This window comes from Apteryx mantelli, chromosome 15, assembly GCF_036417845.1.
Source record: "Apteryx mantelli isolate bAptMan1 chromosome 15, bAptMan1.hap1, whole genome shotgun sequence".
In the NCBI taxonomy this organism is placed as follows: domain Eukaryota; kingdom Metazoa; phylum Chordata; class Aves; order Apterygiformes; family Apterygidae; genus Apteryx; species Apteryx mantelli.
This window is the reverse complement of record NC_089992.1, coordinates 14,968,526-15,111,006: the sequence shown is the minus strand read 5'-3', so window position 1 is coordinate 15,111,006 and position 142,481 is coordinate 14,968,526. Positions and strand designations below refer to the sequence as shown.

General features: G+C 46.2%; 3 protein-coding genes and 1 long non-coding RNA gene across 7 annotated transcripts; all 4 read left to right on the top strand.

Annotated features, from left to right (window-relative positions):
* Window positions 1-17,384: 17,384 nt before the first annotated feature.
* Window positions 17,385-38,474, top strand: ONECUT1 (one cut homeobox 1). Its single transcript, XM_013957083.2, has 2 exons — window positions 17,385-18,659; window positions 38,178-38,474. Exons 1-2 carry the CDS (start codon window positions 17,579-17,581, stop codon window positions 38,468-38,470), a joined length of 1,374 nt encoding a protein of 457 aa, XP_013812537.1. The 5' UTR covers window positions 17,385-17,578; the 3' UTR covers window positions 38,471-38,474.
* Window positions 38,475-56,470: 17,996 nt separating this feature from the next.
* On the top strand, window positions 56,471-59,081 carry LOC106496453 (uncharacterized). The gene is made up of 4 exons (XR_001294605.2): window positions 56,471-56,570; window positions 56,949-57,077; window positions 57,373-57,566; window positions 58,997-59,081. It is a non-coding gene; the product is annotated as an uncharacterized lncRNA (long non-coding RNA).
* Window positions 59,082-80,515: 21,434 nt separating this feature from the next.
* On the top strand, window positions 80,516-117,136 carry ATOSA (atos homolog A). Of its 4 annotated transcripts, none has more exons than XM_067305907.1 (12): window positions 80,516-80,587; window positions 99,862-100,046; window positions 100,798-101,000; window positions 101,657-101,782; window positions 102,051-103,899; window positions 104,415-104,531; window positions 105,573-105,652; window positions 106,308-106,416; window positions 107,289-107,447; window positions 109,629-109,697; window positions 110,569-110,768; window positions 116,144-117,136. In XM_067305907.1, the coding sequence occupies exons 1-12, from the start codon at window positions 80,551-80,553 to the stop codon at window positions 116,295-116,297; spliced, it is 3,288 nt and encodes a 1,095-aa protein (XP_067162008.1). In that variant the 5' UTR covers window positions 80,516-80,550; the 3' UTR covers window positions 116,298-117,136. The 4 variants fall into 4 exon arrangements, with proteins under 4 accessions (XP_067162008.1, XP_067162009.1, XP_067162010.1 ...); XM_013957035.2 differs by lacking the exon at window positions 80,516-80,587 and adding an exon at window positions 83,116-83,132; XM_067305908.1 differs by lacking the exon at window positions 116,144-117,136 and having other exon boundaries at window positions 110,556-110,656.
* A 4,956-nt stretch (window positions 117,137-122,092) lies between these two features.
* ARPP19 (cAMP regulated phosphoprotein 19) lies at window positions 122,093-134,625 on the top strand. Its single transcript, XM_067305282.1, has 3 exons — window positions 122,093-122,352; window positions 127,393-127,515; window positions 131,040-134,625. Exons 1-3 carry the CDS (start codon window positions 122,308-122,310, stop codon window positions 131,208-131,210), a joined length of 339 nt encoding a protein of 112 aa, XP_067161383.1. The 5' UTR covers window positions 122,093-122,307; the 3' UTR covers window positions 131,211-134,625.
* Window positions 134,626-142,481: the final 7,856 nt, after the last annotated feature.

The following is a 142,481-nucleotide window of genomic DNA, read 5'->3' as shown; positions in this document are numbered from 1 at the left end:
CTGAATCCATGAAATAAGACTGACGGGGCAGAACCTAACAAAATGGTTATATGACCCTGTTCCTTCAGCTTACTTACATCATTTATGTAAGCTGGTAACTCCAGCTCAAACTGAGAGTGATTTCTTGGGAGTCACCACTGTAAGCAGGAGCAGCCCAACAGGGAAATGACAGATCCTGCTGCTGGAAGAATCCATTTTAGCACCAAGCCGAATGTATAAATTGCTAATGAACTATTCCTCCTGGTCCAGCACAGCTAGCAAAATTCAAGATGGCTCATTCCCCCGGGGTAGGAAATAGGTGAAGGCAGGTATTTGTTAGACAGCTTCCAGCTTATCTGCCAGGAGCAGACAGATGTGTCCTGCCCTTTAGCACAGCTGGAATCAGAGCAAGGGGCATTTGCTGCCACCTCTCTCGGCCTGCACCACCCGGCACGTCAGCCCCAGGCTCCTCTCCAGGCTGCTTCCCAGTGCTCGCGCAGAGCAAACGTGATGCTTCCTTGCTCCCTGCTAGATGCATCTCTCCAGACTTCTTGGCCTTTTCCTGCAGACCCCCACACCTGCAAAAGCTGGCGGTCAGCACAACCTCCCCATCCGCGTGAGCCGTCGCATGGGGCGCTGGCGCTCACCAGCGCCGGAGGTCAAGGCACTCAGGTTTCCATCCGCCGCTTCCCCCAAGATTAATTGTTTCCATGCGGCCACCTGAGCTGAAGGCCAGAGGTTGCACCCTGCCCAGAGCACCGCCGTGTAGGAGCAAACGCCTGGAGAGCGGCACGCAGGCAAGCCTTGCGCCTCCCCGGCACGCCGCTGCTTCCTGGTGCTTTCCACGGCACGAGGACCAGCGCCGGGGAAGGCCTCCAGGCGCCTGCCCTCCTCACAGGCTGCTTCCCGTGAGCACCAGGCGTTTTCCTGCCCTGTTCCCGTACAAACAGGGATCAGCATGACGCCGGGAGCAACTGGCACTGCAGAGAGCAGGTGAGGAAGGGGCGCGTCGGCCCGCGTGCCTGCAGGACAGCTAACCAAACCCACCCCGGGGCGCAGCGACTCATCTCAGAGCGCTCGGCTGAAAGCGGCTTTAACACTTCAGCCGGGCTCTCCAAGGCTGGCAGACGGCAACCCCTGCAGACAGCCAGCTCCGAAGGGAAGCGCACAGGCCTCTGCTTTGAGCCTGCTCGAGCTGGTCCAACAGGCATCTCCTGGCTTCCTCGTGATGGCTGCACCCACCTGGGCCAATCTGTTCCCACCTCTGAGCTGACTCGAGCTGAGAGACAGATGATCTGCTATATATTCTCTCACCTTTAACTATTCCCACATGGTCAGAGTGTTTCTGGGATATAGATAATAGGTCCAGTCTTGAAGCCTTTATCAGGGCCAGGTCGTCGCTGGTCCCTGCAGCACCAGGTGTGCAGGGGCAGATTAGAAGGAGCAATCAGGTTTCCATTCGTTCAGAGCAAAGGCAGGGGCAATTTCTGTACGTGGAGGAGGTAACAAGCTGCCTTCCATCGTGCTCTCTGGGCAAACCCTGGCCCTAAAAGAGCTGTAGCATCTCTCACGGCACAACATCCACCTGCAGAGCAAGCCAGGAGAGCAGGCTGCACTATCCAGAGCCTCTTTTTGCTTGGACACTCTCACATTGCTCCTTGGAGAGAAGAACACAATCAAGTTCTCCACTTTCTCTCATTCAAGTAAATCCCCAGCATAGCTTCATCTAAGTGCAAAGGCAGTAAGGATTCAAACTCTGGTCCAAGATGAAGCAACCATTTGTTTATTTGCCTGCCGTCTTCTCCCCTACTGAGAAAGCGAGGGCAACGGTAGGGAAACCATGTCTTTCATAAAGTGGATTGATGTCCTTGGAGCTGTTCAGCTCCTTCTTGAGGAAAATGCACAACTTGTGTCTTACACTCAGATGGATTCACTCACTTGTGGAATTTATCCCTTGATACCCTTGTCTGACACAGGCTTTCCTTCACACACACATCTGCAGACAGCAATTTCCTATTGCAGATGCTGCCCATCACCTCCATGCTCCTTTTCCCTCTCATGAGAAATTCAGATGCAGGCGCTTACGAATGAAGCGGGATGGCCAAGGGGCTCTGGCCTGGGTTGCCGGTGCTTTAGCACAGGCCCAGAAGAGAGGCCTCAGGAGAGGGCAGAGCGTGGTCGGCGATGCCGGCCAGCCCGCTCCGACGCCAGTGAAGGGCTCGCGGTGTCACACAGCCCTTTTCTCTGGTCTTTGTCTTCCTGGCAGCGCCCTGCACAACGAGAGGGGGTGAGCAGTATTGATGGTAAGGGGCAGTCCCCACGGTGAAGCGGGATGGCTGAAAACCTCCCTGAGTTCAGCCCAGGACAGCCTGTATTCTGCCAGGCAGGTGGGGACGGCTGCTGTGGGATGCACTGTGCAGGGGCAAGCGGGCAAGCAGGAAAGAAAGGGGCTCGGAGCTGCCGGGCGTTTCAGCCCCTGCCTCGCTGGGCAGTGCTCGCCTGCTCCTCCCCAGCAGAGGTGGACAAGTTGGGGCCTTGGGGAGCTCCCTCAAGAGCCTCTGTTGGCCCCACACGCTCAGATACACTCTCCGGTGAAGCCTGTCTCCTCAATAAAGGAGAAAATGGAGAAAATGGAGACATCTGCTGGGAAGCTGTCAGCTTTATTAGATACATGCGGGTTTGGGGACTGAGCAGGGGTAGGATCTCAAGGAATCTGAGCTCAAAGAAATAAAGGCAACTTCAAAAGACACAAGTGGGCTAGCAGAATCACTTAACAAGAATAATTTTTTGCCGGAGATACAATTGAAAACACCTGAGAATCAGATCAGGACTCAGCATATCTCCCTCACTGGAATTCCAGCTGTTATTGATTCTGGACGCTCCTCCGTAAACTCCTGACACTAGCCATTACAAGCGATCCCAGATGTGGAAGGATTTATGGGATCCCCACACTTTTAAATATGCACAGATTAAAGACAGCTCTAATTCTGAAGCTAGAGAGTGATCCCTGCTCAAGCGCATGGCCTGCTCCCAAGGTGTTCACAGAGGGGACTGGGAAAAAAAGAGTTCATAAACATTACATTGCAATCCATGTGAAATGCCCAAGCATCTCCATCAGGAAAACTGGGGGGATCCACAAATACCTGCAGTTTATAGTCCTTACCCTGCAAGAGCTCTTTCTCATGACCTGGATGATCTCCTCGTGACCCAGCAGAAAGAACGGGTACCTCGTACTTAGATGCTGACAGAGCCCGAGTGCTGCAACAGCGCTGTTGCCACCAGAATTGGTACGTGCCCTTCAGCAGCAGCTCTTCTACACCTGGAATTGCCTGTTCTGCATCCTCCCGTCAGTTCTTCTATGAGCTGTTTTCAACCATAATTTTACATAACAAGTTCACAGTTTAAAGGAGCCTTTCTGCCATCTTCCATCACTTGGACAGTCCCGAATTTCAGTCGAGGTTGCAATTCAGTTCATGGTCACCAGTGTGAATTTGGCCAGTGGAGAGAAAGCAAGGTGGAAGTGGATGATCAGTGTGGCAACAGGCACGTGAGCAGGGTTTCACAATTCGCAGACCCCTCGGGTCAGAAGTGCCATCTGCCTTTTACGTTTTCCTGTCCTCCAGCTTCCACCTGCAGATCCCATGTCAGAAAGGGGGAAACTGAGGGACAGAACTGTCAGTAGTTGTGGAGTGGACAAAAATGTGGAATCTGCAGAACAAAAAGTAATGTGAGAAACAAAGAAGTCTTTTCTCAGTGAATTAGAAAGATCAGGATAAGAAAGGCTTCAGGAACCTGGTGCATCTTCCAGCCGGCTCAGGGCCCAACGCGGTGCTGCTAACATCAGTAAAACAATTTCCATTGACCTAAACTGATATGAGATCAGCCCCTTTGTGCAGCTGAAATAAATGAGGCTGGTCACAGCGGTACCGGTTCAGCTGTGTCCACAGAAAAAGGGTTTTCTTCTGTGGCAAAAGGCATTCATGTATCGCCTCAACTGTGTATATGTGTGAGGATCCCTGCAAACAGTAGTATCGCTAAACACAGGTCAACGTTATATAATTTCCTTATTATTTGTTTTTAATAAAACAATGGTCTTTAAAGTAAAGAAATTGAAAGCAACCTGTTTGGAAAGCTGTGTGCGCAGCCAGGTGGGTTTTTTGATTTTGGACACTGAATATGGTAAAGCCAACGTCCAGTTTGTGTTCAAAACATTTCTGAATTTTCTATGAGGTCTCAAAAGTAATGATCAATATCAACATATCTGTCGCAGTAAACACAAACAGTTTAAAAGATTCCTACTTCATAGTCCACAGAAGGATTTGATTTCCATGCCTATTGAATAATGATAGATTTTATGACAGCAAATGTAAGATCTATCACATGACTGGGATTCACTTTTGATGATAGTCCAATATCTGACCCTATTGCAAAGTAACTGGTGCTTTACGTCTCCTTTGCGGCACCGCGCTCCGGTTTGCAGCCAGCGCTCGAGGCAGCCCTGGGCCGGACTCTCCCTCCCAGCAAGGCGGTCGCCCCGGGAACCTCCACGAGCTGCTGCCAGCTTGTCCCAGCTTGTCCCGGCGAGGCAGAGAGCAGGAGAGCATAGCTGCTCGGCAGCATCCGCTGCGTCTCTGAATGCCCGGGGGCGAGGGTGGCACAGAGGCCGAACTCTCAGACTTGCAGGATGATTTCAGGGCATAGTTTTCTGTTCCCGTCTGCATTTTAGCATGGGGATTCACGTGCACGCTCAGGCAACGACAGCCCGCTGTTATTTCCACCCGTTCCTGGCGTACTCAGCGCATTATGAGCCTGCGGCACGGAGCGGTGTGTGCCTGGGCCGGGCGCCACGAGGACCCTGGAGCTCACGGCACGTATGCCCCTGCGGCCGGGCGCCCGAAACTCCCCGGCACGTGCCCTGCAGGCGCACTGTGCTTTCTGCTAGCAGGTGAGAGACAGAGTCAGAATAAATAATAGACCCCATAATCTTCACATTAACAAATTAACAGCGCTCGTGAACAGAGAGGCAGTTTTCCAAGGGCTGCTGCTTCCGGTGAGTGGCCCAGCTGCCACGCGGATGCTTTCAAGCCCCCGGCCTGCCCCCAGCCGGGCTGTTTGAAGCCCCACGGACCCCTGCGCCGCAGGGAGTGACATTTGCTGCCGCTTCTGCAGCCTTCTCAGGTGAATCCCCGTACGGTGTGGCAGCCAGCAGTGTCAGACACGCTGCTCGAGCCCTTTGCAAAAGCAAAGCTCCGCAGCGATAGACAAGTGCTTGTGACGCACTACAGCATTCAAGGAGATAATTAGCCCCTTTCAGCAGAGAAAAGTAAGTAAAGAAAACAAGAAAATGTATCAAAATCTTCTCTGATGTAATGAGGGACGTACCATCTGTCCCCCAAGTCACAGCCGTGGGATTCTCTTGCTGGTTTAGTCCTGCCAGAGGGAAAAAGATAAAAGTGGTCTCAAGCACGGCAGACGCACGCCGCTGCGCGAAGGACGAGCTGACGGGCTTGCATGGGGGCGGTGGGGAGAAGCCGCCTTTCCAGCCACTCCACCATGCTACCCACATATCCTCCTAGCCCGAGTGGTGCCGTGTCTCCGCCGAAACTTAGCCTCTCAGTACGCCAAAAACAAGAAGGCTTTCAGGGAAGCGCTCAGAAAACATGACTAATTAGTCAAAGCTCCTGTTTTGGACCCTCAGGGTTCCCCTGAGGCAGGAGAGGGGCAGGGAATGGGATGCTGAAATTGTCCCAGCCGCTTCTGGGGCAAACGTTTATCTTGGATTAAGCGGCATGTAAAGGAGAAAGGAGCCCTCTCTGGCTGGCTGTTGGAGATGATAGTTAAATATTTATAACGTCAGATTAGCATAGTGAAAGCTCAATTCATCAATTCGTTCTGGTCTGTTGGTAAGGAGGGGAGGAGGGGGGTGTCGAGGCGCCCTGCCGGAGACGCAGCCGAGGGTCGGGAGACGGGGCTGCCTGCCCGCAGCGCGAGGCCACAGTCCAGCTCGTGGCCGGGATGGAGACTTGTTGCCCTCGCTGGCCCTGTAGCGGGGTCAGGGAACGGGCTGGCGGCCCCCAGCCCGGGCAGCTGTGGGCAGAGCGGTGGGAGCCCCTCGGGGGCGCAGGCTGCCGGGTGATGCTGCGAGACCCGCCGTGTCCGCCCGCTCTGGGGACGCGGGGAGGGCGCGGGCTGCCCGGGAAGGGTTAAGGCTTTTCAGGCCAAAATCCTCCAACAGAAGGCAGGGTCGGCCTCGGAGCTGAAATCTAAGTGCTAATGACTGATGCCCTTCACCCCTCCGCCGCCTCCGAAGGCAAGCGCCCTGGCCGAGCTGGGCCGGAGAGCATTTAACATTTGAACTTCTTCTCCTTTCGGAGGCAGCAGGCCGTTTTGTCCCGGGGTCGCTGACCCCCCGGCCCCCGCTCCCCACCCCCAGCCCATCAGCTGCCTCCGAGCCCTAATTGAATGACAGATGGTCAGCGGCGAGGAGAGGGCAGGGAGCAGGGCCTCGGCCCGCGGCCCCAGCGCCGGCCCACGCGCCCCCCGCACACCGCTGCTGCCGGGGACGGCGCTGGCCCTTGCTGCCTTGGGCTCTCCGCACCCCTCTTGCCACCGCGCGACACAGCATCCCGGAGAGCATCAGCCCCCGGCACCAGGCAGCCGAGGCTGCCAGCCCAGCTCCTCCTGCTGTGCCGGAGCCTGCGGGGGTGGCCGGCAGTGGGAGCAGGGACGGGGATGGGCCAACTCGAGGGCCGCCAGCCGCCAGGGCCGTGCCGGGTGCGGGGCAGCTGCGGAGAGCATCTCGGGGAGGGAGCTGGGGCTCTGAGTCCCCCCACGCCAGCAGCCCACTCCGGGGGTCCTGGCAGGGGACGCCACAGGTGACAACGCCGGGGAGGGGGCCAAGCGCAGCCGTGGAGGGGACCGCGGAGCCGCGGCAGGGCCGGCACCGACGCTGACCGCGCTCCCCCACAAAGCTGGGGAGGCCGGGGGGTCCCTGCCGGGCGCTGGGGACATGCTGACCCCTGCGCACAGCCCCGCGCCCGCCCCGCTGCAGCCTGCTGTCCCTTTAAAAGGGAACCGTGATTCCCACAATTACTGGGATTACAAGGAAAGGGTTATCGATTTGCAGCCTGCACTGTGTGATCAGCGCCCAGGCGGCCCCCCCCGGCCCACCTCTCATACTGTAAGCACGAAACCATTTATAAATGTTTTATTTCACTGATCGCCTCACCCTTGCTGCATAATAACAAGCCCGGCAGCATGGCGAGCGCTCGCTCCACTCCCCCTTTCCCGAGCCCACCGCCTGCGAAAGGCACCGGTGTGATGTGCAGCAGCCCCTGATTTGTGTGTATGTTTTAATTACCACCAGAAAAACCTGTACACAAGCACAAAAAAGGGCGAGGGAACAGGAGAGCAGGCCCACCCGGAGGAGGCAATGGCAGCCTAATGCAGCGCTGCTGACAGCGACTTCCGCTCAGGCACCTTCTCCAGATCGAACCCTTCGATTGTAACTGAAACAATTTGCATACTGATTCCTCTCATAGCCTCCCGATCCATAACCAGCCAGGCAGCTATTCAAATGCAAGTAGCATCCCTAAATGCAAGGCTAGACTGACCAAAAAGCGCTGTCCAACAAGCAGAAGGAGAAGGAAAAAAAACCTTGATTATTATTTCTATTTTTGTTCCTTTTAACCTTTAAAAGATTTAGCTGGAAGCTGTTTATTTATGACTGGGGATGTAAGGGAGAGAATTGATCCTGGACTGGACTTAAAGATGGAGCAAAATGGGGCGCTGGAGAGATTTTTGGTTGTCTTTTTTTTATGATTTTTGTTTTTACCTAAGCCACAACCTGAGGCTCTTTGGGGGGAAAGAGGCTCTGTCCTCTCTCCCACCCCCTTCCTACACCAAAACGGTCTCCGCTCCTGCAGACCCAGGAAATACACAAATTGCTGCCTGCGCCTCTGCCTCTGGTGCATGTTGGGCTGATGAAGAACGTGTAATTCTGGCCGTAAATTCTTGCTTGCGTTTAAGTTGGTCCAATAAAAGATCTCTCCTACACCTTGTGAGGGTTTGGTGCTTTATTTTTGAACGGGACTGGCGTGGCAGCCGTGGCGGTTGCCTTTTTTTCGTCTTCTTTTTCTTCTTCTCGTTCTCCCTTGAAATTATGCAGATAGATTTTTATTTTTATTCTTCTCCTCCTAGGGGGCAAAGCTCGGAGGCGAGCGCCCATCGGACGCCGGTGGCGGCGGCGCGGTGCGGCGGACGGCGGGGTAAGCGGCCCCGCGGGGCGCGGAGCGGGCCGGGGCCGCGCGGGCGGGCGGGGCGGGGCGGGGCGCGCAGCGGGCCGCGGGCGCGCAGCGGCGGCGTGCGGCCGCGCCGGCACCTGGCGCCCGCGGAGTGGGGGGGGCGCGCGGATGCCACGCGGCGCCGCGAGCCTCCCGCGGAGCGCGGTGCGCGCAGGCGGGGAAGCGCGGAGCCGCGGCAGCCCGGCCCGGGCGAAGCGAGGCGGCGGCCGAGGGCAGCCGCCGCCGCTCCGCCGGCGCGCAGCCCCGCGCAGGCTGCGCCGGGAGCCGGCCGGCTTGCCCGCGCCCGCAGCGGCGCGGGGCCCCGCGCGGCCGCGGAGCGCGCCCAGCGCCCATGTTTGGGGCTGCTCCCTGCTAAATTCACCGCGAATGTTTCAGGCATCGGCCCCTATAGTTCGCTGCTCATAAGGGGCACGCGTTTATTTCGGTTTGGGTAAGCAGCGCTGCTGTGAAGGCTACAGCTCGGGGGAGTCGATTCGCGGCTGCCTTCGCTGCGGGCGAGCGCGTTGCAGGGAGCAGTCGCGCGGGTGCCCGGGCATGTGCCTGCTCGGGCGCTGCACGTAGCAGTAAATGACGGGATCCGACGATATTTTATTATTTAGCGCCAGCTAAAGAAAAGCTTTTAGGATGCTACGGAGCTGGCTGGCTCTTCCTCTCTGTAAAATTCCCATTTGCCTTGGGCTACGACCTATGCTTTGACCTTTAGCCACCCCGAAGATAACAGCTTCCCTTTCCAAACAGCGATAAGGCGAGCGGCGGGGTCCTGGCCCGCGCGGTGCCCGCGGCCGGGGCGCGCCCGCGGGCGCGGGGCAGCGCGGCCAACCCGCACGTGGCGCTCCGCGGCGGGGGGCGAGGGCCAGGCGGGAGCCCGCGGTGACGGGCTTCCCTTTTGATTTCATTTGAAGACATTTGACGGTTGTAGATCTTTCTCTGGTTTGTTGCATCACCACAGCTCGCCCCTTAAAACAGTAACTCAAGATGTAAGTAAAAGTGTTTTCATTTTTATTGATCCTGCTAACATCTTTCATTACCCAATGTGTAACCACAACAAATGATTGCTCATTTGATACGGAGAATTTTATCGACGATCTCCCCGGTCGGGGCGCGAATCCGAAATCCTGGCGGCGTCAGGAGCGGCGCGGCGCGGCCGCGTACCGGGAGGTACGTGCCCGGGGCTCGCTGCCGCGGGCACGGCGCTCTCGGCCAGGCCGCCGCGGGCCCGGGCGGCCCGGGGGAGCGGGGCCGCGGGCTGCTGCCGCGGGCCGGGCCTGGGCGCCCGTCGGCGGGCGAGGAGCGCGGCCCCCCGCGCCCGGCGGCGTAGCGCGGCCCCGCCGCCTCCGCAGCCCGGGCCGCCTTCCCGGCCCGAAATAGGTTGCGGGGTTCGGGGGGGGGGGGGACGCAAACGCGCCCCCGGGGTGCGCCGGGCCCGGCTGCCCGACCCGACGGGGCGCACGCGGCGGCGGTGCTGGCGCGGAGCGGGGGGGCCCGGGGGCGCTGCGCGGCGGCGTGCGGAGCCTGCCGGCGGCTCGGGGAGGCTCGGGGCCGCCGCCGCTCGCTGCCCTTCCCCGGCGTTTCCCCCTCGCAGCCAGAGCCGAGCCGGGCCGTGCCGGGGAGCAGAGCAGCGGCGCCGCGGGCTGCGCCGCTCCCGCCCGCCGGCCGCACACGCCGCCGCCCGCTTCGAGCGGCTCGAAATGACAGGATCTTCCTCTCTCCTTATTGTCTTTTATTTTACTAAAAATAAAAAAATTAGAAAAGCTAAAAAAATCCAAAACAAATAAATAGGCGTTTTGCTTGAAAAAAATACAAATAAAACAAGCAAGCCTTTCGGGTTAATAGGGTCGCTATTAATTCGGGGTTTGCAAATGATTTGAAACAGCTATTTCTGTTTCATTTACACAATACCTCTCAACGAACGGTGTGAAAGGTTTTTCAGCCATCAAACAAACGCCGCTGTTTTCAATCTCTTTTAGAATATTATTTTTGTCCTTAATACTAGAATGAGAAGCAAGTTTATAAGAGAGAGGTTCAAAGAATTGGTTTTGATGCAAGAGACCTACAGTGAAATTAAACTAGGTGGATTCTTTATTAAATGATTTTTCGGTCTTCTGTGTTTTTATGAAAATAAAAGGCAGCACTTTGTCATTTTTAACAATGTAAGTAGCCAATAAATCTAATTTTCACATTGATTTTTGTAGAAATTAAGTGATATCTACAGTATCTTCTGTGAATTGTTTTTGGAAACAAGTGCGACTTTCTCCTGGAGGAAGCTGTTTTTAAAAATAGTAATCGCGAAATTATTTTTAAAAATACTGCTTACAGATGGCATATTTTTAAATCACAGAGAAAAAAAATTATATATAAGATTGACGATGCAAATCTGAGTTGGCATCTAGACAAAGAGTTTTATAAAATGCGCTAAGACAGGCACAGTACAGCACTGCATGGGAAAATGCCAGATACGTATTAATTACAGCCCAGAACAGCTCATGGTGTTCTCGGTCTGGCGTCCAAGAGAGAAGAGAAAAAAAAAAGTGAGCGACCATATTCGGTCATACATGTAACTAATAAAGATCTCAGCTCAGAAACTCACGGCACTCCAAGCAGCCTTCCCTGATTAAAATGTATCTCTGCCCTAATTGATAAATCAAGGACACGTGCTTCTGCACTGCTTTCGCGGGCCGCCCAGCCCTTCCACCCTGCCTTCCCTCACACGGGCAGATGGCATTTCTTTAGGTCTCTGAAAGAACATCACCTTTTAACAACCAGTGGGTTTTTTTAATAGCATCTTTCCCTAAATAATAAACCAGATTAATAGTGTTCACTAAAGTGCTATTGATCTCTATTGTATTACAGTCCGTGTACGTATGTGTATTTGAATATATATAATCATATATCCCTGCAGCGGTGGGCTGTTATACAGGCACAAAGATTAATTTTATTTCAGGGATTACAAATTCGTGTGCATGAGAGGAGAGAGAAAGCAGAGCGCATTTACCCTCGTTCCCTTTTTAGGAGCGCCCCAGAGTGTGTGCGAGAAACCCCGGGGCAGCCTCAGGGCCCGCTGGCGCCCCGCGGCGCCCCGCCGCTGCCGGCCTGCGCGGCAAGCCGGGCCCCGACGGCAGGGCCGGGACCGACGGCAGGGCCGGGTCCGACGGCAGGGCCGGGCCCCGACGACAGGGCCGGACCCCACGGCAGGGCCGGACCCCGACGGCAGGGCCGGGTCCGACGGCAGGGCACCGGCCCGCTCGCCACGGGTCCCCGCCGCCGGGGGGCGGGGAGCGGCGGCTGCGTTCCCCCCGCCGTTTACCCTTAGCTCTGCCCTGGCGGCGCGCCGGGTGGGCGAGGCCGGGCTCGTCCCGCGGCCTCAGCTCGCGTCGCGCTGGGTGAAGCTGTCGGGGCTGGAGCCCGAGCCCCAAGAAACGGGTAGCCGCGCACCCAGCGCCGACGGGGGCTCAACCCCTCTTCTTCGCGAACGAGCAACCGGGGGTGTCCGAGGAGGAACGGGAAACGCCGGGTGCAGACCGCCGTGGGGGCGCCGCGCCGGCTGCGCGCGGGCCGGCCCCGGCCGAGCCGTCGGGGGTCTCCCGGCCGGGGGCCGGGGGCGCGAGAGCGGCCTCGGGGCCGCCCCGGCGGCGGCGGCGGCGGCGGCGGCGGCGGGGCAGAGCCGGGGGGCAGCCGAGCCCTGCCTCCGGAGAGCCCGCAGTGTAGAGTTCAAACGCATCCAGCTACCCGGAGTCATTTATCCGGTTTCATAAATAATGTCCATATTATCTCCAGCCCCCTTAATTCATGCTCCTGTCCGCTTGATTGCGGGGTTTCAGCAGATAAAAAGTTTATAAGTTGGTCGGGTTCTTGTTTTCCTTTTTCCATCATTAACATCATTAATATAAGCTATCAATAACCCTGTCGTTTGGAGCATAGCTTCACAGTATTGATCCGCGCAGCTATTCATCTCTGCCATAGAAGACACGGAATAATTTTCGCATTACAGTAGCTTAGATTTGCTTTTAATTCATATTTAAAGCTGCAACTGGCTCTGTGGAGCTCTCTGCGAAAGACTAGAGGCGCCTAATTAATAATAAGTTAGAAACGAAGGAAGGCACCAGCGGATAAATAATTAATACAGACATCTCTGTCTCTTTGAATATTGCTACTTTAAAAATTTAGACTTACCAGGGCCATACTGTAAGTCTGCAAGTTATATTGAGGAGATGATTTAAGAAAGCTTTTTTTTTTTCCTGAAATACAATGCTAAATTATTTACGGTGTTTTGCAATCTTCCATAAGTTCCTTCATTATCAAGTGCGGCGGTTTGCTCCGGGGGTGCGGGAGAGCGCGGCTGCAAAGCCGGACCCGGCGGCCGCCCACGGACGGGACAGCACCCTGCCGGCTTCGGGGCTCCCCTGCGCCCCGCTCGCCGGCTTTCCTTCCCCAAGCCCGGGAGGAAACGCAGCCCCGACGGGCGTAGCGCGCCCTGACCCGTCACACCTGCGAAACCTCCGGGGCGGGAGGCAAAGGGCTCTGGCTGGCCCGATGGGAGCCCTGGCCCGACGGTGGGGGCTTGCTGGCAGGGGGAGCACAAGCCTAGGCACCGCGTTGCTGCTGCCTGCGGGGCCCCTCGGGCAAAAGAGCCACTTTGGCGAGGCGAGGGGCGAGAGAGCAGGCTGGGCCGGGGGCACAGAGCCAGGGCCCCGCACGCCCCGTCGGGGCCGAGCGCAGAGCTCCGCCGTGCTGGGGCGCAGCTGGGCCGGGGGTGCGGCGGAGGGGGAGCCGGGGGCCCCGCGGGGCGCGGCGCTGCCCGGCCGGGCTCCCACAGCGACCCCCCACCCCCCGCTCCTGCGGCTAGACGGGTCCCTGCCCCGCTCGGCGCGGCCTTTGAAGCCCCCTTTGCTGTGCCCGGCCCGCGACAGCTGGCGGGGTTTTGTCACCGAGCGAGCTGCCGGGGCGCTCGGCGGGGGAAAGTCCGCCGAAGTTAATCCCCGCGGCAGCTGCCGGCCTCGGCCGCCCCGGGGCCACCTTTGACACGCGGGCCGGCCGCGCAGGCTGCCTCCAAGCCAACGGGCTTTACCCCTCCGTCGGAGCCGGGTTTGCGCGGACGCCCTCCGCCTCGCCGCGGCTCCTCGCGCGGGCCAGGCCGGCGGGGCCGCGCCGTCGGGGCGCTGCCCGGGCCTCTCCGCTCCCGCCCCGCTGCCCGCGCTGCTTTTGGTGGCGTCAGGCGGGAGCTTACGGCCGTTTCCGTGTACCATTAGCTCGGATTTAAAAAGCACACACACGCAACCAACTCAAACAAGCAAAGTTGCGCCGTAAGTCCGCTCTGAGTATCTGCTGATCAAATAAAGACTTAAGGGCGGTAACGATTATTCTGTTAAATATATGGTACTTGACTGCACAAGCAGTAATTGATTAGAGCACCGAAATGATTTGTCTCCGGCGCTACCCCCCGCCCTCCGCCGGCGGGGCCGGAGGCTCCCCGGGAGCAGCCGTGACGGCAGGGCCAGCCCCGACGGGCCGGGGCGGCGGCGGGGCCGTGTGCCGGGGCCGCGCTCCCCAGCGCGGCCGCCTGCGAGCCCCCGGCCGGGCCGGGGTCCGTCGGGGAGCCGCAGCACCGCGGGCGCGGGGTACGGGGCGCCGGCCCTGCGCCCCTGTGCCCCGGCACCAGCGGCTCTTTCACACCACGGTTACGTCGAGATTTAATGAAAAAAAAAAAAGGAAAATATAGATAGAACTATGGGGAGATGAATTAATAGCAACTCTTTTCTAAGATTAGAAATTGCACCCCTGGATAAGGGCTGCCATGTCAAAGAACTCTAGAATTTTTTTTTTTTACGCTCCTTTCTCGAATAAAAATTTGATTGAGTAATTTCCTACAAGCTCGGGGGAGTAAGTTATATTTCCTGCGATATTTGCTTTGGTAACTAACTGCTAAACGTGTGTAGATCAAATATTTGTAATTAAACTGTGAATTGTATACAGATATGAAGGATGAAGAAGCTGGCAACGTTTCGATTAGATTCGTGACATCATCTCGTGTTGGCCTGGGAAACAAACACAGCCGTGCCTTTCGGTCTTGAAATGTTCTTGATAATTTTATTTTATTTAAACCTAAACATTTCCTGCCATCATTAATTGGGTTTCGGGACTATTTTTGCTTCACTCGCAGATCCACCTATCCTTATCTATCCATCGCTATAAGAAATGGAGATAATGTTACCGTTTACATTACAGATTTTCAGAGAGTCGTGGCAGCTTTTCAGGATGGGGGAGCAATTGGAGAGGTATGAGCTGTGCGGGATCTCTATGTCATCTTTAGCGCAAAATGAAGCATCGAGAAGTTTCAGGCAAGCAAGGAAAATAAACGGATGGTAGTAACGGATGCCTTTCGGAAAAGTGTTCAAATGGCTCTGAATTCTATCATAAAAACTTACAAATGTGTATATTTTTTATTTCAGGAAATAAATAAACCAGCTGTGGAAAACCTAACTTTATAGAAAAAAAAAAAAAAAACTCATCCTGTTCGCTTCGAGGCCAGACGCTCAACACGCTTAGCAGATATTTGTCGTAATTTAAAAGCTCCCCCGTGAGCCCGTGCCGCACGGCCACGCACAGGCGGTCCCGGCGGGAGCCCTACGCCGCGGCCGCGGGCACGGCCCCTCGGGCGCCCACGGGGACCGCGAGCGGCAGGTCCCCGCGCGGGACCGAGGCAGCGGATCCGCCCGGGGCCGTGCCGGGCTCGCGGACCGTAGGCGGCGGCCCCGCAGCCGGCAGCGGGCCCCGGGCACCGCGCACGCCTCCGGGGGCCTGCAGACCCGCGGGGGGCCGTGCCCCGAGGCGGCGGGGATGGGCCGGGGACCGAGGCCAGGAGGGGCGGCAGCGAGGCCGGGGGCCGGGCAGAGCCCCCAGGCGCGCGGAGCGGCGCGGGGCGGGAGGCGAGGCGAGGCGTGCAGGGCCGCGGGCACGGCGGCGGGGCCCGACGGGGCGGCCGCGACCCGTCCGGGCGGTGCAGGGCGGGCCCAGGTGGGATTTGGGAGGGTGCCGGGCAGGCAGCGCCCCGCTCCTCCGCGCTCCTCGCTTCCTGCGGCTGCTCAGGCCCGGGGGGCCGGGGGGCGCAGCTGTACTTTCGGCCCGAAGCGCCTCCTGAGGGGGTTTTGCCCCCTTTCCTAGGCGGGGGCAGGAGCGAGCCCCCGCAGCCGCCCCGCGCACGCCAGGGCCATCTCGGCGGGCCCTTGCGATAAAGTTAGCGCAAGAGCCCCGGGAGAAACAGCCGCACGGTTTAATTTCAGATGGCGTCTGGAGGAAGGGGGAGTCTTGTCCGGGCCCCCCAGGCCTGCCCGCGCCACGGCGCGAAGCTGCTGCGCGGCGGCGAGAGTGGCCGGCGCCCGGGCTCTCGTCGGGGGAGGCCCCGGCGCTGTTCGCGGGGAGGCGGCGGGTGACGGTGCCCGGGGCCCGGCCGCTGCTGCGCACCGCTGCATCCAGACCGGGGGGCTTTGCCAGGGCCGCGCCACCAGCCCCTTTTCCAGGGAAAGGGGCCGGTCCCGAGGCTCGGCCGCACCACCGCGCCGGCGAAGCGCCGGGAGCCGCTCGCGGGCCACGGACCCGGCGGGGCCAGGCAGCTCCGACGGACACCGCCGCTCGACCGGCTCCCCGGCGCCCGGGCGCGGCGGCCCTGCCGGGCTCCCGCCGCCGCCCCGCCGCGGGGACGCCCCGCTCCCGGCGCTCCCGGCGCTCCGGGGCCGCGGCTGCCCCGCCCGCGGCGCGGCGCGGCGCGGCGCGGCTCGGCTCGGCCCGCCCCGTCCGCTTTGCCGGCTTGGTTCGTTATTGTTAATGGGCGAACAATAGGCACATCTGCCCTTTCGTGCAGCATGAAGCACCTCGGCTAACAAGGGGGTTGCCGGGGCGGCGGGTTTGTTTTTCCTCCCCCCCTTTTCTCTCTTCGGGGTGACGGACAGGCCGCGGCACGCGTGGCCGGGCGCCCCGTCGCCGCCGAGCGCGGCGGCCGCCGGCCGCTTCCTCCCGCGTCCCGGCCCGGGCGCCCCGCGGCGGGGCTCGCGCAGCGGCTGCGGGCACCGCCGGGGCCCGGCTGGACCCACCGGCCCCCGCGGCGGCCCCGGCCCCGGCCCCCGCGCCCGGGCCCTTCCCGGGCCGGGAGCGCGGAGGGGCCCGCGGGGGGCAGGAGCCACCCGGGGCGCTACCGCCGCTGCCCGGGCACCGCGCGGGGCGGCTGTGGGGACACGACGGGGAGGGACACGGGGGGGTGTGAGGCACACGGGGGTGCGTGAGGGGACACACGAGTGTGTGAGGCACACGGGGGTGTGAGGGACGCGAGTGCGTGTGCGAGGGGACACGCGGGTGCGTGAGGGCGCAGCGGGGCTCCGTGCGGCACGGCGGCCCCACGCCCTCCCCACCCCCGCGCCCGGCCGTTGGCGGCGGGCGCTGCCCGGGCGCTTCGCTCCCCCGCGGCGCGCGGCCGGAGGAAACCCGGAAGTTAATATCGAAATTGAGGGCGAGGGGGCTCCTCGCTCACGAAAAATGCGAAGTCACCAAAGGGGCGGGGCGGGGCGGGGCGGGCGGCCCTCACTGCCCGGACCGCCCGCCGCGCTCCCCCGCCCGCCCCGGGAGGCGCGGGGCGACGGGCGCGGGGCGGCGCGGCAGGGCGGGGCGTGGCAGGGCCCGCGCTGCCCGCGGGCGCAGGCGCCGCCCACCCCAGCGAGGCGAAGGGCGGCTCGGGGCAGAGCTGCGCCGGCGGCTCTGGGCGCCGCAGCGCCGCGCTCGCCTCCTTAATAGGGGCGGTGACGTCACGGGGCGGGGGCGGTGCGCGGGCGGTGCGCGGGGGCGGTGCGCGGGCGGGGGGCGGTGCGCGGGGGCGGTGCGCGGGGGCGGTGCGCGGGGCTCGGTGCGCATGCGCCGCGCTGACCCACCGCGCCGCTGCAGCAGCGGAGCGGTGGCCAAAGGCACCGAGCCCAGTAAGAGACATGGCTAGAGATGGCGAGGGACGCGGTCAAGCACCTACCGGGGCTGCGGAGGCTGTTTTAAAAGAACGGGGGCCTTAAAATTGATCCAACATCGTCATCAAAAAAAAAAATTAAATAAACCACCAAAAAAAAAAAAAGAGACCAACCAAGCAGCAGCAACAACAACAACAAAACCAAAAAAATACCAACAAAAAAATCAGCCAACCCCCCCACGAGCCTGATCCTTTCCAGAGGGGGAGGAAGCCTGCATGCATCCGCCGTGAAGACCTCCTAGGACCTTCCAACCACAGACCAGATAGATGTTTTGTCCACACGCTCGCACGAATAATAATGAACGCGCAGCTGGCGATGGAGAACATCGGCGATCTGCACGGGGTGAGCCATGAGCCGGTGTCCGCCACGGCCGACCTGATGAGCAGCAGTCCCCACCACCGGAGCTCGGTGACCCATCGCAGCAACCACTTGCCAGCCCACCCTCGCTCCATGGGCATGGCGTCCATCCTCGACAGCGGCGACTACCACCACCACCACCGGCCCCCCGACCACGCTCTGACGGGACCCCTGCACCCCACCATGACCATGGCCTGCGAGACACCCCCCGGCATGAGCATGAGCAGTACCTACACCACGTTAACCCCTTTGCAACCTCTACCTCCCATCTCGACAGTCTCGGACAAGTTCCCTCACCACCACCACCACCATCACCACCACCACCACCCCCACCAGCGGATACCGGGCAACGTGAGCGGCAGCTTCACCCTCATGAGGGACGAGAGGGGTCTGGCGTCCATGAACAACCTCTACACCCCCTACCATAAGGATGTTACCGGCATGGGGCAAAGCCTCTCGCCTTTGTCTGGATCGGGCCTGGGGGGCATCCACAACTCCCAGCAAGGGCTGCCCCACTACGCCCACCCCAGTGCCACCATGCCCGCCGAGAAAATGCTCACCCCCAACGGCTTCGAAGCCCACCACCCCGCCATGCTCGCCAGGCACGGCGACCAACACCTCACCCCCACCTCGGCCGGCATGGTGCCTCTCAACGGCATCCCGCACCACCCCCATGCCCACCTCAACGCCCAGAGCCACGGGCAGATCCTGGGCTCTGCCAGGGAGCAAAACCCCTCCGTGACTGGCTCGCAGGTCAACAGTGGAAGTAATTCAGGGCAAATGGAAGAAATCAATACCAAAGAAGTCGCTCAGAGGATCACCACCGAGCTCAAGCGGTACAGCATCCCCCAGGCTATCTTCGCCCAGAGGGTGCTGTGCCGCTCTCAAGGGACCCTCTCGGACCTGCTGAGGAACCCCAAGCCCTGGAGCAAGCTCAAATCCGGCCGGGAGACCTTCCGCAGGATGTGGAAGTGGCTCCAGGAGCCGGAGTTTCAGCGGATGTCTGCTCTGCGGCTGGCAGGTGAGCGCGGGGCGCGGGCGGCGCGGCGGCCCCCGCGCCGCGCCGAGCCCGGGGGGGTCCCGAAACCACGGCCCGCCCCCCCCCGGCTGCTCTCCCGGCCCCGCGCAGCGGCACCTGCCCGCGCCGCGCTCCCGCGCCTGAACAAAGCCGTGCGCGCCCGCGGGGGATCTGCGCGCCGCGCCGCGGCCCCGGCTGTGGTGCCGCGGGGCTGGCGCGTCGCGGCCGGGAATTTGGGAACGGCCCCGGCAACGGCGGAGCCGGAACCGCCGCCCCGGCCAGCCGCCGCGTTGCGGTGCGCGGCCCCCGCCGGGCCCGCTGCGCGGCCGCGCTGCTCCATCGCTCTGCGTGTGCGCCGAGAAATCGCCGCCCGCCCCCGGGCGAGGTGCGCGGGGCTGGGGTCGGAGGAGTGGGAAAAGAAGGCTCTCAACTTTGCGTTCAGTCCTCACGCGTGTGTGTGTGCGCACTGGCACCCTCCGCAGCTGCGCGGGCACTCCGCGCTGGCGCTGCGGGCGAGCCCCTCCGTGCGCGGGGCCGCCTGCCTGCATTTACCTCTTTGTCCTCTTTCTACCGCTCGGTTTGTTTGCACGAGAATTAAGGCCGGCATCGGAGGCAGGTCCGGGCGGAAACGCTTTAATTGGCGGTCGCTGGGGGGGGTCTGGGCCGCCGGGCTCCGCGCGGCTCCGCGCTGCGCGCAGCGGCTCCGCGGGGCCGCGCGGGCGGGCGAGGAGAGCCGTCGCCCCGCGGAGCGGGAGCGACTGCTCGGTGAGAACAACAGCGGCTCTCGGCGGGGGGCTGGGGATGTTGATGCGAGAGGCTAGCCGGTGCTCAGAGCCGATTTTAGCTCCCTATCCCGTTTGTTTTAGATTAGGTGTTCTGGAAGAGTGTTGTTTTCCCACAAAAGATACGAGCCTGGCGTGTAACTGGTGACTGAAGAGCAGAAGAAATGCAATTTGCTAAAATCGTTAGATTTTAACTGATTGCAATTATCATTAGCCCGTGGAGTTTGAATTTCGTATGGATGCTTCTGCATGTGAGAAGGAGTCTGTCGTGTCCCTGCGCTGCTCCAGAACCTCAGAAATACCTCAAAATTTGCTGGTTCGGTCTATTCCTAAGGAACAGCTTCGGTATTGTCTGCTCGGGGATCCAAAGGAGCAGAATGTGTTTCTGTCCTGTTTTGTACCTGTTCTCCTCCTGCCTCCTCCCCAAATTCGCCAACTTGTGCGCCCGGTACAGAGCCCGAGTTTAATATGCCGTGAGTGAGGGTTTGTTAATTAAGTGATAGGTCTCCATTAATTTGTCCCTGGAGAACGCGAGCCAGTCGATCCGAGTTGGAGTCGGGGTCACTGATCCGTTTCACGGACAAAAATAAGGGAAGGGTCAAATCTTTCTCCTTTCGAGTACACAAATGTTCCTGCGCTTTCGGCCGGAGCGACTGTGGGAATAGGGAGCTGCTGCCTGATCACTGGGGACCCAGCCGGGCTACAGCCGTGTTCGTTGCCGGTTTTCAGCTAACCTCCCCGGTTCTGAAGCCTAAAGTAGCGCTAGAAAGGGAACCTAACGAGGACCTTTCTTCCACGCCGTAGCTGCTCCTCGCGGTGCACAGCGTGGGAGGACGTTGCTCTCCTCCGCTCCTGCAGAGTCAGTTTCAAAGGTCTGGTCTGCTAGAAAATGCCCTTTCCTCCTTCCCTTTCTCAACAACAACCCCCACGAGAAGTAAACCCTCGTCTTGCTGGTGCTATCCAGGTGAGGATGGTGGAGTTTGTGTCTCCAATATCCCCTTAACGATTGCTAAGGCGAACTTCCTTCGATTTGGAGTGTATTTTTACGACAATTCGGTCGACCTGAATCTCCACTCATTTGCATAGATCGATACTGGAAACAACCCCTCGCGCTGGAGACTGCTGGCATCCCTCTCCTGGCGCGGCGGGCCGGGAGGCTTTGCCAGCCGGTGCTGCCGGGCCGGGGGCGGGAGGCAGCTCCGCGGAGCGCGGCGCCTCCGCCCCGCGGGGCCGCCGCGCCGCCGCCGCCCGCGCAGCGCGCTGCTCACCCCTGCCCCGCGCCGCCCCTTCCTCCAGCCGCCCCGGGGATAAGCGGATCCCGGTAATCCCGTTAGAGAGACAAAGCCTCATTATTTCCCCCCCCCCCCTTTTTCCGATCAAACCTGAAAGCGGCACCTTAGAGAAACGGCCTCCCCGGGGCGGCACTGGGCTCGCGGCCCGGGGAGGGAGGGGGCCTGGGGAAGGCTGCCTGCGCCCGGGGGTGCCCGCGGCGCACGGCCGCGCAGGGGCCGCTGCAGCCCCGCCTGGCCGCGGGGTTGATGCCCGCTGCGGCAGCGGCCTGGGGCAGCCGCGCCGCGGAGTCCCGCCGGGCGCCGGGCGCGGGGCTCCGGGCAGCCCGCGGCACGTGCTCATTTGCATATCGATGCGTGCCAGCCAATGAGGGGCGGCCGCTGGGCGCCCCCTCCCCCGCCCCGCACCCCGGGGGCCGCGGCCGCCCCTCCGCGCGGCGCTGAGCGCCCGGCGCAGGCTGCCCTGCGCCGTGCTGCGGGCGCTGCTGGCGAGGCAATCCGCTGTAAATGCATCAACTATCGATTTTATTTTGTGCAGGTTTTAAATGTGTGATGATCTTACTAAGTGGTAAAAATCTGCCCCGATTGATATTGATGTATGAACATCAATTCAAAATATCATAAATTACTCCAGCCGACGCAAATTAAATTTCACGTCCAAATTATAACTCAGTCTCGGGCGTTTAGAGAATTATCAGGTAGATAAATACCCAGAGCAGAGCCCTCGCCGCCTTTATTCCCTTTCGGATTTCCTGCAGACAGCAGCCGGGAGGCGACGAGTCGGGGGGAACCTGGTTATTTTAGGCCCCACAGTCTCGCCCAGCACTTTATCTTCAGTATTTGCCCCTTCCAGCCATCCCTGGGGGTTCCCTACCTCCCAGATTACAGAAGCTCCGACAAATAGAGGAAAAATTGGTAGTTACATGGAAGCAGGATTGAGGTCTTGACACTTCCTGGGCTGTCTCTTGAAATGTAAGCAGAACTGCTAATTGCAAAGCTGACCTCTTCCAGCCTCCATCTTATTCATCCCATCTTCCTTCTCCTCTCTGTTCTCTTTTCCTTTGTCTGTCCCCCCTCACTCCCCCTTATCACTGAATATTTATCTTTTTGTCCGTTTCTCTATTAGTTATTCTTCCAGGATGTTTCCCACCTGCCCCTCACCCTTACTGACATTTGAAAGGGCAGTGAAGGGATACCAAAAAAATAAATATAATTCGAAGAAGAAATACAGCCCGTCTGCAGTCTGTCGGGATTTAAGGGTAGATTTCTTTCAGGTTATTTGAGGGAGGAGTAGAAAGAAAAAAAAAAAAAGAAAGAAAGAAAGCCAAAACCGACTCATCTAGTCCAGGAAAAAATAGCCCTCATCGAGCTATTTGTGTTTTGAAACGCACCTGCCTAAAGGCCGGCTTGCCAATACCCCGCTCCCCTGCGCGGAGCTCAGCGCGCCGCGGGCCGCGCTCCAGGCCGCGAGCGGAGGCAGAAACGCCGCCAATAAACGTCTGGGGACGGGGCTTCCTCCGCGGGGCTATCAGGGACCCCGCAGCCCCTCCATGTGCCGCACAAGGAGGTGTGAGGCGGAGGGAGCTTGCCGCGGTGCGCCTCCCTCGCAGGCTTCGCGAACAGGCTCTTCTCGGCGGCGTTTGCTCTCCCGGCCCGGGAGCCGCGGGAGCCGGGCGCGCTGCTGCGCGGGGCGCCGCGGAGGGCCCGCGCTCGCCCGCGGCGGGTCGGCCACGAGCGGGCGAGGCGCGGAGGCCGGCCCGCACCTCGCGGGCAGCTCAGCATCTTCCTGCGACCTGAGCGTTGCATGTCTTTCCTTCCCTCCCTCCGCTTTCCCTTTCTCCCTCCATAATCAAATCTTATCTAGGCTGAAGCCTGGGAAGCCGGCGAGAAATTCTCACCAAATTAACTGTAAGGAAATCAATATTGTAATCAGAGCGCTTCCCCCATCACATATGAAATCTAGCGAAGGCCGCTCGCAGCGCGCCCTGCCGCCGCCCCCTGGTGCGCCGGGAGCGCCCGGTGCCGCCCGGCACCCGAGGCGGCCGCGGCCTCGCACCGGCCCTCGGGGCGGCCGGGCCGGGGGGAGCGGCCGGGGCCGGGGCCGCGGGGGCCCCCGGGCGGCCCGCGGGAGGGGGGGGCAGGGCCGGGCCGGGCGCCCCGAGCAGCGCCGGCACGGGGCGGCCTCCCCCGCGGAGCCGCGCTTGTTTGCCGGCCGCGTCCTTGTGCCGATTGATTTACAGCCGCTCGTACACGGCCTCGTTTGCTTTTCGTTAATGGTTATCCAGCGGGGAGGCCGGCGCGCCGCTCCCGCCGCCGGCGCGCCGCCAGCGGCCCGCGTTCCTCTGCAGCGGGGCCGGGGCCGGGCCGGGCCGTAGCGGGCCATGCCGGGCCGTGTCGTGCCGGGCCGGGCCCTAGCGGGCCATGCCGAGCCGGGCCGGGCGCAGCCCCGCGGCATGTGCACGGCGCCTCTGGCCGCTGCTCGGCGTCGCGCCGCGCCGCTTTTGTTTGTTTGTTTGTTTGTTTTAATTAACGGCCGCGTGGCGGAAGGCCGGGGGGGGGGGAGCCCCGATCCCACCCGCGCTGCCATTTTGACCAAGAGTCGCGCCCACCTCAAAATGGGAGCCGCTCCCGGCCCGCGCCCCCGCCCCGGCCGCCCCACGGGCCCTTCCCGCCGGGCGGCAGGGCCGGGGGCTGCTCCGGGCCGGGGTCCCTGCGGCGGGCGGAGCCGTCGGGCCAAGGCGGCGGCGGCCCCCGCACGGTGCCCCGAGTCCCTGAGAGCGCCCGGGCCGGGCCGGGCCGGGGCCGCCCGCACCGACACGCGGCCCGACGCCGCCGCCCGCCGCGCCGGGAGCGTCGTCGGTTTCCGGGGGATCTGCGCCACCTACTGACGGGCGGCGGCCGGAGCCGGGCCCCGCCGCCCCAGCCCCGTCGCCCTGCTCGGCCCCGCCGCCCCGCCACTGAGGCGGCGGCGGCGGCGGCTCCCCTCGGCACGCCGTGGCCCCGGGCCCGGCCTGGCCCGGCACTGCGGCTCTGGGCGAGCGCGGCGGGCCGGCCCGAGGGGCGGGAGATGGGGGGGTTTGCAGCCCGCTTTCCGGCGGGGGCGCCCCGCGGGCAGCGCTGGCACGGGGCGCCGGTGTCGCCGGTGTCGCCGATGTCACCGGGCTGTTTCGTCTCGTGTTGAGCCGTCGCCGTCGGCGCGAGGCAGGGCCGCGCTTTCAGCACTGCGGACAGTTACCGCCGCCCCGGCCCCTCTCCCGGCCCCGCTCCCGGCCCGGCCCCGCTCCCGGCCCCGCTCCCGGCCCGGCTCCGCTCCCGGCCCCTCTCCCGGCCCCGCTCCCGGCCCGGCCCCGCTCCCGGCCCCGCTCCCGGCCCGGCTCCGCTCCCGGCCCCTCTCCCGGCCCCGCTCCCGGCCCGGCCCCGCTCCCGGCCCCGCTCCCGGCCCGGCCCCTCTCCCGGCCCCTCTCCCGGCCCCGCTCCCGGCCCCGCTCCGCTCCCGGCCTGGCCCGGCCCGGCCCCGCTCCCGGTCCCGCTCCCGGCCCCGCTCCCGGCCCGGCCCCTCTCCCGGCCCCTCTCCCGGTCCCGCTCCCGGCCCCGCTCCGCTCCCGGCCCCTCTCCCGGCCCCGCTCCCGGCCCGGCCCCGCTCCCGGCCCCGCTCCCGGCCCGGCCCCTCTCCCGGCCCCTCTCCCGGCCCCGCTCCGCTCCCGGCCTGGCCCGGCCCGGCCCCGCTCCCGGTCCCGCTCCCGGCCCCGCTCCCGGCCCGGCCCCTCTCCCGGCCCCTCTCCCGGTCCCGCTCCCGGCCCCGCTCCGCTCCCGGCCCCTCTCCCGGCCCCGCTCCCGGCCCGGCCCCGCTCCCGGCCCCGCTCCCGGCCCGGCCCCTCTCCCGGCCCCTCTCCCGGCCCCGCTCCCGGCCCCGCTCCGCTCCCGGCCTGGCCCGGCCCGGCCCCGCTCCCGACTCCGCTCCCGACCCCTCTCCCGGCGCTGGCCTCGCCGCCCCGGGCCCGCTCCGGCCCCGCTGCCCGGGCTCACGGTGCAAGCCCAGCTGCGGGGCGCCCCGTCGAGGGAGCCGCCCGCAATCGGGCGAAGCCAGCCCTTAACCGTTCGGGGCAGGGGCTGCGCGGCCCCAGGACATTAGGCCAGGCTCAGGTGATTTTTGCTCTGCAGTCTCACGGTTGTCATCGTTAATGAAGGAGCAATGCAGCATCGATTATGCATAATGGCAGCACGCAATTAGGCAGGCTGTGATGCTGCAGGACGCTCCGGCTTCAGCCTGCCTGCCCGTGCCAGAGCTCAGTGCTTGGGCCACACGGCGGGGAGGGGAAGCTCGGTGCTGGGGCGGGTGGAAAGGCATGGATGGATCGCAGCCAGACTGCGCCTCCGGGAGACCCCCGGGACTTGGCAGTGCTGGAGAAAGAGGGCTAGGAACTGGTGCGTGGATACCCTCCTGTAAAGAGGCAACAGGCCACCCCAATAGGAATCTAGCAAGGGTAGCAAATGTCAGTGTGATGGGGAAGGAAAGACAATTTCCCTCAGCGGTGTAACTGTGAGTGATGGTGCACGGGGCCCTGCAAGCAAGAAGTGTCCAGGTGATCCAGGAAAGAAGAAGAGGCAGATGCTGGCACATGATGCCTCCTTCGGTGCTTGGCACCCAGACTGTGCTGGCTGTGGGATACTGCGACTGCAGCTGGAATATCAGGCCTCAGCCATCCAGCAGATGGAGAGCTGGGGTGCTGTGCTGCAGCTGAATCCTGACATTTGCAAACTGTGCTTTTAGATAGTCGGGGGCAATATGTTTATTAAATTGACACAAGGTTTTCTAGAAATACACAGAGCAGGCAGGAATCCATCTGTGTATATGTTTGCATGCATCTGAATTAAATCATAGCTTGTGTTTTGTCTTGAGTAGCTTATGCCTGTTCCCTTGTAACACAAGAATCCCACACACCCAAAATCAAGGGACAAATTCATTTCAAGAGAGACCTAAGATGACTCTTAAATGCAGGATCTGTTGCTAAAGTGCTTCTGACTTTTCTCTGAAGAATATTGGCTTCAAGGAGATTTTTTCCTTAATGCTGAATCAGGACCTAGCATGGCATCACGTTGGGTTCTTTCATGACTACTATATCCACCCATGATCAAATCAACAAATGTCAATTCTTACTTCAAATATAAATCTATCTGGATAAATCATATACTGACAGAAAACCAACCAATTCTTACTGAAATTCTTCCAAAATACATCTTACTTGAGCCATTTTGTTTAAGAGGAGTCACTTTCACGATGCTGAAAGAATAATTTGCAGGAACAATTTATTAGAACAACAATAGTTTTGATTTTATCCCATTTTAGGGTAATAGGAAGTCTTAGCGGTAACATTTTATGTGCAACGAAAATGGCAATTAACATGCAATTGATTGATGTGTCGTAAGCTTTGCATCCAGTATTACAAGCTACATCAGGACTATATAACATGTGGGTTGTTGTGTATAAGCATTTTTTGGTGGACCATTAGAAGTGCTGCTACTGAAAATAGCTAACTATTAAATCAGAAGGCCTGGGGGCCTATTCCTGAGTGATTTCGGTGCAGAAGCTGCAGTGAACCTGATCTAAGGTTACAGGTAGTTTTAAGTGCATCAGCACTCCCGAAGATTGCTGCAAGTGCTCTCAGGGCACTCCACATCTGGGAAGGGTTTTCCCAGTCCCGGCAGAAAGCCGGTGCCGCGCAGGAGCCGCCGCGGGCGCGTTTCCCGGCTCCGCGGGGCCCGGCGGAGACCCCGCCGCGGGCTGGGGTGACCCGGGGGTGCGAGGAGCAGGACGGGCCCTGCGACGCCCGTCGCGGCGGCATCGCGCCGAGCCCGGCTGCGCGCGGGCGGGCGGGGCGGGCACGGCGGGGGCGCGGGGCGGGGCGCGCAGCGGCGCGCGGCGGGCGGGCGCTCCCGGCAGGTAGGGGCGGAGCGGCGCGGGCGGGCGCTCCCCGGCGGGGCAGCGCGGAGCGGCGCGGCGCAGCGCAGCGCAGCGCAGCGCAGGCGGGCGGTTCCGGGCGCTGCGGTGCGGAGCAGCGCGGCAAGGTCGGGAGCTCCCCGGTGGGGCGGTCAGGTGCGGAGCGGTGCGGTCAGGTGCGGCGCGGTGGGGCGCTGCCCGGAGGGGCGGCCAGGTGCGGTGGGGCGCTGCCCGGTTGGGGGGCGCGGAGCGGCGCGGTGCAGCGCGGAGCGGAGCGGCGCAGTGCGGCGCTGCCCGGTTGGGAAGCGCGGAGCGGCGCGGCGCAGCGCGGTGGGGCGCTGCCCCGTTGGGGGGCGCGGAGCGGCGCGGTGCAGCGCGGAGCGGCGCAGTGCGGCGCTGCCCGGTTGGGAAGCGCGGAGCGGCGCGGCGCAGCGCGGAGCGGAGCGGCGCTGCCCAGTTGGGAAGCGCGGAGCGGCGCGGCGCGGAGCGGTGGGGCGCTGCCCGGTTGGGGGGCGCGGAGCGGCGCGGTGCAGCGCGGAGCGGCGCGGTGGGGCGCTGCCCGTCGGGGCGCTGCAGCCGCCGCCGCGGGCGCAGCCGCGGGGCGAGGGCGCCACCTCGGGGGCGGCAGCTGCAGCGCGCCGCAGCGGCCGGGGCGCGCCGGGAGCCGCTAACATGATTAAAATATTGATGCAGTCACAAAAATCGTTCATTAAGGCAATTTAATCTTTGCTATTAAATGTCCTTCCAATTCATTTGGGGTAATTAAGATGCAGTTAAAGTGATTAAATTCTAATTACTTATGCTAGACAAAGAAATATTTGTCACAGTAATATGGTTAACTAAAGATCCAGCTAAAGAAATTTAACATTTACTTTAAATGATATCGCAGGAAAATCGGGTGCTTCCCCCTGATTAATCCACTTAGCAGCATATTCTGTAGCGGTGATGTCAGTTTATTCAAGCGGTTACAGATCCATCAACACTGCGAGTTTGTGCAAACCCTCGAATCCCAAAATGTTGAGTCAGTGCTGCTTAGTCTGCTTCACTTTATTATTCCAGTGGCAGCAAATTAAGGTCGCTCATTTTCATACAGTGCACGGGAGTGAGATGTTTACCATTCGCAGTCTCAGCGGGGATCTGTATGTTGCCAGGCTGAAGTCATTCTGTGAGCTTCCTTTATAGAAATATATTTTTAAGTTTTCTCATGGTATGAAAAAACAAAAGAGGAATTTTGCTGGGGTTTAGGAGGATACACTGCACTCTAAATAATTGTAAATGCCAATCACTAGAAAGACAAGGTGCAAAATGCTGAACCATGCCAGGACCAATAAGAAATACCATAATATCATTTAATGTGTGTTCAGACATTTTGGTGTTTCCATGCTCTCTTCAGCTGGGAGGAGAAGGTTTTGGGGAGCAACCAGTGTACTGTGTTGCCAGTGGAGGCTTTCAGCATTGACACGTGAGTGGTCTTGTCCTAACAGGGGCGGAAGCTTTTGGGAACCCTCATGTAGTACTGATGCTGTCTGTGCTCCTCGCCGAATGGTGGAATATTAGAATAAATGGCACAGAGAAGCTGTGGTTGTTCTTCCAGGCCAAACAGGTTTGCCTGCTTTTAGTACATGTGGTAAAGTCTGCACTCAGTTAGCGTGGGTCTTATAGGCCCCTAATTTTGTTCCCATATTCCCCCAAATGCTAAGTTTTTGACAATTAGGAGACACCTGTATCTGTGCATCTCTGCACGCTCCAGAGGTGTTATTCACATGATAAGGACGGTGCTTATCACACTTGCATTGTTATCACCATGTATTATTATCGCTATAAATTGACCATGAACTTTTGACTACTTGCTTCCACTGCACTCATCTAGCCAGCGTAATTAGGACTATCTCTGCTGTCCACAGGCGTTAGCAGTTTCAGCCTCCTGTGGAAATTCTTCTGCCTTCTCCCCACAAAGGCAGACTCACCGTCAGAATATCCTCCAGGATGTTCTCTACCTTGTACCAGTGACGAGTTTTCTCTCTCTAAAAATGTTATTGGATATTTTGTGATGTTTCAAAACTAGAAGCAGGTGCTTTAGAAAGAGATTCCCAACTTCTTAGTGGCCCAGTTCAGACTCTACCTCAGGCAAGTCCCAGACTTTATAGTCCTCACACAATAAAGATTAGAAAATATGTTTAAGGAGAAGGTTCTAGAAGTTTTTTATGTCTCTGTCTAAAATGTGTCCTGTTCGCCTGGTCTTGGGATAGTTAAGAGATTTGACTTTACAAAAGGAGGGGGAAAGATGACACACACAAGTTTTGAGAATCCTCTCAAGTCTCCCTAAAATATGTCCTTGTCTCTCGTGCGGCAGGAGCAGAAAGCAGTGTTCTTACCGGCATTTCTTTGAGAGGGGCTGCACCATTTCTTGGGGCTTTTCTGCTGATGGCAACAGTTACTGTTCTCAGCTGCCAGCAGTGAAATTGGTAGCTCGTAAACACCCCGTTACTTTCTGGGAATCTTGCACTGGAGTCCTTGAGAGAAGCACAGTGCAGATGTTTTTTCTCCTGCTTGGCTCAAGCAAATATCGTGCTCATGAATAGGAAGGGTGAGGTAGTGCTGGAGACGAAGTCAGTGCGGTGAGGGGGGTCGTTGAGCCTGGAGGCCCCGGCTCTGTGCCGGATCCACCCTTGGACACAGTGCATTGGGGAGGTTCCTCCTCAGGCGCGATGCAGAGCTGTGCTCCTGTTGGCTTTCAGTCGTGAGAGATCCCTGATGCTCGCTCTTCCTGCAAATGAATGTTTCAGCTGCCAAGTGTTTTGGCTGGCCACCCTCACCTGTAGGTACCGGCTTAGCCTCTGCCTCGCTCCCCTGCTAGCTGTAGCTGCTCACAGCTTTCTTGTTTCCTCCAGCGCAGGTCCCGGGTGAAGTTTGTCCAGATCAGTGGTGTTGGATGTTTTAAAGTGCGCAGGCGCTGTTTGATCCTGAATGCGGGATTCCGAAGGGGGGAGGCTTCGCGGTGGCACTGCGCACGTGCGGCGTTGCCCACCTCCCGCGCAGACCTCCCCGCTTGCCTCCCTGAGCACCGGCAGGGGGTCATGCCTGTGGCCGGCAAGCGCAGGTCCTCACCCCTTGGCCCATGGCATCCAGTGCTGGCATCCAGCCGCGGCGCTAATTGGTGTCAAGTAACGTGTCAAATGTGACGGAAATTAGTGTGGCGTGAACCTGCTCACAGGAGCTGAAGCAAGACCCTGCCTCGTCTCACACAGGCACTCAGTGACCGGTGAGCGGTAATGACTTGTGGCCACCGGTGACCCGGGCCAGGCTGGAAACGCGACTGTCGCCTCGAGGTGAAGGACCCGGGACCCCACTGCCAGGCCCTGGGCCGGCCGGGCACCGCTGCGCCTGCTCGCTGCCGGCCGCACGCCGCCTCCAGCTGTGCGAACTCACGCAGCTCCCAGTTGCTGGTCTGGGTCTGCTTTGGGTACAAAGAAAGGTAAAAAGGAGACCCTTAGGTGCCCACGGCCATTACCCCAGCGCAGCTGGTGTGTCCAGGTGACGCTGGTCTGCCGGTCCAGACCACCCCTAAATGCACCTGCACCTTCTCAGCACCTTGACGCCTTCCCTCCGCACACCCAAGTGCCTGCTTGCTGGCGGTGGCGCTTGAGCCTGATCACCTTTTCTTCCAGGCAGAGCTGTCCTCCACTTCCAAAATTAGCCACAGAGCTCGGGGTGGGTTTTGGCCACCTCGCGTTTTCTGTCGTTATTCCCCCCCCCCACCCCAGTGTCAATTTTCCAACAAAGAAGCCAGCTGGATTTGTGGTGGTATTTTATTATGTACCCAAAGAAAACAGCAGAAAACAGGCTTCCTCAGAGTTCTGTTGGTCTCATGCTTTGCTTTTGTGTTTACAGGAAAGGAAATTTTCCATTTGTAACACACAGCCAGGCACACAGTATGCGTGCATACACAGGGCTTCGGAAAATGGGCATTATGGTCTTTGATTTATTTTTCTTAGATTTTAAAAAGAAATACACCCTCTAGGGATGAAAGACTAGATCAAGTGTTGAGGTTAATACCTGCGCTTACCATAATCCTGACTTTTGGGCTGACAGAACAGTACAGATCACCTCCCAGGTGGGCAGACTAGCCTCTTCTGTATCTCAAGCTAATGATCTGATTAGTGCATTTGCACAGGGGACATGATCCTCCTTGCACCTCAGTCGGAGCAGGATTGATCCCTTCATGGTGCATACAGGCAGCCCAGCCGTACGTTCAAGAAGGACCTGCAAAGAGCAGTGATAAATGGCACAATTCCAGCGGGCAGCAGTGAGGCTGTGAGTCCTGCACCGCTCACGGACAACCGGGTCTTAATAAGATGTACAAACCTTACAAGGTTTGGCACATTAACACAGCCAAATCCCTCGGGCGACTTAGAAGGAACAAAGGGAGACAAAAATAGATTGATGGACTGTATCGGGAGAATTGCAAGTGTCAAAAATATCTGTTGCTCAGGGCAGAGGAAGATGGAAGTGACTGGAGGAGGCCAGAGTTCAGTGGTGGATTTAGAGGGCTCCTTCTGGCGCTGATAATATTGCACTGCCGTATCTGCACATGTGTCACCAGAGTCAGGGACTCTTTCTTTAGACTCTGCTTTGCTTTTTTCTTAACCAGACTTTCTTAAGGCTCTTTCAAAAGGCATCTCAAGAGGCATCACCTGGCTGGGGCAGCCCAGACAAAAAGCGTGGTCCTTTTCATTGGGAAGGGCACGGGAAGGGGCGCGCACCTGCCGCGGGAGCACCGTCAGGAGAAATGCAGCACCCCGGAGCGCTCAGCAAAGCCCTTTGCCCGAACTGGGTTTCTGTGCTGTTCGAGCGAAGGGCCTTTGCCTGAACTGGGTTCCTGTGCTGTCTGAGAGGAGCCCATCCACACTGCTCATGCGAAGTGCATGTTAAGGACATCAGTGCAAATTATTTTCATAATCTTCTGCTACATAAAATAAAACGCTTATAAAGGTGTGCAATAAACAGTTCTGAAGACAGGCTCTGGTGTTTATCCAAAAAAGGGATGACTGAATTGTCTTTGGGAAGCTACTAACTTCAGTGAGTACCATTGCCTGCTTTAAAGAAAGGAAGATTTGGCCAAAACAGGCGCAGCTGCTTGGTCTGAACACAACACTGGGCCAAGCGCAGGCGGGGGCGCTGCCGGGGAAGGCTCTCGGGTCTGTCAGTCCTTGCAGCGCAGGCTAGCCAGGCTCTGCGCCTGCGCTGGGTAGTCTCTCACGTTGCAGCAGGTTTTATCCCGCGGTGTACATTTGTTCTCTGGCAAGCTGGAAGCTACAATTTATTATTAAAATTGATTGGCTCCAATGCAGGGAAAACGATCGTAAGGAAACCCTATTACAGTTTTTCATTATCACCATTATTTATTTTTAAGTGCTATTAATATTCCTGGGTCTGGACAAGGCAGAAGATGAAAGGCGGCATCCACCCTTGCAGTTCACAACAAGGCCTGGCAGTACTGTTTGCAAGAGCTCCTTAAACAGTTAGGCATATTTAAAATTTTTGCCCTTAATCTGCCTCTCATGAAAGTTGGCAGGAGGAGAGCTGAAAGGGAAAGTATACTTGTATCACCTGAGTATGTACCAGATTTTGAAAATGTTCCCAGCCTCTCCCGGGACAAAAAATGATCTGCAAGCCACGGCTCAGGAGCGAAATAACAGGCAGGAGCCTTGCCTTGAAATGGCCAATATGGTGCTCGCCAGGCATCCGCGGGGTGCAGAAGAGCCAACGGTCAAACCTCGGCTCTGCTGGGCTGCTTTGCTACCCGCAGTGGGTGCCTCTCTGTTTTACCTGTTGAGGCCATGATATTTCATCTGTATGTTCAATAAGGATTGAACCTGCTGCATGTGGATCTCCCGTGCTGCAGATAAGGTCCCAAGTTGCAACAGCGTCAGTAGCTCGCTCTCTCTGGACCAACAAGTAATTAGTCCTTAATTCAAAGTAGATGAAATCCAGCTTGGAGGTTAGGAGGATAATCTGTCTTATTCTGTAGGCTTTGGCCTAGCCTAGAGCATATTTTCACCAATTCCAGCTGGACCTGAATGTAGCCTTAGGAAACTGAAAATCCTGTATGGTGGTTTGCTAAAACCTTGGATCTGTGCCACCCTGCAAGGGGAAGGGTGGGCTCCCAAGGTCGTCGTGGAGCAGCGTGGGGACCACTGGGCTCGCTCTGCTACGGGCGTGCTGTGTTGTGCCGCTTGTCACGGTGGCCAACACCGCGCACTGCTTGGCTGCAAGAGGCGCGAGTGGCTGTGCTGCCTTCAGAAGAAGGCAGTAACGAGTGTGGGGATCAATTAGCGTGTGACTTGGCCTGGCAGGCGGGCGGGCCACGTACCTGCTGCTAGCTAGGCACATGCGTTTCTGGGTCAGAGCCTCTGTTGTCCTGGTTGTTATCTTGGTACACGTAGTGACGTTTCCAGCATCAATTTTATGTTGATAGTCCATGGAACTGGCCAGGATCTGTGACTGTCGTTCAGCGGGAATGGAATTAAGAGCAAAGTTCCTCATCCAAATGAAAACTTGCACTTTTGAAGTTGTCTGTGGAGCAGGAGAGGTTGAACAGTTTGTTCAGAAAGCCTGAGCTGCCAATCTGCTTTATGTGGTTGGCAATCCGGTCAGCGAGGCTCTCCAAACACGGGGCCTCCAGCTGCCGCTGCGGCGAGCTGCAGGCACGGGGAGCTGCCGGCACACACACGGGCAGGGGCAGGGGCAGGGAGCGGCTCTCCCGCAGCCCGCGGGTGGGCGAGCCGGATGCACGCCGCCTGCGAGGTGCCCGAAACCAGCGCCGGCCCGCCAGGGTTCAGCCCTCGCCCACGGGGAAAACACACGACCAGCGACCTGCAAAGCACTGCACGGGTCTGCGCGGGACAGGGGCTCTGCCTGCACGAGCCCCGCAGGCTGCCCGTTCCGGAGCACCAAAACGTGCGGGAACTCTGTGCAGCAGGAAGAACCAGAGGCAAAGGGGAAATATTTAATAACAGATAATAATATTTAATAAACCTTCTTAACGATCTTAGGATTTAGGCTAGTTCTTAGTGACTCTGGTGGGACTAAGATTTCGCCCATGGCCTGGGAAGCCGGGAGGGAAGGGGATCTCCAGCAGAGGTGCTGGCAGGGCGCCGGGTTCGGCAGCTGGCTCTGCCACGCGTTCCGCTGGGGTTTGTCCCTCGCTTTTCTTTGTCCACCAACGCGCAACCCACAGGAGGAGAGCAAAGCTAGGGGTCTGTGCCGTGGCTTAGCCGGCCGCTGGAGCGCGTCTCCTGGCCCCAGCAACGCGCTCAGCAGGACCTGTGAAGCCCGCTGGCCGGCTGGGTCTCTCCCGGGGCACTGCGCCAAGCAGGAGAGGAAAATTTGGGTTGCCGGCCGGTGCCACGTGGAGGGCTGTGTCCTGAGCCCTCCTGCCCAGCCCCCGGCGGCGCGGGCACCTGCGTGGTGCGGCCTGGCAGAACTCCTTGCAGGGTGTTTTGCTCTCTGAGGAACCCCCAGGAGACTACCATTCCCGTCCACAAAAGCTGAAAGAGGATTAAGGCAGTGAAGTCAAGCGCTTGGCAATTAGGACTGCCAGAATTAAGGTTACCTTCGATGGCATTATCATACAGCATTTCTCCGCAGGGCCCCGTGCTGCCCTGCTGCGTGGGACGGTGCCCTGGGCTGGTCTGGGGCTGCGCAGGGGAGGAGGCTGCTGTCCGCAGAAGTGAGTGCAGCAGGACACGCAGCGTTTCTTGGGACTAAGACAGGCAAATGCTGCCTGGGGAGCTGCGTTTCACCCCCGAGTGAGGCTGGACATGCAGCTCGCGGTGGCCACCGACTGCGCCCCTTTCCAGGGTCCCTGCCCGGTCCCTGGCTCGCAGGAGCGCTGCCAGCACCCAGGCAGGGCTGAAGCCAGTGTCACCTGGCCGTCAGCAAAGCCCTGTGCAGGCAATATTTGCTCCAAAAATACAGACCGCGGGCATCTCAGGTTGGGCTTGTGAGCTAAGTGGGCCATTTTGCCTCTTAAGCTGCTCACACCTTAATACTGCCTTTGCAAATCTGGGATAGCAACTCATGGTAGAAAATACACCTGGCAGGGACTGCAAGAGATCACATAGTTCACCCTTGCGCCCCATCCCACTGCAGGGGCTGGGGAAACAACTGTATTCTGCTTGGCAAACATTCAGATAGTACCGAAAAGCCCACCAGGAAATGAATTATGTCATATTCAGAAGATACAGGTCTGGGGACTGAGATACAGGGCCATGCACACCGAACAAAGAGGGCAAAATACAATATTGAATAACCAGCTAGTCATTTAGTGAGCACTGGCTGTCCCATGACATTTCATAGCACAGCCAAACTTTACAGGCAGATGAAATATTAAGAATGTCAAAAAGCAATAACGGTGTTATTTCTCTCAGTTTTCTAGGATGCCTTTCACTGAGCAGAGGCACCTTGAGTGGTACCTTCAACACAGAGCTCCAGAGGAGGCTGAGCCTTGGTGGGAAACTGGGGGGATCGCAGTTATTGCAAGAACATTTTTTTTCCACCAATGGAAAAGTATGTTACACAGTCACTATAACCCAACCTAGGGTAAAGCAGTGTATGGCACTTTGCTTTCTTTTCGTTGATACAAAGCCAAGGCTGAGTGTTTTGTATCAATATAAATTAACTTATATTGATTTTGGCTATTACAGGGAAGACTGAGTTCTAAAATCTGCACCCCATTTCCCATGTAATATTTAATTGGTTTTACCAGTTATCTGCACAGTGAAGTGCTGGACAAACTGGAGATAAGTAGAAAGCTTCAGGAATTTGCAAAATACTAGAGTTGGCTTATTTGTATTGTAGACTTAATAAAATTTATTTTTTTCTCCCCATCACTGATTACTTTTTTCTTACCTCTGTCATCTTAGCAGCAGTAAGTCTGAGGTCTCAAATGCAACTGAAGTTCAGGAACAAGGCATTTTGCAACTCAAGGGACATTTTCTAGGGAAATAGTTATTTAGGAATATTAAATTCCAGGAGATGAACATACCAAGCGCAAGAAGACATCAAGTTAAACAATTTAGCTTCATAATGCACATTTGTTTTTTGTTATTCTCCATGATTTCAGAGAATTCTTGTACTATTTTATGATTGAAACCTCATAGGTTTATATAGCAAGTTAAAATGGCTTTGTGTTTACTGCTGGGAGTGTAATTCATGACATGATGGTTCCTGCTGAAGCATTATCCAGTGCTGACTTGGATCTCACTCCTTGTTTCGTTAGGATTTTGTGAAAAGTGATGATCTCTTCTCTGGACAGTATGTCTAGGCAAAACTTGGAATTTGTGTAGTCACCGAGAAGGAAAGCGCTGTGAGAAGGAATTAATTGTGAGGCAGGGCAAATATTATCCGGGTTTTTGTTTGTTCCCTTGCCTGCAACAGCACATTAGCAAGGACAGAGCTAAAGGAGGAGGCTGAGGTCAGTGCAGAAGGAGGGCTGAGGGTCTGCAGCTGCTTTCATGGGGAGCTTCTCCTTGTCAAATGTTCACAGGTGCTTAAATGATAGATTTTCTTTTAATCTCTTCTTCGCACCTCATTTTCTACTTTCTAGCATTTATTGGTAAATAATGGACCATTCTTGCAAAGGTATTTTTAACCCTTGAGTTATCAATGTTTGCTTTCAATCAGCACGCACAATTTTTCACAGGAACTGATTTATATGCTGAGTTCGCCAGCTTAACTTCAGTGAGGTCTTGCTTGTATAAAGGGACTATTTTTCAGACCAGAAGTTATACAGTATCTTAGAAGTCAGGATGTGACCTCAAAGGACTCTTCAAAGGTTTTCAGATAAAAATAACTGTAGAAGATATGATTTTGGCATCTCAGTCTGTTTGATCAATGTGTCATTGCTTATGAAAGACTCTGTAGCTGGAATATATATTGTTAGGAAGCTCTTCAAAAGCTCGTCCATTTAGAGAAGGAAAACGCTTGTATTTCCTGCCTCGTGGGGGCTCACCAAGATCAGGACCAGCAAGGCCAAATCCCGGGGGTGGTAGAAGTTGCCATCACTTGAATTTTCCTGTCTGATCTGTGCAACTGCTGCTTCTGTAAGTACAAAAGGTGGATGACTACTTTTATACCTTCCTTCAGCAATTAAATCCTCATGCCGGCACTGGCTCTGGGTAGCAATAAAGGATGCAGTAAGGACCTTTGTAAAGTAATTTGCTGTTTTCAGCCCAATAACCATGGAACTGGTGGAGATACTGAAAAAAATTCTTATTATAATCAGCTCTGATCTCCACGGAAGTAAGGACTAGACAGGCACAGAGACAGACCACCCATATTATCTTCCGAACACCTCTCTAAGTCAGCATTAAGGGATGTTGTTAGGGAAAAAAGGGGAAACAGACAACTTCAGGCTCTTTTGAAAGTGAGACAGACCGGTCTGTTCTCCCAAGGAAACCTTTTATCCGAGCTAAATGCTGACAGTATGGGTTGGCAGGCAGTCAAAGGCTAGTGGGGAGACTCGGGATTGCTCTCCCAGCCCCTTAGGTTCTGCCTAGGAGGTGATCTGCAAGGCAGATCTTAAATTTCAAATGCCATTTAATAATGTAGAGTAAAATAACATTGTGGAAAGGAAAGAAGGGAAGATTAGATGAAATTAAAGGGAAGTTCTGTAAGGAAGATTTACTCTACCGTTGTTCTACGTGTCAAAATGCGGTTTAATTTGTTCAAAATACATAATCGTCTGGGCCTGTAAGACTGTTATAGAGCCTGTTCTGTCCCAGTTCTTTGTTTCTCTGCTAATAAAAAGATACAGAAATGGGCTGACAACAAAGAACTGCAGATAGGTGGAGGGAAGAGAAGAGCGGTACTTAGGAGCCCCCTCTCCTCCAGGGGCGGTGAGCTGTTTCGCCGGGAGAGACTGGGCAGCCGTATCCTCATGATGGTAGCTGCTGCTGGCGCTGCTTGCAGCCGTGCGGAGGGTCCCCAAGGCGCTTGCGAGGTGCATGGTGTTAGCTCCCCCTGCATGGGGGCACCAACAGAGGTCCCCTAAGAGGACTTCAATTTTAGTCTTTTGGATTCACATCCACTAATAATATGCACTGTCCTACCCACACGCACTTGCTCCCGTGTACCATGTTTGAATGTCCCCCCCAAGGACCTTAACCAAGAGCAAGGAATGACCCCAGGATATCAGTCAGTGTCTTCACAGAGCCTCGGAAATGGGTGAAATGGAGGTTGAATAGTGGAGCTAGCAGAAGTTCGTGAAAACATCCATGTTAATTTTAGCAGAGCCAAGTGGCTAAAAAGTGAAATGTAAACCCTACATGTGAGTACACCTAGGTAGACACGTGAAATCTGCATGCAAGAGCATCTGTCTTATCCATGTCACATGTCCTCTCCCAATTTGGAAGCCAAAATGAATGGTCTTTTTTTTCAAGTTTGTCATTTACGGCATTCATTATGACTCCTCTGTGAGACCACTAACCACTGCTCTCCTTTCTTGCAGCGTGCAAGAGGAAAGAACAAGAGCATGGGAAGGATAGAGGGAATACCCCCAAAAAACCTCGGTTGGTCTTCACGGATGTCCAGCGTCGGACTCTACATGCAATATTCAAGGAAAATAAGCGTCCATCCAAAGAATTACAGATCACCATTTCCCAGCAGCTAGGGTTGGAGCTGAGCACTGTCAGCAACTTTTTCATGAATGCACGGAGGAGGAGTCTGGATAAGTGGCAAGACGAGGGCAGCTCCAATTCAGGCAACTCATCTTCTTCATCAAGCACTTGTACCAAAGCATGAAGGAATAACCACAAACTAAACCTCGGTGGAAAAGCTTTAAAAATAAATAAATAAATAAAGACAAACCAGGACCTCAAGATAGCAGGTTTATACTTAGAACTATTTGAAAAAAAATGTTATTTATAAGTCCAAAGAAACCAAAGACTTATTTCACCTGCATTATGACTTTGTTCTAAGACACACACTTTAGTAGGACGACGACTTGCAAAAAACAAGAAGAAAGAAGGAAAGGAAATGAATGAAATGGAACACAAAGAGAAAAGGAATAAACCACTGGTCTTACACCTTCACCCATGATCATTTTCACCGTACTTGGCTGTTTAGTGGTTTGGAGCATAGTGATTTCTTGTCATTGAATGGACATCTTTTCAGATATGGCTCTTCATTTCCACAGCAATTGCCATGAAGGTGTAGAGTGTATCCATACTGTGTACACGCCGGTGGCTAGGGACTTAGTCAGGGCTGGTCTTCAGAGAGGGTTGTGCCATAGCATGACCGACAAAGCGTGGAGTCGTCTGAATCCATTTGAACGGTAGTGTGATTTTTGCTGTTTCATTGTTTGAACTTAACTGGTGCAACGCCTGGAAACAAGTTCAAACTAAGCAAAGAAATTTGAATGATACCTAAACCAGTGCATTCTCTTTGTTTGTTAAGGAATGTTCAGATTTAAAAAAGGAAAACTATTCCATCCATAAAAAATCGACTAGCTACCAAAGAACACATTTAATAATTATATTGCAGGTATTTTATTGCAATGATTTTAATATTCCAAAGCTATTTTTACACAAAATACTATGTAGAGTTATAGGTATAAACTAATCTAACTGTATAACACATAAAACTAGTAATCAAGACTGTTATTTGCAATTAGTAAAACCACATACTGTTTGTTTTCATGATTGGCAAGAAAGAATGTCATCTAAGGAGTTTGTACCCCATGTCAGAGCACAGATACTGATAACGGGATGCTGCTTCTGTTGAAGTCATGAGCATTTTTGCTGTTGACTTCAGCAGAAGCAAAAAAAAGGGGGCCTTTACAGTTTTGTGCGAGATAGTGTGGTAGCTCTTGAGTGTGCATCCCTTTATTACACTGTCCCAGGCTGATCCTGCTGGAAGCCCATTGAACAACCACCTTTCCAAACCATGTCTCCTATATAAATATAGCTCAGCTCTGCCACCTAGCCTGCAAATATGAGACTTAAGACATTTGGTATGCAAAAATTAAAAGGATGGATAACAGTAAAACCACAAGGCCCAGCACCTGATCGGGACCCATTGACATTAGCGAGCTTTTTTTTACCTACTGACTTTAACAGGCAAAGGAATAGGAACAGGTTTGAAGACTCTTGGTCTTTTCCTTTTGAAAACAATAGTGCAGCATCAGTTAACTGTAGTGGGAACAGCTCCAACAGGAGCCCCAGTAGCGCTTTTAGAAGGCGAAATTATGGTTCCATTGAAGTCAATAGCAAAATTCCCACGACACCAAGATACAGCCTGTTGTTTGTGGCTTCATATCTGTGTGTAACAGGCTGAGCTTTTCTTCTTGTGCATTCTTTCTTGCTCATCTGTTAATCAGGATAATGCATGATTTATAGTTTAAAATTTGTAGTTGAAAAGGTTTAAATGCTCTGTTGCTAACAGAACTTTAGACGGTAAATCATTCGGTTCCTACTCTGATAAAATTAAAAAGAAAAGCGTGCAACATCTACATATTAAATTTTAGTATAAGGGGAAAAGAGACTTTAAAAACCATACACATGCCTGTTAGATTTCTAACGGGTATTTCAAACTACTGTAGGAATTCTAAGTATATTAAATTACAAAGTAATCAAATATGCAGGTATATGTCCCATTGCAAGAGTGAGAAATAGGTAATCTTACTTATACTCTATTTAAAAAAAGAAAAAGAAAAATTCAAGGTAAACTAGAATCCAACCAACATCAACAATAGCAGATACTGTCTTTTGTGAAGTCCACTCAAAATACTAGAGACACCAAAGTTAAGCAACTGTGTAGCACCATTTATTTCCCAAGGCAACAGGGTCTAGTCAGGTTTCAGGGTATACAGTTAATTGCCAGGAAGTGAAGTGTTTAAAATACAACTGAAGTATCTCTTTATTAAAATAAAGTCAAATGAAAACAGGATTTTTGGCACCAAATATTTCTCCACATTTTTCTATGTTAAACCCCCCTTAAGATTGACAAAGCAAATGTAATCTGTGAGTTTTCAGAGTCTCTAGCTTACCTTAAATTTTAGCAAACTTTCTTTTAAAGTGTTCCATTCCCACTGAGATATAATTGGCATGAAAATATTGATAAGCTCACATATAAAGTATCTTATAAATGCAGTCTCATTAGTGTAAGATTAATAAAGGACAGTGATAACTAATGTTTTAGTTTTTTTCCAGCAAAACACTGCTTTGTAACTTACTTATAGTTTCAAAAATAAAGCCTTATTTATTTAAAACTTGAGAATTAAAAAATGCAGGGAAATTCAAAGTACATTACTACGTTTTTTAGTATTTCCATTGTATTGTATTTAGAGACTACTTGCTGAAACCAAAGAGAACTTTCATACCAGCATTAAATTTGCACCCAATATGCAATTTCAGGATCTCTGATACACACACATAAGCCCCTGATTATATCCGTATGTGTATACACATGCACACACATTTTTATGTGGGTGTATATATGTATACATGCACACGCATATATCCACACACATGAAAACTGATGCACAAGTTATAGAGTTTAAGTGGATTTTTTTACATGGCTGTTTAAGTATGTATAAACTTTTTGTTTTTCTATAAGCCATTAAGAACAAAACCACTCTTCCCATAAGCAATACGCGCCTCATGCTCTGAATAGACAAAGATCACACTTTTCTTTAATTACTTTCAAAACATGAAGCAAATAACTACGGAGCTGTTCATCCTAATTGTGAAGCTGTTTTACCTCTGAGCAGACTGCCCAATGCATGGACTGAAGCATGGACAGACTATTTAGTGCACCCTGGTTTTCATCATTATCATTTCTTAGCAAGTCATCCATGAGGGTGAATTTTTTCTGAAGTTAGTTACACTTAAAATTATACAGAAAATCCTGTCTCCATCTTATTAATGATATTCTTTCCATTTGCTTTGATAAAGTCAGGGCTTCATTCCTGACAAAATGAAAATTAGTTTTGAATTCCCCAAAAAGGACCTAAATCCCAACAAGAACAGTTAGGAGAGGGAGCAAAGCCTGAAATGGTCTGGGCGCATTAGGACAGTGGGCTTCAGGCAGTGTTGCCCCGGAAGGCGCGAGGGCGTTAGGGATGTGCACTCCGCTCACAGGGTGCCTCCAAAAATGACCGTAACGACCCAAGAGGGGAGGCTGGCAAAGAGGTGAAATGTCTAAATCCATCCACATTGTGAACTGCATTATTAGCTTTCCAGGGCAAAAAGGTCAGAACAACCAGTACTGCTACTTGTGACCCCCCCGTTGCTTTCCAGGGGCCTCATCCTCCTCTCCTTACTCAGGTAAAGCAAAACTAGCCAGAAAGAGCCACCACTGGGCTTTTTGCTTGCAGCTTTGGTCCTGCTCCATTTGATGCCAGAAGCGAATGTGCATTGGGGTTTCAGTGGGCTGCGGCGGTCACGCCGGCCCCGCTCCGGCACAGCCCTGGGGCTCGGGCGGCTCCGGGGCTGCCGCCGGCCGGGCGGCTTTCCTGGGAAGGATTTCGGCATGTGGCCGCCGTGCCCATGGGCAGTCTGCCCGAGGTGGGCTACCGCTCCTTGGAGGGCTAGGAAACACCTCTCGTCTTCTTATACCAAAGAGTCTTAAGACACTTCTCCTCACCCGAGTTGTAAACAAGGCATTTTTACCCTGAAAAATGGTCCTTCTTTCTACTACGCTTCCTTCTATCCTCCTCCTCTTCCTCCTCCTTTGTACATAAGGATGAAAACTATGCATTTAGCAAACAAAGAGAAAGCACTTACCTTTTCTATCTAGCTGCGTTTGGGTGCATTCAAAGGTCCAGAGGCTAATTTTGAGACTTTGCTTAGCCTTCTGGTTTATTATTGTGGTGTGGTTAGCTTTACAATACATTTGGTAACTATTTGCTAAATACAAAGAAGCAAAAGGTAAGGAATAGCTACTTCCACGTGTTAAAAAAAAAAGAAAAAAAAAGAAAAAAAAAGTGTGTAAAGATCTACTATTTATAGTGTGAACCAAAGACGCTACCTCACTCGATTTCCATTGGTGATTTTAATCACATTGATGATACCAAAGAATACCAAAGATTTTTCATGCACGGCCTTGGTCTGTAAAGGGAACTCATTCTCCTTCTTAAAACCCTCCCGTCCCCACAATCCCCCGTCCTCAACCTTCACTCAGTGTGTAAACTTGTCTTCATTCTTAATAATAATGATACTAACCTGATGAATACTTCTCTTACTACAACTGCTACTACTGACGATTATAAGGATAATAATAATAAAGCTCTAGGCAAACATGTTGCAAACTTTGTAAACTCATAGGACGAGTGCCTTGCTTGAACCAAAGTGTTAAACCGCTGTTGACCTCTTTATCTCTCACCTTATACTCTTTGAATACCTCAGCCTGTTAGAAAGGCCACTAATGAAAAAAAAGGAATAATTCTTCACCGTGGTGCTTTTTGCCGTGCAACCATGCAATGAAACTTTCTTTGATACCAAAGGAAAATGTTTTTTTCCACTTTCTTGCTGACAAACCAAAGGTTCCTTCTTCTTTCCCCTTGAAAGCAGCTTGAGTCCCTCAACCCAGACAGGCCGTGCATTGCTTTTACCAATTCCTCCAAATACCTCATAGTAATAAATCTTTAGGGTTATGTTGTATAGAGAGTCTATGTGATAAGGCAGAACTTACTAGTTTGATAATTGTTAAGGTTACTTAAAAAAAAGCTTTATAATTCTTATTTATTTTGTAGGGGTTGTTTTGTTTGTACATTCCTTTTGTATTGTTTTGTTTGGGTTTGGGTTTCTTCTTTTTTTTTTGGCAGAACTTCTCTGTTATACTCAAGGAAGATCTTATTCCTGGAAATGTTTCAAAGTGGGTAAAGATCGCTGTTTGCAATGAATGCAAGAAAGGGAAAAATGGCTTTGTTTTCTTTTGTTTAAATTAGGATGCTTTGTGTTTGCTAGTCAATGTTCTTTTCACAGGGTAAAAAAATATTCTCTGCTGTGATAAATGGTTCCTATTTTTTCTCTATAATGTGCTGTGATTTTTAATTTAATTACATTTTGTATACACTTATTTAATCAGTGCTTTAATTTATGACTATGTAGTTAAAAAAAAATTGTATATAGTAGATTCAAAAATGGCCAAAGCTTTATGTTACAATCTTTTCATTCTGATGCTGAGATAAACTGAAGGAGAGTGCTTCTCTTGACTGCAGGGTGTATCTTCAGGCTTGTCTTAGCATGCACTTCAACATATGTTACAAACACTGCCAGGTTATCTCCCCGGGCCTCCCTCCCCCCCAAACTTGTACATGCCAAAATGAGTGTTTCAAGGTAGTACTTTTGTCACTTAGAAAGCAGAAAGGCATTATGAGTGTGTTTTTCCTTTAATTTATTTGTCTTTTTCTAGAAAGGTTACTTTGCAGGTGAGACCTGCACATCCAAAGAGTTTAAAAGTTGTTTAATGTTTAAAAAGCACTGGCATTTGTGAGAGACTTTGCTGAGTTTTCGTTTTTTTATTTGCCATTCGCACGGGTAGAGCAAGTAGCGGGCGTGAAACTTTGGAGCAAAGCTAACTTGAATTTGGAAATGGTCCTGCCTGGGGGCCGCGGGCTGGCGCGGGGCGGCCTGGGGGCCGGCGGAGCCGAGCGGCCGGGGAGCTGCTCCCGCCGCCCTCGCGCGGGGAACGGCACTGTGCTTCCCTGTCCTCCTGCGCTTGACATCGCTGTGCGCAACTTCAAAGGGGGAAAAGCAGTTTTGAGTTTAAAAAAAAAAAGTAATGACAATGATAATTCTGCAAAGCTGATGATGGCATCATGGCACAGAAAATAGGATGCCACTCACCTGTATTTTGTTTTGCGTAAATAATAGATTCTGTTTCAACTGAATGTTGTGTACTGACATGATTTGTGATGGATGTAAATATTCTTTTCATGCACAGTAGTTAAGCTCGAGGTGTACATTGTTTTCGTTTGGGGGGATATCAGAAGGGTTGAGGGAGGGAAGGACAAGGGCAGGGTTTGAGCTTTTGGTCAGAAATTACACTTTCTAGATACATTTTTATACTTCAAGTATTGAAATGGGGCAATAAAGATGCTCTGAAATGCAGGATCATTAAATGGTCTGTTGGTAAGCATTGGCTAAATGTCTGCTTTTAATACATAAACTGATGCCGTGCAATGAGTTATGTTTCTCATGAAGGGGGGGAGTCAAAGTATTAGTCTATTAATCCAGCATTAGCTATTAAACACTGGACAGAACTGTATTTTAGGAAAAAATGTTTTCTTTTTCTGTTTTAGTAGCTTGATTTTTCATGGTATGTTCTGCATTTATTGCATAATCATTGTGGAATCATTTTAGTTTTGCAGTATGAACCAAACAACAGTATTAAATGAAAATAAACTTTAAAGCATTGTCTTTTACTTGCTTTGGTAGTTGTCTTCATAACCCTTGTGTCTACTGTCCAGTCCAAGCTAAACGAAGAGCCTTCATTAACCAGGAGGGCCCCCCATGGCCGAGGTCGTTTTAGTAACCTCTCCTCACCCCAGCCCTCCTCTCTCCGCTTTCTCACCCTCCCCACACCCAGGACTTGGCTCCGTTTTCAGCGCAAGGCAGTTTCCATGTTCAAGTTAGCTTGATCGTTCATCACATAAAGAGGGCGCCAAAGACAATCATCAGGTCTAAGATCGGTAGAGGTAGGAAATCTTCCAGGAGCAAGAGGGAGTTCTTCCAGAGCAATGAAAAAAAAAAAAGAAAAATGAAAAAAAAATGAAAACAAATAGAAGATTTTGCTAAAAGACAACATTGCTGTCATTTTTAGTTTGCCCATTAGAAAGCAGTAGTAGTTTATGCGTTGCATCTGCATTTCAGACTGAGTGATTATTGTACCTAATTACAGTTGATTGCTAATATTTCCTCAATCTCTCTCTTAGTCAAGCGCTTCTTCTGTATTTTTGTGTGTAGCGACAAGTGTAATGCACTAGGCATTATTCTGGTTTGTTTATGAGTATCTCCTGTACTGCGTTAAGATTTAAGTTACTTTTTTTAAGCTTTGCTACTGTTCTCACTTTATGCCGTGCAATATCATCTGCTGTGTTTGCTAAGCAAAAAAAAAGGAAAAAGAAAAAAAAAAGAAAAAAGCAAGTGATGATGTCATCATGCTTTTCAGTGTTACAATGTTTCAGCGTTTATGTAGTCACAAAAATGTAGTAAATAAAAGGTTGGATTTTCCAGCACTTTAAATTTAGACATTTCTTGCCTTCTTTTGTTTCCCCGTGTACAGTCACACGGCAGTAACCTCCGCCGGGAGGCAGCAGGAGACCCGCCGGGCGCGGGCGCGGCCGCCCCGTCGGGGAGCCGCGGGCAGGGGCAGCGGCAGCGGCAGCGGCGGCCGCGGCCGCGGCCCGGCTGCGCAGCGCGGCGCCTCCGTGCAGGGCCCCGCTGCCCCCGGCCGCTGCCGCTGCCGCTGCCCTCCGCCCGCAGGCGCGGAGCCGGGGGCCGCGGAGCGGGGGGCGCTGGGCAGCGGGGCTTTTGCTCGGATGCAGCGCCCGCTGCAACGTGAGAGTCCTAAACCCCCCGGAACGGGAAGGACGGGTTTTAAGGGAGAGCGGCTGCTAATTGTTTGCAACGCGAGCGCAGTTTATGCTAGATGCATTTCTCTAATTGAGGGGGAAAAAACATCAAGAAAATAAGCGAAGCAAATAATCTTGGTTTCCTTTCTGTTGTCTGAGGGTATGGATGTCACCAAACTAATTCACAGAGGTGTTTCCTTTTGTGTGATGGAGTCCACCTCAGGCCCACAGGATCAATATTTAATTGTTTAAAGGGATATTGTATTCCTTTCCTGTCACTGTTGTTAATGTCTGCGCTCTCTGTAATCCCACAGGGTCTTTCTCTGTGGGTCTGATTGCAGAGATTAGCCTTCACTGGAGAGTGGTGGGAGGAGGGTCCCCGTCTGTAACAGATTCAGCAATGCATTGAACCATTTTCTCTCTATCTCCTAATGAAGTGATGAAGCGTATGCCACAAAATTTAACAGGTTTTTGTGGCAAACTGGGCTGCACTGCTGAGAGGAGGATTAAACCTTCATCTTTGTCCCATAAATCATGGCATCAGCTACATTTATTCTGATGGATAGTCTGGACTCTGCTGACAATATTTTATCTATGGCACTGTCTGCACATTGTGCCCTGGTGTGCAATTTCTTTTTACTGCTAAGCCAAGAGAAAGGCACTAAAATGCATCTGGTACAAGGACTCCCTTTGGGTTCGATATCCCATGACTGTATCAGAAACCAAAGCATCGCCGGCAACACACATTCCGGAGAAGCATCAGTGCTAAGGGGGGATGGGGAGTGGGGGGTGGGAAGTGAAACAGAAACGTCTTCCATCACCAAAAGGAGAGCCCAGGGGCCTGGGCAAGTCCCCTCCTGGGCCCCATCCGTACACCTCCCCTATTCCCCCCCCACCCCGTCCTCGCTAGTCCGCAGGCATCCTGCCCTGTGAGCCGTTTTGCTCACAAATCGTCCCGACCCGAGTCCCTGGGGGGGGGCGAGGGACTGACGCCTGCCGGGCGCGGGAGGCGCGAAGGCGACGGTGGCCGGGCCCGCCGGCCCCAGCACCGCGCAGCCAGCCCCGGCGTGTGCCAGGCTCGCGCCGCCCGCCGCCGAGTTAGACCTGTGGGGCCACCGCGGTGTCTCCGTGTTTCCTGGGGAGCTGGGATCGCTGACTAACACTCGGCTTTCCTGAGCTACCTGATTCTTTCCCCTTTTTCCGTCTTTTCAGTCCGTCATTTCAGTTTTAGTCCGTTGCCTGCGGGCGCTCGAGGCCGGCCCTGCGGGGTCGCCTGCAGCAGCACCGCCACGCTCCTCTCGTGCGCCCTGACCCCCTCCCGGGCCGGTGTTTGGCGTCACGCTTAGGAACCTTTTAAATCCCGTCGTCTTTATTCCGGGGCGCTGAGCACGCTGAAGCCCCCGTCCGCGCGCCGGCGGCTCCTCGGCAGCCGGCCCTTCCTGCGGGCTGGGCGCGACCGCGCGGGGCCAGCGCAGCGCTGCGCGTCCGCGGCCCCGGGTCCGGGCCTGCCCGCGGGGCGCAGGGCGATGTCACTAAAACAGGGCTTGGCTCTGCTCAAATCCACCGCGTGCCGCCTTCATTTCGGTGTGCTCGGCGGCTCGGCTGGCCTTGCTGCCGGGGAACGGCGCGCAAACGCTGCGTGAGCTCCACACACCTTGCTCACTGAGCGGTAACTTAACGTAAATTAAAGCGCAGAGGCGGCAAGAAGGAGGGTCTCCGCTGCGGGGAGAAGCGTCTCCAGCCTCTGCTCCACCTAAGCCGCCGTCCCAAGCCCGGCAGAGCACGAGGCCCGGGGCGGCTGGGCGGCAGCCGCAGGCGGTGCAGCCTGCGGGAGCCCCAGGTGGGCTGCGTTCCCACCGCCCCGCCGATAAAGGCCGCCCCGGAGGCCCTGCTGCCCCCGGCAGGGCGAAGCTGCACCGGGTAAGTGAGGGCTCTCGGACCTAGGGGGGAGCGGCTGCTTTATGCTTGTGGTTAAACCCTTTGGAGGGAGCCTGGTGCTCCTATGCACCAGGGCGTCCGCGTTATAAACTAGCAAAAGTGCTAAAAGCCTAAAAGCCAGGCAGAGCCCTAAGGGCAGCCGTGGGGCAGGGCCCGCCTCGAGGGGAAAGGCCAGGGCGGCCCCTGCCCGAGGGCTGGCGGGTGACGGTGCGGCCCTGCAACAGGCCCTGGGCACTTTGCTCCCAATTACGGCATTTGCAAGCGTTGCAGTGGCAGAAAGGAAGCTGCTAAGTGCCCGAATCCCTCTGGCCTGGGCGATCGCCGATTGAATCGGGAGGGCCCTATCACACCCACGCATCTGGGAGCCAGGATGTAGTTATTTCTGTACAGGAAAAAGTCCTTTGTAAAAATGCTCTATTCATCAAGCAAAATAGTTTCCTGTCCAAGGGAGGTACCCAGAGCTTGATTCTCAATGATGCTTTTGATGCTAATTATCACTTAAGGTTAAGATGATTGGGAGAGAAAATGAATTGTAGTTAGCAAGTAAAGTAGTCCTCATTATGAACTGCTGCAATGCTTAAAATATAAACATTTCATGGGCGTGAAATCCTCAGTGGCTGCTAATGCACACACTGCACTCGGCTCAGGGTATCCCTGGACTGAAAAAGCTTGGAAGCTGGCAGTGCATTGCAGGGAGCTTTCGCTGTAGGCTTGCCCTGCTCGGCCCAAGGTGCCCACTTCTGGTCATGCAGACAGACCTTTGGTCTCACCAAGGGTGGCCACTCTCTTGTTCTGATGTTTTCATGAATGAAATATTAAGAGAAACGTGGCAACTGCAACCCCAGAGCAACACTACCTAATTGAGGCCTGTGTCTGCAAATTCTTCATCGTACATGGGTAGATGTATCACTGGCCTTGTGTGATAACAGGGGAAGCTTTTGCATCTCTGGTGTCATGTGCAGGCTTTTATTCCTGGCACGCTTGTTGCTCTCCTGGAGAATATGCACTTAAGCATTTTTCCACTGGACGTGTACAATGGTTTAAAGAAAAATGATTAGTGCAGGGCATTACAGTCAGAGGCACAAAATCCTGTGGTTTGGGGTAGTGTGACAGACCCGCATGCTGTGCTCGGCACAAAAGGGTTAGGTGAAAGAACAGTTAAGTGGAAAAAAAGGTAGGAAAGTATCTTCCTGAGAGCTCCTCCTGACAGAGGATTCTTCCAAAACCCTCTAATGGCATTGTGGAGCCGTTAGTCCTGCTTACGGAGCAGGGATGGAGGCCAAAAAGGCAAAATGCGCACAAGCGGTCCTGATAGGTGGTGGGGACCTGGGACCCCTGCCCGGCAGAGATGAGGGCTTTGCAAGCAGGGAGGGTGACCCCTCCGCGGCAGCGTGTGCCTCCGGGGGGGGGGGGGGGGGGTTCCAGAGGCGACTGCGTTCACTGCCAGCATCCCCAGTGGCACAGGGACGCGGCTAGCAACTTGCTCAAATTACTCGAATCTCCCTGGTGATGCACAGAAATTCAATCTTGGCATGGCATTAAATCAAGTCAGTGACACAGATCAAAGGATACCGCTTTAATCGCACAGCTGGGCCACGGACATCATTAGTTACTCATTATGATGTGTTGATACCGGCTTTCTGTGTAACACAGTTATGTACAGTCACTATCAGACACTTTTCTCATCAAATGGGATGTCAATACCTTAACATCTTAATGAGTTACAGTCAATATCCATCGCAATAAAGCTCATGCTTTCTCATGATTTCATCTACCCTTAGGGTTTTGATTAAAATGGCAGCTTTTTCTGTGTAATTGAGGAAGTATGGAAATCCCACGTAGGAATCAGCCCAGTGCCAAGCAGACTCTGCCTCCAAGCTGCTAGTGCTTTAAAGATTACAAGAATTTGTGATTTTAATGTAGGTTTTGGATACGGTTTCTTCTTTATTTCCCAATCACTCACCAAGCTATGTAATTATCAAATAAAGAAGTACTTAAAATACCCCAGAGTGTCTTTGAAAATGCTGCAAGCAAATCTCCTGCCTGCAAAGGTCTGAGATTGAGAGCAAGTATCACTTGTGGATGAGCACTAGTCCAGATGAACAGGCACAAAAGTAAGGATTTCATATTTACTGCATTAGCAAAATATTAAATCCTTTGCTGGAACATGCAAGTGGGAATATGAAAGGAGCCAGAACAGGCCACTGTTACTGGTATTATTTCAGGTTCAGGTTTAGCAAGCGAAAGCCTGCAGAAGTCCCCAGCTCTCTGAGTTATGGTAACATAGCATCTGTTTAGGCAAAGCAGACTTTGCCACTGGTTAAATGGACAAGAGTGGTGCCCCAGAGTCCTGGGGAGGAAAGGTCTTGGCTTCCTAGCTCAATGGCCACCTTTAATTTTTCCTATGAGAAAAATGTTCACATATAGCCAGTTTTAAGAAGTTAAATGCATGGTAAGAGGAGGTTGCAGTAATGTGCCCAGGGAGACAACAGAACTGGCTTTTTCCATCACAGCTTTCTCCTACCCACACGGACAAGACTAGAGGCTGGATAAGGCTGTGCCCGGGAGATTTTTTCGCTTAACGCAGCCACTGAGATTAGTCCTGCTTGCCTGGACCGTGCTGTATCCGAGCCCCGTAGTAGCCCCTATTCCTCTTGCACTGTTAAGCAGCTCTCGGCGCTCTGGGCTGTCTGCGCCTCCTCTCTCGGGCTGGCCGCGGTCACACGCGGTACCTGTGCTCGGCAGACCCCTTTCACAACGTTTCCCGTACCCCGGCTGGGAGAAACAGCCCGCTGCTGAGCGGTGCTGGGGCGCCGGGGCTGCGGAGGGCGCAGGGTGTGCGACAGGCTCGCTCGCTGCCGCCGGCGCTAACGCCAGTCCTTCCGAGCCAGCGGGCTCTGGCCTTGTGCGCATATGCCACTAGCTACAATTCCTTAATCTTTTTTCCCCTGAATGGACTTAATCTCTGATTACACATGAGAAATACAGATATGAAGACTTTGATTAGGGTATGTCTTACATTACATGTCCGGGTGGATTTTGGAGGCTTCTGTAGCGGATTTGCAGGACGATCTCCTCCGCAGCAGGCTGGGTATCGCCACGGCTGGTGCCAGGCTGCGCGGGCAGCGCGCCGAACCCAACCGAACCAGCAGCTGCGCTGTCCCAGGAGCCTCCAGCCGGGCCACAGCTTCCAGGGAGCAGGAGGGAAGCGGGGGAAAGGCCCGAAAGCCCAGCCCTGGGGCCGGCAGTCGCGGTGCTGGGCTGCCCCCGCACGTGCTGGGCATCGCCATGTGCTCGCGGGCGAGGGCTCTCACCCCTGCTCCCCGGTTATGAGAAGTGAAGGGTCTGGACCGGGCGTGCAAGGACGGGCCTGAACCAGCGGTGAACCCTCACTTCCATCACCGGATTTATCCTCTGTCGCTCTTCTGTGGTTGCCAAATCCCTCTGGCAGCAGCTGAGATCCCGGGGCAGGGGCCGAGCTCTGCCCCCGCCGACCTTGTAAAGGGTGTAAAGGTCCTTATTAAAACACCGGAAATTTGAGTACTTCCCTTCAAACAGAGCTCAGGGATATTTGTGGCACTTCCCATAATGATAGATCTAAGGCTGGAGTCTGGGGCTCTAAAGCCACATCCAAACTGTCTTGTATTTCAAAAACCTCTTTTATGCAGGGAAGGACAGCAGCGACTTCCTGGGTCTAATTTAAACCCTGGATTAGACATTTCTTTACTGTTTATGGTAGTGAAAGACTGTGCAGCTACTGGATTCGTGGGGATTAGAGAAAATTTGTCATATTCTTAGCAGTTACTGAAAATAGAAAATGAGCCGTTGTGATTCACGCTGGAAAACAGCAGCCGCTTCCAGCTGCGGAGCCGGGCAGCCGGGATGCGCCGCGCGGCCGGGCTGGGGGCGGCAGGCGGCCGCGGGGCCGGCGCCGAGACGCGGGCCGGGGAGCTGCGCGGCCCGGGAGGCGGCGGCGTCGCGCCGAGGCCCCGCGCCCGCTCCTGGGCCCCGGGGCTGGCTCGGCGCGCGAGCTGCCCCCGCCCCGGCCCCGGCCCCGGCCCCGGCCCCGGCCCCGGCCCCGGCGCCCTCCGCGGGGGTGGCGCCGCGCTCGGGCGGTCGCCGGCGGGACCGATGCCTGCGCTTAGCCGCCTGCTCGGGATCACCGGCGTTGCGCAGCGAATAAACAAGATAAGGAGCTGCTCTGGAGGAAAGCCCGCGGGGAAGTGTGGCTGAAAGCGGGCCTCCGTACAAGGAGGAGAAGCCGCCGTCGCCCGGCCGCGGCGCAGGCACGCTCGCGGTGCCTTTGGCCCCGGAGCGGGCAGATAACCAGGCAGGCAGGAGCGGCCCCGCTCCCGCCCCGCCGCCCCGCTCGGCAGGGCCGCGTGGGGAGCCGGCGGCACGAAAGGCTCGGCCGGGCAGCGATCCGCAAGTGCGATGAGGGGGCAGGCCTCAGCCGCAGCCCCCGCTCCCTCCGCCAGCAGCCAGGAAGAGGGCTTGGACGCGGACCCGGGGTTTTGGCAGGCGCCTCGGTAGAGCTGGTGCGAGCCCAGCTCCGCTGTGATTCAGCTGTGGAGCCTTTTGCAATGAGTCCACATCCTGAGCAATGAGTGTGTATTTTACTCATGGGGGATTTGTGGAGGACGTGAAGTCCGAGCCTGCCTGCAGTGCGACCCTGCGACGCGCAGGCGGACCCGGTCCTGGCCCGTCCCCAAGCTGTGCTGCTCCGGCGAGCTCCTTCCAGCGTGCTCACAGGGAAAATTCGCCTTCGGATCTATGTGAGTGCCATTGCACTGCCGCTCTCTTTGTTTTATCAGATGTCTCACAGCAACTGGCCTTTCCCTAAAGCCTCCGCTGCTCGAAGCACACAAATATGGGAGAATTGTGGCTTTCATCTGGGAGGAGAGGGGCAGGCAGTACACTGCTAGCTGTCGTTTTTGCTGTGAAAATCAAAAAAAAGTTGTGACAGTAATCCCTAAAAACTCCAGAAGCAGAAGGCACATAAGCAAGGCATGCCAAATTTATCAGCTCTAATTCTTTTTTTTTATTGAAAAATCAGTACCGTGAGTTTTGAGGGTTTAATTCACAATGTTAACATTTGAGATTAGTAATAGTTTTCTCAAGTTAGTGGAGGTTTGTTTGTACCTCTGAGGTAGGAAATCAGTTTGGTGCAAGGCTGACTGCAAGCAATCGGAGTCTTTCAGCTGCCTTTCAGCTGTGTGTTGGCCGCATTTTCAGCTCGTTCCCTCCTAAAGGAAGGCCCAGCTAGGACGAGGCAAACAGTTTGCAAGCAAAATGTCATTCACAATAAGCAACAAAAATTGTTTTTTATTATCTTTTTAATTAGAGTGGTGGTAATGATGTATTATCTATATGTCAATTTGAGAGCTGATTCAATTTCAGACTTTCTAAGAAGGGTTATTGATATGGGGATATGCATTAAAAACAGATGAAAAATCTGGGTTATACAACCCTGCTATTTCAAAGCACTAGATCTTAGAAGTGCTTTAGATTGCTCCGTATTTATGCTGCACTTCTTTAACATCGCACCTCGCTTGGCGAGCACTAAATTGCAGGAAGTCATGTGCAATGAGGGACAGAAACAAGCTCACTTTTTCTGGGTGTTAGTACTGTCATTGGCATGGCTAGGAAAGGAATGACAAGATCCGAAATGCTGGTGAAGAATCCACAGCTTTCGTCAGGAATAGGCTTCCTCAGGGTAAGAAAACGTGCCTGCGTTTCTGTGCCGTAGCTGTTGCTCTGCTGTGGTTCCTTTAACGTTTCATCCTTTTTTTTCAAGCTCAGCATTCGTTCAGGAGCCTGGGATTGCTCATACCTTGTCTTCACTGTTGTCTCACCACGTCTTGCAAGGGCAGCGGTACCTCTCGTTGGGACGGGTGCCTGCTGGAGGACGTGGGCCCTTCAGGAGGTGGCTCTGGGACAGCGGCTCTTTGGGGCTGGGGCTGTCCCACGTGGGCCAGCGGAGCAGAGCCCTGACTTGGGCCAGGTTCTCGGGTATTGCTCGGGTGAGAGCAGTGCTCTGCTGGAAGCTACTACAGGTGGCCTCTCAGAAGGCCTTTCTGAAAGCCATCTCCTCCAGGCTCTCCAGAAACGCCTGGGCAGCAGGGGCGCAGCAAGGGTGCTCCTAAACCTGCCGCCAGGCTGCTCTGAGGGGCTTGCACCCTCCGTACATTGTCAGAATTGCAATAATACAATTAGTTCAAGAAAGTACCTGGATGGGGTAACATCTAGAGTCTCATGATAACGTCCTGGGTGTTGAGCAAGGAGCTGAGTCAGAGGGGTGCTGGCAGCGGTGGTCAGGGCGTTGCTGACTTTAGTCTCTGTTCATACCGAGCTGTGAATCTCTGTGGTCCCACCAGGCTGCCTGCAAATGGGATTTAGACCCCTCAGAAGTGGAAGAGGAAATGGGTCATGGCTGGCGCTTGCATGTGGGTCTAGTGCACATGTTGTAACAGTTTTGGGACAGGCTGATCATGCCAGTTCGGTACGAGCGGGCACATCGCTCCTCTCTGCCGAGAGCTGCCAAGCAGCCCTGTGCGAGGAGCCCTCAGCTGGACCGCGGCTCTCCCACCGAGGACCCAAAAGTGGGACCGAGTGTGCCTGAACCTAACGTAGCCAAACTGGAGGTGGAAAAGCACGTCTGTGGATCAGAGGTAAGCTGGCAAAGCCTTGGGGAAACGGGGCAGAAGAGGCACGGAGGAGCGGGCATTGGGCACCAGAGAGGGGGCTTCGGACACCGGGGAGCGGGCTGCAGGGCGGGAGCCCAGGGTGGGTCGGAGACTTGTCCCACATGGAGCTGAGCACCGGCCGGGATTCCTGCTCCAGGGCTCGGCTAACAACCAGCTTTTTAACCAAAGACACACACCTGAACTGTCAAACGTTCGTAGACTAGAAATTCCCCTGTATATCTGGAAATGGTGAAGAATTCCAGGCCGATACGCTTAATCAAAACAGCACGTTTGCATTTCCAACACCAAACTGTCCAATCTTAAGCTCCATTTTCCTGTTGTAGTAAGCCGATTGACGGACACCGAAGTTTGGGAGTTCGGGGCCCTGCGCTGCCCGGCAGTCGAGTTTCCCGTGTGGACAAGGCCTCCCAGGAAGCACGCGGGCTCTTGCGACAACACGATAACGAACCTCTCTGCTTCCAACACGGGCCTTGAAAGATGTGATCTTCTTTCTAGGGAGAACAGCAGGAGGCAAAAATAGTTCTTGTCATTAAGGGGCAAGTATTTGGGAACCTGTGGTGTTTTCCCAGCTGTGGAATAGATCCGCAGTGCGGCGATAGCATCTTTCCGAGGCACTGCTCCAGCAAAACACTTGAGTAGGTGTTTAATTAAATCATGTGAGAAGTTTCAAGGACTGAAAGCACGCAGCTAAGTGTTTTGCTGGGGACTTAATACTGATGCCTCAGTTTCCCTTCTTCAACATGAAGAGAAATATTTACCTCCCATGGAGAGTGCTGACAAGCTTAATTCAATCTTGCTTGTAAAGTACATTGTGGCCCTTAGGGAAAAGGTGCTACGAAAATCACAGAATATGATTACCCTGCTCTGCCTGGCAAGATGGCACTTAGCTTTATATGTTATCCTACTGGAGATACATCTCCCTCTGGCTGACAGCAAAAGCAATTAATGCATATAAAACAAAATAGACTGTTTAGAAGGTTTATGCTCTATGTGGTCTTTACACACGCGATGACAAATCTAAATTTGAAAAATTGGAAAAGTCAGTGTTTTTAAAGGGCTTTAGTGCAAAAACATACATGTGTGTGACATCTGAGCCATAACAGGAAAAGGGCTGTTCCTCAAGTAATACTTCCTTTATCCTGATTCTTTTTTTATAACCCCTTGCTATTAATTTTTCAATTTTCCTGGTATTTTTTAAGTTAGCAAACTGTACTTTAACACTGTTCACCTATTTCAAATTTTCTTGATTGGATTGAAAAGAATCTGGAACCAACCTCAGAGGCAGCCAGAGTCGAGTGAAGTCAATGGGATGGCTGCCAGAAAGGGGCCTGCAAGTTAAGCCAATGTGGGAGAGGTTAGGATAGTGTTTATTTTTGGAAAATCCAGATTATAATTTAGAATAACCCTCTAATTCTGATTCTGTATTTATATATGTCAAAAATACTGCTCAGGACAGAGTATTTCAAGCAACATGTTCTCCTTTAGGTTGGCTGGCCTCAGTACAGCTAACCTTCTCGCATAACATGGTATTTTAAACATTAACACTCTCTTTTCACATGTTGAAATAGATATATCACCTGCTCCTTTGTCAAATGTGAGTGAAAAGGTTATTGCTTCAAACTACCACACCAAACAAGAAATCATACAATTGTGACATAGGAAAAAACAAATTACTATGAAGGTATTAAGCTCTTTACTGGTCGTTATTGTGGATCCGCACCTCCTGTCTGTCTTGCCCTGCCTGTGTTTCTATACACTGCTTTTTGACTGAACTTATTTAGTTTTCTTCTTATTTTTTGTGTCATCTTTGCATGATCAGTGATGCTTAAAAAAACCACAGAGTAAACATCAACAGTCATAGCAACTTGTTGACATTTTTAATGTACTGCCTACTTTGTATTTGATTTGCACTTTATTATGATGAAAATGAGTTCTAACAAACTTCTTGAATAGCTGACAAAGCAATAATTTAATAGCAAGTCATGAATAATTGATTTTTGGACATTAGGCAGTTCCCTTTTTTATTGTCTGAGTACATGTTTCTGTCCTGCCTCTCCAGGATACAACCTCTTTCATGCAAATAGTGTTCCCTTCCGTGCCTGCCGCAAGCGGCACCCGATGGAGCCTCACTACTCGAGAGAGACTCTATGCGCCACGAAAAATAAACAATTAAATCCGAGCTGCTTCGGTAGGTAAATGCTGCCTTTCTCAGCTGCGTGCACGGGGAAGCCGGTGCTCCCGGTCGGGCCGGGGCCGCGGGAGGCTATTGGGCGCGAGCTCCCGGGGCGGCACGGCTCCCAGGGGAAGGACGGGCAGCGCGTGGAGCCGGCACCGCCGCGGCGCCTGCCTCCCTGATCCCGGCCGGATTCCCGAAGCTTCCCGAAGCACGGCTCCCCCGTGTGCCAGGCAGGCGCTCGTTTGCCATGTCCCGGGGGGGGCAGTTTTCCTAGGAAAACTGAGTCGGGTTTTATGATGGCTCGCAGGGCCTCCTGTGCCTGGGAGTTTCCCCCAGCCCCCTGGGAAGGCGAAGCCGGCTGAGCTTCCTCGGAAGGGCTGAAGAAATGCGGATTTGCTTTCCTGGGCTCCTCGGTCCATATGGCTTCTCTTCACGGAGCAGGCTGCCGTGGTCCCCGGCAGGCCCCTGGAGCTGCGGATACGGACAGCGCCGGAGAGGCCGGTGAGTACCGCCGGCTGATCGGAGCAGATCAGTCTCGCTTTCCTGCCCTCGTATTATGGTTCTAGCCATAACTTAAGCTGTTTTTTCTCTAGTTTCCTTCACTCCTAGTTTGCCCATTTTTCTCCCAGTGACTGTGCTACTGAAAACGTGTATTCCCTCACCTCTGAGAAGCACAAGGGAATATCTGAATTTTCTTTTCAACACAAGCTATAGCTTCTTTTCTGTTCTGCAGAAGCTCAAATGTATCATTTTATAAACAAATTTTAGATTACTCCTTTGCTAAGTCATATGTATCTAACTAAAACTGATTAACACCTGTGGTACCTTTGGTATTGCAGTAAGGACACAGAAAAAGCTACAGTTTCAATTCAGATTTCATTTGTAAATCATTCCATTTGAAATTTCTGATGAAAATTGAGGGGCAGGGTGTGTTGGAGCGGGCAGGTTTATCTGGTGTAACTAGCGCAGGTTTAATCCTTGTTAGTACCGCATGGGCAGTGTTGAGCCAGCGGCAGGCGACTGCCTAGACCTGTGGCCGCAGGACGGTTTTGCAGCTGTGGCGTAGGTGCGATGCCCACGATCAAACCGCAAGTCCTGCAACGCAGTAAAAACGGCGCTGCTCGACAAAGCGGGAGCGCCGCAGGAGGAAACGGGGAAGCGCGAAGGGCCGGGAGCGAGCAACTGCTTCAGCTTTTTAAACGTAACGGAGGCAAACCCAGCAGGCTGGTGGTAAGGCGGGGTTTACAGGTCGGTGCTGTATCAGCTAGAGTCGTGGAGGAAGCTGGAGAGAACTGGCTTTACCCGGTTTGTGTCCTCACAGGCTGAGGCTGCCCGGCGGGTCGGGAAGGCGCCTGCCGTGAGCTAGAGCCGTCTGAAGGGTGCTGTGGTTCACGGCAGCCTCCGGAGACAGCCCCGAGCAGCCCGGGGCGCCGCAAAAGCGTCCTCGGCCCCGGCTCGCCACTCGGTACCTCTCACCAGCAAGGTATCTAGTTAAAGGAAAAAAAAGGGTCTTGGTACAAAGTTTCTTTTCTTGGTCAAGCAAAAAAAGATTTGAAAGTATTAAATGTGCGTAGTGGTTGGCTTGGTGAAGCAAAGCTGAGGAATGGCTTTAGATGCATCATGTATTTCTTGCTGGAACTTTATTGCTAATAGTTGATGAAAGTTTGTTATTGGCTCTAGACAGTGGAAAAAGTAGTTTCAATGACAGCAAACAAACACGGGAAAACCCTCCCCCTTTCTTCAAATCAGATCAAGGAAACGGACTCTTATCATGATCGTTTGTGACTAAGGCCCTGCTTTTGCAACGTGATCCATGCGTGCAAATCCCACACAGATCCGATGCCAGAATTAGAGCGCTTATTTGACATTTCAGTTGAGAAGCAAAACAAATGTGTTCTGTGCTCATCTTTTTTTTCTTTCTTTTTTTTAAGTAAAAACAACTGACTTTGAAACAAGGGCTTTGATTGCTCGCTCTCTGACGTCATCTTTACATTGATGTAATTCTATAGACTGCAGTGGAACCGCTGCCGCTTTGCGCTGCTGTAAGCAAGAGAACAATAAGGCCCTGTGTCTATGAGGCAGAGAAGTCGCTTATGTTTTGTGCAAAGAAAGAAACCCGGTTAAACGACTTAAAGGAAAAATAAATTAACCAAGAAGAAATTCAGAAGGAGCCAAAAGCAATATAAGCAAACATACAGCTGCAATGTTCTAACTGTATTGCTAGTTTAATAAAATACATACCTTAATTAAGTAAAGATTTACTTTGCTCCTAAAGTGGGCCAATAAATACGTACCAGGATCTTTTTCATCTCCAAGTTTTAATTGATACATGAAGGTGAGCAACTTAATCACTTACTGCAATTTTGTTTAATTTTTCAGTACACATACTGAACTTCATGCCTTTGAGATCCTTGAATAAATGTCAGCTTCCTTTCACCGCCAAATAATTTTATGGGTACTGCTGAGAATAACATGAGAATAAATCAACTTTAAGAATTAAAGTTATAATTCAACTAGTGTGCCAGTGTGAATGTAGCAAAGAAAGCAGAGCTCAATATAGCTGGAGTTGAAATCCTAGCTCCTTGTACAAAGCAGAGTTGACCTTTGTATGTGGGCCAAGGATCTCACCATTGACGACACTTGCCAGGCACCCATATATTTTTTAGGTAGCAAAGTAGAGTGAGGCCTTTCAGTATTTAATACTTTTTTTTTTCCTGTAGTTGATATTATGCCCTCACTAGACTCCTGAAACGATTAATTGTTTTGGCTTAGCTGCACTAAAGTTTGTAAACATTACACTTGGGGTGATGTGGGCTTGGTCTTTATCAGTGAATTTGGGTTTGTAAGGAGAGTGCAGCTGAGCCCATAAGGGTGATATAATCAACTCTGTCCATCAGGGAGCTGAGCGTGTTCTTCAGTACAGATTATACAATTACATAGGTCTTGAGTAGCTAATGAGTGGAATTTTAGGAAAATATTTTCATTTAAAAACAAACCAAAAAAAGTTTGAGAATCAGTGAAACTTGAATCTGTGTGATTTTCATACTTCTCTATTGAAAAATTGGTTCAGATGACCTTCTGTGTGTGCAACCCTTTCTATTCAGTGCTATTTGTATTCAGTCTTTACTATTAACACTTAGTAATATGCCACTAAATGGCCATGAATAGTCTAAAAGGGCTCTGGCTAGTAACTATGCAGCTACAATTTTTAGAATGAGGCCATGGCAGTTTTGCAGTAGCTCTGGCATTTTACCTAATAAACCCCAGCTCACTGACCACTTTAGTAAATGATATGCAACTTCTCTTATAAACCATGCGTGTGGTTACATTAAATATTGCCCTGTATTTAACAACGTGCTGTTTTCCTGCCCTACTCTCTCGTAAGTCGAGCAGGAGCCATGGAATTAATTTCGCCTGGGTGGAACTGTAGGCTGGACTTGTTCTAGCAAGGTAATCTCTTCTCTATAAAAAGGAATTATCCTTTTCATTTACAGCGCGCGTGGAAAGCTGTCTGTAATTTCCATACGCTCCGCAGGGTAGCTGCGGTAATTCTTAAGCAGGCTGCGAACGTGCTCGCCGTGTGGGCCTTGTCCCCGGCTATGACTGCGCGGTGAGACACGCGACGAGGCGGCCCTTCAGAGGGACGCTGGCTCCCCACTGCTGGGCCGTTCTGCGAAATGGGTGATAACGCGGCGAGAACAAGCCCAGCCCGAATCCTGCTGGGAGCACGAGCTCAAAGCCTGCCTGAAAGAGGATAAACGCAATGACAAGTCTTCAGAAAACTGGGGAGAAAAACCTGTCAAAAAGGTGGTGGTGGCGCAAGCTCCAGGTGAGGAGCAGAGCAGCAGAGGCACATGAGGGCAAATGGCGTGAACATGAGGCCCCGTGTCGCTGCAAGGGCTGCCCAGGCCCGGAGCAGCTGGCTGGGGCTTTTTTTGGGATGGTGACAGACCATGATGGGGGAGCAGTCCTGTCGGGTGCGGGAGCAGGAGCGGGAAGGTAAACACAGCTGGCTGAGGCATCAACAGCCGATCTCTGTGAACACCTTGCAGGTGGAGTTGCACCAACAATTAGTTTGGTGCAATCGCTTGTGCAAAACAGCCTATGGAAAGTATTACAAGACGGATCAAGCCATTGGCAATAGAAAAACCAGCACTGCAAAATTCTGAACACCACCCTGAAAGTGTCATATGCACTTGCTTTCCACTGAAATTAGTAGAAATGGTAAGAATGGGGTGTTTGGCTTCTTGCGGGATCGCTGAGATGAGCAGCTGGTGCATAGCTTCTGGATATACCTGCTCAAAAGTACACTGGTAGTGCTGAGTGGCAGGGGATGACCTGGACTGAAAACAGTTCTTGCATTTCTACTTTCCCCAAAACTCTTTTGCTCTCGGTGATATCTTGTTTCTCTTGGCAAACTTCCTAGCTTCTGTTCAGGGAATGTTAGGGTTTGCTGTTGCTACAAAAGCTTTAATTTTAATATGGAAACCTATGTATTTTCTGATATTTCCCTGTATATTTTTTTAGCCTTCATCAGTGAACCTGTAATCCCCTTGAAAAACACTGAAGGAAAATGCTGTGTTTCCAGTCTGGAATGAACATTGCAGCCAAAGAAAAGACCTTCTATGTAAGAGAAGAATTTCCCTTTCTTTCTACTTGTGAAAAAAAAACATTAATTTCTGGTAGTTTACTTTTCTACTGTATTACTGCATGATTGGTTAAGTGCTGATGCAATAAAGGTTAATCGTTGCAAACTTACTGAGTAAGTAACCACCTAGACTAACATTTATATAGAACAGGTTTTTATTCTTTGTGTAAAGCAGAATCTTTACATATCTTTACCTTGACAATTCTATAATTCCATTACCACTAATCACAACTTTTAATGAGACAGCAATATTCTTTCCGAGCTGGTATCCAGTTACGCATCCCAGCTCAGTTACTCAGGAAGCACACGCTGTTTGTGAAACATCATTTTAGGAGCTGCACCAAACAGAGACGAGATTATGCGATTTACCATTTCCAAAGTGAATTATGGAAACCCAGAAAGGGGCTTACTTTCTGCTGGCAAAAAGAAGGCCTGACTATTGCACATCCTGCTCCAGAACAGCACTAGACTAAGAGGTCCCACCTTCCACAACTGGAGCAGGCACCAGCGCTGCCGGTGATCGGGGCCGTGCAGGGACCCGACTGCTTCCAGCTAAGTGAATCCCCTGTACGTAACCCTGAACGGTCGAGCAGCAAAGTGTCAAGCCCAGGGGATCACTTCTCATAAGGAGCACACGCTTTCCTTGTGCGAGGAGCCCGGTTCCTGCACGCTGCTTTCACAGTTCCCTTTTAACTTAGTGTTGGCTGTGTCTCCAGGGAGAAAGTACTACTTGGAAAATAAAGAAATTTGAGAGCACCTGGGGAAAAAAAATCACATGCCATTTTACTAGTTCCAAAAAGGGAGTTTAGGAGGTGAGAACATGATAATAGCTAGATAGCTTGACTTTGAAAGGACCAAATAGTAGTAAAATTAAGCGACGGAGGCTTTTGGTAAGAACTGTATGAAAATGTAAATCCTTATACATTAGCAAACACGGGTGTGAGCAACCACAGAAGACCACCTGTTGACTTGCACTTGTTATGTGTTTACTCTCTTCAGAATATTTAGCACCTGTACCATGATTTATGTTTTTCCTAAGAAAGCAAACAAAAATATTGTTGTTTCCCCTCTTTCAGAGCCTGATTTTCCAGTCATGAGACAGGTTTCCTATGGAAGTAACTCCACTGACTTAATTGGAGCGTTTATAGCAGGGAGAGCTGATGTAAGGAGTGGAGAATCGAGCCCATAGGCCAAAATTTTCAAATGTAAGTATCTAAATTTAGGTTCTTAATTCCATAATTAGGTACCTGAATAGAGGTGGCCTGGTTTTTAGAAATGCTGTGGATTGACATATCCTGCTGAAGTCAGTGAGAGCTGGAGATGATTTTTCCTTGGAAAATCAGACCATTTTTATTTAAATGCCCAAATACTGTTATGGGCTAACATTGGACATCCTGGATTGAAGGTTTTTATTTCCTTTCCCTATGTATAACTGTATTGGAATATATCCAGTACACAGAGTTTTCATAGCATAATATGTTGTGGTGTATGAATACAGCCCACTTTGCCAGACTTGCTGATATGCTGATCTGTGTCTGGGGATTCAAAATAAAAAGATGCCATGAATTTGTTTTCCTCTCCCTTTAATCCTGAGACAAGCCTTAAATGTAGCCGAGAGGCACCTCGGGGCTGTTCTGCATTAGGCTGGCGAGACCTGGGAGCCGTCCAGTGGGAACTGCTGCCAGGCTGGAGTTGAACCCGGATGAGGAGAGCCTCAGCGGCTCCAGCCATCAGCTATCCCCAACACCAGATACGCTGCCTTGGGGCCATCCAGGTATCTCTGCAGGACCTCATGAACCATATGACTTAAAAATTATGAGGATGGGAAACGCAATTTGGGCATTTCTGACATATTTTTGCTCCTGTTAGGTAGATGCTGCTGAGAAATACTTAAATCCAGCTATTAAAGGAAGATGAATAGGGCTAAAAATGTGCACTCAGAAGCCTGTAGCCACAACACAAAGGAAGGCAGACATATGGGGGGGGATAAGGACAATCTTCTAAAACTATCCTTGTTATTGTGGCTGTAGATATCTTAAAGAATTATGACAAACAATGGTCTCCCATTCACCTAGATCCACTTATCTGTTCATCTATTGATGAATTAAAAACAAAACCCCAAATGGTCATAATGGCTAAAACTGAACACTCAGACCATATTGATATTTTAATTTTATTTGTTTATAATTTTCTTAGTTTGAGTAACAGCTGGCTTTTATGTTCTTATGGATTAATACATACCTATGAACACAAAACTCGTTTCTATTTTAATGCTTTTTTCAAAGTGATTGCTACTGGCAACATTTAAATTACAACTGACTCTTTGTAGGGCTTTTTTAGCACATTTCAATTTGTTTCATTGTATGTTGTATTTCCTATTCTTTTTCAGATTGTCTTACTTCATCCTTTGGCTGTAATATTCTCGTAAGCGTGGTGGCCTTATACCACAAAGGCAATCATGCCAAAGCGGTCGTGCCACGTCACTTAACAGGCAGTAATTGTCCCCAGCAATCATAGGAATCTTGCTCTGCTGCATCGGACGTCACTTCTTTGACAACTAATGCACAGAAGACACCTAGGGATGTAGCCTAAAATGCACTTTGTTCTGGGTTGCAGGGACTGTGCTGAACGCATGAAGTGCCAAAGCTCTGAAAGAAAATACAGCCATGTATTTGTCTCAGAGAAACTGTTTTTTAAACCTTCATTTCCATAGGAACAAGGTCTATGTGATAACACTGTCATGCTGCCCCAACTTGTGATTTTGTAAATCCAGTGGCCGATTCCAGCCAAGCGTCACACGTGGACGGTGTTCTTAAGAGACCAAAGCTCTGACAAAGTTCATGAAAAGACACAAGTAGAGCGGCTCTATTGGTATTTGCACTGCGAAAGAGGCTGCCACAGAAACTCACACTTTGAAACACCATAGGCTGCATGTGTGAGAGCCGCTATCACAGTGCAAAAGCTGCAGCTTAAGCTCACACCTGTATAGACACCAAAGTTAATCAACCAAGAGAGAAACGGATAGGAAACCTGGCTCTGTTAGTGCTGTGCCCACAGAAGCACATGTTGGCCTGGACTCGGCAGTGGGAGGGTCAAGGTCTGCTAGTGTTTCTAAGCTAATCCTGCTTTTGTGCGATGCGCAGCTCAGCCATGCATTTCTCAGATGTTTTAACTTCATGTACAGTTTCTCAGGTCAGAAATGCACTTCAGTACTGTCCTTTTGTTCTCAAAGAATTCCCAAATATGTGCTTGCAAATTCTCAGAATTGAAATCCCCTTATGCCGTGTTTTCTCTGTGCATTCATGCAGAGTCCGTCATTTGGTAGCTGCCTCGGAGTAAAGCTATGAGTTCAAGCTATTTTTAGTCAACTTAGCCAAACCAAGCTTGCCATTTCTGGGGGGATGTTCATCCTTATTACGCTATTATTAACATTATACATGAATTATGTTGTATAATTAGATCTCTCTAATCATTATCAGTTTTCTGGTCTGTTTTTCTTTTTTTTTTATTTTTTAAGATCTGTTATATGTCTATGTGGTTAAAAGTGAAACATGCTTTCTTCTTTGTTTTGAAGTGAAGCAAGACCTAAGCATGTAATATCCCATTCCATTGCTTGCTGGGTCCAGAAATGGGTCCAGAAATGGACTGACTCAATAAGAGGAGAAGCTGACCCTGAAATCTCCTACAGTCATGCAGACGAGGACACTGCACATCAGACCTGGTTTATTCTTCTCGTATCCCCTCAAACTTTCTCTTTTTCTCGTTTTTTTTTTTGTTTTTTTGTTTAATTTTAAGAGGTTTTCATGCTGGCACCTACACTGAACTCTTGAGAAGAACCACAAAGTAACTGGAAACTGCCTTATGATTTGGCTCATTAATTAAGAATAAACCATTGTGGAAAAAGTGTCCTGAGAAAGCATTTTCTGGGAATTTGGGCCTGTTTGTGTCTGTTTTTTTTTTTAATGTACCAAACTGAGATTAAGACTTTAAAAAATGTTAAAAATTACTGTGTGAAGCATAACAGTTAAATAGCTACAGTTGTATTTAAACTGTAGAAAGAAAGATTTGATTTTGATTGTAAAACCAATATTAGAACAAGCTATATACTGATTTGCAATATCTTACAGCAATTAGTGGCCTAAAGGATGTGACTTTTCATTAAGACAAGTATCACCAGTAGGAGGATCTGACGGGTGGCTGAATCATGCTGCATGTAGTTATGCTGCACTTCACATATACATACAGCTGCACTATTTACTGCTCAGTCAAATTCCTCCTTTTACAATCCTGGATTGCCACATTTGCAATTATATTGCATCTGGCACAGAGCTCTGAAATCTGTAATTACCAAGCAAGTCTACAGCAGTCACACAGCAACGTGAGGGACGGTCAGGTACTTACGAGTGTAATATCAAAGCTCTGCGTGTGATACCCTCCTTCCTGTTCGTGTATTGCTGGGTATGACTGACATGAGGGAGATGTTTACTGGACAGTCTGTTCCTGAAGCACCCTCGCTGTATAAAGACGTATCCTCTGACACGTGGGAGAGGGCAATAGGTGCAGTTTATATACACCAGACAGCGTAGACCTGAATTGCTCTGGAGTTTTAGGCTCTTCGCAATGCTTTCGGTGGCTGCTCGGCCAGCTGTGAGGAGCAAGAGGCTGGCTCTGCGGTCGGAGGTGTGCGCGCCCCTAAGGGACCGTCCTCCGACGTGCTGGAGCAGGGTGGGGAGACAACCCCACGGCGGGCGCCGTGCTTCTCCGCAGAAAGGGCACGGGTGTGCGCGTTTATAAATGCTGCAGCAGGGAGCGAGCGGTGCCCCGCAGGGCTCCGGCCTGTGAGATGGAGGTGCTGGCAAACAGTAATGACCGGGGCAGGGAACGGCCAGTGTAACGAGCGGTTGCGTCGGCGGCAGGGAGGTGTCTGCGCCTACCCGGGCTGTGGGACCCCGTTAGAGCCAGCGAGGCCTGCGTTGCCCTGTCTGCCCTTCCGACCGAGCCCTGCTCAGAGCAGCAGAGGTGTCTCGGGCTTTCCCTGGCCGCTGGTGCCCGTCTTCAGGCGAGCGGGCCTCCTCCCGCGAAGGAGAAGGCTCCCTTCCCCTGGGGCCGCGGCAGAGCCTCGGGGAGAGCACAGCCGCCCCGGGCAGAGGGCGGGCGACGGCCACCGCGAGGTGCAGCGCAGCCCCCCAGGAGCCCAGGCCCTCCTTGGCAGGCACAGCCGCCCTGAGCAGCTCCAGCCCCGAGCAGCTCCAGCGGAGCGAGCCATTCGCACCTCGTAGGGCCGCGGCCTGCGACCCGCCCGTCCCTGCCGGCTGTTGCTGAGCAAGCACCTATATATACACCCGCAGCGGCAGTGTGGGCGCCCTTGTGCGGACCCACGCAGTGCCAGCGTGGAGCTGTGTGGAGCGGGGAACCGGTGAGCGGCCCAGGGCAGTGGGAAGGGGGGTGGCGTGACTCTGGCCCTGGCTGGTGCGCAGGAGCGGGCTGGCACTAGAGCCGGTGTGCAGGGGTGGGGCTGGCAGCAAGGCCGGTGTGCGGGCTGGCACCGGGACCGGTGCGCGAGGCCGGGGCTGGCACAAGAGCTGGTGTGCGGGCTGGCACCGGGACCGGTGCGCGAGGCCGGGGCTGGCACAAGAGCTGGTGTGCGGGCTGGCACCGGGACCGGTGCGCGAGGCCGGGGCTGGCACAAGAGCTGGTGTGCGGGCTGGCACCGGGACCGGTGCGTGAGGCCGGGGCTGGCACAAGAGCTGGTGTGCGGGCTGGCACCGGGAGTGGTGCGTGAGGCCGGGGCTGGCACAAGAGCTGGTGTGCGGGCTGGCACCGGGAGTGGTGCGTGAGGCCGGGGCTGGCACAAGAGCTGGTGTGCGGGCTGGCACCGGGAGTGGTGCGTGAGGCCGGGGCTGGCACAAGAGCTGGTGTGCGGGCTGGCACCGGGACCGGTGCGTGAGGCCGGGGCTGGCACCGGGGCGGTGTGCGGGAGCAGGCCTGGCACCAGGCCGGTGGGCGGGGCTGGGGCTGGCACCGGGGACGCTGTGCGGGAGCGGGGCCGGGGCCGGGTGCGCCCGCGGGCCCGCAGCGGACGGCGGGCCCGAGCGGAGCGGGGCGTGGTTGCCATGGCAACGGGGTTGCTCCCCGGGCCGGAAGCGCGGGCGGGCATTGGCTGCGGCCGGGCCACGTGGGGCGGGCGCTGCTCTGACGGGCGAGGCACGGCCGCGCCGCCCGGGCCACCCCGGGCCGGGGGGATGAGCGCGGCGCGGGGTCCGTGGCGGCGCCGGCCGGCAGCTGCCCCGCGCCGGGCCGTGGGCGGAGCGGGCCCCGCTGCGCCCGCGCCCCGCGCCCCCTCCCGGCGGCGCGCAGCCGGGGTGTGATGTGTGTGACCCGCTTGGCGAGAGGCAGAGCAGTGCCGGGCGGGGAGCAGAGCAGAGGAGGGGAGTTAGTCAGCAGCGAGGAGGAGGAGGAGGAGGAAGGGCAGGAGGCAGCGCCATGGCGCACAGCGCTGCGCGGCGGGAGGAGGAGGCGGCTGTGTGTTGGGGGTGAAGGGCCGGGGGAAGGCGCTCCCCGGAGCGGGCGGGCGGGCAGCGCTGGGGAGGGGCCGCGCCGGCCCGGGGAGCCCCCGCGCCGCGCGGGCATGAGCCGCTGAGGCGCCGCGGCGGGGGCGCCCGGGGGCGGGCGGCGCGGCGCGGGCTGGGCGCGCAGCCGTTGGCCGGGCCCGGCGGCCGCGGGGCGAGCGGCGGCGCGGGGCGAGCGGAGCCGGGGGGGGACGGGAGCCCCGGCGGGGCCATGAGCCCGCCCGCCGGCCGCGGCCCGCGCTGCGAGCCGCTGCGGGGGCCGCCGTAGGGGCGGGGGGGTGTGGGGGGAGGCCGCCCCGCTGCCGCTTTGGCGCAGGTGAGAGGGAGCGGCGGCAGCGCGGCCGCCTCGCCCGCGGCTGCGGTGACTCAGAGGCGGCTGCGGCTGGGGGGAGCCGGGGTTTGTTGTTGTGGGATTTTTCCCCGGCAGGTTATAAATAGACCTGCTCAGGCGCTGTGTCAAGGAAGGACACATTGGCAGCGGCGGAGAGGCTGGCTGCGTCCAGCCGCCCCAGCAGGCTGCCGCCGCCGCCGCCGCGATGGGTGCCAGCGGGCCTAGCTGCTAGCAGGGAGCTGGCGAGCCCCGGCAGCAGGGCTGGGCTCTGCTAGTGTTTTCACACCAAAAAAAAGAAAAACTAGCCGGAGGCAGCATCAGGGAGTCTTCTTGAGAAGAACAAAAAATCATATAAGCTTGTTTCAGAGCTCTCTGAAGAAACAGACAGAGAAAATGAAGCCAGAACGAGGTAAACAATTTATTCAGATTTTTTGTTGTTTGGTTGGTTGGTTCCAGGATTGGAGGTTCCAGAAGTAGTCTGGTGCTTTGTTTCTGTATTGTCAGTCCGTTTCCTTATCCTCCCCTCTGTAATTTGGGGGTGGGGGATGCAGGTCCTGGGTTCGGCCGAGGAGATGGCAGCGCTGCGAAGGTGCCGCCGGGGGCTGTCGGCAGCGCCTGTCCTGCCGCTGCCTCCCGGTTTCGTGGTCTTGTCTTGCCTCGGCTGCTGGAAGAGAGGCAAACGCTGGAGCAGACCCCTTTGCTCTGGGAAATGGTGCAATTCGTGTGTCAAATGCAGTCAGCCTTTCAGCACAGGACTGCGGTACTGAAGTAAGAGGCAGGCAGAGATAAATCGGGCATCTCTACGCAGTATCAGCCTACGTGTTAGGAACATCTAAGCGTAACCGGAAAACCCCCTGAAAATAACCATAACTTAAATCTGAGCGGTTTTTTAATCAGTTCCAGTTATAAAGGAGCTGTATCATAATAAGCATGCTAAAATACTAATTTATCATGATCATTTTGTTACTGATCTTATCTCGGTTACCAATACCAGGTTTCACAGAAGAATAAAGTCGACTGTCTACGTATATGTTTATAACACTTCAGCTCTTTTGCAGTGCAGCAACAGCTGCTGATGCCCCTAGAGTTGAAAATATGTCATGACTTCTATTTTGAACCACATGATCAGTGATTATTGATTCCTGTTAGTTAAAGCAAGATTTTTTTTTTTATTAGTAAATCTTATGAATGCTCATTGTAGAATTTGGGGCGTTATTTTATTATTTTTTTAAAATCCTTGCTTAGGTATTTGGATTTCTTAAAGTTTTTGATGATGCTATTGTTTACCTGACTGCTTTCAGTTTTAAAAACCTTTTTGTTCTGTAATCACTTCAGTGTTTTGAGAAACACTTTAATATAGCTTAAATATCAATGTCTTAAAAATACTAACACTTACATGACATACCTGTCTTAATTAGGTTTGTTAATGGCATGTTTGCTAATAGAGACACTGCATAAATGACCACTCTTGCATGAATTCTATATGTGTGTATGTTGTAAGGTATAAATGCATTATATGCTGTGACAGTAGCACATATATAGTACAGAGCTGATTGCAATTTTATGCATAAATTAATGCGACTTAAGTGCTAGGGATTTGACATGGGCACTTTGTTATGTTTTGCTGGTTTCTTAATTGCTTATACCTAAGAAACCTTCACCTGGATTGACTGCTTCAAAGCCGGTTATTTCTAGAATATCTTTAGTTTTTAAGATCAGACATTGAAGTTTGAAAACTGTCTACTGTCAAGGTGAAATAAAATTTCAAAATAATCAGATAAAACCCAAGTCAATATTTGCAGCTTTAAAATCCTCTGCTGTAGCAATTCAAATGCTCTATATGACCTTTGTCTATTCTTTTTTTTGTCTGTAGACAGAAAAAATTAGAATGTTGGGAGCTTTCTTTTTTTTTAAGCTGTTGTATAATAAGCGATAATATGCTTTTTTTTAACCAATCTAGTGTGGACAGGGGCAAATTTATAAAGTAAGCAAGTTATAGGATTGTTTGTTTGTTTTTTGTTTTGCTTTGTTTTCTTGGAAGCCACCAGTTAATATATTGAGATTACGATACATTTTACTGGGTGAAACCTTTCAGAAGTAATGACTTAATTCTTTTAAGCTGTCTAACAAAGGAATCTTTAAGTCAATCATTGACCTTGACTAAAATGGGAGAAGATCTACAGCCATTTAGTAAATGCCTCTAGCCTAACTGTGTGTTAGTGTAACAGAGTAATACCACGCACAAAAGGGGTTGTGAAAGTGCTGCCTAAATGCCACATGCGGCCCACAGACGCTCTGAGGAGGCACGAATCATGCAAATGTTTGCATGTGCTGCTTTCTGCATAGCAGCTGCACCACAGGATACAAGCAGTCAAGTGTGCAGTCACCTGCTTCCAATCGTTGCAAGTTAATAGCAAAGGACAGAGGTGAAGCAGACCACTCAGCTTGCCAGTCTTCACCTTTCTACACCTTTTCTACAGACCTTCAAAATCCTGAGGAGTCTGCAAATCAGCACACCAAGTAAAGCATAAAGAAACAGACTTTAAAAGACTCAAGATGGATTATTCGTACTTATCAATAATGATATCAGAATCCATTTGGAGCAGAGATATGTTATTCTTGTAATTAGAATTAAGCTTAAAACTATACTGAATAACATTGTAATGCCCAGACATATTGGAACAGGGTATGGTTTAGCTTTTATCACACTTCCACATAAGATTTTCATCATCACCAGCAAAGATGGGTGGTGCAGGGGAAGAAAGGGGAGATCTGAATTTGCAACCCCTTCTTTAACAGGAAGAAGTGTTACAGGATATTTTTTAGGGAGATTTAGGGAGATGAGAGGGATGAATATAAGTGAATGGAGAAACTTTTGTGTGAGGCGGAGAAGTTTGCCCCTAAAATAAGCTACCTCCCTTTATAATAGGGAAAACTTGAAAATTACAGAGGTGTAGACATTAAATACTTGAGAGCAGCGTGGAAGAAATGGACTATGGAGTGTTGTAGGGCAAACTGGCGGAGCCATTCTGCAAGGCAGGATGAGAAGTGATGGCTTTGAAAGTGCAAGTAAGAATGTAGACTTCCTTCCTTTGCTGTGCAAAGTTACTGCAAGCAGGGATTCACAAAGCTTTTCCCATGAACTTCATTCAGGACTTATGCATCAGTTGGAGTGTTAACGTAGAAAGGCAGCTGTTGCTTTAAACACATTCATCTAACTACTTCTGCACCAGCTCTAGACAACGCAGTAGTTACAATACTGAGGGCTGCTTATCTTCACCCTTTCTGCACTGGGATTCTTAAAGTCAGTGCTGAAGCGTCTCAAAATACAGTGTCACATCGCTTCAGCTGAAGCTTCTGTGATGAAAAGAATGATTTATCTTCCTTTCTCATAGACAGTGCTCCTGTAAAAATTTCCCAGAGCATGAGTTTTGTTTTTTGTCTTTCTGCAGTAATAATTTATCAACTTACCTAGCTTTGATGATATCCTCAGGATTTAGTTTCTGCAGTACAGCTGCCTACTCCATTACTTCATTTTGCATATTTGGACCTTTATTTCCTTTCTCAAGTTTAGAGCTTTGCTCTTGCTTCTACTGAACTTTGTTCTAATGACTTCTGATTGCTTTGCCAGTTTATTGAGTTTGGAAGGCAGGACTAGAATTCATAGCAGAGTGCTTGCAAACTCTTCCAGTTCAGCCTTGTCCATAAACTGTATAAACATACTGTTTCACCATCTGAGTTAATGAAAACATTGCATAATGTTGGGGTGATAGCACACTGCTAAACTTGGATGGCTTGTGTGCTCTTCCAGTACATTTGGTGCACAAGTGGAAAAATAATCTTGTGGTTTTGCTGAATCTACATTGTAGTGATAGTTTGCTATGGGAATATTACAAGACATCAGAAGTCTTATGATAGTCTAAACAGCTCAAGTTTACTGCTCTCCCTCCTCCCCTCTCCCCCCTCCATTGTGTGAATGACCAGTTAAAGGAGAAAGACAAGCTTATTTGTCCTGTTTTGTCTTTAATTTAATGTTGGCAGTTTTTATCACATTAACCTATTTTTTTCTTACTTTTTTTTTTGATTGCCTTGCTTTGTTTCTTTGTTCCTCTGCTATATTTTCCTCTGTGTAGAGACTACTCTGTTTTCACTTACAAATTCAGCAAAAAACAGTTGCCCCTGACTTTCTGAAGCATTAATTCCCTCCTTGAGGTATCCTAATTTAAAGAAATGGCTTTCCGTCTGCAAGAGGAACAATCAGATTGAAGATTGCTTTTCCTTATCCTTCATCCTTTCCGAGGAGAACTCGGATATCTACCTCTGAGTCTATTTGTAGCAACTGGACTAAGACACTTGCTTGCACCTTATTTGGTGATTTGGTACGCACATAGCAAACTCTGCAGATTTAACAGAAGTCTGGTTTGCTACTTCATGTTGGAAACATACCTGCAGGATTTCTGAGTGAATCTCAGGAAGGCTGGAAGAGAGATTAATGAAGCTGAAATGTTGATTGGATGCTCTTCTCCTTCCAAATGTGTGAGGAAGAATGAGGTTGAGGGAAACGAGCTGAACGAGTGTTTTTAACTTTAGGAATTGTGGATATCATGGTCTGGATAAGGTCCTTGATTTTAAAAACAGGGCTTGATTTTATGCCCTACATTAACTTCATGAAAGATTTATTGGAAAATTTTTTAGCAAAGGTGATGTGTTAGAGTATGTAGATCAAGAAGTGAAAAGACCTTTTGAAAAAAGATGAGTTGTATTTTAGTGTTCCCTATTACACTGTGATACAGACACTTTAATTTTATAAACCTTCTCAGTGAAATGTCACGTAACACTTAAACTCTTCAGTGGTGGAATGATGTGGCCAGTAAACAGAGTAATAAGCTGGAAATGCGGTACTTCCTGCTTAGTGAAGCTGTCATTCTGCAAGTGTTTCAGCAATGCTTCTGGCTCGGGCGCCAGGGTAAATGCAGGTTGCGTGATAATGAGCTAAAGGTGATGCTGCTTCCTGTGTCAGACGGAAGCTGCTAACAAGAATGCTCTGTTGTGCGTGGGAAGATCCAGGTGGTGAGGGAGGACTAGTAGTTTAGGGGAGGAAAGGGTGTGTATGTGTGCGCTTTTCCTACTGAGGTTACTCTTAAAGAATAAGCCTTTAAAAGAAAGAAAGAAAAATGCAAAATGTTTAGGATCAAAACATACTGACAGGTGGTCAGGCTATTGCACTCAGATTCCATTTATAAGTCATGAAGCCATCTAGCCCTAATCTTTGGGGGAAAACAGATTTGTCCTGATAGCACATAATACACAGACGCAGTGGAAGGGGAATATAAACCTTTGGGTTTTTTTTCCAATTGACAATAGAGTGTAGGTTCTTTAAATGCAACTCTATCCTTGTCCACAAAACACAGGAATAGATGCTCTTCTATTAAATTTCTACTACAAAAACTTGGCTTTAGAGAATTGTTAACTTTCATATGTATAACTGACCCTTCTTACTGTATTCTGTACTTACTGAAGTCAAACTTTGGCATGCCAGGTCAGATTTTTGGGCTGAAGCAGATTAGATTCGATTTCAGTTGCTCAGAACAGTTTTGAAATTATTATTGGATTGATGTCTGTCAGCTTCAAAATATTTTTTACAATATTAACTCTTAAATACAAATTCTCATAAGAGATGCAAGTTTATTGCCAAATGAAGTTCTGCATATTAAAATTAGCAATCTTCTCTGGCAGCAGTAACTGAAGAGGACAAATCAGCTATATGAGCCTACTAACAGCAACTGCTGAATGATGGTGAAATAGCCATGCCCTTTTATTCTATTAGCAACAAGTTTAAGATAGCAGTCTATCGGTTACTAGCTGTTCTTTTAGTCAATAAGATCTTGTAGGTTAACTGTAATTACACCTAATAATACTTTCTTCATCCTGATGCGGTAATTGAAAGCTAATGTTTTTTAGATTTTAAAGGTGTCTCACATCATTTTTTTTCAAGGTGGTAGTAAATTCTGTAGTTGTTCTTTGTATTGTTGCAGGTCATTTGTATTTAATGTTTAGACAGAACCTAGTTTTTAAGTGTGAAACGCTTTAGGAGTGCATGTACAACTTCATGGTCACCTTTGTACTCCTGAGTGCAAATAAAAACTTTGTGTTTTAGTAGGCAGTTGTCTATAAACTTGTGTGAATTCAAATGCAGAAGCATGCCTCTTAGGCCTGGGTAAGTAGCTGGACTTTGGAAAACTATACATTCATTACATATTCCTTTTTCTGCTTGTCCCTTGCAAGGTGGGATGAATATGGCTATGTGCACACAGCCTCAGCAGTATACAATTATTCTTGATCTGCATGCATTACTTGGTACCAAGATTGGAGAAGAGATTTTTATAAAGTCTACTCATAGCCAATATAATTGAGTTGTTACTCATGAAAATTCTCCAGCTGCTTTTTTTATTAACAATTTGGTGTTATTCAGACCAAATCAAATGTTTTTACTTAACTCACTTCATATATTTTCCTCCCTGTTAAATGGACCTGATTAGTTCTTTTTGATAATGAATACTGCCTTTTAATGTTAGCTTTGGGACCAAAGCTATTTAAAGTTGCTATTTGGGATGATTTTACTACATAACTATAAAATTATATTGACTCAAAATACAAAGATGTAATAGGATAATACTAAGAATTCTTGGGGTTAATTTAGAGAGGGTAGCTGTATGTGAATCAGTAGGGACAAATGAACACGTGGGGAATGAAGCACTTATATATCAAATAGTAACAAAACTTTCACCTGTGTTCTGAATGTAAGAATCCTTATTACAAATAAAGGTGAACAAAACAATCTTAGTGAAAAGTCTTTGGGACAACCTAAGAGCCTTGAGGGGAGTTCTTCAGTTTCCCACCTATACTCATTTATTTTTACTTGACCAACATTTTTCTTTTTGTGGGGGACGCATCCAGTCTCTCTGTCCAGGTATGTACTGAGTATCCCACTGGGCACTTATGCTTTCATCTTAATAGTGATCAATGAATTTCACTAAAAAAACTCAAACCTTTTGTTAAATATGGCTTTGTTCTTCTTAGGGAAGAAAATCAGAATTTCTTCTAAGGTAGAATTTATATATATATATATATATATTTTTTTTTTCTTTTGAAATAAAGAGGCTTTATTTGAAATAAGAAATCTCTGGTTGCACATGTGGCATCAGTCTTACTCTATGTATCCAATGAAGTTAGTGGATTTTTCCATTTAGATCCCTGGGAACAGTGTTGGTCCCATAAGTACGTCCATTGTAGATTGTGAACTTTAACAGTGAAACTCAGGTGACTGATTGCACTACTTTAACCTCTTACAGGAGCTGTGCATGCAAGTATTCCTCTTGCCCCATGATGAATCTTAAGAATTTCTAGGGCATGTTTCACACTTCTGTGCTGCAATAAATTAAGCTTCCTTCTTAGTACGCTGTGCAAGTATTGTCTTGTTGTTAGGTACAACAGTGGGAGGGAAGGGTAGAGAGAGAGAACTTCAGCGAAGAATTGAGGACAGTTAGCATTAGCCCATATCCTCAGCAGAGCCAGTACCACCATGGCAGGTGTTGGGGGTGATGTCCCAACGGTGGTGAGTCTCTACTTCTTGGCATAGGGGGAAAGACGAGTGCAGGAAGAGCTCCTGCTGTGGTCAGCGCACTGTTCAGAGCAGTGGGAAGTCCTTCCCCCTATCAGGTATCCCTGCCATGGGCACTAGACCAACAGTTCAAGTCAAACCCTAGTTCAAATTCACACCTTCAAGCAGGCTAGCAAGTTTCATAGAAAGCTTTACCCGCATACTTGAAGGGCAAAAAAGGTGGCTAAGAGTAACATCTAAGTAAAAGTGTGTGTTAACTACTTGCTGAAGATATAACCTCTATGATAGACATAGGAGTGCATTTTTGATGTGTTGGCTTTTTTTCTCTTCCAGATAACTTTCTGTAAAGTCATAAATATCAGTGCATTTTGTTTATATATTAGCTATGAGTATTTAAAATACAGCTGCAGTAAGACATCCTGTTGACTTTTTTGTTACAGCTTTTAGTCCTGCTTTTAATTTTAATAAAGCAGGTTGACTTGGGGCAAGAGAGCAGATGCACCAGGAAGAGAAGAGCTTTAATAAATACTTCAGTGGTACGGAGTATAGGAAGGGGACTTTCATACCAGTAGGAACTGTACAGGGACAAAATTGTCAAGATTAGTCTGAACTGGGATGGCATGGTTATATCAAAAGTATTGATATCAACATTCACCCTACTCCAAGGTAAATCCTTTTTTCTCTTCTGCTTGATTCTTTAAACACAAATCTTTAAGCATGTTTCCTATGCAAGGTTTCCCATGTCAGATGTCTCTTAATGAAAAGTATGGCTTTGTTTTGAGGGGAAATACAGCTTCCTTTTGTAGCACATGCTATTTCAAATGTTGAAGAAATTTTGTTTACAGTGGAGAGGCCAGATGTGGAAAACTTAATTCCTAAGCAAAAGTATCTGAAGAACTAGGAAGAGGAGAAGAGGACTTGGACAATGATTGTTACCATAACTACACCAGTAGCTCTACTCATTTATTACGTAGGATGTTCACACAGCATAACTGCTTATACCACACAAATGCAAGCAAGGTGTGGAAGACCCCTCTTCTTTTAAGAGGGCTGATTTCCTTAAAGAAGAATTCCTTAATGGTACTTACTTAAAACAATCTGATCTGAAAATTGATGCTATATTATAATTCTGTACAAATTTTAAAATTGTTGAGATGTACACTACTAGATCAAATTTAGAAATATGCATGCTGTTAGATGGTGAAGGAGTAAAACCAAATAGCTGGTTTATGAAGGTGAAACAGCAGGAATAGTTGTTAATGCCAGAAAAACTTGGAAATGAAGATCAGGAGGGTTTAATAGAGGATGGGAAGGGCAGGTCCACTTAGAGGTAAACGGCTGGAAGGTTGAAGAAAGTCAAAGTGAGAAGATTGAATGCATTCGTTTTAAAACTGTTGGAATAAACATCTGCTTCATCTTAGTGATTCAGTTCACTGAAATGGGTGTAACTGGCTGCTGTTGTACTGCCTTTAGTGGTTTGCTACTGACAGTCTCACTGATTTAACAAGACATGCTGTGAGAAAATATTTTGGATGCATTGGAGAGAAAAGATGAAGTAACTATGCTTGATAGGCATTGTATATTCTTTCATCCTAACTTCATTTTAAGAATATATAAAGAGGTTTCAGTTACATAAATGTTTTAGGACATTTTTATAAGCTGGCTGTATTTATCCTCATTTAAGCTTCTAGTATGAAATTTTGAGCAACTTCCTGATGAAATGCACCAACTTTGTTCTTTCAAAATCATGGTGGAATTGTTAGTGTCTGGCACTTTCAGCTTCCCTAGGTGGTCTATAGACTACATATAGCCTTTCTCATTCATGAAATTTCTGTGTTTAAACATCGTAAAACGGAAAACTATGCAGAAGCGATTAGGACTGTAGATGGTACATCTGACTAGCGCCAAGGTGCGTTGCAGGCAGCATCAAGATCTGACCTCTGCTTTGTTCTGAGGAGTTGAAGCACTGAGGGGGGAGGAGGGGAAATGGGGCTGGCTGCATGGGAGTACTTAGTATTATGTGCCCAGGAGTAACTTTATGCCTATGCATTTCATTGTGCCTCTCAAAGAGAGGGACTGTGGATCAGATGAAAAAAGCTAGGGGATGAGGGAGGGTTGGAGAGAGTCAGAGGGAGAAGGCAGAAGGTCACTGGACAGGAGAGCTAGCTAAGATGTGTTAACCAAAGACTTTCATGATGCATGCAGCCAGCATGAGGGGGGCTAACATCTGACTGGTAATAAAGCAAACTAAAAAAGTATGTATTTTCAGAATTATGTACATGACTTTGAAAGTTGCAGTAGCTTTTCCCAGCCAGTGTTATTGGGATAAAGCAGTGGAGGGGAGTTTGGATGCGGTGGTGTGTTTGGAAGGACCAGGAGGCAGCGAAACTGCTGTGCTTCATGTGTTGGGAAAAGAATCCCGAGGGCCTCAACTTTTATGGACTGTCTCCTTGCAAGCTCTTAGTTTAAAAGATTTTTGTATCCTGCAGATTAAACAATCATTTTGGCTTAGGTTATTAAAGTGAGGGACATGGTGGTTGAAGTGTGTTCTTGTTTTTTTTTAACTTCTGTCTTTACAGTTAGGCCGCGTAGACATAAAAAGTTGCTGTGAAGTCACTTATGCTTAGATACTTATGGTTAATCTCTACATACAGCTTTTTTCTGAGTCAGGCAGGGCTAGAATCTTAACTAGAATGTTTTTCTGAACTAGCTGTTTATTTAATAGACATCCTGCACTTTGGCACTGCCCTCCAAAGGTTGAAATTTGGTGTTTTTGTAATGTAGGAGTAGTGCCAATTATGCCAGTGCAAATGGCGATTAATTGATATGTTGTTGACTTGATGTTGGAATAAACCACACTTGCTTCAGATTTCCTGCTTTGTGAAATGTATCAGGCTTCTACTGAAAGATTGTACTGGGAGAAAGTTCATTCCATTCAAGCCCCCCCCCCCTTTTATTTTAATAAGCATTATCCTGTTTGTGGCAGAAGGTGGGTTAAAATACAGTATTAAAATTACAAAGATATTTACTAGGACTTTATTTTAAGTGCAACCACTTTATGATGGTGGAATACATAGCTTAGGAAAAAATCCTGTGTATATCTCTACATGCCACTGTATTCTCTTATGCTTAGTCACAGTATTGATAGTCTGTTATCATATTTATGTGCATCTTCTACATCTACTAGAATCCGTGGATCAAATAGGTAAAGGAGTTTAGTGCAATTTTTGTGGATTGCTTAAGTATTTTCATTTCTAAATTTAGTATTTTAGTAGGCCAGATGCACTAATTTCTGGGGTATGTTCTTCCACAAATATCAGCAGAGCTTAGTTCTGCCTGTCTACAGCTGGCTTAGGACAGTAAGACAGCTTACAAGCTGCAGCACCCCCATGCTGTCCTACTTTTATTGTATAGGAAGAATATCAGGTGTGAAAGAGGCATTTGTGGCTGCATTCTAGCAGTCCACGTGGGCAGGCTGCCCAGGGACGTTCACAGCGAGCGTGGAGGTTACTGGTCTTGCTGAGTGTCACCTCCAGGCGCCTGCTCAGCAGTAAAACGGGGTAAAAACAGTCGGTGGCTCCTGAGTACCCTCTCTGCCCGTCCCACCCGAGAACTGACTCGGGTTGTTGCTTCTGCCCCTTATTAGCAAAGCTTTAAAGCATACGTTGTGTGTCAGCCCCTCTGAAAGGGGCCGAGCGGAGCGGCGGCGGTGCGGGCCGAGGCGCCGGCTCCCCGCGGCGCAGGTGCCCGCGGCCAGCACCGCGCGCTGCGCCCCGCCGGGCGGCTCGGCTCGGTTCCGCTGCGCTCCGCCGGGCGGAGCCTTGCCAGGCAACGCTGCGGAAGCTGCCCCGACCTGCAGCTTGTTTGCGCGTGCAGGCAGCTGAAGGCCCCGGTGCGCCGCCGCACGGGACGGCCCCGGCCCCGGCGCGGCCGCGCTCCGCCGCGGAGCCCGCGCTAGGAAGCCGCTGCCCCCGGCGGGACGCTGAAGCGCGGCGGCCTGGCGGCGGGGCCACGCGTGTCCGTGGCGGCCGGCGCCGCGCTCCCCGGGGGGGGGCGGGGCCGCGGGGGGCCGGCCAATGGGCGCGGCCGCGGCGGGACCGGCCAATGGGCGCCGAGCGCTGTTGCTATGCGCGCCCTACTCTGCCTCTTTGTGGAAAATGTCTGGCGCGGCGGCCGGGCGGGCGGCGGCGGCCGCGGCCGGGAGCGGGGACGGGGCCGGGGCCGGGCGGGCGGCCCTGGGGGCGGCGGGCGCCCGGCGGCGGCGGGCGCGGGCCGCGCGCGGCTAGGAGGCCGCCTGCGCGGCGGAGGATCCCGGCATGGGCTACAGAGGACGCCCGGGGCTGCGCGGAGAAGGTGCGTCAGCGGAGGAGGCGCTCGCGGTGCCCGGGGGCGAGCGGCGGGCCGGGCCGGGCCGGGCAGGAGGCCCGTGCGGGGCCGCCGGGCCGAGCCGGCCGGGGCCGGCGCCAGGGCTGGGACGGGCCAGGCGGCCATGTCCCGTGGTGCTTTCGGTGCAGGTGATCTAAAAACTGGTTCACACTAACGCTTGCCCCTTCAGCTGCGCTCACGAATTATGCTGTACTTAATTTGCAATTACTTCCTTAAAAAAAAAAATCTAAACGTGTGTCTCCTGAGGTTAAGTTTTCGTGATTTTTTTCAACTTCCCTTTAATTTAAAGAAAGAAGTAATGGACAGCCTAAAAATTAAAGCACTTAGTAGCATTCGTTGTGTTTTGTTACGGCAAAAGTATTAAATGGCCTGGGACATGAGGGGGGATATTTTTAAGCATTAAAAGTGAGACACTTGTTAAACGTCAAATTTACTAACGGTTGTAGTTAGTGTAGCCCTATGTAACTTCATGACTTTTCATTGTTACCCCCCCCCCCCGGTCCCTTAACAAGGCACATAAGAAACTCAGTTAAACTTATGTAAGTCAAGTTTCTCTTGCTCTCTCGCTCTTTTTTTTTTCCCTTCCTCCAGCCGGAGGAAACAATTTCAGTATTTTGATTTCTGCTAGAAAGAAAATGTATAAAAGCATTATCAGTCCCTTCCCACTACTTATTTGTCTTGGGACAAATGAAGTTGATGCAAATACATCAGCTTTTTTAGCAACCAGAAGAGAGATATACTTTTAATTAGTCTATTATTGGCTGCTCAACTATATGCTATGTATAAAGTTATTGAAATAGCATACTGAACTCAAATGCCAAACTGAAGATTATCCATTCCTTTTTATACAAAGAAGTTCTCTAAAAATGCAATGTTGTTCGGACTAAGTAATTACGTATATTCTCGTACTGGGTATAGAACTTGTTTGTATTTGTCTGAAAGGTTCCAGAGCTCTAGCTCAAGTGAACTTTGTGGCTTTAGATTTCCATCTCATGATACAGGAGGAGGAATGATCCCACTAGTGTACTTACATGGTTTGTATGGGAATATCTGTTGTGGATCACTGAAGCATTGTTTTAAAAGGCAGTAAGGAATTGTTAAGAGAAGACAAAATGAAATTTCATAATTATTGCACATATTAAGAATTTTAAATGTATTAATTTAATGCCTGCTATATTGAATCTATGTAGCAAATTATTAGGAGTGGAGGAGGCAAGCTAGGTTCTTGGCCCTAATTCTATTAAGCATTTACGTTTTGACCCAATATAACATTTGATTCTTTTGAATACCAAAAGACTATTAAAGCTTTTTAAAATGATCTACATTGAGGAAATTGGTAAATAGCAGAACTTTGCTGTGTGTGACACAATGCTATCCTAAAACTATCAGAAACTTTCTTTTGTTCTGTGCATTCGTAATTCTGTAGCAGTTTCTGGTGTCCGTTTTAAAATGAGCATCTTTTTGCACAGTTTGAGAGATGTAATACTGTCCTAATTTATTCTCCTAGCTAAAGTTTAAAAACAATGTTATGGGCCTGGCCATTCTCCAAGAAGTATTTAAAATGAGAAGCATATATTGTCTCTTTTGTAACTTTTTTGCCTTTGCAGGTAACTGTTTAACCACTTAAGTGCAGGCCTGGTAGGTGGAGGCTAATAAATTGGAAAAATTACCTGAGGAGCTTCATGGTACTCTGCCGTCATCAATTTCATCTCTGTTCTTTCCAAGTTCCTTGCATTTCTGATGAAGTACTGTCCCTTCTTTTGGTCTTCTAGCTTTATTCCTTTCCCTCCACCCCACCTTCTAAATAATCTGGACTGCAAATACTGAAACAAACCTACTGAAGCTGAAGGTAGCCTTGCTAGCTAGGAGGATTTTGGGTGGTCAAACATGTTCTGACAAAGTTCCACAAGATAAACTACCCACCACTTCGATGACAATGAACAGGTTGTAACATCAAAAAGTTTTGAGAGACAAAGTAAGAAAGCATAAAGAAAAGATGAACACAGCAGAAAAACTGCAGTAGAAAAGGTCAGATTTTATGTGTCATAAAAATAGCTTTCTGTGGGTTTTTTGTTTTTTCTTTATTTCAGATGAAATAATGGGATTCACAGTCTACATTCCTCACCTGAGGACATTTCTTAATGAGTTTTATGTTTCTTTTTACTGTGTTTTTGTTTGTTTGTTTTTTAAAGTAGCCTGATAGCCAGTTCTCTTTTTACAGCAGTAATGCATACATTTCCAGCTGTAGGTGTGGTTTCTAACTGACATGATGGCTGTAATAAAGTTCTAAGAGTGTATCAACTCCTACTTAACCTGCATACTATACAGCTGTTTAAAGTGTTGTCTATTTAAATAAAATTCTTGAATTCTTAAGCGTTTCTATCTCTTCTCCTTGTGAATAGTGTTTAAAAGCTTTATTATTAACAGTGCATTTGCACTGTTGTTTTGTTTCTCACCCCTTCTTGTTTTTCAGGTATTCTGAAAAAAAAAAAAAAGCAGCCCAGCAGCATTAGTAAGTGCCTCACATGTAGTTAGAAAATGTGCTTAACTGCTCTTCCCCAGTATGATTATGTTGGGCTTAAATATGCCATCAGTGCTTGGATAGCTTCTTGGAGTTGAATCACACCCCTGGAGTTGACATGGGTTGATAGTCAGAAAGCTGCCCTGGATGTAATTCACCAAGCCTTCACATGTGAAGTTGAGTTTCTGTGATGGATGCTTTTCCTGAACATGCTGAAAGAAAAACCTTTTCAGACACTTCCAGGTTGTTTAGCTGCATCTTCCTCATTGGAACCATAAGTAATGAAACTGTCTAGGTTCTTGTTTTGATATAGTGTTGCTTGGGTCTCTGAACCATTGCATTATATCAATTCTATGCATGTCTACTTGTATCTACCAAATCTCTCATTTTAGGATAATCTGAGAAGGTGTCTTAGCCACCGCTGTCTTTGCACTGGTTCTTGCTGTGCTGAGATTGCTAGGGCATGTAACAGATCGTTGGTGTGCTTGTCATCTGATTGAAAGACTGGCCTGGAAAATACTGTCTTGTTATTTGGATGTATGAATTAGTCTTCTTATGCTCTGCAAACCTCTTTCCATATTCCCAGATAAATATTTCTCAGTTCTTTTTTTCTTCACTTTGTATGTTCAGAGGATCTGAGCCTTGTTCACTGGCCAAACCTGTAAGCAGAATGCTTTTAGCCTACAAGATACAGCTATTTCCTCATTGAATGACAGAAAGAAGTACTTTCTGCTGAAGGCCTGTTACTTGCTCTTTTGTGAAGTAGCTTTAGGAACAGTAAAAGAAGAATGGTCATATGTTCTCTTTTTGTCAGTGTATAGCCTCTCACTTTCTTCTGAGAGCGTGAGAGAAGAGCAGCAAGTCTGGCCTACTGTCTTAGGACAGTCAGTGTTTTGCTTTAAGTCATGTAGTTTTGAATGAAGTTAATGAAGTCAAGATAAACTAAAAAATTTCAACTCAAATTCTGAGTTTGGAAATATGAGAACTAAGGTTTTTGCTTTCTTAAAAATATATACAGCTAGTAAATGAATATATTTCAGATTCTCTTAAAGGATAAAAGGCATTATTTCTGTGCTAGTAACACATAGTTGAGTTTATGCTGTTATATTCTGAAGTAAAATTGTAAAACTAATTTCTTCTGCAATATTGAGAAGATTGGATATAGAAGATCAAGGGATACTATGGAACTAGGGAATGTAATATATGGTTGGATATGCTTAAATGGAAGGGAGGTAGTCTGGCTTGAGGTTCAGCTACATCATCTACTGCAGTTCTGTTCAAAATGATGTCTCTGAGAATAAAGCTGCTACTTCCAGAATGCTATCTGCCTAAGTTTATGCCTTTTTCTTGGTAAGAAAGGAAAATATCAACTAACAAGCTAAGACATAGTAGTGACACTGTCTGAAAGATAACTAAGCCCTCAGATGAATTTTCACATTTGTTGGGATTTTTTATAAAAGGACTCCAGGTGTGGAGATTCAAGCTTAAATAGCAAGACCCAGTGATAACAAGCGAGACTGTTGATAGTTAATAACAGATGGCTGAACTTCTGATGCAAATGATCAGCCAGAACAAGAGAAGTTCTCCGCATCCTGACCCAGCAATGCCTCACTGTTCCCATGGCAACCTACACATTTTTCTGGTTATAGTAAAGTTTATGGAACTGAAGATGACTTGTTGGTTTTACAACTATAAAATAAACTTTAAAAGGCAAAGCGTACCAGCTGGAAGTGAAAACATAAACTAAGAGAATGTGGATGTGAATTCCTAGAAGCCTTGCCTGTTTTAGTTTCTATAAGATCTTTCTAAGAGATGTCAAGTACTGTATACCTAAATTTCCTGACAGTTTAAATACAAAAGTTTATAATCCGTCTGAATCTTTTTCATTTAACATAACATAAAAATTAGATTACTATAACTAGAATAGGATTGCGGGGGGAGGGGAAGGGAGGAGGAGGTATTTGGCCTGGGTATGGTGCAGAGAAGCAAGGTGGAACCTGTAGCTCATGGGATGGACATGGCCTTCAAGCTGACTTGCAGTTGGCAGCCAGACCTCCATCCTCTTTGATGGGAGGAGGGGAATGTCGCTGTAGGAGAACGAGCGCCTGTAGTGGGTGGGCCATGGAGGGCTTTGGAGGCTCTGCTGGTCATGGAGCCCTGTAGGAATTCTCTGCCTCTTTGGTGAAACAAAGGGAACTTTTGAATCAGCTGCAAATTGTTGGAAGCTGAGAGAGTATGCTGGAGAAGTATTGCTGCAGGCTTATGTTGTCCTTACTCTTTTTGCAAAGGTGCTTGCCTTGGGCTGCTATAAGCAGAATGTTAGAAGGACCCTTAGTCTGACTCGGTATTTTTCTTATATACTATGGCAAAGTTATTTTGCGGTTCCTGTACATACTAGTTAAATTAAAAAAACAGAGTTTAAGATGCCTTTTTAGGGTATGATAGCTGAAAGAGTCTTTTTGTAGACTAGTGATTTCAGGTCACTGAAATTACTGGAGAAAAGTGCTTCTGAAACTGGTTTTAATCTATTTCGCTGGGCAGCATGTGTGGGTATTATTGAAACCAAATAATCAGTTTTTGTAAAGCATAAATGATCTGTTGAATGTCTGTTTTATCAGTGCTTTTAAGAGCAAGTATTTTCTTCAGCTGTTGCTTCCCCCCACCCCCTTCCTTTCCATGAGGTATATGTATGCTTGTGGTTCTTACGCTGTGAAAGTGGTTTCTTTACAGAAATGAAGATAGTCCTTGGTATAGAAGTGTACTAAGCCAGTATCTTCTTAAACTGTGCTTGCAGATTCTATCATATTGCTGTATTTGATTATCTAAATGGATCAAGGAATTCTTCAGCCTCCAAGGATATAACTCAACCACAATGTTACCTTTTGAGAGAAGGGAAGGAAATTCATGGAATTCCTACCTGATGATTATTTTTGGTCAGTGATACAAATTGAGTCACACTTGGGTACCAGGGCCGTTTTTTGCTGGGTAATGAACAAACATGGAACAAAAAGACCATCCTCACTTCGAACCTTATGCAAGTATCAAACAAGAAATGAGTGAATTCCAAACGAGAGTTATAAGAAAACAAAGGAATAATACTGATCAGACAGATAAACTGTATGTTGGGATCACAGTTTAACAGGACTTTGTCACAGTAACAGAAAAGCTTGGAGGATGAGTCATTCTGCACCCTGTCTGTTGCATGTTCCTCCTAAGTATACACAACAACACAGGAAGGAGGGAAGTAAAAGTAATTAATGGTCTTGAAAATCTAGCATGTCTGTGGTGGAAGTTAATGTCAGAGGGCTAATTTAAGCAAAAGTTTACTGTGATAGTGAGTGGAAGACAACAGGAATGATGGTAAGCCATGGAAGATCTTGAAAGTGGAGAAAAATAGTTTGCTTGTTATGAAAGAAGATGTCAGCAGAGAAATGCAAAAAGATGGATGACAATCAAAAAAGGCAATGGGGAAAATATGATAGCCTGTTAGACACCAACCATATATACTTTCCTCATAAGGTTGAATGTTGGTGAAGTATTATGTTTTCTATCTTTTTCACACTTTTCAGTAATTAATTCCATGAGAAATTTTATGGGCACCACTGCTACTTCCCAGAGCAGGCAAATGAGGTACTGCCATCTGCTAGCTAAAGGCTCAGTGGTGTTCACGTGGGCTCTAGCCAGACCCAGAGATCAGAACTGTCAGGGAATTTTTTCACCTTAATTATAACTTGGATTGTGAAGAATTTATCTACGGGGAAATGTAAGCTTTATGCATTTTTTCTTCTGTAGTTGGTCAGGAGAGAAAAATCCTGTTTTGCTGAAAGAATATGGTCTGACAACAGATTTTTGCTATTGCAGCTGTGTTTGTATGCTTGTATCAAATTTGCATTAGGATAGGTGAAATCTGAATGTTAATCCTGCAGTGCTTTGGAAAAGGGGAGTTGTATTCGAAGGACGTGTTGTTACCTTTCTCTGTGTGTAGTAGCCAAAGGACTCTGGCATGCCAAATGGAGCATTAGGAGGGAGAAGACTAGCCAGACTGGTTGTATAGACATGTGGAGACAGAAGCAGTCATCTCCTGAAGCCCTGCAGCTCCAGGTACTGAAAGCCAGCTGTTGTGGTGTAGGCTTCACTGGGCAGAAAGTAAGTGAACTTCACTGCTCTCAAGAACATAAGCATAGGATTTGCAGATATGAATATAAAATATGTAATGATAATACATGAAGTCAGAAATTCTCCTGTGGAAAGTGTCCATGTCCAATTCATAGTTCATGGTGACCAGTGTGCAAGTGGTGCTTTGTGATTCCTCTGCCCCACGCCGTTGCTGTGGGGCCGCAGGGTGACTGACAGATGCTGTGGGACTTCTCTCTGCAAGATGGGGGGACGGTGTCCCCGCTCGGCGGCAGTGACCTGAGCCATGTCATCATGGGTCTTCCGGAAGCATATTCAGGAGGGCAGACACCATCCAAAGGATATGAAAGTACATACCTAGCATGTTCCTGTGCTTTATTTATTCCCTAAATGCTGTTTCCTAGGGATCACTTACAGGACAGTGAACCCAACAGGAAGGGTGTACTGAACTCAGTCTACACATTTTCCTGCGGATAAAGAGGGCATGTTGTTTTTCTTCTTGATTCCTATGTCAAATTCTGGTTCATTCAAGATCAGACACTAAATGATAAGAATAAAATGTTCCATACTTAAAATCTCTGAAATATATTTTTATTAGTTCTTAAAGATAACTGATTGTAAACAATAGCTGTTTACAGTAAGTCAATGTATTCATATATTCCTGAATGTAAACTTAAAATGCTTCTTGACTATAGCCTTCTACACTTTGTTATTTTTTTCTTTAAAAAGAGATCCTCTCCCTCAAACAGAATTATGCATGATTGTCACTTGATAACAGTGAAGTTTTTTTTTCTTCACTATTTTTTTTTCAGAAAATCTCTGTATAAATTTCTTTGGTAACAAGAGACAGAACAAATACTACTGTCAGGCACTTTTTTACTTAACGTTTGTGCCAGGGGGATTGTGTGATGCTCTGCTTGAGCATGCACAATAATTTATGTCTATTAAACCTGACAAGTGGGTGAATCCTTAGTATTGGCCAAACTGTGCTAGCAACTGATGTGTTGCAGGTGCTAAGTTTTTGGCATTTCTAAGCTGAGGACAGCTTGGAGCAGCTTCCCCTAAAAGAAAGTCATTTTGGCATCTTCTGATTTAAGTTTCATGGAATATTTGCTTTGTGAATTAATACATGTTCTGATGCTAACTTGCTTTTTTTTCCCTGATGTGTACTTTTGATTAAATAAATGTTTGTTTTGATAAATACATATTTATTGACAAATTATAAAGGAGGAAATTAAGACTCAGTTTTATTTGTTTACCTATCTGTGCTTGTGTCAGTTGTTCTTGTGCAAAATACAAAAGAGGCTGTGGAGGACCTTGAGCTTTGACTAGATAAAAAATTCTATTCTTTCATACGCTGCTTGTTTTCACACCATTCTTGCAGTGTACTGTTTTTTTTTCTTCCTAACAGTTTATTGCTCTGTATCTTGATACACAGATCACCTGATCTTAAAGGCATGCAAATGTAGAGCTTGGATCCTTAATTATTATATAAACTGCTAATTTATCTTAAGCAGCAGGATGATATTGCTTGCTAATAGGTTTGGTTTGAAAATGGTAGAGGAAGGGTGAGTCCTGTTCCTTGGGTTCTCTGGAAAGTATGTTCTAAGAATATGCGGTACAGGGTGTTACAAAACACACGTGCAACCAATAAACTTTGAGTGGAGGCCAGGGAAGATGGGTAATTCAAGGTCAGAGCTGTGTAGGGATACTTCTGCATGCTGGCCTTCGCTGTGCCTGTTTTCACACAGTGCCAACAACTGCTCAGTCATCCATGAACTCACTTTTTCCCTTGAGGAGGGAGGATTGTTTTGAACAGCTACGTTATGAATACATCACTATTATTCTTGCTCTAATAGTGTTAATTTTAGCACTTCAGAATAATGTCTTAAATCTAATATTGTTGTAAACTTCTTTGGTTCTAATAGGGGATTTAGTGGCTAGAATATTTAAGATAGCCTTCAAAATTGCAATATAACCATATTGAGATGATTGAATGAAGAGGAGAGGGAAAGGAGACATTTAAATTTTGTAAGTAAACAAGTATGTCAATTAAATTTCAGTGTTCAAGTGGACCTGACTCTTAAAAAGTTACTTTCCAAGATGGGGTGAGAGGGAACCTAACAAGATCTGAATGCTCTAGAGTTCCATTAGTGTGGGCTTTTTTTTTTTTTTTTTCCCTTAAAGTAAATCTGAACTATAATAAGATAAATATCACACAACTAGATTCCTGGTGATTCTTCAAACTGCACGAATGCAAAGAGGAACAAAACCTGCAACTGTCAAACTATTCAGTACTTGGCACAGATGAAATGAGGCTAGTCACTTGAAATAACTGTTCTGATGGTTTGGATTCAACTGAAAGTGCCTTACTTCTCAGACAGTTGTAGTGTTTTAATTCCTGGCAGGTGGGATCTTTTAAGCATTGTGGAAAACTGTATAGATTATCATTTCTTCTGGAATTGAAAAATAAAGCAAATTCATTTTCAACTAATCTAGATACCAGGTTAAGTGAGTCAAGGATATCAGCTGAACTGGGTACCAAGTGCTACCATCCTCAACACTTTGTTTTCATTCATAATATTTAAATATAGTTTTTATAGGTTCCTTTAAGACAGCAGAATATTTGAAATTGACTGCTGTGTGCCCATAACAAAAGGTTATTGCTTTTTGACCACAGAGCTCAACACTGTGCTGGTATATTGCTGATAAGCCCCTCTTTTTCACTCTTATTAAAGTTGTAATGCTAGTAATAATACCAGAACTTTGTGAGAAGTGAAACACCTAGAGGGTGATCAAAATTCCTGCCACTGAAAAAATGGCATAGTTAATAGTGCATAGGGGAGGTCTCAGTCAGTTTTCCAATAGAGTAGACTACTTCCCCCAAAACTTGGCTAGATCATAAATGTTTCTTTCTCTTTCCCAAACATCTAGATTCACCCTCATGCACATACTTTCCTTCCCTGGCTTACCAGCGTTATTTTGTTTTAAGACACACCACAGTAAAATTGAGAAATTACAGTATCTTTTTAATATGCTCGCTTTGAGGAGATTCTCAAGATGCTTTAGAGGTTTCTCAGTAGCCTTTGGAAACTCTTCCTATATCTTTATGTACATTGAAGAAAGACAACTTTCAAGAGAAAAATTAGGGAGGTTGAACTAGTGATGTCTAACTTGCACACTGTGTTTCCTGTGGAAGTTCAAAGTAGCTTATTTGTTCCTGACTTCAATCAAAGTCTAAAGAAAATTATCAAAAATCGTGGATTTTTTGGCATTTTATAGTTTGTGTAGATTTAAAGTGAAGATGAGGGTGTTTGGCTACTGACTGTTGAAAGTTTTGTAGACCGTGACACCTGTTTTGAAGGCTGAGTGCTTTAGTACTTACAAAACTTCACCTGTATTGTTCTGAAGGCTGTGTTTAATTAAGATTTGCCATAGTGTATGATCCCCTAATTGAAATGGTTCTTTTTTTTAGACATGTTTATCTGTAATGCTAACAGTTGTGGCATCCCTGTCAATTGCACCCCAAAAACGAGTCGGTTTAGATGTCTTCCTTTCACAGTGCACTTTTCAGCTTCTTTCTGGTTTATTTTCAGGAGGTCTGACTATGGTCTGAAGCAAATGTCACGTGATGTAACTGCTGCTCTTCTTGCTATGATCACAGGGAAGAAAAACACCAGTTTGTGCCTGGTGTTTTCCAGAGGAAAAAATGGAACCTATGCTCACACATAGCTCAGATGGCATTCCCCATCAGGAATTTCACATGCTCCCGTTACGGTTCTGTTCAACCCCTTAATGACTCTTCCGAACCATTCACGCAATCATTTAGAGAGTTGAAGGCTACTTTACATATCTCTTCAAAAAAGAAGCGCTATTTCATCGTAAAATAAGCACAAGAGCACTGAAGTATACTGTCAAAGTTTCTATGCCCAGTAATTATTTAAAGTGGTCAGAAAAATATTGAAATACATTAGATTATTTTTTAAACTTAGTGGGGAAAATTAAAAAAACAGCATTTTTTGGCATCATCAGTAAGAATGCTGTTCCTAAAGGTGCTTGCATGTATGGTGAAGGCGGTGAGCTAAAGAGGAACAAACTGCTGAATAACATTTTGACAACAATCTTGTCAGCACAGGATACAAACATGCAGTGTTTTAAGCAGAGGGCTGCTCTGGCAGTTCTCAGAAGCATTGCCATATCCCTTGCAGGTTTTTTTAAACAGCAGTCCAGTGTTCTTTTCCAGTCACATCTGAGACTGATTTATTATCACAAATTGCTGCTTTACATTTTTAAACCAATCTCTATATAAAATACTGCAGGAGTCTGCAAATAGTTGAACCTTTGTCAAGCTGGATATTGTTAAACAAATTAAGGAGGGAACTTATATCTGTGCTCATGAGTGTTTAGGGCCTCAACATTTCTGGTACACTTTTTTATTTATGTATTATAGAAATACTGCTGCATCCACAATCACTGCTAGGATTTAATACGTAGGTGCTGTCAGCCTGTTTAATGGGAGAGATATCTCGGTTTCTGAATAGTGTTAGACCACCCAGTACTCAATTACTGCAACTGTCACAGAGATGATATGCCTTCAGAAAGATGTGCGGCTTAGCCCTTTTTCATGCCCTTTTTCATACCCTTTTTCATTTTAAATATGTACTTTCTAGGCTTCCTTTGAAAAGAAAGCACAGATCTGGAGCTACTGTACTGTGATATTTACAGCTAAAATAAAATTGAGTAAGTTTGTGAAAGCCTTCAGTCTGTATGTCATCAGCCAGGTAGTTGCTCTTTAAGTTGGTTCCTAAATTGGAGAGAATAACAATAGTGAAGTTGGTTATCGGTCGTCATCGTCTCCAAAGTTGCCTTGGCTATGGAAGCCTTGCTGAAACCTTCTTTCACTGATTAGTGAAGGAAGTTTGAAAGAACATATATAGAAAAAACCTCCTATTGAAAAATCGATTTTTTGAAAATAAAAATGCCTAATCACTTTTCTGGAAAGCATCTTAGGAAAAAATTTTCATATATTTTATAAGCCGAAGTATGCTATGTTTTCTGTGCTGGGTTGATATGCTGTCTTCTTCCCCAACTCTTTCAGCTCCCCAGAACAAGTATTTAGGATGTAGTTTCACATTATGTTGGCTGTGACTTTAAGCTGGGCTATGTCTGATCTCCACGTTTCCCTTGCTCCCTCCTGGGAGCTAGGATGAGAGTTTAAAATGGGATCATTGTAGTAATTTGTTTTCATTATAATCTTAAAAATATATATATCAACGCCCTTATGAGAATGGTAAATCAGTGCTGCTGTTGAGAATGAAGACTGGATATAAAACTTTTACTCCCTTCCAATTACAGCTGCAAAGTCTATTGGGTATCTGTTCTATGCTTATAGTGACATATACCTGTTCTGAAAGATACTGTCTTCTAAATGTTTTCCTTTCATGGACTAACAAAAATATCTGAAAAAATATTATTTTTGAGCTGCAGAATTATGAATCCTATTGCCTTGTCATGCTTTTTAGGATTTTTCGCTCAGCTAGTTCTATCAAGTCACACAGTTTCTTCTAACATAACCTAATTTAGGCCAGAGCATCAGCTAATCAAGAAAAAAAGAATTGTAAAAAAAGCTAGAGGAGAGTGAATGGGAAACTTAAAAATTACTCAGTCTGTTCCTGATGTGTAGTATTTGTTTCACTATTATATAATTTCAGGGTTTTTTTGGGTAGATCACATTTAATCAAATCACTATCACAGAAATTATTGCATTAAGGAACAGAAAACAGAAATTAGTATATGCTTAATTAAGGGCCTTAACTGAGGCAGAAGTCCTCTTAACTTTTACTCCCTGTCTAGTTATAGCATGTTGGTTAAACACTGACTTGGTAATCTTTTGTAACCCATTTTGTAGAGTGGTAAATCTAGGGATCAACAAAAAGCATATGTTCTGTTCCTCTAACCTGTGTATATTTAAAGTTCTGAACATCTTTTTAAAAGCCAGCATGGAAAGTCTTACGGCTTTACACTATCATTTCAGCTCTGTTCAGATACAGTGGAACAGCTGTATTCCTAACATGAGTTGGCTTGCACCTCAAAGTGAACTGGCGTTCAAAATGAGTCAGAAACTTGCTGCATATATTCAGATATTTCTTGTTTATTTTCCCTACTAATTGTGGACTATGAAATCATAAAAAATTGATTACTTCACAATTTGGGATTTCATTGCAGAGCAAGAAATAATTTGGCATACATTATTTGGTCTTGAGTATTCCTTTTTGTTGTCCAATGAAGAGAAAACATGCAACGATCAGAATGACTAAAAACACGTTTCTGGATAAAACTCTGATATTGAGGGAACTGTGACACTTGCTATGCAAGTTAGGCCATAATGGTAGGTTTTTGGTAAGCTTTTGCGCACACTTTTAGTGGTGTGGAAGTAAATACTTAAACAAAAAAACCCTAAAACCTCTTTCCCCAAGTTTAGTTTAAATAATGTGATGTTCAGTGACGATCCCTTCAGTCTGTTATTTCATTAAATAAGTTTCCCTGATCAAAATACAAACATTGGAACTAGAATTCAGTTTAAAGCCAAAAAAGAAATAGAAGCAGGTTAAACTGATGTTGCTAGGTAAAAATAGAAAACTACAGTACAGTTGGAAGCAGAGTACTGCCTCCGTGAGCAGTGTGATGATGGCAGATAGGGTGTCAGCTGAAATGCAGGAAGCAGCATGGCAACGCCCAGATCACTTTAACAGTCTGTATTTTATGTTCTCAGCTTAAGCTTTAGATGAAGTAAACTGGTTTTCCTCACCCAGATTTTCTTTCTGTACTTATTCAGCTGTTTGACTCTGAAGGCATTTTAGTAAAAATTATTATTTAAATTGCAGTTTTTTCCAGCCCTGCTTTTTGATAAGTTCATTTACTGTAAAATAGACTCAAGATTAGTTTTGAATGTTGTGAGACACGTGCGGCAGAAGTACGCAGTAAATTTCTTTGATATATGCAGGGGAGGTTGCTGCAGTCTGGAGTGGAACATAGAAACAGTGTTGACTGATTTCTGTTGCTCTGGACTCCAGAGTAACTTCATCGACTACTGTATAGCTGCGTCTTAATTTAAAAAAAATTCTTCCTTATTTATCAGGTTACATGTTTTATTCTATTTTTCTAATTATGAACTAGTATAATGAGGTGAAAGCAGCTGAATTTCTTCTGATTTTCCTATGCAGAGCTAAGTAGATCCAGCACTTTTTATAGCTTCTAATTAGTTTTCTTCAAACAATAGCAGATATATATCAATCCTAATTAAAAGCTCCTATGCTATCATCTCCTGCCCGCAGCCGGACTATAGTGATAGGTAGTGGTTCAGCTTGGTACCCTAGAAAATATAAGGAGATGGTAAGAGTACGATGAGGTAATGGATTTCTTTGCTGACGTTCTCGTAATGGTTATCATGCTTCCCAAGCTTACAGATGTCTGGCAATCTAAGGCAGGGGTCAGCGTCAACAAACTCTATGTAGGAGTACTCCTAAGCTATGGCAAATAACCAGTTCATTGCATTTGCTTGAATATAAGTAAACTTAACTAATAGCTTGTTTCTTGAAGGAAGTAGGCTAGCTCATGACTTTGACTCTTGATAGCTTAAGTTGTATTTCAGTTCTTCATACTGCGAGGCTTTTGAACTGTGTGATTTCAGATATAATTATGGGTTTGTAATATGCAGACACAACAGGACTGCTCATTCAGAAATCATGAATTTCTGAGGTTCAAGGGCAGCTTTCTTTGAAGTGAAGCACAACGTGGAATTAGTGAACTGGAGCATCTATAGATATTTCTAATTCCAAAAGAGAAGCTGTTAGTCAAATGTTTACATTGTGTTTTGTTTTCTTAGAGTAGTTTCTTGAATCTTTGCCTTATTCTTAAAATCTAGAACTACCTTTAACTTACTTTTTGGAATAGTAAGTTAATAAAACTTATTCATAGTTTTTCCCTCTTAGAATATTCTGATATCTGCCTCTGTCTCTTGTGACTAGTTGGTCAATAAACTTTAGTTTCAATTTATTGATTAAAGGGCAGTAGTGCGTTATTACTTTAGTTCCTATAAACTTGTTTCAGCTAATTGGATTGTTTGCTATTTTAAGGGGAATAAAAAACATACATTGCTGGGATGTATATTTTGTGTTATATACTTGAATGTTTAATTGCTGGAGATGAAGCAGAGTAATAATCATATCTGTATAGTCAGATTATAGTATTATTTTATGCACAGTATATGATGTGTGCCTTAAACACAGCTGATTCATACACAAAAGCAAATTATTACAGCACACAACACTAACAGACTTTTTTTTCTAACTAAACACTGAGTTTGCTGTGTCTATAAATGTCTTTCCACCCTTGTTCTCAATTACATCAACTTGCATCATCTGTGTCTGTTTTGTAGGAACAATTGCCAGGCTTCTCAATATTTATAGTCTTTTCCTTTATGAAAACTATTAAAAGTTGCTATATATTATACTAATCAAGTGGAGCTAAAAAAAAAAAAAAGTGTTCCACATGAACTTTATACAAAAATATATTTCTTAGTACCAGTTGCTTTTTGTGCTTTAAAAAACCTAAAAAAAATCAAATGCCTTGCTTGTTACATTGCTGACATAATTTTAAGTTGTTGGCCCTGTCTTTGAAATGCTATGATGAAAACAGTAGCATTTTCTAGTTCCGTACTTGGTGTTTCTCATCCTTTAACTGGATACAGTTTTAATTTTGAAATGACATCATATTTTTAACTACAGCCAATACAAATATGTCTTTCTAGCTATTTGGGTCTTCTTTTCCATCCTTAAGGCAAGAAGTTGGTTACTTTTGAAATAGTAATTCCTTAAATGCTAAACTTAGATTTATATAATAAAAATAGATTATAAGGAAATAATGAGGATAGTCTGATACAGGAGGATGGGCAGTGTTTGCAAATTAAACTTTAAATAAGTTTTAACTGTTTATAAAAAGTAATATCATTTATGTATTCTGTATCTTGAGTAATGATTATTTCAGATTTTTTTACCTTGCTTATTCATTAGTTGGATATTGCATTTGGACATTTTTAAACTCTATATAGTTCATGAAGTCAGTTTGTGGTACAGAATACCTGTGAAAAAGTTGAATGTTTCAAGCATACGATATAAATTTTGTAACATTTTTAATGCAAAAAGAAAGGGTCTTTTCCCCCTCTTTCCCCCCTCTTTCCCCCCTCTTTCCCCCCTCTTTCCCCCCTCTTTCCCCCCTCTTTCCCCCCTCTTTCCCCCCTCTTTCCCCCCTCTTTCCCCCCCTCTTTCCCCCCCTCTTTCCCCCCCTCTTTCCCCCCCTCTTTCCCCCCCTCTTTCCCCCCCTCTTTCCCCCCCTCTTTCCCCCCCTCTTTCCCCCCCTCTTTCCCCCCCTCTTTCCCCCCCTCTTTCCCCCCCTCTTTTCCCTCCTCTCTCTCCCTTCTCTCCTCTTTTCTTTCTTTTCTCTTTTTCTCCATTTCTTTTTTTCTTTTTAACTGAACCTAACTGGCTGTGCATAACCACTCAGGTAATAGAATGTATCTATTAATTCGTGTCAAGGCCAAAAACTTCTGATCAAGTATAGATTCCTTCTATAAAAGAGAGCTTTGTGTGGTAAGTTGTTAATGTTAATTAAAGGTCATGTCTATTTTACTGTTACTTGCCATTTAAATTTTTCTAGTGCAAATTCTCAGGTGTCACCCCTTACTCTGCACTTTTCTGTTACAGTAAGAAAATGTTTGACTTAGATACGATCTGTTTGCACAAGCTCTTGCAGATCTTGATCAAAGCTCTTTGCCTTTTTTCTTGAAAGCTAGAGTATTTTTGCATATTTTAACTAGACAGAATTTCTCAAACACTTTCTTAAGGATGAGTGTCTTCTTTCCCCTTCTGCTTAGTCTGCTAATCCTGAGGCAATTCTTGTTTAAATTCTTGTAACTCTTGCTGAGCACTTTCTAGCTTTTTGAAACTTGCACATCAGAGTAGAAGAAGTACTCCAAAGTACTGCAGTGGTGATCTCTGCCAGCGTGACTTATTCCATTAAAATCACCCTGACCTTCAGACATATAAAGATGAGCATGGTGCTTGTATCGGCAGCAGGATAATACTGCAAATTATTTTTTTGTCAGTTATAATATCTAAATCCTTTTCTGAGTCTTTCCAAATCTTATTTCCCTGTCCTGCAGTATGCCTTCCCTATTGTTGACCGGCCTTTTAGCTGGAAAAAAAAATTTTGCAGGTGCCTCATTTTGTAGGTGACTCATATCACTACATAAGTGGCTTGTCCTCTTTGTTATTTACTATTCCTTTAATCTTTCAGGCACGCTTTATTGGTAATTTTCTGTCATCTCTCAGATGAATGAGCATTTTAACTCATGCCAGATGATTTAACGTATAGTTCATGTGCCATATGTGGCCCTCCAGGGTAATTCATCTATGCCGTGGGCTGCCTCTGGCTTTTCTTCTGCCCGAGGGCTGGCCGTGGCGAGATGAGATGCTCGGGCAGCAGCAGCCTGCTCTCTGAGGCCTCTGCCCCCTCGCTGGTCTGTGGGTGCTCAGCAGCCCCAGCAGACAGGCAGGTCCCATCCTCCTGCCGGCGGGCAGGCCCCTGGGAGCGGGCTGCCATTCCCAGAGGGGCTCTTTCCCCTCGCTCTATGGGGCTGTAAGCAGGCTGTGGGGCTTGTTGTGGCTGGGGCAATGCAGCACCTGGCACCTGTTCTTGCCGGCAGTGGTCAGAGACCTTGGGGGGATGTGTGTGTGTGTGTGTGTGTGCGCGCACGCGCTATGTATGGTGCTGTTCAGAAGTGTCACACGGGCTGTGTACGTGCGATGGATGCCACGATGCAGTAGGAAGAAGGTTTGGGTTATTAGCCCTTCTTGCTGCCAAAAGGAGTCGTATAATTCACTGAGGTAGAGAGTGTACCCCAAATGAATGCCCTGTATCCTGTTCTCATCTGTGTTACTTGCCTATAGAAAAAGTGCATTCCTTTAAGAAGGCAGGGAAAAAAATTCCATAAAGATGCGGACTCCTGTATAACGAACTTAGTTTCCTGACAGTAGGCTTATTTTTTTTATTTACCTCATGCAGCTCTCCACATAGTCTACCAGCCCTGGGGTCCCTGAAATGCAAGCCTGGGCTAGCCAAATATGTACGTGTAAAAGCTAGTTTTACACACTTTACAACTTGCATATGCAGGTAATTGCACTTAAAATTGGAGTTTTTGTTGAATACATCCCTTTTTATATAGATCTCTCAAGTCTGTCTTACCATGTTTGCTAAATGGTATGGTACTAGGGAATGAAGACAAAAAACACCTCCTAACTACTTTTTTTTCTGAGTGGAAAGGTATTTCATGCACCATAATCAAAACAATCATGAATAGAAATTAATTCTATGCCTATTGGCACTTCTGTTTTGGTGGATAACATAGGAAACTTAAGCTAAAATTATGAAGATGTCATGTGTTTTTGTTCATCTAAAGCATAAAAACCACAGAAGTAAAGAATCCCTGCCAGCCTTGCCCCTACCTGTTTTTCTTCACTGCTCTTAAAATAGAGTTTGAAGTGAATATATTTTAGCTTTATAGGAAGAGAGGTTTTTCTGTAACCTCTTGAGTAACTAAATCATTTTGATACTTAAGCATATCTGAGCACGCAGGGACTGATATGATCTGGTTACACTGGCATCTGTGTGAATGATGTGTGACATCCTCATGATGAGGGGGGAGGAGGAGGAGGAGGAGGAGGAGGTTCTGTAAAGTTCCACAAAATAAGGGGAGTGTTGCATCATGCATCTGCTGGAATTGAGTGTGTCAGGGTAATTTATGAAGAGCAATGCCAGCTGCTGCTTTGTCTACTGAGACTTGTTGAGTTTTAATTCTTTGCACTAGTTAGGACTGAACATTGTACAAAACAATGAATACTGTGTATGTTCCTCATGAACCTTTTATCTGTGTGAAGGCTGGTAATGTTAACTAAAAATGGAACTGTCTTAAGTAACCCCTGCTCTGAGCAGGAGGAATTCACAATACAAATCTTAAAGAACATTGTGTCCCGCTTTTCCTCATAGAAGTAACTCTTCTATTTTTTTTCCTATTCAATTTTTCATGCATTATGTTATGTATTGTGGCTTCTCTTTATATCCATCACATGGCATTAATGATGCCAAGTCATACTGCCATTAGCCTTCCTCCATTAGAACCCAAGCAACTTTTTTCTATTTTAGAAAAGCTATGATTCAGCTGTGGTTCACAGCACAATTATTTCTTAACAGCACTGAAATCTGGTGAATTGAGCAGTTACTACATGAGGTGTTTTCATTAGAGTATTTCAAACTTTGTCTGCTTGTATGAAAGGAGCAAAGATGTATTACAATAGTACAATAATTTGAACCTTATAGGAATGCAGTCATCTGATAGGAACATCCATTTTACATAGTTAATGTTTCAAATATAAATTGAAATGAACTGTAGGGATGGCAAACAGTTAAATACTTGTTATGCAGCATTGTTATACAGCATATGTCATTATTTTTTGTTTTTTTGAAATGACAGATACTTTAGATGAATACTTTGAATATGAAGCTGAGGAGTTCCTGGTCTCCTTGGCCTTGTTGATTACTGAAGGTCGAACACCCGAATACTCCATAAAGGGTAGAACAGAGGGTTTTCATTGCCCTCCAGCACAATCAAGTCAGCCATCAACAACTAAGCATGAATGCAGTGACAAACTGGCTCAGGTATGATGATACCCATTTTATTATAAGTAACATGGAGTACATCGCTGCTATCGTGATTAAGATCAACTGAGAAACTCCCCAGCAAATTCACAATTAGGCACTGAATAACAATTACTTTGTCATTTCTGTGTTTAAACAAGTATGTAACTCAGTACAGTACTAATAATAGATCTCCTTAAAATGAGAGATCATTAAGACTTTTATCCTTGTGTATAAACTTCTGTAAGACTGTCTGAATACAGTACCTGTTTGAATCTTTATTATGCAAAATTTCAAGCACTATACTTAGCATTCTTAGTCCTTTTTTTTTTTAAGTGTAGGTTGACTTGCCTTACTCTTTTTGCTTTTCCAGGTGGTCTTGAAAAGTTAAGTAATTGAAAGGTTAGATCCAAAAACATGAATATGATCAAATCTAACTAGTCAAGTGTTTTGGAGTAAGGTTGGAACATCCTATCTCTCAAGGAAAAGATCCTAAGTGCTGTGGAAATTTAAGTTGTTGTTCATGCAGAAAAGTGTGATGATTGGGGAAATTTATATATATGAACTCTTTTTCTGCACAGAAGTTGCTCAAACTGCAACCATTATTTTTCATTTAATAGCTCTGGGATCTTACCTGTGATTTGGTAAAACATTGTCTACAGGATTTGACCCTTACCCTTTTCCAAAACTTTGAAACATATTTTTAAATTAGATTTAAATCTGGCTAGTATTTTTATGGCTTGCATGTGTTGACATGTTTTCTTTCCCTCAGTGTCGTCAAGCTAGGCGAACCAGATCTGAGGTTATGCTACTGTGGAAAAACAATATTCCAATCATGGTGGAAGTGATGCTACTTCCAGACTGTTGCTATAGTGATGAAGGACCTAACACTGAGGGGAATGATTTAAATGATCCTGCAATCAAACAAGATGCATTGTTGTTAGAAAGGTGGATTTTGGAACCAGTTCCTCGACAGTAAGTTGGATATTAGGATTAGCTGATGATTGCAAGAATCTTACCATTCTTAACTTATTAAACTACTTTGTTAGTGTTTTTAAATTGGCCCCTTACCATTATGATTGATCTGAGAAAACCACTATTTACCAGTAAAAACTGAGCATCTTTTAATCTTGCTTTGTCTGTGCTCATACTTTCTGCAATGTACATTGTGTAAAATAGAGTAAAAAATGCTCCTAGCTGAAATGGTAATTTTTATGCATTTTTCTTATGTTTTAAATACTTAAGTTGTTTAAGTTGTTGTGTAGATAGGAACAAATTGTGCTGTATAATTTTTAAAACACCGGAAGAGTTTAATTGTTTTACTTGATCCAGCTGTATTTTATTTTCAGAATGAAAATCTGAAAATAAATTTGTCTTCCAGTTTTTAGTGCAGAATATTCTAACAATATAACACAGTATATGTTTTTAAGACTGGAATTTCCTACAAGGTATTTGAAAGCATTTAACTTTCTACTTGAGAGATGATAGTATAATCTGGAGAGAGGAGGCAAGTGGAAAAAGGAAGGAGGACAGCAACAGATCTTGTTGTGAAAGAATATTTGATTTTGTTAAATTCAATTTTCTGTGAATATTTTTACCAACATCCTCTTGTTTCTTCTAATATATTTTAGAAGTGGAGATCGATTTATTGAAGAGAAGACCCTTTTACTGGCTGTTCGGTCTTTTGTTTTCTTCTCTCAGTTAAGTGCTTGGCTAAGTGTTTCACATGGTGCTGTTCCTCGTAACATTCTGTACAGGTACGTCTGAGACAGAAGAATTTGTTTGCTATTTGCAGGTTGTTGCAGCTCATCTTAAAATCATTCTTTCCACCTGTTTTCCTGTTTGCTTTCAGAATGTGCATGTTGTTGGGCTGCATGTTCTGATGGTTGTATGTAATTCATATACCTTGCAAAGTGTGAGAGTTGCTGGTGTCTTTAATACTTTGTCTTAGAAATTGGTGCTATGAAGTAGATTAATAAAGACTTTTTATTTAGGTATTTCTGTAAAAGCGCTTTTCTGTTTCAGAGTAAGTGCTGCAGATGTAGACCTGCAATGGACATTCTCCCAGACACCAACTGAACATGTATTTCCTGTTCCTAATGTTTCTCACAATGTGGCCTTGAAAGTCAGCGTCCAGTCCTTGCCTAGACAATCTAACTACCCGGTTTTGACATGTAGTATTCACACCAACCTTAGCTTTTATGAGAAGAGGATGCAAGAGCATAAATTACATCAGCGCAGTGATTCCATTGCAGTAGAACAATGCAGTACGTCTAGTTCGCAGCGCATGTGTGGGAAACAAACATGGACAATGGCACCTGAAGGCCTACTTAATGTAAAAAAGTCGCCTGAAATTACTACATCTATCAGAAGTTTAAAACTTTATCCATCTACTGGTTTTGGATCTGACTTTGGAGCATCACAGTCTAAAGTTCAGTGCTATAATGCTACAGCAGACAATAAGACACAATCTCATGAAACATCTGTCAGAACTTTTAAATCCTTTTCCTTGGTTGATTCTCGTGTTTTGAATAGTCATTGTTCTCATCAGTCCACAGGAGAAACCAATCCTTTGATAGGTTCTTTACTTCAAGAGCGACAAGAAGTCATAGCAAGAATTGCTAAGCACTTGATTCACTGTGATCCAACTACTTCACAAGTTAATGGACGTCCATTCAACATACATGAAACCCGCTCGGCTACATCAAAAGCTTTTCGGAGTACTTACGAAGATGAAAACTTGCCAAGGAAAGGCAAGGAAACCTCCTCTGTTTCTGTTGCCGACTTAGATAATGCAATACCAGATGATGGCGGCGAAGGCAAAACTAGAGCAATACCAGAGATCACACTGGTTGGTCCTCATGTTCCAGTGAACCGCTGTGGCCGTCAGTCTGTAGGAGAGAGCAATCCTTTGATAGATTCTCTGCTTCAGGAGCGGCAGGAAGTGATAGCAAGGATTGCCCAACACCTGATTCATTGTGATCCAGCTACTTCTCATCTTACTGGGCATCCATTCAAAGTACAGGAAACTAGTGCAGGTTCTTCAAAAATTTTCCGAAGTACATATGAAGATGAAAATTTGCTGAAGAAAGGCAAGGAAAGATCTTCTGTTTCTTTTGCTAAATCTGATTTTTCTTTGATAGAAGATAACAGTAAATCAAGGATGAGAACACCTGATACTCCTGTTAGTCCTTCTAGACTTGATGGTGAATTGAAGGCTTCTGTAAAACTCCAAGCAAGAAGAAAATTGCTTTTAGCAAAACCCAGTGAAGCTGTCCGAAATGCATTTCATCAGACTTCAAATAAAACTTCTCATTCATTTACTAATATGCATGCATCATCATCTTGTATTAAAGAAAATAAATCTGAATTGTCAGATAAATTGGAAATGATACATTCTGGTTATGCACAGAAAGACCAAATAACCAATAGAATTAAACAGTGTTCAAATTTAAGCAGCATTGATGAACAGATTTGCACAAATAAACTTAAAGAAAGAACAGTCATTAGTGAGAACGACAGCACGGACAGTTTTAACAATTTACAGATAGATAAATGCAGAATACTTGAAGGTACAAAAAAAGCAACTGTGATGCAGGCATCTGACTCTTTGCACAAAAATGAGCTCAAGTGTTTAGACAGAGACTCAAAAAAACCAAATATTTATGAGCAAAATACTCAACTTATTAGCATTGAAAATTATTTAAATAAAGACCATGATAGTTTCAAAAACAAAAACAAACAAGATAAAACAAAAACTACGCATGATGAGAATGAAGACCCAATAGGCCTTGATTTACAAAGCAGTTCTCAGAAGAAATCTATAGAAGACTGCTTAGTAAAATGTGAACGGCTGAAGAACCCAGATGTGCAGGTAAATACACGAATAAAAGGAGTAAATGCATTGGCTGCTATTAGTCAGATAACTTGTGAGTATGTTCAGGATCGGCTAAGAGTCAATATCAAGAGGGATTTATGTCTGACTTTATATGAAACAGTGCGGTACGGTTGTCTGCTTTGAGGTTGAAGTGAAGTTTGTCCCTGTAGCAACCCACATGCACACTTTCTTAATTATATGTTTAAGGCTTAGAAGAACATTGTCTCATTCTGCTTCCTGTAATAGCATTATTACTGACAGTTTCCAGAGGCAGTTAGACATCCTGTTCCTTATAAATATACCACTGTCTGTACGTGGTATGTTGTGATTAAAAAGTGAACAATCTTTAGTGATTTTACACAGAGTCAAAAGGAAACTTCTTCAGAATATTTCCTAAAATGCTAGTGTGGTGCAGATTCACCTGTTTCAGAAGTCTTTCTTTTCTGCTAAAGCAAGCCTTGAATAAATACCTTGGTATACCAATACCTTGAGTAAATTTGTTTTGCTCACAGAAAGTACCATCTCTCAAAAATACAAATATATGGCGGAAACACAATTTTCGATCCTTGGATGGAACTTCAACCAAGGCTTTTCATCCCAGAACTGGATTGCCTCTACTTTCAAGTCCTGTAAGCTACTGTTGAAATTATAACTTTCAAATGAGAAAGAAAATATTTTATTCTTTAAATACCTGTGTATTGTAGAAAATGTGACAAAATGTTTAGATGAAGTGTTTGTATTTACTTTCAGTGTCATAGAATGAATACTCTTGCTAGTGGAAATTTGAGAGTTAATACTCAAGTTGAATGATAGTTCTGGGAATGAAAATATTGGAGAGTTATTTGTTGATGATATCAAGTAACAAAAGTTGATATTAGAAAATTCTATAGCAAACAATGCTTTGGTGCTGTTTTAGAGCATGAAAGAAAGCATTTTAAAGCTTGATGTTTTAAGTATGAGCTAGCATATTTTGTCATTTAAGACTTTTTGTGCAAGTTATTAATACTTGGTAGCCTATTATTCCAAAGCTTTTGTTTCTGTGATTGTTTTGTAAGGTATATTCTTCAGTAATCAGAGATGTCATTGATTGATTAGATAATATAAAACTGCTGTGACAAGATGGGCAGACCTTGGGAAAGTATAGTTTTGGTATATTATTTGGGACTTTTAAGCCAAAAGGCAGTCCCAATTAAAAATGCAGTAGTAGTGACTGATATTCTGTAATCAACATATATATATTTTTTATTATTTGGTGCATTGTAAAGCATGTCATATTTTTGGAGGTTTCTGACAGAAATTGGTACAGCTTATTTACATTTAATATTCTGTGTCATTCCAAAGAGATGTTCAGTTTCTTAAATGAACTGGACAGTGATTTTGGAGTAGAATTAGTTTTTGTTGTTTAGGTTTCATATTCTTCTGGAAGCTTCTGACTGTTTTATACTGATCAGATTTCTATTTTGGTGTTTGTAAGAAGTCCTTCTTAATCAGAATTGACAGTATTGGTATTAAATAATCTAAGAATTTTCTTCATTAAGTTTAGAATATGTAAAAATGACTCTTCTGCCTTGTTTTTATAATTTTGTAATGCCATTAAAATTCTTGCTAAACTCAGAATAGTGCCTCCTATAGATAGAGAGTTCAAATTAACATTCTCTTTTCCTCTTGAGGTTCCTCAAAGGAAAACACAGTCTGGGTGCTTTGATCTGGACTCATCACTGCTACGATTGAAATGTTTGTCTGCAAGAAGGTATATTTTAATTACGAGAAACTTTGAGAATTTGTTTGGAAGTAAAATGTGTATACATACCTGTACGCAGCAATAAAGCAAGTTAACAAAGACAGAACATGGGGGTGCTTTTCAAAAGAATCCTTATTTTGAAATAATGATTTTCAAATTTTGTTGCAATTGTGCAGAGACATTAGATTTCAGCTTCTTAGAATGGCGCATTAGTCGGACAGATTTTCTTTCATGATCCCCTTTTTTCATCCATTAAACTAACATCACCATCTGACTGTGCAACAAAGGTAGATAATTGTGGTATGGTTTCTATCTTTTTGAATTGTCACAAAAATTTAAATATTATGAAAACATATGTCCATATTTGGTTATTTTATTTCTCTGCAACATGAAGTCATTTCAGAGTTGTCTCAGTTGGCCAAGCAGAAAGAATTTATGTCTGTTTTATGTTGTTAGTGGTAAGAAAACTGCTCAGGTGGCTCCAGCATAGGCTAGGGATGGCTAGTCTCCCTGATCTTTTGAGATAAATGTTGAAATCTCCTTATATCTGAGAGCCTGCTGCATGGATGGGAGATGGCTGTGGCATTCTAGAGCTGTTTATACCCAGAAAACAAAAGCAAATTGCATTCATGCTTTATATTTATTCTGTCTTCTTTTTAAATAGCCCTCAACAATGTATAAACAGAGACAGTGATCCAGACAGCCATGGGAAACCATTTCTAAGTTCTAGTGCTCCACCAGTAACAAGTCTTAGCCTTCTGGGAAACTTTGAGGTATTGCATATTCTCTAGAAATCTTGTGGTATTTTTATTATTCTTCTGTACTGCTTTTTAAAGTGCATTAATGTGGATAATTCCTGTCTGATTGCAGTGTGGAAGTTCATAATTGAATTGAATAAAATTTGTTTTAATTTCCAGCTATAAAGGCATGTATTTAACTCCCTGGACATGTTCTGTCTCAGGTTAATAATATAAAATCAGAGATAGAGAAACAATAAGTTCCTTGTAACTTTAAGGGGTAAGTTTAATTCCCACTATGGTCAAATCAGGAGGTGTTCTGTTGTCTTAAATGAGAGTTAACATCCTGTAACTGTTCATATTTATGGTATAAATAATTAGAAAAAATGGATTCTAACAATTTTACACTTAAAATTTACTTAATATATCACAAAAGCTCTATTAATTAGTATAGTAAACAACATATTGGAGGTATAGCCTAGAACTTTTTACTTCAGGTAGCGTATCAAAATTTAACAACTAAGAGGTATTGCATTTACTGGTTGCACTGTACTTTTCTTTGTGAAATATGTATTGAATACTTTGAGAAAAATTACAAATTGCAGTTTACTAATTTTTGAGATTGCACATGTCCAGGAAAACCATGCATAAATCCTACTGCAGAATTGCACGGATTTCAGTAGAATTCAGTTTGGATTTTTATGACACTTTTCTTTAAACCAATATCATCTTGCATAATGTTCCTCTGTTAATGGTAATCTTATGCTGTGGTTGTGATTTTTGGTAGGTCACCTTACAAAAGACTGTAAGACCCAAGTTCTTATATAAACTGCTTATTTGCTGATTAGTTTTGTTAGATATTATGTGAGGCATTCCTAACCTAAACTGTGTATGTTTTGATTTTTCAGGAGTCTGTCTTGAATTTCCGCTTAGACCCTCTAGGTGTTGTTGATGGTTTCACAGCGGAAGTGGGAGCAAGTGGAGTCTTTTGTCCTACTCACATGACTCTTCCAGTTGAAGTGTCATTCTACAGCGTGTCAGATGATAACGCACCCTCTCCTTACATGGTAAGTATATGGTTGAATTATTTTTCCTCTGTTCAATCCCAGTAGTACTCAAAGTAGCATTTGAAGGCCAAATACAATAGTCACTTTTTCCCTGGAAGGCTAGCCTGAAACAAAGCTGATTATAGCTTGTAGACAGGTGAACTTGTCTAACTTAAGTTTAATTATTGTATTAAAGTATATAACCCTAATTTTTGCTGAGGTGTTTTGTACTTAGCATATTAACATATGCAAACAATCCCGAGCTAGTTCAGAGTTTCTCAGCAAAACTGGTAAAATTGAGGGCACTGGAAGTCAAGAATAAGGATATTTTTGCCTTCATCCTTTGAGGCTGCAAAACCCCCAAGTTTTACTTGGAGACAGAGTTGGCTTCAGAATGCGGGGAATTAAATTCTGACGGCTGGAGATGAAGAACAAGAGCTAGGTGAGTATAGAGTTCAGGAAGTGGGGCTTTGGAGGGATTTGGGGTATTTTCAGCTGCCTTCAGTTGGGCTTCTTCTCATCCTCCATCCTCTCTTCCCTTTCCCAAACTAGTATTCTTTCTCACGTTTCTCTGCTCCACCATCCAGCTCCTCTGATCTTGGGATATTGAACATATTTGTCTTCCTCCACACTTGAGTGATCAGCCCCTGCAATGTCTTTTATCCAGCTTACCTAAAATAGGCAGTGAGGCAATAGCTACACTTAACTGGATACATCTTACTGGTGCAAGGAGCTCCTACGCCAGGCAGCTAACCACTTTGCCAGCAAGTGGCTTAGGTGTAGGCCAAGGTACAATTGCTGATGGAGAACTGAGACTCAAAAGTTGTTTAACCCTTGCTTTTTAACCAAATGCTATCTGAGCTAGTGTGACACAAATCATTCTCACCAGCTGTTTAGTTTGCTAATCTTTATACTGACACACTACCTGTGTTCTTAATATCCATGTATTAATTCTGTTCTGCTTTTCTATAATGACAGTTTTTTTGGATGCCTAAGGTGCTACCTTGCAAACAGCAAAGATCTGTTGTATGCTAACATTGAATCAGTCAGATAGATTTGTTTTGAATGCCTGTTAAGTAACGTCAATGTTACTTCGCTGACAGATCTAATTTTAAGAGAGGTTTTAGTATGTATGTTTGTGTCTAATGTGATAAATAGTCTGTTTAAACATGCAAGTAAAGTATTGAACAACCTATCATCTTGATATTTAGAATTCATGGCACTCTACCATGTTTTTGACCTTCTGTTTTTGAAAGTATTCAGAAAAGGAAATGAAATGGCTTTGCAAGTTAAGTTTGAGTAATACAGTTTAAACTTGTAAAAGAAGTATCTATTTTTTTGCTTTCATCTTTCTGTTTTTTCACATGATTTTCCAGGTCCTGAAGGAATTTGTTCCGCAAATGGTTAAAGTAGCATTGCTTATTTTACTAGCTGGATGTCATTGTTTCATTCTTTCCACATGCTGTAAACATGCTATTATGGTTGAGTCTCATAGGATTAATATAACATTTATATAGTGCCTCCATCATCAAAAACATTGTTTCTATTTGCATAGCTAGTTTCTCTGCTCTGGGTTTGGGGGGAGTTTTTCGTATGTCCTCTTCAGTGCGTGACAATGGTTGTGCACCGCAGTTTAATCAAACATGCACTCTACTGCAATACCTTAATGGTGACCTCAGCATTGGTAAAGCAGAACAAGTTCCCCGGTGCATGGCATGTGGAAAAGTCAGGTATTCTATAGATCACAGATGGTACAAAAGCAAATTACATCATTGCTAAAGTGTTGAATTAGGGTGGAAGTTTAGATGCGTCTACTATCTTTGAAAAGCAGGAATTAGTTCTGTGAAGTTTGGAGTGTTAATGGTGCAATTACAGGCCATCTGAAAATGGGAAGGAAGGTACAAGTCTTTAATTTTAAGAAAAAAGCCTTACTTCTCTGTATCTGCCAGACTACTAGTCTGAAGATGTGGAAACTTGGCTATTGTTTCAAGAGGAGAATGTACCCCTTATTGCACAGCTTTTAATGATCTGCCAATGTATCTGTAAGGCCCCTACTGTTGATTTTAACTGCATCTTAAGTGTGTTGCCTTCTCAATTTTTTAATACATTGTTTATTGTTTTTAGAATAAGTACAATTACATGAATAGAGTATTTTCATTTCTTAATATCTTGACTTGAACTAAATTTGTGTATTTTTTTTAGGGTGTTATTACTTTAGAGTCCCTTGGTAAAAGGGGTTATCGGGTACCGCCTTCAGGAACAATACAAGTGGTAGGTACTTGGCAGATTTGAGTGCATTAAAACCACTAATATCAAGGAATTCATGCAGAGGGAATTAGATTATTTATTAGAGATAGTCATGAAGCAGTGGAAATGTGAATCTCTGTAGGTACTGTGGTATTCTAATTTTTCAAAGTATAAATCTGTATGTAATTTGTGGGACAAAAATAGCTCCAAACGTTTGAACCCATCTGTACCATGAAGAGGTTTAAAATCAGTTACTGAAGATTCAGGATAGTAGTTGGTGGCACAATAGCTTTGAAGAAGTAATGAATTAGGTCACTGTTGAAATTCAAAAATTCTTCTAAAGGCAACATTAAACATTCAGCTTTATATAATTTACATAGCAGTTAAAAATAATTTAAAAACACCTACTTTTTATAATCAAATCAGAAAGTAAATCACAGTTACTCCTAAAACCAACACTGTCTCTTTCTTTAAAGAATGCAGTCCAGAATAACAAACTGCTAATTTCATGTTCAGAAGTGAAGCGTATTCAAAAGTGAAGCCTGCCATTGTGCTTCCTGTAAGCATATTGTGTGTCTAGAAAATAATATAGACAAAAAGCTGACTGAAGAAATAAACCAAAATGTGGATCCAGATTATCAAATAATAGTAGTCATATTCTAGTGTTTTTGATTAGATAATGATTAGTGTTATGTTTAAAAATGGGAATTGCTAATAGTTGAACTGTTGAAGAACAGAAAAACTGTAGTATGTTTTTTGTGTAAATATTTCTGTATGGAGCAACAACAAAATGCATAGAGGACAGTCTGTAAATTTTGACTATTTTGGAAGGTGAAATCTTTTTTCAGTTTGTAAATTCTAAAGACCATTGTACTTAAACAGTTTGTCTTTTCAGACCTTATTTAACCCTAACAAAACTGTGGTGAAAATGTTTGTGGTGATCTATGACTTGAGAGAAATGCCAGCTAATCATCAAACATTCCTACGGCAAAGAACTTTTTCTGTTCCTGTGAGACGAGAAATCAAGAGAACTGTCAATAAAGAAAATACTCAACAGACTGAAGAAAGGCTACTACGCTACCTCATACATCTGAGGTAAGCTCCTCAGAGTAAAGCGAAATACTCCAAGCACCTGCCAAAAGTTATTTATCTCCTCTTTCCTTTGCCAGACAGCCTTTTTGTATACAGGCTTATTTTAAAAAAAGAATACTTCTAACTTGGACTTCAAGCTGGACAGTAGAGAAAGAAATGCTAATAAATAATTTGGACTCTGCTGAGGAGAAACAAAGTTAAAATATAAAGCTCTTTTTTGTCATTGAAGTTTTTTGTATAGCTTAATTTATTTCCTACCAAGAGAGATGTAGTTCTGACTGGATCAATGTACCGTTTCTGAGGTCACAGGAAAGAGTGAATGTGGATGTTATATGGGTAAAAGCCAAAACTAAGGATCGATGCAGAGGTGGTGGCCAATATCTAGCATGTTTCCTGTTCAGCAGAATGGGTTCTAATGTGAAAAGTATTGAGTTACTCCTAAAAATGCAGTGCTTAGTGGTAAAAATGTAAATATCTGTTTAGTGCTGCAATACCACTAATAAGTCAGTCACTTTATAATACATTAAGACAATCTTCCTTTTAAATGATTTACAAAGTGCTGCCTGAAACAAAACACTGTTAGGACTATTTGGATGCTTTGAAGGCTGCAATTAGAAACAAATGAGAAACAATTGATACACTTAGTCCTTCTGCAGTTTGCAGACTTTTGCTGGCGTTATTGTAGTAAACAGACCACATAAATGCAGACATAATGATTTGATTGCACCACTTTAAAACCTGACAATAGCTGATATTCTAAAGCTAGCGAGGAGAACAAAATTAAATGTCTTAAACTTTTCAATTTTCCCTTAACTAGTTGTAGAATTGCTTTCAGTGCTTATTATTTTCCTGTTTAATGGCATTGACTTCTCCCAAGCAGACTTTCCGAACACAACTTTGTCTATGGCAGTGATTCCAGACCAAGATTTCCCATTAAATAAATATTGACGGTCATAAAAATTGTGCTTTCATTTACTAGAGTGTGAAAATAGCACCATGATGAGGCTGTTGAACTGTGTTTTCATTCTGAATTTTAGTCTGGATTCAACTTCACCTTTCCAGGACACGCTAATTTGCTTAACCACCCTCTAAAAATTTTCTTGAGAGGGTCAATTCTGAAAAAGAATGTGTAGCCCAAATAAAAGGCTCTATTCACATCTAGTATTGATCTAACTAATGCAAAGGAACTGTGGACAGGTATCAGCTGTAGAAGTGGGGAAAAATCTGTGGCGAACTGAGCCTAGCATATAAGCATGAAGTGTGTTAGACTTCTGTCCCCTCTTAGTTTCTACTTTAATGTTCTTTAATATAGTTTGTAAATTTGCATTTTAGACAGACTTAGTTCTGCTTCAAGGCAAACCTACTTTCTTCTCCATCGTCTTTTACAGATAGTAAGTCTTTCATGAGCTTCCTTTTTTTGATATCTGTTGAGAGATACAAATGCAGCAGTCCTGTTGCTTTTAGTTTGAAAATACCTATACAGTTTAGCACAGCATTCAGGCCTCCAATAGGGATCAACTTGTGGAATTATGATGTGTAAAGTATAATTGGAAATGTATCTGTTTCTGGCTGGAAAAACAAACTGTATCATAATTATGAAGCTTAGATGCTCATCCTGAAAAGTGAGTATGTGCAGGCTATGCTGGCAGCTTCAGAGATGAACCAAGCAGTGGGCCTTTTCATTTCAGTTCTGTTATTAAACAGAAAACTGCAGAACTGCTTGAAATATTACAGTAATTAAGCTGATCTGTCTGAGGGTTATTGAACAGAATACTTCAGACTTTACAGACGATTCTGCTGTCTATCTAGAGTTATCTTTATTAAAAATTGATTTTAATTGGGAGAGTTAATGTTTTTGGTAGTGTATTATTCATATATAAAGATGTTATTTTTAACACCTTTCATTTTTTAAAGTAGCAAAGTTTCTTCAAAATCATTTTACTGAAAACTGTGTAAAAGTAGACAAGAATTTTGTGGTTACTCAAATTAGCTTCAAGCAGCTTTTCATTTTTAGTTGTAGTTTTTGAAAAGAAGTATCTTAAGCTTATAGGTTGAAATTTTGCTAACAATACAAAGGAAGTCACAAACAGTAAGCTGCATTGTGGTAGCGTCTGCTTGTGAGGCCTTAATTACTGCTGTCAGCACTCGCATTATGAAAGCTTTTTTTCAAGTGGTAATTCAGCAACAATGCTTGCAGAGGTCTGGAACTTAACATTGGCAGCGAGATTTTCTAAAACACTAAAACGAAGTGTCAGACTTATTGCCTGTGCAGCTTTTACATGCTCATTTTTGTACGTTTGAGAAATTGTTTGATATGCTATTAGACTGTATTTGTACTCACAGCTACCGTATTGAGGTATAAAGAGTAACTTGCCTCGACAACTAAGCTCTCTTTACTATACCAAGATCAAGAGTTGTGCTTGCAATTTAAGTAGTCTCTTGAAAATGTTTTTGGGAAAAAAAATTTGTCAACTGTCAAGCAATGATTTTTGCATTGTAATTAAATCTGCAACAAAATACATAGTCAATTAAACAGTTAACCTGCCCACAGCTTAGCATTTTTCAAGTTTTCAAAGCTTGGTATCCGGTGTTAGTTACTGACATATTACATCTCTTTATTTTATGGAGCATAATTGGGCTATAATTGCTGTTGCTTAATGGCTAAGCAGTGGTTGTTTTTTCATTAACTAAATGTTACTGAAAACTATATTGAGGGTAAACTTGAAACTTGTTGATTAAAATAGTGATTCTTCGAGGTGTTGAGAAGCTTTTTTTGAATATTTTCCTGATGTGACACATGACACATTTATAGGTGGAAGCTAAGGCACCTGTTATTATTGATTTATTAGTTACTTTTTGATATTTCTGATCTGTCAGAATTTTTGTGATCTAGAAATTCATATCATAGTTCTAATGATTTACACTTGTATTGGTTAGTCTCTTCCACTTGCAAGAGGAAAGGTGTTGCTACATATATTTTTATGGTTATTCTGCTATATCCTGTTTTTGTAGCTTGCTCTGTTCATAGTATATTTTGGTGGCCTATAAAATGTATAGCGTTTTTGTGCTTGTATGTGTCATTTCTTCAGTAATGTTTATCATTTAAAGTTTCTTTTCTCTGCCATCAGTGGCAGCTTTCTAGCTCATCTGTTATTTGTGTTTTTAAGCCTTCCTGTATTTGTATACTGAAATTGTTCCTAAGATAGCACCTGTCAGAATTCTCTGTTGTGTTTTTCTTGGTTCCCTTGCATGAAGCTATTGGAATTGCCAGAGCTCTGTAAGTTTTAGCTCACAGGCACAGTATAAACCAAGTCGCAGGCCCGCCACTCCATGACTACCCTGCAAGGGTGTATGTGACTGTTGCCTTCTGATTATTCCAGTATATTTGTATGCATGAAAAGCAAAAGTTTCCAAGTCCAATTACAATGGTAAATATTTCTGAAAGAAAAAAATTGGCAATAGAAGCAGAGGCTTTACAAAAATCCCCCAAACTCTGTAACTGTTTCCCACTCATCTTCCTTCAGTCTTCTTGGAGTGTCATACTCAAAAAAGCCAAATTGCAGAGAAGCAATATTTACTGGGCAAAGAGAATCTTGCAGAATTCCTACTACTTGACAGTAGTGATCTTGAGAAGTTGAAAAAATAGACCTTGATTATTAGTTTCTGATAGACCCATCTGTAAAACACGAATAATATGGATCTACTTTACGATGATGCTTTCATAACTGCATCTGTTGTATATGAATTAATGTAGTCAATTATGCTTTTGCTGCAAAAGCTCTTTCAGTTACATTTTTTTATTTAAAAATGTCTTATATGCATGCTGAATTAAATTTTTGTGGTATTCAGTTTGCTCCTCATCTCTTATTTCTTGTGCTCTCCTTCAGAATCTTCTCTTAAGGTAGAATTGGGAATTAAGACAGAAATTCTTTGCCTACTAGGTAAAGAGCTTTCACACTGACAGCATTGAATGAATAAATAATGATGGATGGGAGCTCTTTGGGAGCCAGCAGAAGCATTCTGCTAGACCCCACTACATTTAGTGCCCTTGACAGCTGGTATCCAGGAGAGGAGAACTTTCCCTTGTCTAGCTAAGGGGCTGACTGTAGACTATTCTGCTTCACTAGTCTGAATGAAACTGTGACACAGAACACATTTCTACATCCTGCCTGTCCCAGACAATTAAACTTTGCTGGATCTTCTGTCCTACTGGTTGTCTTCTCCTACCTCTCTGAATTTCATTCTGATTATGTCTTATTTATTGCCTTCGTGTAAATAGAGATAGTACTTTTGTTTCAGTGTGGTCAATGAGTAATTTTTTATTAAAAACCAGTGCAAATTGTAATGTACACAATAATATAGTGTATGGTTTTGTGTGTGCCTTGCTTTCTGAGCTTTTGTAATAATGTTATCTTATGTAGCAATAGGTTTTCTCCCTTACTATGACATGCACAATGGTGTTCTGCAGCTTTCAGTTATCGTAAGAAATACTACTTAGGATTCCTGCCTTTCCTGGTTGAGGAAAAGAAATGAAGGAGCTCTGCCAGATGAGACTACAGAATACAGTTCTCTGGAGTGCAAATGTATTCTCCTTGTCTGTGGTTTTGAAATCTCAGGGAGAGTGGAAGTGGCACATTTCTGACAGGCTTGGAGGACCTGAATTAGGTAGGCAGTTTAGCGGCAGCATACAAGGTAAATAGGCCCAGCAATTGGCCACTGTTTACTTCATTGTTTGGGCCAGTGAGCTGGTCTCTGTGAAATAGCTCCATATTTTTTGCCATAAGCTTCTCTTTTTTTTTTTTTTGTCTGCCTGTAGAGACCCCTGTAGCTACTGCTTCTTGAGTTCGACTTAGATTTGTCATGTAGTTTAAAGCAGTAGTAAACTTCTTGCTGGTACTTTCATAAAGAGAGCAATGAAATCTGTCTGTATGATGGCTAGCACTGAAATATGTATTTGGGATCACCATTGCTGATGATGTGAACGTTCCCTTTTGTACATGCTTAGGCCACCTGTAGTGTATTTTTGGGAGCACATGCTTAGGAATCCTTTTTTGCCTTCTAGGTTGCTGAGAACTTTAATCTATGACATATGTAATTGCAGTGTGGACCTTAAATATTCCATGCCAATTCCAAAGCTATATAGCGTATTGGTAATTAGGAAATGGAGTCTTTAAATGCCAAAGAAGATAAAGTAGATAGAAAAGATCAGGTTATTCTTTCTTCTTTAATTTTAACATGCTGATTACTTATGGACTAGTTTTGTATGTTCAGATGTTTTCTGGCCTTAATTTCTTAAATGAATTCATTTAATACAGTAGTATTTAAGAGGAATCTTTTTCCGTTTATTTGTTTTATAATACAGATAAATATCTTTTCAGGTTCCAGAGTTCTAAATCTGGAAAGATCTACCTCCACAGAGATGTAAGGCTCCTGTTCTCTCGGAAATCCATGGAAGTTGATAGTGGCGCTGCATATGAACTCAAATCTTACACTGAATCTCCAACAAATCCTCAGTTTTCACCAAGATGTTAGCAAACAATGGCAAACTAAAGTATTCATTTTACTGTTGATTACTCCTTAAAAGCAAAGATTGGTATAGATGACAGTATAAAGTTAAATCTGTAAAGGAATGAAAATAGCGCGCAAGAGAGGCAAGGTTCTTCTGTGATCCTGGACCAGTTTTGTAAAGCTTTCTGGAATGAGCTTTGTGTATTCCAAGTAGACTGGAAACAAATACTTAAGTCTAATCTTTTTGTACTGTTAAAACCACTTCATTGGATGTGTTGCAATAGCAAATTCCCAACTTAGTTTAGTGTTTACACTTTTTATTTTATTTTTCAGTTATTTAATATTTAATGTTTCATTTAATACTCAAGTGATGTTTGTCTTTAGTGTTCTAATGTAGCATAAATCCTATCTAAAATCATACTATGTATTTTTGGCATTAATATTGAAATCTGAAATATATACAGATGTCTTTAATCCGTGTGATGTTTTAAGTGATATTCATTTAACTTATTGAAAATGGGGACAACAGTTGAACTTCCATAACATTTCATACTATGCAAGCATTTGACTTCTTTTCTGTCTGTAATGTTCCCCTTTTTCTCTTTCTCACATACAGGTTTAATAGCACTTGCAACCGTAGTGCAGAATGTTTCTTTATTTACTCATGAATTCAGATCACAGATTCAGTTCATATTTTGCTCCCTCAATGTCTTTCTTTCATAAAGGGACATTTTAATATTCCTTTCTGTTAATAAATAGTTTGAATGTTTCACATAAAATTCCCTCCCCCATATTTGATTTCTCAGATTGTGTTAAAGGATGTACTGTGCAAACAAATTAGTATTTATATCTTAAATATATGCAAAAGCTATGAAACTGGTACTTTTTGTTTTCTTTTTAGATAAGGAGGATCTTCATGTAATCTGAAATATTTGTAACAGGTCAATTCCATTTAGACCACTAGGTGGCTATAGGAAGTTTTGCTAGAAATGCTACATTGGGCAAATAAATACTTTCCAATACATATGTTGTTCCTAAAACAACACAATCAGATAAAAAGGTTATGCTAAGTGTTAAACTGCATAGCCGAGGGGGAAAAAGTAGCAGTATTTGATTATATTTGGGGTCTATCTACTATAATGAACAGCTTCAGTTTTACGGTATTTACTCAAGATCTCAACTGTCTTATCTTGGGTTATATATTTTTTACACTGTATTTTTTCATAATGTCAGTAATATAAAAGGAGATGTTCATATTTGGGAGTATAACATCCTTATCTGATGAAGACTTTGGAGAAGGAGTGAGTGTCCATGTTGTATATTCAACACTTTTCTTAGTTGAGTCAGTGCATCATGAACTCTCCAGGAAGTCAGACAGGGAAAGTAAGGGAGACCAGACTTTCCAGATGATACTTATCAACTATCTTAAAACTATGATACTGTATATTCAAACAGCTGTTGCTACAGAAAGGCAAAGTTCGGGTATTACAGAATCCATTTCCGACTTCAGCAGTATTTTTCCCTCTGTTACACTGGAATTTCAAAGGTTAGCATTTGTTTTACGGAGACTTGGAAAGAACTGTACAGGAAGAGATCTTTTTTTGCCATTTCTAGTCATTTGTAAGTCCTGTAAAAATAAGGAAAGGTTTCTTTTGGTAGCAGAAGTGTCAATACAGTTGTACTGTGTATGTAACTGGGATCTAGACTGGTAAAATGAGAATGCGTCCTAGTTTCTTTGTATCTACTATTCAGTCACAAGCAAATAGCGGGTACCCTCAGAGTACTTATTTGTGTTGTGGTGCATATCTGTTTACATACTTGATGAAATAAGGGATGAAAAAGGAAACATTTTTAATGAAAAGTCATAATTCAGCTATAGTAGGTTAAGCTCTTATTTTGCATTGACAATATGTGATGTTTCTATGTCTGTGTTGTAGTTACTTTGAACAACTTCTGCAAACCATCCTTTTATCTTCTTGAGAAATCACTTTTCTTTCTTCCCAGTGATAGAGCAAAGAAATGTGGATTTTGGATATGTGGTCGCTACAAGTAATGTCATAGCTTAATTAAATAGTTACACTACACCTGTCCCCTATATGGATGCCTTTCAGGATGAAAGTGATCTTAGGTGATCTGTGCACAAGTTTAAGTCACTTTCCATTTACACCTTGATCTGAATTACACTTTCCATTAAGGACACATCTCTATAAGTGTTTAGTGTTTGTAAAATATGAACTGAATTCCACCTAACTTCCTAAGCATAGGTTAAGAAATGAGATTAGACTAGTTTTCGAGAGGTCATTGGCTTCTTCTCTTTACCCCTCAGTAGGCTCAACCATATAAAATTAATTCTGACAAATGTTTCTGAGTGGTTTATAAGGGCCTCTAGTGATGGAGACTCCAGCTAATCTCCTCTAGCGCTCAACTATGCTTACCATTAGAAAGCTATTTATAACGTCCCACTAAATCTTGCTGCAACTGAAGTCAAAAACACTACTTGTCCTGTTCAAAATAAACAAAGAAAACAATTTAGTTCCCCTATCTCCCTTCTTATTCTTGTTTTCTATATGTAAGACAACCCCAGATTGTTCATTCAGCCTTTCCTCGTAGATTGTATTTCCTGTCCCCCATCATTCTGACTCTTTGCCCTCTTTGTTTGGGCTGAGCCTGTCTTGCAGTGTAGTGCCTAACGCTGGATGCAGCATGCTGCACGAGGCCTGTCTGCGCCAGTTAAGGTGGAAGTATTATGCCAGCTTAGGTGGATATGTCTTACGGATGAAACTCCTGTTCGTCCATCCCATTGTAACATTTGGGTTTTTTTCCAGTAGCAGGAGTTTGTCAACTTATGTTCATCTTGTTTTCTACTATAACAGAGATATCCTATGTAGTTATTCCCAATCCGGTAGCTGTCTTGCATGTGTCAGTATTGAATTGAATACCTAAGATTTTGTATCTGGTCTTCTGGTTCATTCTGAATTGCAATTTTTTTCTAGTAGCCCCTCTCCCCTCAATGTAATTTGCTAATATTAATGAAAAGGATTATAGTACATTATTTGGGTTATCTATGAAACTGGTGAATAATATTGGCCCTGGGAAGCCTTCTGTGAAACTGTCCAAAATATATCATTCTTCTTTGAACAATTGATAGCTATTTCCAAGAAAGCTTGTACCCACCACATTAAAGTTCCATCTAGTTATGCTTCCCTAATTTGCATGTGGAAGTGTTAGAAGCTTTATTAATGTCAGGTGGCTTCTGGAACTTCAACTACTTTCACCCACTTCTCCACAAGGTCTGTTACCTTTTCATTAAAGGAAATAAGATTGCTTGAAATACTTGTTCTTAATTAAAAATCCATGATTACTGTTATTCAGTTTCTTTTGAGTACTTATTTTAGTTGATTAGCTAGCTTAACTATAAATTCCTGTTTGTATTTTGCCCTCCCTCCACTCCTATTGAAAGAAATCTGAGAAATGGCCAAACTATCAGTATTCTGGAATCTCATTAATTTTTTACAAGGTCCTATATAGATGATTACTAATTGATCGGAAATTGCTTCAGCCAGTTCTCTAAATACTCAAGGGTGATTTTTCATCGAAGTTGAAAATACTTACCAGATTGGAAAAAAAATAATTTGATGTGAGTATTCTATAAACTCAGCTTTCCTTATTCTAGCCTGAGTTTATATTCTTTTGCTAGTTTGTTATCCTAGGTATCTTGATCACACCAAGTTGAAGCAAAAAACCGCCACCTTACATTCTTTGGTCTTTGCATTATTTGTTTAGTAATTTTCCACTCTGGATAGTAAAACAATTCTTTCTTAAATCTCCCTCTTAATATACTGTGTAGAATGCTGCCTTTGTGTCCCTTGCTGGTTGGATCTCATTTCTGTGTCCAGGTCTTTCTGATTCCACGCCCCATGTCTTCGTGCTCTGCTTCTGATACACATCCTTGATGACTTGACCTAATTTCTGCATGTGGCTTTCTTGTATTTGAGGTCACTGAAGAACTTGAGATTTTCCTGTGGTACTTTACTCATATACTTCCTATCCTTCCTCTTCATTGAAAAGCTTACACTTTTACTATCATTTTATTAAGGAAGTGCTAACTCCTTTAAGCTGCATTTTCCCTCAGATTAATTTCCCAAGAGATATGACATTCTTGAGGTTTGCATTTTTGTTTGCTGTCACCATTTTGTTGTTCTACTCCCTTTCAAAATTCATGAGGTATATCCTTTTTATGGTCATTCTTCTGTGAATTGCTCTCTGTTTTTATACTTTCGAACAGTTCCTTGCTGTTCTTGCTAGAAGCAAACATAGGACACACAACTTTATAATTGTTTTTTTTTTCTATCATTAGGAAAAATCTCAGTAGTGCATTCTAAGAATTACCTGTGCAATCTTCTCTGCTGTATCCCTTTCTGAATGAGTGTGCATATGGTTGAGTTCCCTATTATCACAAAATCCTGTTCTCTGAATGAATTTATCATCAAAAAATCTATGCTCAAAAAATGCTTCAGCCATCTGATTTGGGGGGGTTCATATTAGAATTTAACCATAGCAAAATCCTTGACTTTATCTGTCTTAATTCAGAGGCTTTCACTGATGTGTCTCACTCTGCCTTCTGGACTTTAAATACCCAGCGCCTGTCCTTGCTCGTCCTTCCCAAGCTGTATTTGGGCAGGACCACTTGACACATGCACATTCTAGCTGTAGTTGAAGAGCATATGCTGATTCCCAGCCAGGGGGCAGGTCACACAAATGTGATACACTGGATAACAAGGCCTGGAAGGTCAAAATTATGGGAAAGAGGTAAAGATATAAAAGATACATAAAGAGGATGTTAAGGAGAGATGTGTTGGAAGAAGGGAATATAGATTCATTAAATTCAACATATATTAAGTGAAGTGAAATCAACAGCTTACTGTTCACATAATCCCCTTATTTAGGAACCTGTAAACATTACTAACTATAAGGTATTTTAAACCCTCAATTTCTTTACACTCTTACAATAGAAATTCTGCTACCTTCACATAGGCTGGTAAGAGAAATTGTCATTCTTGCAAGAACCAGACAATAAAAAGTAGATGGGAGGGAAGAAAAGACTTTTTTATAATTTGATACCAAGTTGTTGTGAAGTTTTAATCGAATATTTGTGACCTCTTGCCTTGTCAGTTGGTGTCTGAGATTCAAAGAAAGACCCCCCAAGTAAAACTGTTAGGACTAGAACAGCGGTTCTGATATCTAATAGCTAAAAACTGTATGTCCTGATATCTAAAAGCAGCCAGAGGAACAGACTATAATCAAGCCCCCCGAGCCTTTTTCTCTCTTGCTGAGGGCTTGCGGCAGAGGCCTGCGCGAGGGGGGCCAGGCTGGCGGGCCCACGGGGCACCACGGGCGGGGCCCTAGCCTCGGCCTAGGCCGGTGGGGCGGCGAGCGAAGCCCGAGCTGCGCCGAGGGAGCCGGGCACCGGGCAGAGCGGGCTGCCGGCGAGCGCCCGTGAGGGGCCAGCGGCCCCGAAACCAGGCGTTGCGTTGTCGCCAACCGCTGCCCTCCCTCCTGGGGGTTGTCTTTGCTTTTCTGAGCTAAGACCTTGTAGTCTTTACATGACCTGTCGGCCCCATGTTTCCCAGGAACCCGAATGGGAGTTACACAAGCTCCTTCGGGGAGAGCCCGGGCCCTTCCTGGCCCCACGGTCCCCTCCGGGCCCCCCGGTGCCCCTCAGCCCCCAGCCCCAGCCCCGCACGCGGCCTGGCAGACTACAACTCCCAGCATGCCCGGGAAAGGGAGGACGTGACGTCAGAGAAGCGGCCAGAGCGGGGGCGCAGAGACGGAAGCTCCTCCTCGGCCGCGCTCTGGGAGTGTGGCCGTGCCGCCGGGGAGGCTGCGCGCGGAGGAAGTCTGGTCCCGCCGGCTCACCGTCGTGAGAGCGGCGGCCATCTTGTGCGGGAGGAGGCGGCTGCGTTGCGCGGCAGGAGCGGCGGTCGCGCGTCCCCGCGAGCCCTTTCTGCGCCGCGGTCCCTGCTGCCGGGGCGCCATGTCTGCCGAGAGCCCCGAGCCCGCCTCGGCCGAGGAGCAGAAGGTGGGTGCCCGGATGGCCCGCGCCGGCCCGCCGAGCGGCGGGGGAGGCCCGCGCGGCTTCCCCCGTCTCCCTCTGCGCGCCGCGGCGAGCGGGGGCGCCGGGCCCGGCGGCCGGGCCTGTCCCTGCGTCCCGCCCGCAGCCGGGAGCGCCCCGCGGCGCCGCCGCGGCCCTCGGGGCGGTGTCTCCCGGCCTGGCTGCCCCCGCGCGGCTCTCCGGGCCGCGGCCGCCCCCTCAGAGCAGCGGCCCTGGCTGGGCAGCAGCCCCGGCGCCGCGCGGCCCCCTCGGCCTCCCTGCGCCGCCCGCGGGGGCAGGGCGAGGCCCTGGGCCCGCCGCGGGAGCGGCGCCGCGCTGCAGGCCGCGGGGAGCTGCGGGCCCTGCCGCCCGCGGCCGGGGGTGGAGGAGCGGCACCGCCGTGCTGGCCTCCGCGCTCGGCATCTGTGTTCTCCCATCGGTTACCGCTGGCCGCTAGAGCAGGAGGGCCGAGCCACGCGCCCGCGCCCCCGAACCGGCCCCAGCTCCTTCCGCCGCCTGCTTCTCTGCTGGCCGCGGTGTCCTGGGGGGAGAGGTTCTGTCCTCGCAGTGGCAGTGGCTGGAGACCAGCGATAATCCAACTGGTTAAACTTTTACTACTATTACTTATTTATTTAGCTTTTTTTTAATTTTTAAGACAATCTATCAAGGAGGAAAAATATCCAAAACACAATTGCTTTGCTGCAGCTTGTCTTACTTAAGCATGGCTTCTAGAAAGAACAACTGCTAAGTTTAAAGGCACTATTATGTCATTGCTGTAACTAATAATCTTACAGGCGCTTAAACGGGATTTGGCTTCACAGGTGACTGTATGCTGCTAGCCGTTTCCTTCTGCTGGCTGTGACTTTAAAAAGTCATTTGGTTTCTTAGTTTCGTCATTGTTTTATGGACTCGGTTGCAATCTCGGTTGCAGTTCTCTGATAGGAAGAAGTTATGAAACACAAGTGCTGCTCTGAAGGACTGTAAAAGGAAAAACTTGATCACCTCACCTATTTAAGGTTGTGTCTAATAATTTACAGTTTGTAATATGAATTTGCCGTGCAAGTAGGAAAGATTTGAGGTAATACAGAATGATACTGTCGTAAGTACAGTATTCAGACCAACCTTCTATAGCTGGTGTATTGTCCATACTTTTGTGTCCTGCAGCTCAAATCTGTTTTCACATTAGGTAGACTATTAAAAGGATAGTGTTTCTATTCAAAGCATATAAAAATAAATCTGTGGCTGCAGTCCCGGAAAAGCTCTGTAATAAAAGCATAGTAAAACATGTGGTAGCAAGTTTATTGCGATGCCTTCTAGTATGTTCTGATGAAGTCAGGTGACTTGGGCTCATTTTGCCAACTAAGTTGCAGTATGAAGTCTTAAAATGCAGTGCTTACACACTGTATTTTGAAAATTCACTGTTTTTTTGTGTTATAACGTTCCTCACTAATTTCCTACTTCAGTTTTAATCTGGTTAGTTATTCAAGCCAAATGAAATGAAAAAAGCAAATAAAATTGTATTTGTTTTCTGTAAGATTATATCCTGTAAGTATTACTAAGTTGTGTTATGGCATTGCAATACTAAATTGCACTAAAAATGTTTATGCCAGGCTAGGCAAAACTGAACATTGGCTTAGCAAATGCTTAGCTCTGAAGTACTTATTTAAACAAACTTGTTTTGCAATACTTATGTATATGCTTGGAAAAGATTAAGCCCCTAAAGGAACTTTGACTAGAAAGACCTTTTACTGTAAACTCAGACCTTTCACTCTAAACTTTTCTAATGTGGTCTAAGAAGAATGAATATATGTTAGATAGATGTTAAACAGGATATTGATATACATTTGAAAACTTGCTGTAAGACCAGTGTTTCCAGTTCTCAGTGTAAAAACTAAGGATATTGTGAGGGGGAATTTGAACAACAACAAGGAACCTTTGGGTTATGGAAAATGTGCTTGGGTGATTTGACTTTGTTTTGCCTTAATGTCCCTATATTTCAGGAAGCTGCTAAAAATGGTGCATCTTGTTTCTGGACTGGCTTTTGCCATAGCTGTTGGCTGAAGAGTTATGTTGTTGCTGTAGTCCTGTTTTCGCATTTCCACCTGTCATTTTGTCCGATTCTTTTGTTAAAGAGGGTGAGCTCTTCATAGCACAGTTTGAAAAGGCTGGTGGGTTTTTTTAGCCATGCAGTTCAGTTGTCCAGCAGATATGAAACCTCACACATTTAGTACTTCTGTAAAGATTAAAAAGCAAAAGCTACCTTTCAATGAATTATCTAACTACTGGCTGTCTTTTAATGAAGTAAGCAGACTTTAGCTATGCAAAAATTCCTGTAGAGAATTTAACTACCACACAAAAGTTATAATTTACTAGGAGGAAGAGCATGGTGTATTTTGATTCTTTTTCCATCTGTTTTTAGTCACTTGGTTATTGTTTCTATAACTCAAAGGAAAAATACTAAATGTAAGAACAGACTTAATGATTTGGGTTCAAGGTCAGTTTGGACCAGTGATGCATCTCAAGACTGCTTGGTACTATCTAGCCTGAAAAAGAATATAAGGCTAGGGCAAGCATGCAGTGGTCTTTCCTGGAATACTATCCCAGGTCTCGGCAATCTATGGCTTAAAAGCCTTCTGAGCTGTGAATGAACTCATCCAATTGCTGTTTGAATCCATCTGAATTCTTGGCATCTACTCTATCGTCTGGCAAGGAGTTCTATAGTTGAACTGTACATTATATGAAGAGCTATCTTCTTACTTTTCTTTGAAGCTACCATCAACTGGTTCTTGTTTAACACTCCAAGTTTTGGGGTTGAAATTCTTCTTTAATTTGTTTCATACTGTTTTGGAGGTCTTAATTTTCTCGATCAAGAGTAGGTAACCATAGTCTGTGTCTAGTTTAGCCACATTAATGCATGACACAGTGTTAGGGGGTTTTTTTTTGATTCTCTGCTGTGTGATATGTCAGCCCTGAGAATTTGCATAAATGTCTCCTTTGATGCACCATAAATACATACATATGCAACCTATTTATTGTTGGCCCTCTGTTCTTAAATTGTCTTTTATTGGTTAATGTTGGCAAAACATGTCCCCTTAAATGCTTTGTTGGTTCAGTGATGAGTAGCCCAGCATTAGATGTTGAAAGTGTGTTTAGCTGAAAGGAAAACTTTTGAGAAAATCTGGAGGTCAGTGTTGATGTGATAGCAAAGCCTGATAGGAAGAGCACCTGTTGGGGAAGGATTTTTACAACACATGAAAACGGTGGTCTTGATTGGTGCAATATATAGTGAAAAATAATACAGTTTTGTGTTCTGTAGTATGTCAGGTAAACTTTGCATATCTTTGTGCTGCCTAGCTACATTTTCATCTGTAACTGAAGAGCATTGGTTCCAGTCCTCAGAAGCTTCTCTGAAACCGTTATGAGGATTATTGTCTTTCCTTGGTAGAACTGTTAATTTAGATTCCCACTGATTTGTGTGAAGCTCTTGTGAGGTCTTGGACTAATAGAGCAACTAGACTATTATATTTTAAGTCTGTTGGGAGTTATCATACCCTTTGCTTCTGGAGTTTCTTACCAGAAAGATGTTGCATATTATAGATCTTTGAGCTTTTATAAGAGATGTAGGAGAGCACGGTTAATTGTGATGGGCTAGTGTTGTGGCTGTAGTTCTTTGGTAGTTCTGGCTGAAAGAGCCCCCAACTGCTCTGTTCCTCTGTCCTCCCTGCCACTGTGCTGACATACTTTTTTGTGTAGCTGCTTGGTGAACCAGTGTGGGGAGACTGATCCAAGTGAGACACAACCCAGCATGAAAAAGGAATCTATGTAGATGGTTGTTTCTCAGTTGAATTAGTTTCTGTGACCTGTTCATGTGGAGTATACACAGTCATGCTGACTGCTACGATGAAAAGATGATGACATAGATGGAAAAGAGTGTGAAGGGGCTCCTTATACTGCTTTACACTGAATATGAAACTTTAGTCACAGGTGAATGCTGGGCTCTCCTGATGCCAAAGACAATTCTTTTCCTGACTGAAAGTCTTCCTGTGACTTCAGATGGTAATTATATTTCAAGGCCTACATCAGCCAGTGCAAATAAATATATTTTTTCCCGAACAAGCCATGGTTTGCATGCAAAAAATGATATTGGCCAAATATTGGAAAGTAGTGAAAGAAGAATTTTGAATTGAAGATATTTTAGAAATGATCTGGTAGAAGAAACTGTGCTATATGCATCAAATTGCTACGTGAACTGGAGCAGATGAGTGTAAAGTAGAGGTCAGTGTGGAAAGACTGGATGTACAAATTACAGCTTTTGACAAATTAATATCTTCAAATCATTACTTTGGGCATCTGCATTTTACAGTGCACTCATAAAATAAGCATTTTATTCTATGTAAATGAGCTATCTCACTATCTTCATAGTTTAGGATGATCATAGATAACACTGGCCTTCCATAAAAGGCCAATATGCAGAACTGCAGTATTGCTGTCATTAATATGATAGCAAGCATATTTTTGGGACTGAGGTATTTTAATACTGTTTCATGGTGAACATCAGTGCGTCACAGTTATAGCACAGTCATAAAAAATAGATTGTTTCAAGCATGCAAGTACTAATCTGTCTCTGCTACTTTATGATGAAGCAGAGGTAACTGGAAAAAGTCCTGTGTCTCTTGCCCAGCTTTCAACATTTGTTTGAACCTAGTGAAACCCTACCTTTGGCTGAAAAATGCTTTTGTTGTTGAAATTGAATAACATACCTTGCTCTTAATACAGACTACTTTTCTGTAAAAGTGAATTGTGTTGTTTATATTTGAACATGTTCAGGGAAGGCATTTATGTAAGATGGGAAGCTGAACTCTTACAGTTGCTATAAATGTTCTTGAGAGAATATGAAAATGTCTATTCAAATAATTGATACATTCAGATGCTAGCATAAATCAGTATGTTGGTGGATTGCCTGTGAAGGTGTTCTGACGTAGTGTATTCTGACATATTTAACTTACAGTATTGTTAATTGTATTTCAGGAAATGGAGGATAAGGTGATCAGCCCGGAAAAAGCTGAAGAAGCAAAATTGAAAGCAAGATATCCTCATCTGGGCCAGAAGCCAGGAGGCTCAGACTTCTTGAGAAAGAGGCTTCAAAAAGGAGTGAGTTCTTTATTGTCCACAGGGTATGGACAAGAAATTCCAAAACTCCCATATCTGTGATTTTTTTCACTCTGCAGACCTTCATATGCCTAAAACTGCAAAGAAGTTTAAACTTTTTCTGGAAAAGCACAAGGAAGAGAAACCTGTTAAAACACCATTTCCACAAAATACATATCCAGTTGGCAAGGTAGCTGCTTACAGCATCAATGGCTTAACTGCACCTTTAAGAAGAAAATTAGATTTAAAAGCTGGGTCACTGCTGCTGTGCTAGACTTCCATAAAAAACATTATAGTAAACATTATGGGTCAGAACCTCATCCCTGTTCTGTACTGATCTTATCTTGATCTTATCTTATCCATTCTTACACTGCCAAAACGCAAGGCCATTCTTAATTATTGTCCATGGTTTTAGCTCGTGAAGGCTTGGAGCATCTGTGATGTTACACCAACCACCATCTTGCATCAGTAGCTTGAGAATGGCATTGTAATTCTGAATATATACCCTAGCCTAGAGTAATGGTAGAATAATGAAGAATGAATTAGTATTTCAATATTGTTCCACATTCAACCAATGTCTTTTATGTTCTTAAAGTCATTTAACTGATTTTTGCTCTTTAATTATTCATAAAGTGATTCTGTTGTGCATTTCAGGCACGTTAGTGACTTCTGTTCTTGGAAAAATCTTAGTATATCACAACTTTTGATGGTGCTTTCATTACTGTCTTGCTGGTTTTTTACTACTGTCTAGGCCCTTTGAGTGCACACAATGATTACAAGTATAAATCCTTCATGTACCAGCTGTTGTTCAGTGCTGATCTAGTTTTATGCTATCTGGTAATGTCTCCTGGGAACTGACTGCTATTGGTGGCTTTTTTGGACATGCCCTCTCATAAGTTAGAGCATACACAGCATAGTTAATGGCTGCTGGGAACAGTCAGGTAGTAGATCAGGTGGCTTCTTCTGTGAGTTACGATATTACGTGGTCAAAGGCAACCTAAGTGAGACACCAGCTGGTTCATAGTGTGTGTAGGCACAGAACAGTCATGGTAAGTGTGTATGGCGCTGATGATTTGGGAAGACAGCACTGTAAGATCAGCGTTCTTTTTGTCCACAGAGCAATTGTTACGGCTTTTTGTAGTCAGTGCAAATGTGAAAAAAATGCCAACAATAATAACAATCTTGACAATATCTTCATCTTGATAATAGTACTGTTTATGCAAAGGATGTTACAGCCCATATTTTCAAATTTGAGCGGTTGGATGTCGTTTTGTTTTTAGTATTTTGATCCAGACCCATTAAGATCAAGAGAAGGTCATCTTATTTGGCTCAGGGTTTGGGGTTCTGCTACTGAGATGAAGGATAACAAAAGGTTGTGGGTTCTGATTCATAACCTGCCTTCTTCAGTTCTGTTCTTCAGTTCTGTACTCATGATGTGGTGGTAATACTTTTCTCCCATGTTATGTCTTTTATGGTTTTTCTTTAATATGTTCAGTGTCTTTAAAGGAGGAAGCACCTGTATTTGGTGTAGGCCCGTGGTGCGCTTTGGGCTGCCTGAATTGCTGCATTTTAAAATAGAGTCTGGATAGTGAGTATACTTTCAAATAGTATTTGTGACACCAAGACTTCTATGCAAATTTAGAGTCTGAGTGGGATGATCAAATACAGGCCATCTATGAGAAGCTAGAGTATATCAGAAGAAAATACAGAAATAAGCTAAAGGAAGAAATGGGCTGATATTCTAATGCATGAAAGGTGTTTTTTAGACTTTTTTCTAAACTTATATTCTCAGATTCTCTTGTATTTAACAACTAGGACATGCTCTGCCTGTATAATTGGATGCATACATCATTAGCATGTTTCCTCCAGAATAATAATAGATAAGAATGGATGCTGTGCTTCTGCAGAAAGAATTCTAGTTCTACGGATGGAAATATATATATGCTAATAGCAGTAATGCATTGAACAATTTGTTATTACTTAGTTCCTGTTTAAAAGGTGCTTTTCATTGTTTCCATATTGAAGCACAAAATACAAAAGCCTATTTCCAGGCCTGTCTGCAGGCCTAGTCTGCAGATACAGTGCCAGAATATTGTGGTGTAAAAAGGATTACACTGTCAAAAGGATTGAAGAAGATTTGCCAGTGCAGGTATGTGGTTCAGATGTACTGACTGCCTGGGAAAAACAATTTGCTGATTTTTTTTTTTTTTTAAGGCTCTAGCAAACTACAGCAGGAAACATTGAATGCCTTCTTCAGGAGCCCTGAATAAACATCCTTTTTGTCTCTTAGGTAAATGCCTGTTAATTCAGGTGTTCAAATTACTTCTCTTCAACTGCTGCTGCTGAACATTTTACAGGTAGTTAGTACTAATACAAAATGAAGAGAGTGGTGGTAGTATGTTCTCTGGAAGTGCTTAAACATAACAGGTAATGATGGTTGCTGTTCAACTGACTTAGAGGTACAAGCCCATGTAAACTTACCTAGGGAGTGTTCTCTTCAGAGATGATTGTGCATTGTAAGCAACAATTGCTAGTGTGGATCTTTGCTCTGAATCTAATTTTTGGCTTCGCTTGGTAATCTGTGCAAAGTTATAGGTTAAAAGTACTGCAGTGGTAGACCTCTGAGTAAGGTATAAGTAAAATGCAACTGTTTCTCTCAAATGTGTCAACCAGCAGTTGAAGACTTCATGCAGCACTTGGATGATACCTAATCTTATCATAAGGCAGATAATTATAACAGTCATTTGTCTTTAACATCCAGAGATAACTTGACGTTTTGAGAGGTGTGACAACAAAAAAGACTGTAAAGGTTAATGCTAATAAAAGCTTACAGTAATATAATAGATAAGAATGCTTGTATTTAAGGAGCACTGTTTTGCAAAGTGAATGTAAAGCAAAATTCAAACTTACTGTACTCCTTAGATTGTAAATGAATGTCTTACGTCCAGAAGAAACCTGGAGTTGGGATAAGAATTTCATTCACACAGTGCTTTTCAGAAGGACAGGACAGTAGATTTGGCTCAACTAAATGATAGGTTTTGGAACTTAGAAATTGTAGCTTCACTCTTTTAATGTATGCAGCTAAGAGATTTTCTTGTTATATGCAGTTTTGTGCTGTTTTGATCTGGTATGCTAGAGCAGACTCAGTTCTCCAGCTTTAGTTCATACATTGGTTAGTCTGTCTAGCAGAAGTTGCTCACTGCAACAAATTTTGCAAACCCCAAGGACTGAAGCATGGGTGAGTGATGCTGTTGTGAAAATCAAGGCAAAAATAATGCTCACATGGTATTAGATTAATGGTATATGTGGAACCTTAACTATATACTTACTAATGTTCAGAGTTTAGCTATGCATGCCTGATAGTTTTGATATGACTTTTTTGGATCAACATAGAGCTAGCTACCTTGCCCATTCAAACAGTTTTAATAACTATTTTTAAGTTTTAAAGAATCTATTTAACCATGTAATTCAGTGTATATATCTAATAACACTTCAGGCTTTTAAATATGTATAATTTTGTCTTCTAGCAAAAGTACTTTGATTCTGGCGATTACAACATGGCTAAAGCAAAGATGAAGAATAAGCAACTGCCTACTGCAGCTCCTGACAAGACAGAAGTCACTGGTGATCATATTCCTACTCCACAGGATCTCCCACAGCGGAAACCTTCTCTTGTTGCTAGCAAGCTGGCTGGCTGACTAGAACAGCTGAACTGCATGAATATTCTCATTCCTGTTATTTCTCCTTAATAGTTATTTCTCACCCTTACCCCCCCCCTTTTTTTCTTACACTAAGTCATGAGACTGACAGCTTTGCAGGTAGCGATAGCATGTGCTGCTATTGTAAGGGAGTACTGTTAAGAAGTAAAACGTGTAGTATTTGGACTAGTTGAGAACAATGCACTGATTAAAAGGACAAGTTTGGTTAGAGCAATGTAATCTACTTGAAAATGTACATATTGCCCATTTCCTAGTGTAGGACTGGTTCCAGCAAGTGACATCGCAAGTTTTACAACTTTTAATGTTTCTGCTTTTGTTATTTCACCTTAATTACAGCATATTTGTATTTAATATAACCTCCAGTTGTGTTGGTTTTTCTTCTGTGTTTGGGTTTGTTGTCTAAAATAGAGATTTAGACCACAAGTTGCTTGAAGGTGAAGCATGTATAAAAACAAAGACAGGGCTCTGATTGAATTTTGTTTCTGCTCTTGAATTTGAACGGCCTTAAACCTGTTTCAGCTTTAACAATAGAGTTTTTACTTGGGCAATATTTGCCCATTCTGGTGTAACTCTTGTGAATCTAGTGCTTATTGACAACTGCCTGTTGAAGCTGGTATTCTCTTCAGTTCCGTAGCTTAGAACGCACTTTCATTGAAGATGTGAATGAAGTGTGCATGTGCATAGACTGTTGAATTCACTCTTGTGCCATTTTTGTAAATACAATAGTTTTGCACAACCTTTTGCAAACGTCTGTTAATCTTACATTTTAAAAAGCAGATAACGTGCCAATCAAAGCACAAGTGATTCTGTATCTTTCAGAGTACCTGAAACTAAGAGCCCAGAATCTTGCTACTGAAAGTAAAAAATTGTAAACCTGAGATTTGTGAAACACATATTTACACTTGACTCAGCCATATGCTTTTGCAGTTGTATATTTTGTTTAACAACAACATCCCACATTCAAATTTAATCTGAAATTCATACCTATATTTGAAGGCAGGTGCCCTTCCTGTTCAGCATCTCTTTAAGCTTTTAAAGCTGAAATGTGCTGTGTGATGATGGGAAAGATGGTCAAATGAACTGTGCTTGAGAGTTTCCCTCTTGGCAAACTCCAAATCTAAGCTTGCTAAGGTTTGATATTCTGTTGTCTTTGACTCTTTTAGACTTCTGTAAGTGAAAGAGTATACCTCTTTAATTTTTTTTTCTTGAACTCCTGAAGTGGTAGTAAACTAACTCCTTATCTCTTTGTTATACAGCAGCTGCTCACTGGCTTTGGGCAACATAAAAAAAAATGGAACTGGTATTTATATAATGACCTATGGAGGAATAGGCAGTTTTTCATGTCAGGAAATGGGAGCAAACTTCAGACCATCTACATGATGCAGGTCATAAGTACTAGATTGCCAAAATACAGTTGATATTAGATAGGTAACCTCATGCATTAAAGAGCATGTTTGTTCAATGAAATCAGATGTATTAAAGTGCAGTGTGATCCATAATGTAATTGATTTTAATTATAAGTAATCACAGCCTTGATGTTCTCTGGGAGTATAAGCTCTTTAAAAAGAACAGCCTACTGAATACTTTTTTCTTTAAAGAAAATATTCTGATACGTTTCTATTAAAAAATAATAAAAAAGGCACCAATACAGGCATTATAAGAAAAATGTTCTTAATGAAGGTACATGTTTTTCAAATGATGTGCTTTTTATTGACACGTTCAGAAAGGTCTTACAGGATAAATAACTGCTAGCCTAGAAGAACACTGTCCCGTATTTTCTGCAGTCCTCCCTTCTAAAGGCAAACTTAAGCATCAGAAAATGATCAGGAAAATGAATAATCTTAATTTGGTCTCAGTTTGATCAGAGCATGAGCAAAGTCTATTGGTGTTTATATAACCAGTATATTCTTCTCAGTTCAGAGAATTTCCAAATTGCTAACCTTATTCTTTTCAGTCTTTCAGTCTGTATAGTAATTAAGGACAGGCTTGAGAGAACTCCATCCCACACCTTATCTGCCATTAGCATTATAATGAATTTGTGATTTTTTTTTCCACAGGAACAGGCTGAAGAAACAGACCTACTTGGTTTCTTTAGGTAAGAAGTTAGGCTGGGAGAAGAATTTATCAAGTTAAATGAAAACCAGAATAGCAAGGAAACTGAATTTATTGAAGTAAACTGCTTTTTATAGATGTTTGTCCTAATGTGAAAATCCCTCTTTATTTTTGTATGTATAAATGAAAATTGAAACTTAATTATAGGACTAGGCCTGAAACAAATTTTGAACAATTGAAGATGACTTGCTGTGTATTGTCTGGTGCCACTATTCTGTAGTTCACATAGGGTAAGTTTTCTTGATGTTTAGGAAGGTTTAAAAATAGCCATTCAAATTTAAACATTCCATTTGTTCAGCTACATCTCGGCTCGTCCTGCTGACTGGACAGCACAAGCTCTTCTGATGTGCACTCAGTGGCTTGCAGTTTTTAAGGCTACTACAAATTCAGCTACAAATATCTTATCCACACGAAGTGTATATTTGGAGTACTGTATTACTAACTAGGTCAATGACTGATTATGAGCCTTCACACCTGACAGACCTCAGCAGCAGGCACAGCTATTTTAATACTACACACTATTGAAAACTCAAGTCCAATAATCACTTAATAGTAAATCAAACGTGACTGCAAATTGATGCTTACTTTCAGCTTACTCCAGCAAGATAACTCAGCTATCCAAACTTATGTACATAATGTATTATATGAGTTTTACCATTTGATAATGACCTTTTTCAAAGAAAACCTGTCCACACTGTAGTCTGGCAGTCCCTTTCATATCTTGCCTTTAAAAATAGTGTTTAGTTATTAGAGTAGTACTCATGTAGGCTAATAATAGTTGATAGCACCAACATTTTATTCAAGATAGTTACAAGTGGATTAATTACAACTTCAGAGATATGTCCCAAATCTGTAGCACCAAAGGCTTCCCTCTCATTGTTCTTTATGTAGTAGGACAGTGTTTGTGTAAAGGCCACAGGAGTACATTTTGTTGGACATATTTACACCCAGTCAAGGTGTTACAGTGATGAAAATGTCAATTGTTCTTTACAAACATACACATTGTATAGTATACAGAATAAATTGATCTACTTAGTTTTTATTGCAATGTGCAGATTTGTCTTGTCTTTACTGTGGTTTCCTAAATGATACTGCATACTTCCTTATTCTTTATGGATAATTTCTAAAACCTGAATCTTGCTACTCTGTATCATTAAAAATATGACTGGGCTTTGGTTTGTAGTATGTTAGACTACAGAATTACTTTAATGTAATCACATTTATATATATTTCAGTGCTTATTTTTCTAATAAGGCAATTAAAGCTTATTGTTTGAAAACTCTGTAACAGATGATTGTTTTGGTCCCTTATACAGAGTGAGGGGGATTTCTGGGAATTAACTTGGCATATAGAACTTTGCATTGCTATAGATTATATTGACCTGAGTATGACAAAGTTTCCAAGAAATCAAGATCTTGGAAAAAAAATCCCACTGATCTTGTATTCAGACTGTGCCTTGGGTACTGGTCTTCTGTGCAACTTCAAGATCCTCATGGTATGCTTATACAATTAGTTCAGTAACCAAATCTATACTAACACCCTGTACGCTCTACATCTATACCAAACTGAGGAGAACAATGTCCAATTTAAGTAGTGTAGTCCAGATACCATACTGAGGCAATGCAAAGGCGGCATTAGCACTAGCATTAGTATCCTAGCTCATCTGAATCTCACCGTATGGGGAGTGGCATCCATTTTCAGGCAAATTCAGACCATTTAAAAACAGGTTTATTGCCCAAATCTATTTCTAGTTAACAATGAAGCAGGTAGAGTCGCACAGACCTGCGTTCAGAGGAGCTTTGCATTTAGTAGCTGTGGTCACAGAAGAGTATGCCTACATCAGATCAGGAGGGAGACAAGATTGCAACAACTTGTTTGATGGCTTAGGGGGTTTTCTGAAAGACGTGAAAGAATAGACTAGGGGAGCATGTGGGGCATGTGAGCAGGTTGAGTGCTTTTAAACTTAAAGTGGAGTTGGGCTGAATGTATGGTTTGATACTTATTTCTGCTTTAGTACAAGTGAGCCACCTTCTTCCAAATTCAAGTCTTTGCAATAGTTTTATCTCAAAACTTGGCTTTTTCATCCTAATTTCTGGCATCTATAGATCCAGAGTAACTTGAAATCCTGAAAGTTCTGTACGTATTCAAAGTGTTTATTTCCATTAAATATTTCTCTTGAAAATGCTTCTGAAATACTTGCACAGAGGCAGACAAGCTTTAGCTTTAGTTTAGAGGAAGGTGACTGAATTGTTCCTGTCTTTCTCAGGCTTCGTGTTGCAACTAGGATGCTGCTTGATGTATTTTTATGTATAAATATTTTTGCATATTTATAGCAGGTACAGAAGTCTGTTTAGTTATGGCTGTGAAAAACATTGCCAAAGCCTCCACCAGTTTCAGATAGATGTTTATTTGACTCTGGTTTAAGATGGGAATATAAAATACTTTTTGTTCCTCACTTTGTCTTAATTTAATAGCAGATTCCTGTTGGTGGTTTTAGTTTACCTTATTGCAGAACAATATTGTAGCTGTTACTTAGAAATATGCTTAGATGATGTCAACTTCCCTTAACAGTATTATGGGATAACCATCCTCTGACACTTCTGGTGCAGGAACACTTGAATTTGTAGAAACTCGATTCAACTTCTGGTGATGTTCCTGTCTTTAAAGGAGTGCGAGTATGATAGTGTTGTTTCTTACTGGATTTGAGGGGGGAGGAAGGGAACAACTGTAAGAGTCTTCCTTGAGAAATAGGATTTGGATTTTTAAATGTGCAGCACTTTCTTGGAGTTGAATTATAGAGCTGAAAGTACAAGAATGCTTAGATGCAAGAAATGGGAGCTGTAGGTTCTTCTAAACATCAAGTCTGTTCTCATTTTTTTGGGTTTTTTTATACTGTTATTTCTGCTGTTATATTGAAAGGAAATTATTTGATGTTCTAAAGACTACAGAAATCATCCTAGTAGGATGAGGATACTAGGGAATACTTGGGAATTTCATCATGCCATTAAGAAACATCATGCCGTTTAAGACTACTCTCTTCTGAAAGCCCACAAAAATAAAGTAAATCCCGAGTTTTATCTGGAGAATATGTACACAGCATATGATTCTCTTATGTTACATTTCAGAGCTTTTAACTGATTTTTAACTCTTTAATCAGTACTGGCTGAAACCAACGCAGTTTGTTTCTTACAACTAAAAGTTATAGGCCTAATCCTTGAAGTGTGAGAACATAGGAAAGGATAGGATGAGGATTTTAACCTGTGAATTCCTGGGTTAGCTTTGTGTTAGCTTTTTCCACTATCCAGTGGAAGCTTGAAATTAAACCGATGGTCAAAGCTGGATATACCAAGAGCTTTTCTGAGGGAGTGGTTGGGCCCATCCACTATATCGTATGAACGATACCATGTTTGTTATGTTACCAGTGTGTGTTATTTCTGTGCCTCTAATGACTTCCCTTTTTCGCTGGATCAGCAGAGAATCCACTGATGAGTATGGCACAACGTGACAACAATCGAGCAGGTAGTCCTAAGTCAGAGGGGAATTTTTATGCCACAGTTGAACAGACCATGGGTATAAACAGAACATGGCTATAAGCAAAAAGACATGACACATGCTTTGTATTCACTTCTGAAGAAAGTTATCTTTCCAGGAATTGAGATTAGTTTTTCTACTTTTTTTTTTTGATGGGATCGAAATTCAGTGTAAAATTGTGTATGTGGACTCTGTCAGTCACGTGAGCCATTCATTCATAGCTGGAATACCCTGGATATATGTCCTGAAATCAAATGCCATATATGATCTTTTTGAAAATTTGCTGTGCAAGATATGAGACAAGGACATCTTTAAGATTTTGCCAGCAAGTGTTTGAAGCAGGAGATGCTTGTTAAAGTAATAGCTAAGTAGTCAGTCTAGATATGTTAAAAACAGGTTGCTTTTCTACAACTTTCATAGCCCCCAATTCCTGTCCTTAATGACAGATTTGAAATCCTGGTTTATGCAAATTGTGTCAAATCATAGCGTATTTTGGACTTGGCTATCTATTTTTTGCTGGTGCTTGTAATTACATTCAGCTCCTGAGCCTCAGCTGTGAATGGCTGATAGAGTAATCCACAGTCCAGCTGAACTCCTGAATTCCTGATAGATGGCATCCTAAAGAAAGGATATTAAATATCAGATATGAAGCAACACACGTGAGAGGGGAGACTCAGGTTCCTCCTGGAAATAAAATTAGGAGATTTTTGTGGTCCAGACATCCAGATTCATACATCAAGTCTGTTAAATGGGGAGAATCAGAATCTTAAACCCCAAATCACTATTCCTCTCACTTGTTCTTTTCTGTTATATATGAAAGGTGACTGGTAGCTTTGTAGTGTAGATCTCTGTTTTACTGTGGTGTGTATACGAAGAGCAGCTGTGCAAGCTTCTTGCCTTGACCTGGGCATGAATTAGCAGAAACCAGTCCTTGGCTTCTCCTAGGACTGGCAGCAAGTGTCCCTGTTCTGTCGATGGCAGTGTGCTTCCTAGGTGTGGGGCAATGATAGTAATCTCAGGTGATAATCCTGGACATATTGGCAAAATATGGGAAGGAAGGTATTCTTTTAATTCAATTCTGATTAACCAGTTTCAACTTTCTGAACTCTCCCAGCAAAACCAATGATTCTTTAACCTCTTTTTTGAATTTACTAACTTTAGTTTATTAGCCATGATCTTATATCTGGAGCTAATATGAACAACTCTCAGTAAGGCTCCATATTTTCATCTTAGTTATTTTTCATCTTTTTCATTTGCCTTTGCTACCTTCTTTATCTCCTTTTTCAGATAGCAGCAGTAAAGTACAGTTAGTGATTATAGTGTTTATTGGGAGTGTTTATTTTGGGAGTCAAGGGAGCTTGCTTTTATATCTGGCTGTTGCTGAGTTGATGTGTAATCTTGAGCCCATCTCTTTCATGGCTGTCTTTATCTAAAACAGATTTGTGTATTTCTTTACTAGTCTTAGCTGCATCTTTCTGCAAGAGTCTGGATACTATCTGCTGAATCCAAAGCTGCTATTTAAACAGTTAAATTTTGCACAGAGATACTGCTTGAAGAATCAAAGCACTTTGCCACACTCTCCGTCAGAGATGCCTGTTTCGATCTTGTTTTGTACACTTTGAATGAATGATAGGATGTGTTCCTAAGGTGAAAAAGTAAACTATTCTTGAGACAGTAGTAATTGTCGAAGGAGCCTTGCCACAATGTGTGCTCTAAGAAAGGCCAGTTAACAATTCATAAAGCAAATGAGCTCCCTTCTCAAGACCCAACCAGAATATGGATTCTGCTTTTTGTTCTCTTGATGTGGAAGTTAAACTTTTCAAAGATGTGTATCTCCCTTTCCCTCCGAGACCTGGACTTGCTTATCTAAGGGGACCAGTTCTCTTCAGCATTTCCATTAACAGCTTAAGTGATAAAGACACATGATTTGTAGAGGTTATCAGGCTGGAAAAGGCTGTAAATACTTGAAAGTATGGGATTAGAATCAGTGAGAGAAAGTACTAAAAATGGAAAATATTGCGCTTTAAAAGGCAGGAGTAAAAGATAAGAATCAGGGGCTAGGCGGTAGGATGGCAGAGGGGAACCTGGAGGTTGCACCAGGCTGCAAACCGGGTACGAATCCAGTAACGCGAGGGTGTTGCGCGAAGGCCACGTCTTACGCCGGCAGGGCGCGCGAAGGGGAGAGCTGCTCGGGCGGCAGGGAAGCGCTTCCTGCAGCGGGCGCGGCCCAGCGCAGCCCCGCGGCGGCGCTCCCGGGCGCGGCAGCGGGGAAGCGAGAGCAGGCGCGAGCAGCGCTCGTGGGAAAGGGGATAACGTGGGTTTAGCCCGGGCGGGGGGACACGGGCGTGAGGATCCTGCCGCGGGGCAAAGGCTGCCGAGTGCCACCGCGACCGGGAGGGCGGCAGCGCCCGCGCCGCCGCCGCGGGGGGGGGGAGCCCCGGGGCGCGGGCGGGGCCGCGGCGCCGGTCGCGCCCAGCCCAGCCCGGCCCGGCGGCGCTGCGCTGCGCTGCGCTAAGCGGGGTCCGCACCGCACCGCACCGGTCCGCGCTGCACGGCGCCGCGCGGGCCGCCCGCCGCCTTCCCACAATGCACAGAGCGCGGCGGCGGCCCCGCAGCCCGCCAGGTAGCAACATGGCGCGCCGCGCCCGCGCCGCCGCCTGAGCATCCTCCGCCCGCCGGCTGCCGCAGAGGGGCCCCCGCCCGCCCGCCCGCCCGCAGCGCCATGGCGGCCTCCGAGCTGTACACGAAGGTAGGGCCGGGGGCGCGGCGGGAACGGGAACGGGAGCGGCCGGGCCGGGCCGGGGGGCGGCGCGGCGTCCCGGGGGCTGCGGGCCGGGCCGGGCCCCTCGCTGGGCGCAGCGGCGGCGGCGCGACCCGCCGGCGGCGCCCGGGGCCGGGCGAGGCCGGGCGAGGCGGGGCGCGGCCCCCGGCCGGGCGCTGCTGAGCGGCAGCGCGGGGCGGCGCGGGGTGGGGGGACCCGCTGCCGCCTCCCCCTGCCCGGCACACGAGCCCCGGCCCGGCGCGGCCCCTCGCCCGGCGAGCCCCTGCCCGCAGCGGCGGCAGCGCCGCGCACCATCATCGGCATCGTCACCAGCGAAATTCCGTATTTACCCTTTCCCCGTCCTGTGCAACGCGCGCTGCCCGAGAGCGAGCCTTTCCCAGCAGTTTAGTCAGCTTCCCAGTTATGCGCCGTTGTTCTTGATATGTTTGGATTAAAATAATGACTTCACGTGGTTCGGTGTCGTTCAGTCGCGTCTTCCAGAAACATCGTCACATTCCTCTCAGAAAAACACCTACTGCAACATGTATGGTAGCTGCTTCATGGCATTAAACTAACCTTTTTGATCACACTGCACCTTTAGATTATGTTCGTCCTTCTGGCAGTCGTTCAGATCCCTACAGCCAGCGGTGATTCAGGAGGTGACTCTCTCCTACTTTTTAAACAGACAATTTTCTGATCTTTTTAGTCTTGTATCTTAGTTTCTCAGCAGCTTGTACCCAGAAAGGGTTATTGCCCTACACGTCTTTCTGATGGAAAAGCCTGCAAATTGAGAGCTGTTGAAATGATTTTTATGCATTAGCAATGCATTGTTTTTATTCCTCTGACTAGTTCTAGTGCAAAATATCTAAAAAAAGTAGCTGACTGTAGATTGTTGAGGGCAGCAGGGACCATTGGGGTCACCTGATGTGAGCACCACGGTACAAGGCGGAATTCCCCCAAACAGCTTTTTCAACAAGCTTATGAAGTCAAAGTCTGCTTTACGGGAAGGCATGTCATCTGGATCCTTGAACCGCTTTATGAAATACTCCTAAATTATCCCCAGTCTAGCTCTTTGTGTAAGAAGAGAAAGGAAAAGGAAACAGCCTGCTTGTTTTGGCATGAATAGTCCACCTTATTTGTGGAGTCCGCCCACGGAGCTATGGTAGGCAGCACGCTGAATATGCGTCGGTACAAATGAGATTGGGCAGTCCTTTCAGTAGGCTTCATTGACCACATCTGAACAGTATATTTGTGTAGGAGAGACTGAATGTAAGGAAGTAAGATACGTGCCTGCGTGCCCTAAAGAAAGCTAAAGAAGCTAGTGGATATGATGCATCTTTATGTTTTATATCTCACAGACAAGTATCTGTATTAACTGTAATTGCAAAAGGGATGAAAATTAGCACTCTGGTCAAAACCACAATGGTAGAGTAGAGTTGTTCCCAAGCACCCAGTGGAGCTTGTCTATGCAAGGAGTTATTCTGGAAAGTTATTCTTGGTTTACCGCTCTCTGTGGATGTTCTTATTATGGAATTAAAATGTCCATATAAGAGATTAATCAGAGATACTCATTTTTGTTTTTAAATTCAATCCCTGTCATAGCTTGAATTCACTTCCTTGGATGGTTAAATCCTTTGGTCAGAGATTGCCCCAGAAACATGGGTGTTCTGTTGTCTTGGTGCTACGTTACGGTGAAAAGCTCAGGGCTTCTTTTAGTTCCCGAAGAAGACTTGCCCCTGGTACAGGCACCTGGTATTGGTACAGCCACTGGGACTGTACAGAGGCACTGTCTTTGCATCCTTCCCCTCTCTGCCTGCTTGTCTCCAGATAAAATCATCCTGCTGTTTAATCAAGTTCAGTATCTCGCTTAGCAAGCAGCAACAACAGACCTCGTCCTTGATCAGGTAACATAAATAATGGATTTAAGGTTGGAGTGGGAAAGGTAAAAAAGACCAAACCAAAAAGCAAAACAAGCGCAGCGTATAGTGCTCCAATAGGGGACTTACTGGATGACTAAGATCATCAAGATTGCTTCTCTGCTTTGCTCTCACACAACAGGCTATTCTTGTCCTCTTTAAAACCGTATGTAGGCACAGAAAGAGTGACTTTCATATCTTTTTTATACTGGCAGGCACGTTCAGGATTGTCATTCAGGACAGCTCTTTAAAGTACCAGAGCATCCAACTTAAAATTGACACTTAACATATGGTATTGGCATGTATGTTTTGCTGGCAAGTAAGTTAGGGTATGAGTTTGTGGCACATCATTACTGACTGTACCAGTGCATGTTCTGAAAATAAGTATCTGAAAGCTCACTCACCCCTCCTTCACTGTCAGTCCACATTCCAGCTTGTCTAAATTGCACGGATAGCTATATATGTATGAATTACTTTTTTTTTAAAGTTGGTAAAAATATGTAAATAACTGGAGTGCCAGGGGTGCAGAGAAGTTGTCAACATCTCCGTAAATGTTGTCTGAGAAAGTGAGAGACTGTTTTTATTTCAAACTGTTTGCAGAAGTGGAGGTCTGTGCTGTACCCTTCAGTGTGTCCGGTTTTGTTAACATCCACTGTAAAGCCTTCACACTTGGCTTCACTGCATGCCAGAGTGAAAATAGTGCCTTCTGTCCCAGCCACATATATATGATATTTTTAAATAGTATACAGGAACCATTATTTTCCCAAGCTAAATTAGTTTTTGTCAAAAATGTGCTACATGTGTCTTCCCAGAAGTCATGCCGCTCTTATGAAAATCCCATTCCTTTTATTCATGCATGTATTTGTTTAAACTCGGTGACCATATAGACAGCCTTATTGTTGTACGCTGATGTTAGTTAATTGGGAAATT

Bases quoted from the DNA above. Each gene is read 5' to 3' on its own strand.
- ONECUT1 (XM_013957083.2), top strand. From the start codon at position 17,579: ATGAACGCGCAGCTGGCGATGGAGAACATCGGCGATCTGCACGGGGTG. The intron at 18,660-38,177 runs GTGAGCGCGGGG...CCTTTCTTGCAG, and splicing joins GTCTGCTCTGCGGCTGGCAG to CGTGCAAGAGGAAAGAACAA.
- ARPP19 (XM_067305282.1), top strand. From the start codon at position 122,308: ATGTCTGCCGAGAGCCCCGAGCCCGCCTCGGCCGAGGAGCAGAAG. The intron at 122,353-127,392 runs GTGGGTGCCCGG...ATTGTATTTCAG, and splicing joins CCTCGGCCGAGGAGCAGAAG to GAAATGGAGGATAAGGTGAT. The intron at 127,516-131,039 runs GTGAGTTCTTTA...TTTGTCTTCTAG, and splicing joins GAAAGAGGCTTCAAAAAGGA to CAAAAGTACTTTGATTCTGG.
- ATOSA (XM_067305907.1), top strand. From the start codon at position 80,551: ATGGGCTACAGAGGACGCCCGGGGCTGCGCGGAGAAG. The intron at 107,448-109,628 runs GTAAGTATATGG...TATTTTTTTTAG, and splicing joins ACGCACCCTCTCCTTACATG to GGTGTTATTACTTTAGAGTC. The intron at 109,698-110,568 runs GTAGGTACTTGG...TTGTCTTTTCAG, and splicing joins CTTCAGGAACAATACAAGTG to ACCTTATTTAACCCTAACAA.